Source organism: Aspergillus japonicus, assembly GCF_003184785.1.
Source record: "Aspergillus japonicus CBS 114.51 unplaced genomic scaffold BO86scaffold_33, whole genome shotgun sequence".
Taxonomy (NCBI): domain Eukaryota; kingdom Fungi; phylum Ascomycota; class Eurotiomycetes; order Eurotiales; family Aspergillaceae; genus Aspergillus; species Aspergillus japonicus.
The window spans coordinates 1-130479 of NW_020291670.1; the positions used below are offsets into that span (position 1 = coordinate 1).

The 130479-nt window shown below is 53.2% G+C and overlaps 39 protein-coding genes and 1 non-coding gene across 40 annotated transcripts; 19 read left to right on the forward strand and 21 right to left on the reverse strand.

Annotated features, from left to right (window-relative positions):
- Positions 1-554: 554 nt before the first annotated feature.
- Positions 555-1691, reverse strand: BO86DRAFT_410708 (signal peptidase complex subunit SPC3). Its single transcript, XM_025674523.1, has 3 exons — positions 1389-1691; positions 1224-1297; positions 555-1124 (listed from the first exon to the last, which is right to left on the reverse strand). Exons 1-3 carry the CDS (start codon positions 1532-1534, stop codon positions 562-564), a joined length of 783 nt encoding a protein of 260 aa, XP_025526458.1. The 5' UTR covers positions 1535-1691; the 3' UTR covers positions 555-561.
- Positions 1692-1941: 250 nt separating this feature from the next.
- BO86DRAFT_457030 (gamma-glutamylcyclotransferase family protein) lies at positions 1942-2881 on the forward strand (the record flags this gene model as incomplete). The annotated part of the gene is made up of 2 exons (XM_025677200.1): positions 1942-2181; positions 2247-2881. Exons 1-2 carry the CDS (start codon positions 2154-2156, stop codon positions 2879-2881), a joined length of 663 nt encoding a protein of 220 aa, XP_025526459.1. The 5' UTR covers positions 1942-2153.
- Positions 2882-2937: 56 nt separating this feature from the next.
- On the reverse strand, positions 2938-7553 carry BO86DRAFT_410710 (cysteine proteinase). The gene is made up of 7 exons (XM_025674524.1): positions 7202-7553; positions 7037-7120; positions 6906-6972; positions 5633-6825; positions 5195-5575; positions 5070-5138; positions 2938-5020 (listed from the first exon to the last, which is right to left on the reverse strand). Exons 1-7 carry the CDS (start codon positions 7210-7212, stop codon positions 3247-3249), a joined length of 3579 nt encoding a protein of 1192 aa, XP_025526460.1. The 5' UTR covers positions 7213-7553; the 3' UTR covers positions 2938-3246.
- Positions 7554-8908: 1355 nt separating this feature from the next.
- Positions 8909-10130, reverse strand: BO86DRAFT_380265 (eukaryotic translation initiation factor 4E; the record flags this gene model as incomplete). The annotated part of the gene is made up of 3 exons (XM_025670713.1): positions 8909-9200; positions 9254-10003; positions 10096-10130. The coding sequence occupies 3 exons, from the start codon at positions 10128-10130 to the stop codon at positions 8909-8911; spliced, it is 1077 nt and encodes a 358-aa protein (XP_025526461.1).
- A 1544-nt stretch (positions 10131-11674) lies between these two features.
- Positions 11675-15859, reverse strand: BO86DRAFT_123730 (putative protein kinase). Its single transcript, XM_025666039.1, has 4 exons — positions 15844-15859; positions 14182-15720; positions 12217-14121; positions 11675-12160 (listed from the first exon to the last, which is right to left on the reverse strand). The coding sequence occupies exons 2-4, from the start codon at positions 15375-15377 to the stop codon at positions 11956-11958; spliced, it is 3306 nt and encodes a 1101-aa protein (XP_025526462.1). The 5' UTR covers positions 15378-15720; positions 15844-15859; the 3' UTR covers positions 11675-11955.
- Positions 15860-18556: 2697 nt separating this feature from the next.
- On the forward strand, positions 18557-20565 carry BO86DRAFT_364496 (tannase and feruloyl esterase; the record flags this gene model as incomplete). Its single annotated transcript, XM_025670010.1, has 1 exon — positions 18557-20565. Exon 1 carries the CDS (start codon positions 18952-18954, stop codon positions 20563-20565), a length of 1614 nt encoding a protein of 537 aa, XP_025526463.1. The 5' UTR covers positions 18557-18951.
- A 402-nt stretch (positions 20566-20967) lies between these two features.
- On the reverse strand, positions 20968-23603 carry BO86DRAFT_432889 (uncharacterized protein; the record flags this gene model as incomplete). The annotated part of the gene is made up of 1 exon (XM_025675815.1): positions 20968-23603. Exon 1 carries the CDS (start codon positions 23569-23571, stop codon positions 20968-20970), a length of 2604 nt encoding a protein of 867 aa, XP_025526464.1. The 5' UTR covers positions 23572-23603.
- Positions 23604-25041: 1438 nt separating this feature from the next.
- BO86DRAFT_400651 (GTP cyclohydrolase I) lies at positions 25042-26210 on the reverse strand (the record flags this gene model as incomplete). The annotated part of the gene is made up of 4 exons (XM_025673718.1): positions 25042-25344; positions 25405-25709; positions 25765-25898; positions 25951-26210. The coding sequence occupies 4 exons, from the start codon at positions 26208-26210 to the stop codon at positions 25042-25044; spliced, it is 1002 nt and encodes a 333-aa protein (XP_025526465.1).
- A 436-nt stretch (positions 26211-26646) lies between these two features.
- On the forward strand, positions 26647-27110 carry BO86DRAFT_123781 (uncharacterized protein). Its single transcript, XM_025666040.1, has one exon. The coding sequence runs from the start codon at positions 26727-26729 to the stop codon at positions 26976-26978; it is 252 nt and encodes an 83-aa protein (XP_025526466.1). The 5' UTR covers positions 26647-26726; the 3' UTR covers positions 26979-27110.
- BO86DRAFT_448948 (WD repeat RBAP46/RBAP48/MSI1 family protein) lies at positions 27097-29090 on the reverse strand. Its single transcript, XM_025676674.1, has 6 exons — positions 28905-29090; positions 28781-28843; positions 28612-28717; positions 28100-28561; positions 27559-28044; positions 27097-27498 (listed from the first exon to the last, which is right to left on the reverse strand). Exons 1-6 carry the CDS (start codon positions 28921-28923, stop codon positions 27324-27326), a joined length of 1311 nt encoding a protein of 436 aa, XP_025526467.1. The 5' UTR covers positions 28924-29090; the 3' UTR covers positions 27097-27323.
- Positions 29091-31971: 2881 nt separating this feature from the next.
- On the forward strand, positions 31972-34713 carry BO86DRAFT_419886 (chromatin-binding exonuclease XRN1; the record flags this gene model as incomplete). The annotated part of the gene is made up of 2 exons (XM_025675161.1): positions 31972-33426; positions 34528-34713. The coding sequence occupies 2 exons, from the start codon at positions 31972-31974 to the stop codon at positions 34711-34713; spliced, it is 1641 nt and encodes a 546-aa protein (XP_025526468.1).
- A 1984-nt stretch (positions 34714-36697) lies between these two features.
- Positions 36698-39885, reverse strand: BO86DRAFT_364507 (snoRNA-binding rRNA-processing protein PWP2). The gene is made up of 5 exons (XM_025670011.1): positions 39823-39885; positions 39621-39733; positions 39063-39558; positions 38766-39013; positions 36698-38716 (listed from the first exon to the last, which is right to left on the reverse strand). The coding sequence occupies exons 1-5, from the start codon at positions 39838-39840 to the stop codon at positions 36883-36885; spliced, it is 2709 nt and encodes a 902-aa protein (XP_025526469.1). The 5' UTR covers positions 39841-39885; the 3' UTR covers positions 36698-36882.
- A 448-nt stretch (positions 39886-40333) lies between these two features.
- Positions 40334-42229, forward strand: aspC (septin CDC12). The gene is made up of 7 exons (XM_025666041.1): positions 40334-40477; positions 40551-40564; positions 40618-40660; positions 40720-40882; positions 40944-41254; positions 41313-41821; positions 41874-42229. Exons 1-7 carry the CDS (start codon positions 40436-40438, stop codon positions 41941-41943), a joined length of 1152 nt encoding a protein of 383 aa, XP_025526470.1. The 5' UTR covers positions 40334-40435; the 3' UTR covers positions 41944-42229.
- A 234-nt stretch (positions 42230-42463) lies between these two features.
- On the forward strand, positions 42464-43768 carry BO86DRAFT_419889 (WD40 repeat domain-containing protein; the record flags this gene model as incomplete). Its single annotated transcript, XM_025675162.1, has 4 exons — positions 42464-42518; positions 42571-42909; positions 42967-43608; positions 43746-43768. The coding sequence occupies 4 exons, from the start codon at positions 42464-42466 to the stop codon at positions 43766-43768; spliced, it is 1059 nt and encodes a 352-aa protein (XP_025526471.1).
- Positions 43769-45801: 2033 nt separating this feature from the next.
- On the forward strand, positions 45802-46346 carry BO86DRAFT_123912 (uncharacterized protein). The gene has a single exon (XM_025666042.1). It carries the CDS (start codon positions 45892-45894, stop codon positions 46240-46242), a length of 351 nt encoding a protein of 116 aa, XP_025526472.1. The 5' UTR covers positions 45802-45891; the 3' UTR covers positions 46243-46346.
- On the reverse strand, positions 46347-48159 carry BO86DRAFT_123985 (ACT domain-containing protein). The gene is made up of 3 exons (XM_025666043.1): positions 48004-48159; positions 47484-47875; positions 46347-47429 (listed from the first exon to the last, which is right to left on the reverse strand). Exons 1-3 carry the CDS (start codon positions 48046-48048, stop codon positions 46451-46453), a joined length of 1416 nt encoding a protein of 471 aa, XP_025526473.1. The 5' UTR covers positions 48049-48159; the 3' UTR covers positions 46347-46450.
- A 610-nt stretch (positions 48160-48769) lies between these two features.
- BO86DRAFT_124245 (uncharacterized protein) lies at positions 48770-49880 on the forward strand. Its single transcript, XM_025666046.1, has 3 exons — positions 48770-49139; positions 49283-49710; positions 49760-49880. The coding sequence occupies exons 1-2, from the start codon at positions 49029-49031 to the stop codon at positions 49691-49693; spliced, it is 522 nt and encodes a 173-aa protein (XP_025526474.1). The 5' UTR covers positions 48770-49028; the 3' UTR covers positions 49694-49710; positions 49760-49880.
- A 3508-nt stretch (positions 49881-53388) lies between these two features.
- BO86DRAFT_315836 (SKIP/SNW domain-containing protein) lies at positions 53389-55316 on the reverse strand (the record flags this gene model as incomplete). The annotated part of the gene is made up of 3 exons (XM_025668107.1): positions 53389-53562; positions 53619-55076; positions 55170-55316. The coding sequence occupies 3 exons, from the start codon at positions 55314-55316 to the stop codon at positions 53389-53391; spliced, it is 1779 nt and encodes a 592-aa protein (XP_025526475.1).
- Positions 55317-55897: 581 nt separating this feature from the next.
- BO86DRAFT_315672 (J domain-containing protein) lies at positions 55898-58418 on the reverse strand (the record flags this gene model as incomplete). The annotated part of the gene is made up of 3 exons (XM_025668102.1): positions 55898-57370; positions 57446-57787; positions 57885-58418. The coding sequence occupies 3 exons, from the start codon at positions 58416-58418 to the stop codon at positions 55898-55900; spliced, it is 2349 nt and encodes a 782-aa protein (XP_025526476.1).
- A 1015-nt stretch (positions 58419-59433) lies between these two features.
- Positions 59434-62917, reverse strand: BO86DRAFT_124192 (Zn(II)2Cys6 transcription factor). Its single transcript, XM_025666045.1, has 5 exons — positions 62854-62917; positions 62554-62790; positions 61653-62505; positions 60665-61583; positions 59434-60600 (listed from the first exon to the last, which is right to left on the reverse strand). Exons 2-5 carry the CDS (start codon positions 62582-62584, stop codon positions 59563-59565), a joined length of 2841 nt encoding a protein of 946 aa, XP_025526477.1. The 5' UTR covers positions 62585-62790; positions 62854-62917; the 3' UTR covers positions 59434-59562.
- An 11064-nt stretch (positions 62918-73981) lies between these two features.
- On the reverse strand, positions 73982-75444 carry BO86DRAFT_390180 (60S ribosomal protein uL4). The gene is made up of 4 exons (XM_025672324.1): positions 75314-75444; positions 75135-75229; positions 74916-75066; positions 73982-74850 (listed from the first exon to the last, which is right to left on the reverse strand). Exons 1-4 carry the CDS (start codon positions 75421-75423, stop codon positions 74088-74090), a joined length of 1119 nt encoding a protein of 372 aa, XP_025526478.1. The 5' UTR covers positions 75424-75444; the 3' UTR covers positions 73982-74087.
- Positions 75445-76121: 677 nt separating this feature from the next.
- BO86DRAFT_298109 (lytic polysaccharide monooxygenase AA11 family protein) lies at positions 76122-77429 on the reverse strand (the record flags this gene model as incomplete). Its single annotated transcript, XM_025667426.1, has 2 exons — positions 76122-76511; positions 76578-77429. Coding segments are annotated over 2 exons (1242 nt in total), but the record flags the coding sequence as incomplete, so codon positions are not given.
- A 3271-nt stretch (positions 77430-80700) lies between these two features.
- BO86DRAFT_315650 (aromatic amino acid aminotransferase) lies at positions 80701-84149 on the reverse strand (the record flags this gene model as incomplete). Its single annotated transcript, XM_025668099.1, has 4 exons — positions 80701-81815; positions 82220-83265; positions 83360-83930; positions 84008-84149. 4 exons carry the CDS (start codon positions 84147-84149, stop codon positions 80701-80703), a joined length of 2874 nt encoding a protein of 957 aa, XP_025526480.1.
- BO86DRAFT_t174 lies at positions 81957-82028 on the forward strand. The gene has a single exon. It is a non-coding gene; the product is annotated as a tRNA-Arg (tRNA).
- Positions 84150-85900: 1751 nt separating the features above from the next.
- Positions 85901-86445, forward strand: BO86DRAFT_410728 (uncharacterized protein; the record flags this gene model as incomplete). The annotated part of the gene is made up of 3 exons (XM_025674525.1): positions 85901-86014; positions 86199-86264; positions 86375-86445. The coding sequence occupies 3 exons, from the start codon at positions 85901-85903 to the stop codon at positions 86408-86410; spliced, it is 216 nt and encodes a 71-aa protein (XP_025526481.1). The 3' UTR covers positions 86411-86445.
- A 366-nt stretch (positions 86446-86811) lies between these two features.
- On the forward strand, positions 86812-87823 carry BO86DRAFT_296017 (uncharacterized protein; the record flags this gene model as incomplete). Its single annotated transcript, XM_025667412.1, has 2 exons — positions 86812-86901; positions 86972-87823. Coding segments are annotated over 2 exons (942 nt in total), but the record flags the coding sequence as incomplete, so codon positions are not given.
- A 736-nt stretch (positions 87824-88559) lies between these two features.
- On the reverse strand, positions 88560-91423 carry BO86DRAFT_364540 (DUF1996 domain-containing protein; the record flags this gene model as incomplete). The annotated part of the gene is made up of 4 exons (XM_025670012.1): positions 88560-88873; positions 90218-90987; positions 91043-91199; positions 91258-91423. The coding sequence occupies 4 exons, from the start codon at positions 91421-91423 to the stop codon at positions 88560-88562; spliced, it is 1407 nt and encodes a 468-aa protein (XP_025526483.1).
- A 6184-nt stretch (positions 91424-97607) lies between these two features.
- On the forward strand, positions 97608-99513 carry BO86DRAFT_124452 (putative choline transport protein Ctr). The gene is made up of 3 exons (XM_025666047.1): positions 97608-98275; positions 98333-99270; positions 99337-99513. The coding sequence occupies exons 1-3, from the start codon at positions 97779-97781 to the stop codon at positions 99477-99479; spliced, it is 1578 nt and encodes a 525-aa protein (XP_025526484.1). The 5' UTR covers positions 97608-97778; the 3' UTR covers positions 99480-99513.
- A 2038-nt stretch (positions 99514-101551) lies between these two features.
- Positions 101552-102531, reverse strand: BO86DRAFT_390185 (BTB/POZ domain-containing protein; the record flags this gene model as incomplete). The annotated part of the gene is made up of 1 exon (XM_025672325.1): positions 101552-102531. A coding segment is annotated over exon 1 (619 nt), but the record flags the coding sequence as incomplete, so codon positions are not given.
- Positions 102532-103792: 1261 nt separating this feature from the next.
- Positions 103793-104974, forward strand: BO86DRAFT_341123 (pirin family protein). Its single transcript, XM_025669067.1, has 2 exons — positions 103793-104245; positions 104310-104974. The coding sequence occupies exons 1-2, from the start codon at positions 103897-103899 to the stop codon at positions 104822-104824; spliced, it is 864 nt and encodes a 287-aa protein (XP_025526486.1). The 5' UTR covers positions 103793-103896; the 3' UTR covers positions 104825-104974.
- A 2619-nt stretch (positions 104975-107593) lies between these two features.
- Positions 107594-107903, reverse strand: BO86DRAFT_390186 (uncharacterized protein). The gene is made up of 2 exons (XM_025672326.1): positions 107778-107903; positions 107594-107727 (listed from the first exon to the last, which is right to left on the reverse strand). Exons 1-2 carry the CDS (start codon positions 107866-107868, stop codon positions 107657-107659), a joined length of 162 nt encoding a protein of 53 aa, XP_025526487.1. The 5' UTR covers positions 107869-107903; the 3' UTR covers positions 107594-107656.
- Positions 107904-110011: 2108 nt separating this feature from the next.
- Positions 110012-111125, forward strand: BO86DRAFT_315899 (NmrA family NAD(P)-binding protein; the record flags this gene model as incomplete). Its single annotated transcript, XM_025668109.1, has 2 exons — positions 110012-110655; positions 110711-111125. 2 exons carry the CDS (start codon positions 110012-110014, stop codon positions 111123-111125), a joined length of 1059 nt encoding a protein of 352 aa, XP_025526488.1.
- A 2319-nt stretch (positions 111126-113444) lies between these two features.
- On the forward strand, positions 113445-115076 carry BO86DRAFT_390190 (histone chaperone napB). The gene is made up of 3 exons (XM_025672327.1): positions 113445-113741; positions 113906-114745; positions 114803-115076. Exons 1-3 carry the CDS (start codon positions 113618-113620, stop codon positions 114907-114909), a joined length of 1071 nt encoding a protein of 356 aa, XP_025526489.1. The 5' UTR covers positions 113445-113617; the 3' UTR covers positions 114910-115076.
- On the reverse strand, positions 114643-115938 carry BO86DRAFT_390191 (SNARE domain protein). Its single transcript, XM_025672328.1, has 3 exons — positions 115819-115938; positions 115080-115735; positions 114643-115016 (listed from the first exon to the last, which is right to left on the reverse strand). Exons 1-3 carry the CDS (start codon positions 115851-115853, stop codon positions 114940-114942), a joined length of 768 nt encoding a protein of 255 aa, XP_025526490.1. The 5' UTR covers positions 115854-115938; the 3' UTR covers positions 114643-114939.
- Positions 115939-116722: 784 nt separating this feature from the next.
- BO86DRAFT_410736 (uncharacterized protein) lies at positions 116723-117997 on the forward strand (the record flags this gene model as incomplete). The annotated part of the gene is made up of 1 exon (XM_025674527.1): positions 116723-117997. The coding sequence occupies one exon, from the start codon at positions 116723-116725 to the stop codon at positions 117995-117997; it is 1275 nt and encodes a 424-aa protein (XP_025526491.1).
- Positions 117998-118791: 794 nt separating this feature from the next.
- On the forward strand, positions 118792-120214 carry BO86DRAFT_124576 (uncharacterized protein). Its single transcript, XM_025666048.1, has 3 exons — positions 118792-119019; positions 119121-120027; positions 120169-120214. Exons 1-2 carry the CDS (start codon positions 118976-118978, stop codon positions 119962-119964), a joined length of 888 nt encoding a protein of 295 aa, XP_025526492.1. The 5' UTR covers positions 118792-118975; the 3' UTR covers positions 119965-120027; positions 120169-120214.
- A 250-nt stretch (positions 120215-120464) lies between these two features.
- Positions 120465-122884, forward strand: BO86DRAFT_410738 (potassium channel family protein). The gene is made up of 2 exons (XM_025674528.1): positions 120465-120961; positions 121018-122884. The coding sequence occupies exons 1-2, from the start codon at positions 120690-120692 to the stop codon at positions 122786-122788; spliced, it is 2043 nt and encodes a 680-aa protein (XP_025526493.1). The 5' UTR covers positions 120465-120689; the 3' UTR covers positions 122789-122884.
- A 448-nt stretch (positions 122885-123332) lies between these two features.
- BO86DRAFT_448969 (3-ketoacyl-reductase-like protein) lies at positions 123333-124692 on the forward strand (the record flags this gene model as incomplete). The annotated part of the gene is made up of 4 exons (XM_025676675.1): positions 123333-123706; positions 123803-124050; positions 124124-124327; positions 124426-124692. Exons 1-4 carry the CDS (start codon positions 123670-123672, stop codon positions 124690-124692), a joined length of 756 nt encoding a protein of 251 aa, XP_025526494.1. The 5' UTR covers positions 123333-123669.
- A 161-nt stretch (positions 124693-124853) lies between these two features.
- BO86DRAFT_315667 (putative C6 transcription factor) lies at positions 124854-127483 on the reverse strand (the record flags this gene model as incomplete). Its single annotated transcript, XM_025668100.1, has 8 exons — positions 124854-125361; positions 125417-125655; positions 125709-126134; positions 126202-126497; positions 126556-127034; positions 127099-127220; positions 127327-127350; positions 127421-127483. 8 exons carry the CDS (start codon positions 127481-127483, stop codon positions 124854-124856), a joined length of 2157 nt encoding a protein of 718 aa, XP_025526495.1.
- Positions 127484-127960: 477 nt separating this feature from the next.
- Positions 127961-130472, reverse strand: BO86DRAFT_390196 (uncharacterized protein). Its single transcript, XM_025672329.1, has one exon. It carries the CDS (start codon positions 130274-130276, stop codon positions 128309-128311), a length of 1968 nt encoding a protein of 655 aa, XP_025526496.1. The 5' UTR covers positions 130277-130472; the 3' UTR covers positions 127961-128308.
- Between the last annotated feature and the right edge of the window lie 7 nt (positions 130473-130479).

The following is a 130479-nucleotide window of genomic DNA, read 5'->3' on the forward strand; positions in this document are numbered from 1 at the left end:
CCCCCCCCCCATCTGGACAAGAGCGATAAGACCCACCTGGACAAGATCAACAAGAACGGAAGCTAAGACCCCAAACAGCTACCTCCCCGGCCACATCCACGCCTTCTACCTGGAGTACGTCTACTACCGGAACTCCGATGCGGTGGCGCCCCGCCGCGCGCCGGGGGTGTATTCGGAGCGGATTCAGCGGGGGGCGGCGCATCATCATCATCACTCCCAGCAGCAGCAGCAGCAGCAGGCAGGGTATGGGACTATTTAGTTTGCTTGGATTGCGGGGAGGGTAGTGTAGCCTGGTCTGGTCTGGTCTGCTGGTTGTGGATGTAGATGGGGAGTATGAATCATGCATGATGTTTTTTGTTTTTATTCTTTGGGTGAATCACCCTCACGACCGATTGAGCCTAAGGAATGGACTGAGATTGATTAGCGCTTGTCCTTATACTTACTTATTATCACCCGTTGCGTTGATCCATGATTCAAAGTTCAGGGTTAATATGATTAATGAATCCTTTATATTGAACTGAATTACCGTAAACCCACAACCCCACCCCAAACACCCCACCCCTAAACAACCTTCTTCCCCTGCTGCTGCTGCTGCGCAGCAGCAGCAGCACCCACCTTCCTCAACGCCGGCAAATCAAACGCAGGACTAGCCCCAACACCCCCCATCGTCCGGGGCACACTGCCCGACCCGGGACTCCACCACAGCGCGCCGACCCACGGCTGCACATTCCATCCGACGGCCAGCGTGACGTTCTCGCGCTCGGCCATTCTGCCCGAAACATCCCCGATCTGGTACTTGGCCTTCTGGTCGCGCAGCCGCAGGATGCCCGGCGCCGCCGCTGTGCCCTTCGCTGCTTTTCCGGCCGTCTTCTTGCTGCTCGCCGGCGCCTTGCGGCCGGCCGTGCTTTTACCGCCACTTTTGCGCTTGGCGGCCGACGCAGGAGGGAAGAAGCGCTCCTTCAGCGCGGCAAACGAGTACGCCGACTCCGGGGCGGAGAGGATGGTGTCCCAGACGACGGCGTGGGAGACGGCGGACGAGGAGGCGTTGGTCGGGTCGGACGGGTAGGCGGCGTAGACGTAGACGAAGAGTTGTTTGGTGTTCCAGTTGAAGAGGGGGGTGAGATCTGCCGGGGCGTCGTCAAAATTAGTTCGTTACCCACCGCTAGCCACGACTGGCAGACTGAAGTAGAAAGAAAGGGGGGGGGGGGGGGGGGAACACGCACCAGCATCCAGATCAAAGCGCAGCTGCGCGTACTCTTCCTTCCGCGTCGAGTAGTAATGCGGGCGCCCTTTTATTCTGCGAGACAGAAGTTAGCTTCGCTGTCCGCGGATGTAGAAGGCGTAAGAGCTGGCTAGCTCTAGCCTCGGGTTTGGGCTGGGCGACATACACCTTGACATCCCGCAGCTGGACCTGCGACGTGACCCCGTCCGTCGGATACAGCAGCACAGACAGCGCGGCCAGCCCGGCGACGACGAGCGCGACGGTGGTGAAGAAGCCGAAGACGGCTTGGGCGCGGTTGAGGGTGGAGTGCATTATCTCAGGGCGAGCATGTGAGATAGGAAGATGGAGGAACAGGTCCCTAGAAGGGAGAGGAAAACAATCCGAATGGGATTGCAGTGGGCGTGGCAGAGTAGATCACAAATGTTGTTGACAGTACTCCGAAATGATGATGATGATGATGATGAAGCCACCTGGGCCTTTTCTCCACGGGAGAGTGTGGCTGGTGAGCACTGAGCAGGGACCGGATCTGAATGGGGTTTAGTGCGGAGATTAGACTCGTGGCTGATCCTTATCGTATCGATAAGCCTGTTCCAGTTGAGCCTAGGTTAACTAGTTATCTGTATAGTTAGAGCCCTACGGAGTAGCTACCAGTAGTCAATCAACCCCTCCTTCCGTTCCATCTTCCCCCCATTTCACCTCTCGCTCAACGTCTCACCACCCTCAATCCTAAGAACTAGATATCCCGTCCCCGGGGAGAACCCCCGGACCCCCCTTCTTTTCAACTTCCTGGTAACACCCGATCCTAAACAGTACACCATACCTATCAGCTACACTACCACCACCACCTCTACCACCAATAACTACCAATACAACACAACATAAAGTACCACCAATACAATACTACAACCACCACCACCACACCAACCCAAAAATGGGCGACAACACCCTCTTCTTCTACGGTCCGTCCCCCCCTCACAACCCAAGACCCCCCAACTGAGAGCTAAGCAAAGGAAAAAAAAAAAAGGAACCCTAATGTCCCCCCAAATCCTGCACCGCGTCATCCACGGCCGCCCCGACCCCGAACCCTGGCAAAAAGCATACCTGACCATCCAGCCCGCCGTCCTCCACCACTACCGGCGGCACCGGGTGCGGCACGCCGATTATCCCGGGATCGTGGCGGTGTCTGTCCCTACCACTACCCCTCGGGTTTCTTCGGGGACTGACCCAGAGGAAGGTGGGGAGGGAGCTGGCAGCAAGGAAGATTTGGCAGAGTCACTCCCCAGGACCGGGGCTAAAGCAGCAGCAGCAGCAGAAGCAAACTCAGCCGCCGTGCGGGGGACGTTGGTGACCGGGTTGACCGAGGGGGATGTGTATCGATTGGATTTGTTTGAGGGGGAGGAGTATACGAAAGTCAAGGTTAGGGTTCAAGTTATGGGGGAGGGGGAGGTAAAGGGAGGGGAGGAGGAGGAGGGCGTGCGGGGGGGACTGGAGACGGCTGCCTCGGGCCCTGACGGGGCAGAGACCCAAAAAGAGGTCGAGACGCTGACGTACGTTTGGACGGCCGGGAGGGAGCGGTTGGAGGAGGCCGAGTGGGATTTCGAGGCCTTCAAGCGGGATAAGATGGCTTGGTGGGTCGAGGCCGATGAGCGCGATTGGTGACTACCTTGCATCAGACTAGACTTTAGACAAGATAGAGAAGTCGATCTAGGTCGGCGTCTTCATGTTCGAACCATAATCATCATAAGTCATATACACTCCAAACACGCAAACAAAGCCTCTACCCCCCAAACCCCCACCCCACATCGCACACAAATGCAAGCAAGCTTGGTATCTGGTATCTATGCTACTGCTAAATGTATCCCCACAATGTCCCGAAACGCCAGTGAGATCGAAATGCAAGATCAAAACAACAAAAGGAAATTCCAGATATATGCTAATCGGCAACATGCAGTCCTCAAAGATCCGATGCTATCAGCAACCGCACTCTTCATCGTTTGTTGGATGGACTGTCTTTGACATGCAGTTCATCGTTTCTTAGACGGACTGTCTTTGACAAGCAACGACTTCGAAGGTGTCCCGGGCACCTGGGTCTCAACAACCGTGTCTGGCACGCCCCCGCCGTCCTTGTTAGACTTCCTGCTATCAGACTCCGTGGCCGCGGCAGACAGATGGAGCGGTGTATAGGTCTTGCTGACCGGCGACCTAACCTTGGCCGGCGACGGAACCGGGGTCAACGGCCTCGCGGTCTCCGACTTGGCCTTCAAGGATGCGGCCGGCTCTTGACTGTCCGGCACCTCGATGACCTCTTGATGAGCCGGGTGCGGGTCAGACGGCCCCGCCTCGTCCTTCGTAGATGTCACCAGACGAACTTCGTCGACCGCCTCCTGCTCTTCGTGACCCTTCACTCCAGCCGCCTCATCCTTATGTTCGCTACCCTGAGCATTCTCCTTTGAGGAGGCCGGAGCCACACGAGCTTTCGTCGGTGACTCTGGATCTGGCTGTTGCTCAGGCGCTCGGGACGGTGACTTCATAGGCTGTTTTCCAGTTTCTTTCACAGGCGACTCCGTCTTCATATCACGCTGCGCTTCCGGCGATGCCCAAGGCGACCCCAACAGATAACAGATCGGCGTGCGATCCGCCATGGTCTCCTTGGCACTACTTTCCTGTTTGCTCATCTGCTCCTGTTCATCATACAACGCATCAAGAAACTTGCGCAGTCGTTTGCGGAGATGTCCCGACTTGAGCGGTGGCCACTCGCCGTCCTCCTTCTGGAGTATCTTCCGGATGAACGTGTCCGGGTCCTGCACGAATTTCTCCAAGTACGCCATGAGATACAACCCACAGTCGGAATAGTTGGGCTGCAGCGGAATCTTCTGAGCCGTGATACCTCGAATGGACTTCGCGTTGATCTCGACGCCTTTCTTGGACTTCGCCTCCTCGTACAGGTACTCGCGCAGGATCCGGGAGGTAGGACTGCGGGTAATGCCTAGCGAGTCGAAGGTGATGATGGTAGGCTGGGTGACGTCGAATTTGCTCGTCCGCTTCGTCGCCTGTTTTCGCGGTGCCTTGGCAGAATCCGAGGTCTTAACGGCGTCCTGTGAACAAGCTGTCTGCGACGATGGCTGCTCCGTCTGCGCTTGGGGGAAGGCTGGCATAGGAATAGACGAAACCTCCTCGCGGTCGGGCCACTCCTCCGCCGGCGTCTCCTCCTTGGAAGCATCCTTGGAAGGCTCATCGGCTAAGCTCATCGATGCCAACGAATGGCGAGTCTGTTCTTCCTTCGCAGGCTCTGCATCGGGAGCTGTCGATGTCCCTCCTTCAGCGTGAGGAACCTCAGGCGGAGGGGTTTCCGGTATCTCCTGAACCTGACTGTCTAGCCGAGCTGACGACGGCACCTGGCTGGACAATGGCTCATCGAAAACCTGCGGCTCGGCAAGGTCCTGCAGTTTCGGTAAATTGCATATGATGGCAACATACCAATGTGCATGTTCGTTGATGGGCACGACGACGAAATCGTGGTTGAAGATGTCGACATTCCTGGTCCATTTCTGCACGCCGTCGTAGTTGATGCCTTTCTTCCCCCGGGGCACATTCATGAGAGTGTCGTAGAAAAACGAATTGAAGAAATATACTCTCTTGGCCACCTCTTCGTTCGTTCGACTGAGGTGTTCCTGCAGAAAGCGGATGTAGAACTCGATGAGATTGTCGTTCAGGAACTCATCATTTTTGCGGAGGCGGTCACGGTCTTGCATGTTGACCTCGGCCTTTTTCTTCCCGAATCGTGGGTAAACAAGGGGTCTAATGAGGAGTCAGAATCACCTCGTGGCGACAGCAGAAGATCACATACTTATGCCACTTTTTCACAGGCCCATCAGACTGCGACTGGGTTGACTGGTCCGCTTCGTCCTCGTCATCACTACAGCTAGTCAGTGGACCGCGTGCCTGAAAAAACAGGGACGAAGTAAGGCTCACCTCAGGATAGTGGTCGATGGAAGGTGACGTAACATGGCTCTAGTCTGGCGATTTGACGTTGAAAGTGTAGGGGAAGTATGGGTCGTTACGGGGATCTGCACACTCAAGGCGGAGGATAGCTTGGATGCACGAGGACTGACGTCCGGTGAAGACGGGGAGGACTTGGCTGCAGAATTGGAGGGGCCGGGAAGTTCCCGCGGGGCGGTGACTGTGGGGTTTCCTCTTTCGTCTTGCAGGGAGTCTGAGAGTCGCATTCTTTTGACCGGCGACGCGGGCTTCTCAGTACTTTTCGGCGGACCTGCAGGCAGCGGTCTTTTGAGTCCATTAGGGTGTTGTTTTAGTTCTTTGTCGTGAGTGCGAAAAAGCTTCTCCATCCACTCCCTTAATGCAGTTAGTATTGTGCGTGAAACCCAACCGGGGGGATGACAATATACATACTCTTTCTGCAGCAACGGCTCGATGTTCCAACCCCTTAGGCCGTCAGAGAATCGTTCTTTCTCTTCGGCTGAAGATAGCTCTAGGTCTAGCTTCTGATCGAGCCCTTCCATCTTAGACAATGAGAGCCTGATCTTGCCACTCGGAGGAAGCCCCCCTGTAGCCTTGGTGACTTTACTCAAAGGTAGCTCAAAGCATTCTGCCGGGTCATTGTGGTTATGCAACAAGATGGCCCCTCGCTCCAGGTCTAAGAGAAGCTCAACACCCTTTGTTTGATCAGCATGCTGCTCAATAGGCCCAAAGCGGGCATAGACAACCCCAAAGGACTTTGAGTTGGAGGCTGTTTTATTAGTAGTGCGTTTCTGCTTCTTCCCCTTCAATCCGCGCTTAGTTTTGGAAGGAGTAAAGACGGTGTGTTGGATATCGGCCGGTGACGATTGTCGGTGCTCTTTCCCCAGGGCTACCTGTACTTCATTCTCGCCCTTTCCCGTAACTTTCTTACTCCGGCGCACCTCGACCGTGACTTGCAACTCGTCGTCACTGCCCTGTGACTCATATTGGCCTCTTGACCTCGTAGGCGAAGCCAGGCCGTTTCGACTGGGTGAACGAGCCAGTGCACCTTTACCAGGATTGCGATTCTGCGATGATGAAACCTCCACACCCCGGAACACCTCATGCTTGGGCGCACGCTTCGAGCCGTGAATGGAGACGCCGCCATCATCCGAGGAAGCTCGACGACGCCTCTCTGCCGCGGCATCCTCCGTAAAGCGTTCCTCGCGTGCATCGTCGGGCCGAGTCGGGGCGGGATGTTTCTTGCCGTGCTTAGCATTCCCCTTTCTGTGCTGCTGCGGGGGTTTGACGCTCTTCTCGACGCCGCGAAATTCTTCCAGGGTAAATAAGTTATTCCGCGTCTTCCTCAACTTGGCTGATCGTTGGCTCGAGGTGGGAGACATACGTGACGGGTGTGTGGTAGTGGGAGATGTGTCCAGCGCGGGGTGGGCATCGGTCTCCTTGTCGACGAGGCTGAGAATGCTTCCAGACCGTGACGGCTCCGGACCGGCGCGATGACGGGGTCGTTTGGTCGGCCTTTCATATGGATGAGCATCGTGGGGACGGGCTTCCTTCTTGCTGGCACGGACTGGTCCACTTTGTCGGGCATTCCCTGATATCCGATCCACGATCTTGAAAGGGGAACCCTTCACGTCCGAGGGAACACCAAAATCAGCAGGGTGAAATCAACGATGCGACCCATACCGTCAAGGAGGAAAGAACTCACCCCTATCTTTTTTCTCTTCGTCATAGTTTGTCCGGGGATTATGGGGACTCCATTGGGATCATCTGATCTAGATCGCAAGCATGTATAAGCCCTATACCAATCCACACATTGACCATCAAGCCTGCGCGTACCGTGAGTTGCCGGGGAAGAGTCTTATTTCGTCTGGTAAGGTTGCTTGATTGTTGTGTTGGGGACGAATGGGCTTGTCATCGGGTCTGGATGTATCTTGCGGCATTAGCCAGTTGTTCCGCATGTGCGGATATACCGAGAATATGTGGGCTGCTGCTTGTACTTACGAACGAACCATCCTCCGCGGAGAAGAGAAAAAAAAACGGGTCTTTGGTTGCTATAAATTCAAAACGCACGGCCGAGGCCTTCTCAATACTCAAACCCCGCAGAAAAAAATCACAATGATGCAACGGACGTCTGAGTCCGTCAATTGGAGCGGAAAGTCGCATCGGATAGCGGAAGGCAGATTGGAGGCAGATCGAAAAGAACAGCACCGGATATGAGGTTCGGCTGTCAGTGGGCCAGGCGGCGGGGGATTAATTTAAAAAGAGATCTCAAGTAGCAGGACACCTTCCCAGCGATGGTCATTGCGCGACCGAGCGGTTACAAAGAGCTTTCATAACTCTGTCTTAAACTGCTGCTGCAGCAGGACGAAGAGGGGAGTTTGAATTGACTGACAAGAAGCGCATCATAATGGGGGAAGGAAAGGCGGTGGGGGGGGAGAGTTTCTGCCCACCGACCGCTTTGTGGAACTGCGAAACTGGGGCACCTTTTCTTTTCTTTTCTTTTTTTTCTTTTTTTCTTTTGTCTTTTTTTCCGTTTTCCTTTCTTTTGTTCCTTAATTAACCAGCTTTCTCTCGCTTTATCTGCCCTACTATCAACTCCCGCCGGAAGGATGCAGCACTGCATTACTGCACCACGGGGCACGGAGCCACTGGCAATCTGGCACTATTAACACCAACCCGGTCATCCTGTCGTGCACTAATAACTTAGTTGAATGCATCTTCACTGCGCTAACCTGAGCTCCAAATGACTTTCTATCTATCTATACAAAGAATGCATCAGCCCTGAGTTTCATGGTCTGACCTTTAAGGCTATAATAATAATTCAGTCATTCAAAATTCCCCAAGAATAGTATGAGAACTAACAACCCCACCATTTCTTCGATCTGACAGCTCACATCCACGTACTTAGTACTTACTCGGTCTCCCTTCCCCCTCTGCCACTAACCCTAAACCGCTCGGATGCATGCATCCATAGTTTTTTTTTTTAACAGGGAGATCTATCTTATCGCAGATCTTGACCGGAATTACTGGACTGTGATCCGCTCCGTGAACTGAGCCAGTAGCGAGAAGTAGTTAAGGCGTAGGATATATGATAAATTGGGGTTTCAATAGACCGGTCTGTATCTTCTTAATTCGTTATGGCTCTGGCTCGAGAGGAGCGCCGAGGAAATTCTCCGCGATGAGGAGTTGGCCGACGCTGCAGAGGAGCAAGCAGGGTGTAGTGCAGGGATTCCCCAAAATGTTGATCTCACAGCGTCATAGCCTGCAGGGCCTAAGTCTGGTATGAATACTTCAATCTATTCGTGCGGGAGACTCAAATCATCAGTAATACCAGTAGTTACTAACGCATATCTTCATCCCATCACATTTGAATAACCATATACCACAGCCCACAGCCCACAAACCCCAATCCCAGATCATAACATCAGATGGCATAGCATAGCGTAGCATCTCGCATGACATTCGAAACTAGTGAGAATAGAAGAGAAACAATGCGACACGAACACCCTCCGGACAGTAAAAAGGTAAGATAGAAAATCAGATCAGACGCAATGTTCGCCCCAAATGCCCCCGATCCCAATTCGTCCCAATGAGTTTTGCGTGGAAAGAAAAAAAAGGTTTCCTTTTTTTACTATACAGGACCCATATGACCCAGGCTGGCTGAAAAGAGAGAAAAGAGAAAAGAGAGAGAAGAATAAAGCATGGCGATCAAGACAAAGCCGCCTTGCCCTTGTAGTCAGACTCCTCGCTAGCCGTCGTCGGGGCTCGTCGTCGATCTCCCCCCAGCTGCTGGTGCTGCTGGTGCTGCTGCTGATGGTGGTGTTGTTGTTGGGTGTTGTTGTGGTTATTGTGGTGGTGGTGATGGTGGTGCCCGGTGCTACCAGCGGCCTTATCCTGGCGAGCCTGATCGATCGCCGAGCGTTGAGCGATGCTGTCGTCGTGACTCTTCCAGACGATGTTGGTGTCGGTGGGGAAGTTGAGTAGACGCTTAATGGTTTCGCTGCAGTCGATCGCGTTAGTCAAAGAATCTTGGGGATTGCGAAATGAACATACCGAATCTTGATGTTCCGTCCCCCATCGATCCGAGTCCACACATTCAGTACATCCTCCCCACTGCGCACGCTCAAGACAGCTCCGCAAACCTCGTCGCCCGCTTCCGCAAACTGATCTCCAACCATAGCCAGAAGCAGATCCTCCCAATACCGGTCCGCCACGCCTTTCTTCAACCGGACCACCCACTTGCCACCCTTCTTGTTAGCATCGTCCTCCCAGACAGGACGGATGCCCTTCTTAAAGATGTGGTAATCGGAGACAGTAGGAAGGAGCGACGGTCTCTTGAGGTGCGAGTAGACCGACCAGAAGCTCTCCACCGAGGATATCGCTGCGAGGGGGACGGTGGACTTTTCGTAATCGGAATACTTAGGTGTCGGCGGGCGGTACCAAATGACCCATGTGGACTTGAGCGGATGTTCTTTAATCGCGAATGCGGCCTTGGCTTTGGCGCTTTCCGCCGCCAGTTCCTGGTCGACAGGGTTTTCCCGTTTCTCGAACCCAGGAGTCTTGACGTCGGAAGCTCCGGGAGTCTTGGGGGCTCCGAATGACGCGAAGGCACCAGAGCCCAGGCCGAATGCGGAGGATGCGTTTGTCGAAGGGGAAGAGACGCCGCCAGATAGAGGCGACAGGGCGTTGAAAGGGTTGGATCGACCACCGTGGGAGCTATCTGGGCCAAACCGTTTCGAGGCGCGGGGAAGTTCAACTCTAGCGCCGTCCGACCCTGTCATCGACAGAGACAACTTGGAAGCGCTGCATGAGAACATTGAGTTAGTTCCGATCCAATTTCTCTCGACCTCGCCAAGCGGCCGAGGTATATCACCAAGCGCGAAGTCGGGACATACTTAGATCTGCGGGTCCAGAGGTTTGCGTTATCCATGGATGTACTAGCTACTGAGACAGCTCAGAAAAAAAACGAGCGGTCACCGGCGGAGGCAGACAGGATCGGGCGGGAGTGACGAAATAGTACAGAAGAATAGAAACCCGAGAACACGAAGAGGAGGATCGGTCAATGAGGCCAATATCGACGGAGAAGGGTGTAGGCAGGGTTTAGAAATTAGGTTCAATTAGGTTCAAACTGGGGCGAACGGAGCGGCAAGAGGGGAAGAACTTCGGTCCAAAAGAGAGAAGAGGAAGAGAAGTCAAGGAAGAATAATCGTGATCGTGATCGTGAACGTGACGAATGGGAGAATGCGGGGGGGTTAGGGATGTGATCTGTAGGATTTAGTCTGTTGTATGGGGGAGAAGGAAGATCGGAGGCGAGGGGTGGGAGGAATAGTGTGGGAAGATCGGAGAAGTGGAAGTGGAAGGGGAAGTGGAAGTGGAAGTGGAAGTGGTGGTGGTGGTGGTAGTGGTGGAAGTTGGAAGTGGAAGTGGAGTGGAAGAAATGCGGAATTGGGAATTAAACCTGCTGGAGAGGAAGAGAGAAAAGAGAGAGCGAGAGCGAGCAAAGGCAGAAAGAGAGTGAACCAAACCTGTGAAGAACCAGAACGGAAGAGAACAACGACTGCCAGTGGAACCCAAGTCAGTTTTCTGCCGTCAAGCTTCTCCCTCTCCCTCCTAACCAATCAACTCTCTGCCCCGCCGCTTTTCCGCCTCCGTGGTTTTTCCAGCTCCGTCCCTACTCTCCGTCCATATAAAATCCTCGACTTCTTCCCGTTCTCTTCACTTTCTTTTTTCTTTTCCATAACAAACCCAAGACCACCAACTCAAATCATCGCTGGTTGCACAATTGTTTGATTCTGTCGAATTCATCTACTGCACTGGCGACTCCGATGAGTGTGTCGAGAACGAGCATCAAGACCCCGCATCTAAAACCATCATCACGAGGGCTCTTCTCAGAGCTCCATGATGCGGTGATGACCTGATTGACGGGACATTCTCTTTATTTTCTTCACGTCCAAGACTGGGATTGTGGTGGATTCGGTAGTACTCGTAGTCCACTCCGCTCTATAATGCAAGAGCATCGTAGTTTTTCGAGGATCCGGTGCGTCAGTCACTTTCCTTCTGCTCAGACCTTAGGGGTGCTCTACCATGATGAAGCTCTTATATCACATACTCTGGTAATCCGAGGTGCTCAACCGCGCGAAATGGCCTCGCATGGCTATGCGCTGGTAGAGTGTGAGGTGAAAAGGCATTTCTGATTGTCGTAATTATACGTCCTGGGCGATGGTTGATGCTTGCAACGTCATGCGGTCGCTTGGTTACTGACAAGCCCCGATCATAGTGACCCTTTAAAACATAGGAGCCGACTGTTTGATGCTTGGCACTCTACAACAGTCAATCTACGAACGTTTTGATCTATAAATCAATATGAGCAGGACTCTGCCATCGGATTTGAGATACTTGTTTGAATATTCTCTATAAATGAAACAATGCAATTCGCAGGGGGAATCGAGCAGCAACCGGAGATGACTGAACAGACACAAAACTAGAACCTCTCCCCCTACTCCCCTGGAAAAATCGATAACAAATGCATGCACGCAGTGTGTTCCAATCGTGTCGCACAAGGATGATAAGAAAAATTATAATGCTACCTTGTGATTACTGGACGAGTCAACTGGCCCAACCTCTGAATCGTGAGTAGGCCTGGAAGTTTGAAGGACATTCATAAGTACAAGAATATCGAAATCATGTCATCAGCAAAGGGTCAAAGTACTTCGTAGCTACCCGAACCCAACAAATCGTTAACTAGATGCAGCAACCTAGTACTCGGCAGGCTGTGCGGAGTCTGACTGACGTTCGGAGCCAGCCTTGATGCGCTTGGCGTCCCTGTCACTTTGAGGTGCCAGAGGAGCCACCTTGCGCTTCTCTTTATCCCTCTGGTACTCTGCACGGCGTTCTTTGTCCTTCTCTCTGCGGAGGGCCTTAGACTCAAACTCGTGCCAATCACCCTCAATGTTCTCGAGCCTAGAGACTATCAGTTAGGTTTCAATATTCAATGAAGCCAAGGCACGAAGACTTACTCGATAGCTTGCTGAGGCAGTGGCTCCTCCGAGGTGAAGTATGGGTGCGCCAATATCTGACCAGTGGTTGGTCGTTTTGCAGGATCATATTGGAAGACCTGAGATATAAGATCGAGAGCTGCTGGCGAGAGGACTTCACCGTAGACCTCCTCGAAAATCCTCTTCTTCCGCTCCGTGGGGCGCATTAGCTCGAACCAAGGCATCTCAATCAAATCGGGCCATTCGGCGCGGTTCGGGGTGCCAAGGCAGTTGTATAGCTTGTCGAGTTGACTTATCTCTCCTCCTTCACCCGGGAAAACAGCCTTCTTCGTGAACATTTCAACATATACGCAAGCCGCACTCCAGACATCAACAGCTGGACCGTACCGAGTCTCGCCAAGTAGAAGCTCCGGTGGTCGGTACCAAATGGTGATGACACGGTTTGTATAATCTAGCTGGCGACTTTTGGAGAAGAACCGTGCTAGACCGAAATCGGCATACTTCAGCTGCCCTCTGTTGCTGATCAAAATGTTGGCAGCCTTGATATCACGATGCATGACGCCTCGGTGGTGGAGATAATCTAAGCCTTCAAACATCTGCTTTGCCAGGTCTTTCTTGTGGGCTTCAGTTAGAGTGAAGGTCGGGTGGTTGATTAAACCAGTCAAGTCGTGCGAGAGGTACTCAAACACCATGAAACACTCATTTCTCTCCACCATGACTTCTAATAAGCTGACGACGTTGTGGTTGCGAAGATGTTGAAGCAGCTTGATTTCCCGCACGGCAGTCACAGGGAAGCCATCCTTCTCACCCTCCATTCTGATCTTTTTGAGCGCAACTTTACGCTGGGTATAGACATGAATCGCCTTGAAAACCTTGCCGTAAGTGCCTGCACCAATGACCGATTCATTGCCGGGTTTTCGGTAGTATACAGAATCCGAGTTTGCGAATTCCTCAGAAAGAACGGGGCGTGGTTTTATGCGGGTCATAATCTTGATTTGCTTTCTCGGCTCCGGAGAGCGCTCGGGACGACGATCAGGACGGAAATCCTGTCTCCGATCTCCTCGGGGTCTTTCCGTGCGAGGAGAGTCGAATCGGCGGTCGTCCCGTCTACCCTCACGCATACTTCGGGGCTCTCGGGGCCCACGAGGTTCTCGCGTGTCGCGGTAACTGCGGGAATCCCGGAAGTCCCTTCTGTCATTTCGTGCACGGTCACGCTCTCGCTCACGCCGGTCACGTTCGCGCTCGCGGTCGCGGTCGCGGTCGCGGCGATCAAAGCGAGGTTCGGATTTGAACTTCGGCGGTGGGCCAACCGGCATCCTATTGCGTGAAGGTGGCTCGGCGGCACGCTGAGGTGGCTCTCGAGCTAGCATTCTCTGAGCTAGGTCGGGAACCGGCTTGGGGGCTGGGGCAGGAGCAGTTTTGGCCTTGAAGGCGAAACTTATTTTGCCTCCCTTATTTGGAGTAGCAAAAGCAGCAGATGGTTGCATACCAGGGGGCGGATCTCTTTGAGAATCACCATCACCATGGTCAGGATCTGCTCTGAACCTCTCGATATCTGCTCGTGATTCCTGTCGTGAACGTCCATATTGATCACCATCGTCGTTGGCACCTGACCTTGCCCGATCACCTGCTGGTGGGGGTGAGGGACTATGCGACGGCCCATACGGTTCGTTAGGGTTTGACGGGGCCCCTTGACCCCGCGAACTCGGTGTATTCCAGTGGGACTTGTTGAAATTACCTCTTTCCCGAGGAGAAGACCCACTCATGTTGGTTTGATGATTACCCCGATATATCAAGTTCTCATCGCGAAAAGTTGGGCCTGAGGATGGTGATAGACCACGACTGTGTGAAGAATGGTGGGGTTGCTGGTACTGATTCTGCGAATCTGCCGTGGAGTGATTATCTTGTCGTTGCGGTGGAGAGCGGCTGGGTAGATACCGGGGTTAGATTTGCATTGTAGAGGATACGATTCAAAGATCGACTTACCCATGTGGATTCTGGTATGATGACTGTTGTCCGGTCCACTCGCTCCGGTCCTTCGAGTAAGGAGATATGGACTCGGCATGGGGTTTGGGAGACGCCGCATGATATGATGATCTTGAACCATGGGAATCACCTGCTGATGGCCGGATATTTCTCGAATGCTGGCCATTAGAAGCATCAGACACACGTCTTCCCCGAGTTGAATTGTGCGTGGCATCTCCCTTAGACGACCCCCCGGCGGTATGAACATCAAAAATTGACGGCTCTCGGCGAGGAGAGGAAGATTTGTGCGAATCGCCTCCCGAAGGTCGAGTCGGTCTCGTCGAAGCCATCATGGGCTCACCTATTGAGTTCCGACGTGAGTCTCCGGAGTATCTCGAAGCCACAGATTGAGCAGATTGGCGGGATGCTGAGCGGTAGCGGCGTCCGTCCTGGTGCTCGTCTTCGAAGGACGGGCTATGTGGGCGTCGAGGAGGATGTGAGTATGGCTTTCCTCCGCGGACTGGCGACCTCGAGCGCCTCGAGTGTGGGGACACAGGGCGGCCTCCCCCGGCTTTACGGCGTTCCCTTCCTCGTCGTGACCCGGGAGAAGGCCTCCGGCCACCTCTACTGCGTCCTGAAAAACGGCCTCGCCTGTTCGGTAGATATCCCCGGTCCGGCTCGTCGTTGGGGTTGAAGGAAGGTCGACGATGTCCTGGCCGGTTGGAGTGTGAATGAAACCCACCGGGAGACGGGCTCCGTGTTCTCTTACGTTTCGAGGGTGGTGGTGCAGATGGAGAGTCGTTTCGTCGAAGGTCTTTGCCGACAGGTCTATCCGTATCTACCGACCGGTGCGCCTGCGAGTCAGGACGATTCGCAGGGTTGGGTGAGCGATGACGATCTGACTTTTGGCTAGGGTAAGCGTCAGGGGGCGGAAGACCGGATGAGCCACGGCGAGAGATAGGAGGTGAAAACTCGCGGTGCGGACGTGAATCGTGGTCGTAAGGAAGATGGGAACGCGGAGGCGGCGACCGTAGCGAATAATCAGGTCTGCCCTCCTTAGGGCGGCGGCGAGGCTCCCGATCGCGAAATTTATCCCTACCCCGATCACGATAGGAACCTCGAGGACGGTGATTCCGTTCCCGATCTCTCTGATCTCCAGTATCGTTGGAGGCTTTCCACTCGTCTCTCAACACCGGACTCCTGCGGGACCCAGCCATGTAAGCTGCTTCAGCTGCATCTAGTTCCAAGCAGAGGAGAAGGGAAAGAGGCGGCAGGGATCAAGACGACCGACCCGCTAGAGAAAGAGACGGTTCGCATGTAGATGTCAGCGCGAGAGAAAGTCCGGTGGAGCCTAGTTAGTGTACTGTATCTTGTCTAGGCGATTCAGGTTTGGGTTGGGTTTGGGGGGGTGTGGGTGGGCGTGCGTGCCGGCCGCGGTTCTCAGAAAGGATTCCTTCAGTGTCGGGGATTGGGTGGTGCGGAAGACTGGTTTTTCCGGGGGGAGATCGATAGACTCGATGGCGGTGGTTGTTGGGGATCAGATGAAAAGCAAAAAGCGAACTGTCAAGGAAAAGAGAAGAAAAGTTAATAGCCGAGGAAACAATACTTTCAATAGTGAAGAAAGCAATAGAGAGGGTTTCATCAAGGCAGAAAAAGGGAAGGGAAGGGAAGGGATAGACGTACCTTTCCGTTCCTGTTTTGTATGCTATCCGCTTGAATAGAGTGAATTCACAGCGAAAGAATAAGAAGAGGGGGGTGGTGTGTGGAATTCCTCTCTAAGGCGGGCTACCAATACGAAGAACACCACCCGTTGATGGAGTGTGGTGTTGGATGGATGGAGTTCTACTTATCGGCGGGAAGTTGACTGGCAAATGACTTGCAAACGACTGGCTAATAACTGGACTTCTCTTCTTTAATAGTGAAGAGTCAGTCAGTCAGTCGACCGAGTCAAAGCGGGTGACTTTCTTGGGCGAGCCAGAATCCCATGTTCCGCCAGTCCCAGCATTGCTGCGTGGCTCTTACTACGATAGTGAGTCGCTCTCACGAGAAGAAGGGCACTTCACCCACCACATGATGAGCGGGCAAGCAGAGAATTGCTCCCGGAGCAGTCAAAACTTGATCTCCAGTACCTCGCACCGGGACTGGAACCGACTTGCGATGTCGAATAGCCCCTAAGTCGGATTGCCGCCGAATGGGAAGCGCTCCAAGGCAGCCTGGCAGAGCCCCCGACTTCTTCCATGGCGATCTTGCCTGGGTGCTGTGCTTGATGCGATTATGCAATCAAGACTTGTTTTTTCTTTTGCACTTGTCGTGATGCATATAGAGCTGGCCTTGGGTCGCTGATTCGATCCTTCTCCTGTGACTTCAGTTTGAGCTGCGGCTCATTGTCGGTCGTTCTGCTGCCAATCCCTTATGTCTTTCCCCGCCTCTTCACCCGAGCTCGTCGCTTCTTTCTAGCTTTTCCACGCGTCACCTGTTGTGCGAAGCACATTCTCTCGGTGTCAGAAAAAAGAGAACCTATCTACAAGAACCGTATATACCCAAACGCAAATGATGTGGAGCAATAGAGTAAGCAATCCGACCGAGATGAGCCATTGCAGCACTGCACAGGGTCGAGTTCCTGCAACACTCAGTCGCTAGATCAACCAGTTCGACTTAGCAAGGCAGCAATTGGTGAACGTGAGGGGAGCAGTCCGGTATCACCACCACGGTTTGAGTTAACGAAGATTTTTGGCCGTCTCAATCATCCGCTGTTATACTTGGTCGGTTGATTGTCCCGGGGGCGTATACAACCGTTCAGCGGCGAATAGACATAGCGCGATCCCAGCTTGGAAGAGTCCGAGCCATCTTCGAGCAAAAGGGCACGGCTATGATAGATCAAAGGACAAGCTCCCCGATAATTACTCGAAGATTCACCAATGTGCCATATGTGAGACTGAGCTTCGCATGAAGCGAGCATCAGCTCAGGGCGGGAAACAAATGACTGAAATCTACCGAAATCACACGTAGAATCCAGGAATCGGACGGTAGGCAGATATTCGTCCAGCCTTGGGATGGCTGGGCCTATCTGAAATCCAAGGCAATACGTACCTAGACACCCATGCTAGGATGGGGTGACATCGGAACAACCCAGTCCCTCAACTTAAGGGATCGACACTTTCCAGTCTTTCACACCGTTGGTTGGCAACGCGCAGGAAGTCTATAGCGCACACAAGTTTAGAGTGAATGTTTGCTATACTAAGCTGGTCGTAGAGATCACAAAGAATCTTGAATCGGCAGAGGGTCGAGATGTGGTCGGCCATGACAGTGGGCAAGTGGGCGGTCGGGATGCGGAAGAACATTGGGTTCCAGCTCAGGCAGGTTGACTGTCAAGGAGCGGATGAACATGGCGGAGATCGACTCCAGAGATCCCATAGAGCACTTGGGGAATTGCAAAAGACAGAATCAACATCTAAATACCCCGTCTCGACTCCTCCGTAGCTGAATCGTTGACGAGAGGCTGGTCTGTGGGAGGACAGACTGTTGTGCCTTGTTGACTTGATAACAGGTCAAGGGTTGTCGTAAGCCGGAAACAACGGGGGGGTCTTTAGAAGTTCAACCCGCTCGACAGTCACGTGTACGGGGCTCGGTAGCCGGATTTAGTGAGGTCCGTGTTTGACAGGTTTGTCTGGATGCCCACCAAGTTCACTAGTAGTTAGACTAGTGTCTCTTTCCCTGCAGTGCTTCTTCAAGATATCTACTTCGCTACAACTCTATGCGGATGTTGAAAGTGTAGACCTTATAGTGTGTTTCTATTCAAATACAAGGTCTCTTGATCAACAATGATACAGCATGATCGATTACGGCAAGATGCTTCCACTAATTTATCAATGATCTGGTTCGCCGTCGCTAAACCCACACTTTGATACTAAAACCTCCTGCAACAAATATAGATTGGCGAGTGCCAGCCATCAATATTCTCGCAAGACAATTCCCCTGTATCATGCCAACCCCGTTTCTTGCCTGCCTTCCTGTGCTGGTTACGCGGCTTTTTCATTCAAGGATATGACGGCACACTACTATACAGAAGACAATTCCGGCCATAAACAAACAAACGGAGATAAGTCCGTTTCTGTGAGTATGATTTAGAACTCGGAGAGATATACACATACATAACACCTATCGGACATCGGAGCAGACTTAAGCTATTCTTTAGCACTACTCGGTGACTAACAAAACTAAAAGATGCTTGATAAGGCCACCCGTGTTTCATGTTGAAGAAACAGCAGTGCCCTACGATGGAAAGTCGTCGTCATCTTACCCACTCCCTGTTTCCAGTCGCGCAGAAGCGGAGGTGGGGCATCCAAACCAAGCAGAATGGTAATTAAGCTTACCTCCAGCTCCAATGATGTCCCTTGGCGAACCAGATAAGATGGAACGGTTCCTGGCTCCCGTTTTGCTGCTGCGGAGACTTTCCTCTTCCCAGCGACTTTTTGCAGATCAGCTTCGAGAAGCCCGGCCCGGCCGTCAGACAATGTGGTGGATAAAGCACTAACATAAGGTTGTTGAATGTTGATACACCATGATGGGTCCTCTTCGAGTGTGTGCAACATTGACATGGACTAATGCGTCGTCGTGATGTGGATCTATTCCAGAAGCACACTTTATTTGGTTTATCCTTCCTTAGGGAGCCATGCGGCTTCATCTCAGGTATAAAGTGTGCCATCTTCCTGGTCCTACCAGCATGAACACTCACATTCCATTCTAATTATCCATACATTCCTTCGTTCTTCACTCGGATTCATTGCAGCAATGAAGTCGGCTGCTCCTCTCCTTACCGTGGCCACGCTGGCAGCGGCCAAAAGGAACTGCAGTGTCGAGAGCATTGCCCCGTTCTTGCCCAAAAACTCTACTGTTTATTATGCGGATCATTACGCCAAAGGAGCAAACTTCACTCCTCCCATCGAGCTCAACTATGGGTTGACTTCTCTTCCCACGGGAAACAACCCCTACGAGGTCTCTGTCGATAGCTGTGTTGCCCAGGCCAACATCACCTTGCCCAACAACACTCAGCACAGCGTCGGTATCGTGCTCCCTGATGACTGGAACGGTCGGTTCATGGCCGTTGGTAATGGTGAATTCTCGGGATCGGTTGGTTGGTCTTCCATTATGAACACCGCCTGGTATGGCTTCGCCAGTATCTCCACCGATACCGGCCACGAAGGCAACAACGGCAGCTTCGGGTACCACAATGAAGCTGCTCTTACCAACTGGGGCTACCGTGCCCTTCACGACGCGGTTGTCAACGGAAAGAAAGTGACGGAGGGATACTACGGTCACAACATCTCCTACAGCTACTACCGCGGATGCTCCGCCGGTGGCAAGCAGGGTATGAAGGAGGTCCAGATGTTCCCCGATGACTTCGATGGTGTCATTGCAGGAGCGCCAGCCTGGTGGACCAACCACCAACAGCTGTGGAACGTGCTCACTGCCATCTGGAATCTTCCCGAGACGGCCGACTACCACGTCACCGATGCACAGATGGAGGCGGTGCAGGCTGAGATGCTGAAGCAGTGTGACCCTCAGGACGGGCTGAAGGACAGCATCCTCCAGAACCCCTTCGGCTGTGTCTTCGATCCTGTCCCGGTGATGTGCAATGCCACCTCCTCCAATGACACCTGTGTGACGCCCGCCCAGCTCACCACCGTCAACAAGCTGTTCAACCCCTGGGTCGAAGCCAACGACACCTTCATCTTCCCTGGATACACGCTGGGTACCGAGGTTGGCGCCCCTACTCTGGACGACGACTTCGTTACCTACATCCAGTACATGCTCCAGATCGGCGGCGACTGGACCTGGGAAGACTGGAACCCCGACCTCATCGCCCTCTCCGAAAAGCTGAACCCGGGTAATGCCACCGCCGACGACTTCGACATTTCTCCTTTCTACAAGAAGGGTGGCAAGCTCCTTCAATACCACGGCTACTCCGACCCGTCGATCGCTTCCAAGTCCTCCCTGTACCTCTACAACCATTACCAGGAGGCCCTCCGGCCCCAGGGCATTCCCATTGATGACTTCTACCGTCTCTTCTTCGTGCCCGGCATGGAGCACTGCACCGGCACCCCCACTGACCAAGACGCCCCCTACTACATGAACGGAGACAGCCAGGCTGGCTCCCTGTCTGGCACCATCTTCGGTGTGCCCGGCTTCAACGACAGCAAGCATGACCTTATCCTCGCCATGGTGGACTGGGTGGAGAACGACAACGCCCCCGAATACTTGATCCCCACCAAGTACAAGAACGATGTGGTTGCCGACGGCGTCGACAAGCAGCGCCCCATCTGCCCGTGGCCCAGCCTGGCCAAGTACAAGGGCCAGGGCGATGTCGACAAGGCCGAGAACTGGGAGTGCGGTACTCTGTACTAAGCTTCGGTGTCTGCCTCGTCATGTACAGTACTCTTCAGTCCATGTATACTAGTGTTTAGAACTTGTGTTGTAATGTATCAATAGCATTACCTGCAGGCCTACTTTACAGGAAGGTCCTCAGTGAGCGAAAGATATCAAAGAGATTTAGTTTTTTTTCATTTCAGATTCTGTAGAAATCTCCTATGAGCAGACGTATTTTACAGTTCCAGTTTCTTCGAGTATCACCGCATCAGTAAATGTCCCATGCATTCCCTCATCCAACATACCATTCCATAAATCAATTCCACCACCCATCATACACCCCACGACCCATCCACACCAGAACCTTTTATCGAAAAAGAAAACCCCCATAATCGAAAAAAAAAAGAAAAAAAACATCCCATCATCGAAAATTCCAGGATTTCACCGATCCAACCGCACAACCTCCATCCAATCCACCTGGCTCCTCAGCGTCGCCGTCCGCATCTGCTCGTCCCAGGTGACCCTCTGGCCCGCGATGCCGGGGGTCTCGAACTGCTCGCGCCCGCCGCCCCCGAACACCAGCTTGTACATCTTCTGCAGATCCAGGCCGCGGTGCAGGAGCTCGCGCATGATCCACTGGTCGGGGCGCAGCAGTTTGATTTCGTGGGGGGTGTTCTTCCTTCCGTAGTATTCGTATTGCAGGGGTCCGAGGTCTTCTTCGGTGGGTGGGGATGAGGATGGGGCGGTTGGAGTGGGTGCTGCTGTTGGGGTGGTGGGTTCAGTGGGTTCAGGATCTTCAGGGACGGCAGGTCCAGCATGCCCTTCATTTGCGTCCTTCACCCCGAGCATATCTTCATCCTTACCGTCATCCCCATCCGCTCCCTTCTTCTCACCATCTTTCTCTTCTTGACCGGCAGCAGTAGAAGCACCACCAGATCCCAAGGTTCCCCCCCTCTTGCACCTCCCCTCTTCCAGATACTCCGCCAACACAACCAACGACGGCTGCGCAAGACACAGCTGCCGCATGACCGTGAACTGCGTCACGCCCTTCACCTCCTCCAGAAATGCGTCGACCTGGACCAGGAAAAACACCCCCAGGAACAGATCCAGATCCGACCACAGATTGCGGTTGCGCACCGTCCACTCGCGGCGGTGGTTGTCGGGGACGTCCATCAGGAACCAGAGCTTGCGGAGGATGAGGGCCGTGCCGGCGGGGAGGAAGATGTTGGCTGCGAGCAGCGTGGTGAGGATGCGGTTGATGGTGGTGGTGCGGGTGGTGAGCATTAGGAGGTAGCTTAGTTTTGGGTGGGGGTGGGGGTTGGGGTTTGAGGGGTTAGTGGTGTAGAGGGCTGGGTAGCAGATCAGGGGGAAGGTGTCGGATATGTTGGCGGGGTGGTTGGTGTTGAGGTCTTGGAGGTGGTGGGTTGTGATTGTGGGGAGGTTGTGGTGCAGGGTTCGGTGGAGGGGGCGCGAGAGGGAGAGTAGGGTTAGGATGTCCTCGGGGTGGAGGAGGTCGGTGACCATCACGGTCAGTTCGGGGTGGGCGGAGAGGGCGGAGAGGAGGTCGAAGTTGTTGTGGGGGATTGTGATGGCGATGGTGGAAGGTTGGCGGGGCTCTTTCTCTGGGAACTGTTCTTGGGCCCAGAGTATGTTGATGTTGGTGTTGTTGTCTGGGGCTGGTATGTTGGGCAAGAGACGGGGTGGATGAGCGGCTGGGTTGGTGTCGCCTTCGGATTTGACCACCGCTGATGCTTGTGCTTGAGAGTCAGGCGTAGAGGTGAGCAGGCTGTTCTGGTCCCGAGTGCGCCGTGTGACAGAGCGTGTGAGATAGCGAGAACTTGCTGGACGCTGCGGGGTCTGAGGTTGAGGTTTGTCGTCGGTGGCCGCTGGCTTGTCGTCTTCAGACTTAGGCTCAGGGGTTTGATTCACAGGATGACTGTGTAGTGCAGTGTTCCTGGTGACTGGCCCGTTGATGAGCCCAGGAGCTCCGCGTGGCACGATCCGAAGAGGCTGAAGTGGTCCGCTGAACTGCGCAGGTGGGATTCTAGGCACGGCAACAGCGTCGGCTCTGATCTGCAATACAACCGGAGCCGAAGGCCTGTTCACCATCCCCTGAGGACGGATGGGTGCGATCTCCTCTGGCTGTACGCCGGCGATCATCTGCTGCCGGATTAGATACTTCTGCAGCGACATACCAGGCTGAGAGTCTGCGGTGCTTTGCTCCTGATGAGAAGGGGATGCAGCTGAGCCGTTGACACCGGTGGCTGGATTGGCGGTTCTACCCGAGGCATCGTGAGCGGCGGTGTTGGTCTGCAGGTTATGTTGAGTTGATCCATTGTGTCCCAAGTCTCGGCTGCCCGACGACACATGGCGCGACTCAGCGGGCCTGGAGTTTCTCGCAGGCAAGAAGCGTGGAGGCAAGCGACTCGCGCGGTCTCGAGCAGCACCTGGGATTCTACCGAGCCGGGAGTTCTGCTCGCGATCCAGGCGGCTGCCACGCGGTGGGAAGCGCTGCATAATGTTCTGCCGCGCAGCTTCAGCTCTTCCGGGGGGTCGATTATTCATAACATGGCGCAGAATCATCAAGCGTGTGATCTGACGCTGCTCCTGGTCTTGAGCATACTGCGGAGAGCCCTCTTCGTGGAACGGGGGGATGTTTGCTCGCAACCCAGGGAAGCTGTTCTGCGTGGCAGTACGAGCTGTGATGGGATGAGGGTGTTGCGGAAGTAGGGCCACAGGAACAGGAGGCTGGATCACTCGACTATGAGAGGTACTGCTTGGCTCACGTCTATAAGGAGCGCTCAAATGAGGATGAGGCCGACTCTGAAGGGGGGAAGGTGGCAGCATATCCACATCGTGGACGCGGGAAGTCTGCATATCGTCATGCTGCTGACTGTGCTCGGTATCCCCATGGCGATTTATCTCGTGATTATTGCTCGCAGCTCCCTGGACGTCGCGTAGGGTGGCTGTGACGCTTCGACTCGCCCACAGAAGAAGCAAGCCTTCGGCGGCTGCCAGCTCGTCGGGGGTATACGACCTTGCCATGATGACAGCGGGGTTCTTTACCTGGTGCTGTCAGCAGGAAGGCCGTAGAACACCTTATGTCTACTTGTAAACAAACTCAGTGTTGTGCCAACGGTTTTTGGAGGAAGGATAAAGTTCTCACTCAACGAGACACTTACCTTGCTTCAAATCGAGTCAGGACAAATGGAGGACGATTATCAAGCAGGTGGCGAATAGAGGCAGATTGCGTTGAGGCTTTTCACACTTGCTTGGATAATAATCGTGGAAAGTATGGATAAAGAGTGGAAAGAGGAAGATAAGTTGTTCATGGATGGTGAGAGATGGAGGAGCAACACCATAGCAACTGATATACCCCCACCCTGGCCAGGCGGTTGACGCAAAATTCACTACAGTCAGTCATTCACTGCGAGACCTGGAATAAGACCAGGATGTAGGCAAAGGCACACCAATCCGGCACGTCCATTCACTAATAAAGATGCTCCACAACACGGAGCATTCATGATAGCTTCCTTGCATTTCAATTTTCTCAGTTGTTTAGTATCTACATAGTTCGGATCTCAGATCTTGATAAGATGTAGAAATTTTGTTACTTCTGCAGGTTGTCCTGAATAAGGATAAACTGATACTGCAGAGGCATTTGTTGTATTTGCCGAAATGTATAGTATATTTACTTGTGCCGATTCCCGAGCACTCAAGAACGGGCTAGTCAGGGAACTTGACCATGAGATATTCTCACAGAATCGTACAGCATGCGGTTTTCACAAGGAGAAAAACGATAAAAGGCAACTAGCTAGCCAGCAAAGGTTATGTCTACAGGACCCGGGCATCTTCATAGAGAAAACAATCACCCTTGAAGTCAAGCCAAGGGTGCTTGAGGCCAACAAGAGGTCACCAGAAGCCTGTGAAAAGTTCAATAAGATGTCCGTTTCATGAAGTAACCAGAAGGCACTATCCAAATCGACCATTTCAAGATAAATACATTTGATCAGATGCGTTCGACTTCCAATGTACATGAAGATTTTCGATCGATCGTTCGCCGTTCTCCGAATTTGACCACCCCAGCCGTACCGTAATGTCCTGATATCAGGTTGAGAAGATATTAGTAAAATATGTTGAATCATCCAAATTACACCCCAACGATGTCCTCCGCGCTGCAGAATGTTGAGGGAGCAGCGCGTAATCTTGTTGTTTGTTTATCAAATGTTTTGCACAAATCCCCAGAAGCGATGACGAGAGCGATGGGGGAAATGTGGCTTCTTCCTGGTCAGTCTTCGTGACGATGCCAAGAATCTATGCAAAAGTGAAGGGCAACATGGCCGACTCTTCCGTGCCACAATTACCAAAAGAAAGAATGCCAACATGGAAACCCAATGAATGACCTGTTGAAAGGTATAAACCGCCGTAACTCCTTAAATCATGAAACCATCCAGTGTTAAAACGAGAGGGGTAACAAGTGCGTCGTAAAGGAAAGCTGAGTGGGCATAAGAGACATTATCTGCGGTTCAAGAGGTTGAGGAACTCCTCGCGAGTCTTGGCGCTGGAACGCATGCAGCCTAACATGCAGCTAGTGGTCGTAGTGCTGCTAGTCTTCTGCACGCCACGCATGACCATGCAAAGATGGGCGGATTCCATGACGACACCAACACCGCGGGGCTTCAGAACCTCGGAAATCGCGAGGGCAACCTGTTTCGTCAGACGTTCTTGCACTTGTAGACGACGGGAGAACATCTCTGCCAGGCGAGCCAGCTTGGAGAGACCAAGCACGCGGCGGTCAGGGATGTAGCCAATGTGCATCTGTTCGGAATCCTAGTCAGCAATTCAACCCTTCTACACTGTTGTAGTCGGTCATCTTACCTTGCCCATGAAGGGAACCATGTGGTGCTCGCACAGCGAGAACACCTCGATATCCTTGACGATAACCAGCTCATCGTGATCTTCATGGAAAACAGCACCGTTGACGAGGTCCCGAACGTTCTCCTCGTATCCCTTTGTGAAGTAAAGCATAGCCTTGGCGTATCTCTCGGGCGTCTCTCGCAGTCCTTCTCTTTCCGGATCTTCTCCGACGCATTCCAGAATAGTTCTCACGGCACCGGCCAACTTCTTGATGCGCTCTTCGTTCTCCTCGGGAGTTGACTCCAGGCGCGCCCGGGTACCAGGGCCTGCAGGACAAGTGGATTAGAAAGACTCCTCTCCGATAGATACATCAATACTCACAAGGCCAGCTCAATCCGTCAAAGTCAATGGGAGGGAAAAGGGTGTAAGGGCTGGCTGGTCGGCTTTCGTTGGCAGGCGGGGTCAAGGCACCGGCTTCATCTCTGGCATCACGAGCAGGGTCCCTCAGGGTAGGTCTGCGGCTTATCAGTATGAGAATAGTTGCAAGCGAGAAAATTGATGACCTACCTGGCGATGAGAGAACCGGAAGGAGTATCGTCCTGGTACTGATTGGAATCTCCGGCAGGACGGATGTTTTCAGGCAGGTCGGCGAATTCAACAGGAACGCGGGGAGTGAAGGACGAACGAATAGAGGAGTTGAGACTTTCGCGCTCACGAGCATCGCGGGTGCCCAGAGACAGATGAAGGGGAGAACCGCCGTTCAGCATGTGGGAGGGGATGGCAGACTTGGGCTTGGGGCCGTGGGGAGGGGAGGTTCCGGAGGCCATGACTCAAACCAGAGGGAGGGGATGTATGTATGAGGGGGTAATGGAGGTATGCGTGTGGAGGAGCTTAGCTGTGGGCAACACGTCCCTGGTCGATGGTGATGAGGATCGCAAGCGAAGTTCACCAGTTCCAATACACAGCAAGACAAACCGACAATTAATGAGCTTCTTGTATTTTTTTTCCTCCGATGAAGGATGAGAAAAGGAAAAAATTAAGGCTCGCCGCGCTGAACGGCGTTACCTTTTCGGAGCGAAATGGCCCCTCTCCGATCGCAGGTGTCCGCTCTCACCGCCTGCACTACTGACCAATCACTTAGCTCAATGTACGGGCTGACACGAGGAGGACTCGCCGCTAGTGTTGATTAGCTCATTCCAGACTGATTTCACCATTCACCGTTCTCCGATGCCCCGAACTCCGGACTGCGACAGGACTACTGCCTCCCAACTTCCTGATATAAAACAGGTGATATCCGCAGTCAAGACGACTTCCTACCGACAAGACAAGAAAAATCAGTAGTGATGATTCTTGAAGCATATCCCCTCATCAAAAGTGCCTGGATCTCAAGAGGGTGGCCCGCTGGCAAATGCTTGGCAGCTGCACGCCCCCTACCCCGCATGATCTGCACCAGCATCTTCGGCGCATTATTAGCACTCGTAAGTTGTAACGCTGCTGCGCACGACCTGCCCTGCCTTATCGGTGCTAACGGTCGGAATGCCGTCGGCGTGCTTATTATGCGGACAACACGGCGAGATTATATGAATTGCCATTAATGACATAAGTTCAATAGCTTGTTTATAGAAGCCAGCACTGTGTCCCCTAGCAGACTATAAATGCAAAGAAGGATGCTTCCCTCTACACTCTGGTAATCGAGATCGATTATGGACGGGCCCAAGATGTCCCTTTTCATACAATGGTTTGTCATTTTTACATAAGGCATCAGAATGAAATGTTTAGGCACACCAGCGACAGGGCCATCTACTACAAGGGCGTTCCCTGGTTTGAAACTCCGCTTGACTGTATCCGTGAGACGCGTGTAGCAATACAAGAAGCAAGACAACCGCTCAAGGTAGGTATCAATAATGTAGACGTCCGGTTTTTGTTTTAACGAAGCCGACTCATGGCTCCAGTTCTTCAGTCGGTACGTCCTCCAGGTCCTTGCCCACAATCGCATCGGCCACCTTCCACACCTGCAGAAGATTGTCCTCCGCAGCAGAGCAGAGCACCCAAGGGTCGTTGAGGTTCCAGCTGAAATCGGAAATGCGGTTGGTGTGGCCACCGTGCATAAAGAGACTAAAGTGTATCCGGTTAGCAGGCGTATTTCAACCCATAATTGGGCCATGTTAAACTTACAGCTCTGGCGGTCCATCCTGTGCATCCTCAGGGGTCTGCTCCTCTCCAGCCCGGCTAAGATCCCAGAACATGATCTTACGGTCATAGCTTGCACTGGCCAGGACGGATTCTTCGAAGGGGTGCCAAGAGAGGGAGGTCACAGAGTCATTGTGGCATTCCAGGGCGTGCAACTTGGTTTTCAAGTTACGCAGATCCCACAGTCCGATGGACTTATCAGCCGATCCAGTCGCCAGGACGGTCTCGGCAGCAGGGTTGAATGCAATAGCGTTGATGGCATCGCGGTGCTGACCCTCGGCGGAAGCGGCCGCGCGGTGCGTCTCGGCTTCACGAATATCGATGATTTGGAGGGTAATATCGTCGGATACCGTTCCGATCAGGGAAGAGTGCAGAGGGTGATATTGCACGTCATTGACGATAGAAGAGTGGTGCGTGTAGGTCCGCACCGGCTTCAGAGCCTTATTGCCCTTTTGGTATGTCGTCAGATCCCTGACACGGTGATTAGTGGCCGAGCACTGATAGGGAGTTAGTGTGTTGATCTTACCAAAGACGAACAGTCTTGTCCTCACTACCCGTGACAAGGTGACCGGCAGTGTGAGGGCTCCAGCTAAGTCCGAAACCTTCTCGCGTATGGCCTAGTAGCTCCATCTGAGGGTTAACCGTTCCGGTGGGTAGACTAGGGTGCTTCGAGCGATCCCAGATCATCACCCGTCCGTCCGTACACATTGTTGCAATGATGTTCGGATTCTGCGGTTGGTAGCGAGCTTTGTTGACTTCACCCTTGTGGTCAATCTTTTGCACGATATTGAATTTGATCTCCATGGGCGCTTTCTTGGAGCTGCCGCCGTACCCGCCGATCTCGCCCCGATCCTCATCGTAGTCATCTGGGTTGGGTGCAGTAGGATTAGGGAGTTGTACATGGGCAATTTGCAAGTAGTTTTGCGCATCGCTCGACGTGTGAGTGCCGATGAGTAAACGGTGAGTAGAATATGGCTTATCAGGAACCCTAACTTGTGTTAGAATTGGTTGAAACTCAACACAGGCGTATGCGCATACTCTTGCTTATCAGGTAGCCATTGCGTTGTGAGTGTCGGCCATTCCAGTGCCGTGCTGAGGATCATGTCGTAGAGAAATGGGGCGTTCTTCTTCCATGTCTTGTACTCTGATGTAACACTTAGTCTTCCGATTGCCTGCCGTCCCAGTCAAAGCTAGATGTGCTTCATACCTTCATTAATTATCTTCTCCTCAGTGCGCTCCTCCTCTTGTTCCTCCTGCTCCTCAACGAAAGCTATTGTGGGTGAAAGTCAGAAAAGGTGCTCGCGCAACACATCTCGCAGAGAGTTTCCTACTTTCGTCGTAAGGTTCCATGGCTTCTGTCCACCGGAGATTATATGAATGTATAGATGCGAATTGCAGGAGCTATATTGCGAGTAGTGTAAGACAAATGCAAGATGGATGCCCGGTTGGAGGGTTGGGACTCGGAGAGGGTGAAGTGTTAAGCAGCAGGGCGGAGCAGAGTAGAGCAAAGAGCGAGCTTCCTGTTCGCACTGGACGAAACGCGACTTTGCCGTTGACGGCGCGTTAATGACCGCCCGAGGGAGCTAACCCTGATTGGGACAAGAAGGGGCTTGGCAGGCTCACATGATGCCAAGGATGGCTGCCTGAGGCGAAACCCATCCGAGCTGTAGTTCGAGTCATTCATCATCGGCCTTGCCCACCTTGTCTCTTCTCTTCATTCACTACACATCATTCTTCCCCTCTTGCCAATTAGGCGCCTTCGCCGCCCCTCCGTCTCGTTACTTCACCTCTTCTCCATTTTCTCCTCCTTTCTGTATCGAAATTCTTCTGTCAATATAGTTCTTTGAGGATACCCAGTCGTTTCCGTTTCTCTGCGACCGCCCATCACGCTGTGCGCTGGATGATTCGCCTCCGAGCTTGGAGCTTCATTGATTATTGACGACCACCGCCACTTCCACCACTCCCTGCGACGATCTACGACTCAACGGCAGTCTTTGTCTTCTTGATAATTCTCGTCTCTAGAACCTACACCTCCTTCACGCTAGATTCTATTTACATAATTCACCATGGGTGTTCCCAAGTTCTTCCGTTGGCTGAGCGAGCGGTATCCCGCTATTTCACTGCTGATTGCAGAGAACCGGATTCCCGAGTTCGACAATCTGTACCTGGACATGAACGGTATCATCCACAACTGTACCCACAAGGACAGCGACTCGCCTACATTCCGCATGACCGAAGATAAGATGTTCATCGCTATTTTCAACTACATCGAGCATTTGTACGGCAAAATCAAGCCGAAGAAGCTTTTTTTTATGGCCGTCGATGGCGTGGCTCCCCGCGCCAAGATGAACCAACAGCGTGCGCGACGTTTCCGCACAGCCCTGGACGCTGAGGTAGCCAAGGACAAGGCGATTGCTCAGGGCATCGAGATGCCCAAGGAAGATCCTTTTGACAGCAATTGCATTACTCCAGGAACCGAGTTCATGGCGAAACTGACTGAACAATTGAAATACTTTATCAGCAAGAAGATTTCGGAGGACAAGGATTGGCAGGGAGTTGACATTGTGCTTTCCGGCCACGAGACTCCTGGTGAGGGTGAGCACAAGATCATGGAATACATCCGGCATGCGAAAGCACAGCCTGATTACAACCCCAATGTTCGCCACTGTCTCTACGGTCTTGATGCCGATCTGATCATGTTGGGTCTGCTGAGTCACGACCCTCATTTCTGCCTTCTCCGTGAGGAGGTCACTTTTGGCCGCCAGGTCTCGAAGAAGCCTAAGGAACTTGAGCATCAAAACTTCTATCTTTTGCATCTGTCTATGGTCAGAGAATATTTGGAACTGGAGTTCCAGGAGTTAGAGCAGGAGGGCATTCTGGACTTTCCTTTCGATATGGAGAGGGTCATTGACGACTTCATCTTGATGGCATTTTTCGTTGGAAACGATTTCTTGCCCAATTTACCCAATCTGCATATCAACGAGGGCGCTTTAGCGTTGATGTTCAAGACCTACAAGGAGATTTTACCTAAAATGGGTGGCTACATCAATGAACAAGGCGTCATCCACATGGAGCGGCTAGGCATGCTCTTGGACGCTTTGAGCAGCGTTGAGTATCGCTTCTTTGAAGCCGAGTTCTCCGATGCACGCTGGCTTCAAGCGAAGAAGACTGGCGCCACCGAGGCACATGAGAAGCCGAAGGGACTCACGATAACTCCTGCTCAGAAGGAGCTCCTCAAAGAAGTGAAGAAATACGTGTTGAACCGACCTGGGAAGGCGTCGGATACGAAGCCTCTTGACTTCAATTCTACGCTGCCCGCTCGCGATCGCAAGTTTGTGGAGCAGCTGGCGAGCGATCTACGCCTGCCTTGGACCACCGTCGCTGATGAGCAGGGCGACCGCTTCATTCGTGTTCAGCTACCTGCTAATGAGAATGACGATAGTGAAGCGGAGGATGATGAAGAGGCCACTTTGGCTGTACAAAGGATTATTCGGAAGTACGAGAACGCGAAGGTCCAGGAGCTGTCGGCTGAAGAAGCTCAAGAAGCAGCCGAGAAGAAGTACGAAGAGAAGTTCCAAGAATGGAAGAACCAGTACTACGTTGGCAAATTTGGTTGGGGGCTGGATAGTCACGAGGAGATGAAGGAGTTGACTGAGAACTACGTCCAAGGTCTCCAATGGGTTCTGTACTACTATTACAGAGGCATTGCGTCTTGGCCTTGGTTCTTCAAATATCACTATGCCCCGATGATTTCTGGTAAGTATGACATGTGCCTACTTGATTATTTACCGCTAACTTGGTGCAGATGTGAAGAAGGGTTTGAAGGCCGACACGAACTTCCGACTTGGCAAGCCATTCAGGCCTTATGAGCAGCTGATGGGAGTCTTGCCTGATCGAAGCAAGAAGACCGTTCCTACTGCGTATCATGAGTTGATGACTTCACCTGACTCGCCGATTATTGATTTTTATCCCCGCGACTTTGAATTGGACATGAATGGAAAGAAGATGGAGTGGGAGGCAGTTGTGAAGATCCCATTCATCGACGAAAAGCGCCTGTTGGCTGCTTTGGCCACGAAGGAACACCTACTGACCCCAGAAGAAAAAGCAAGAAACGGCTTTGGTGCCAGTTTGAAGTTCACCTACTCGCCGGACGTGCAGTTCACTTACCCCTCGTCTCTTCCTGGCATTTTCCCTGACATCCCTAACTGTCACTGTATCGAAAACGTTTTTGACTTGCCTACCATGGACGGACTTGAGCCGTACATCGGCCTGATGGAGGGAGCACACCTTGGAGCGTCAGCTTTGGCTGGTTTCCCTAGTCTAAAGACCCTGCCCCATGTGGGTCAGCTGGGATTCCATGGAGTCTGTGTGTTCCAGCAGGAAAGCCGCAATGAGAGCATGGTTATCACTGTGCTTGATCCTGGAAGCAGGTCGAGCGCGGAGCTAGCCAAACAGAAGCTCGGAAAGCGGGTTCATGTTGGTTATCCGTTCCTGCAAGAAGCGCTTGTCATTCGTGTGTCGGATGAGCTTTTTGATTATCTTCTCCCAGATGGGGAGCAGCACGTGGTCGCTATTCCTCACACCCCGGCTCAGATCGAGCAATGGAAGAAGAAGGCCGACAAAATTGAAGGAACGTATAGCAAGAGACTTGGTACTATCATTGGCCCGGTTGAGTCCATGGTACACGTGCAGCTACTGAAGGGCCTGATCAAGACCGATCAAGGTGCTACGGTTAAAGAGTTCGGCGAGATCAGTGGACAGGAAACCGACTACGCCTTGCAGTTAATTGTGGACGATGTGATCAACCCCGACGAACGGTTCATCGAGAGAGACGCTCTGCCCATTGAGAAGGAATTTCCTGAGGGTTCTCGGGCATTCTTCCTAGGAGAATTCAACTACGGACGTCCGGTGCATGTCACTGGACACGAAGACGGCAAAGTCAGCGGCATGATCGCCGCGGTCAAAGGTCGGGAGCCCGAGTTCGGACGCGATCGTGCCAAGAATGCCGAGCGACTCTGCCCTTACATGCCTTCTTATGCCATCGCTCGCAGCCTGCGCTTGAACCCCCTCGTTTTGGCTAAGATCACATCTTCGTTCTCCGTCGATATTGAGGGCCAGCGAGTCAACCTGGGTCTGAACCTCAAATTTGAGGCGCGCAAGCAGAAGGTACTTGGTTATTCGCGCCGTGGCGATTCGGGATGGGAGTTCAGCCAGAAAACTGTCGACTTGCTGGTACAGTATATGACCAAATTTCCCGAGTTCATCGCAGGGATCCAAAGGAATCCTCAAAATGATCGGTACACGCCCACCGATTTCTATCCCGAAGAGGTCGCTTTGCTCAAGATGCAAGAGATCCGGGACTGGCTCAAATCGATCGAAGCCAAAAATTTCGAGCGCGTTCCCCTGGAGGCTGAACAGCTGGATTCCGATGTTGTCAAGTTGATCGAGCAGGATGCTGATCAGCTTGTCCGGAGCCAACCGCAGATGCAGCCCAAGAAGATCCGCGGCGTCCCTCGAAGCGCCCTTCTGCGGCCATCCGACGTCGAGCAGCGACTCCAAAATCAAACATTCAAGCTTGGCGATCGGGTAGTCTATGCACAGGATTCGGGCAAGGTGCCTATCGCTACTCGAGGAACTGTTGTGGGCCTCACCCGGACCTCCCGGGCCGTCTTGCTGGATGTTGTCTTCGACGTCTCGTTCATGAGCGGCACGACGCTGGGTGACCGCTGCTCCCCTTTCCGCGGCCAGACCGTGCTCGCATCATCCGTCCTTAATGTCTCCTACCGACAGCTCCTCGCCACGACTCGTGCAGGCGACGCACAACAACAACAGACCCAATCGACTCCGTTGACTGTTGGTGCCTACGGTGCCCCTACTGGTCCCGCCGGACAGGGCCAGCTGAGAGAAGCTGCCGCCCCCGCGCCGCTGGGCAACTCGTACCGTGGCGCACTGACGGGATTGGCTGGTCGTGGCCGAGGCGGCCGGGGCGCATCTAACGGCGTGGGCGCTCAGACGACCCTGCCTTTCCGCCCTCAGTCCAACGGCAACCAGACCGCCGATGGCGCAATTCGCGGTGGTCGGGGCCGAGGGGGAGGCCGTGGCGGTGCCGGTCGCGGAGGAGCGGGCCGCACCCGTGGCGGATATCATACGGTCGACAACAGTGACCCCGAAGCCGGAGTCATGAAGATCAACCCGAACTTCCGGCCCAAGAACTACTCCCAGGTTCCGCCGCCGCAAACACTGAATCAGCGTGGCCGTGGCCGTGGAGGTGGCCGTGGTGGTAGTGGTGGAGATCGAGGTGGTAATGGATTCCGGGGTCGTGGTCGTGGGCGAGGAGCCGCGACTGTTGTTGAGGGGAATTAGAGCCGGTGGGTGGCTTGTAAATTTTTGTGGGGAAGGCAAAGGAGTCTTGTAAGCGATAGGGATATCCCACTTGTATATCTGGGACATGTATTCTTGGTACAGATACTATGTTTTGCGGCCAGAAGTTGGATCTCCCAATGATACATAGCTTCGCATTCCCCGAATGTGGTGTGTTTGAATACGTAGTCCTATCTGTCAGGTGTAAATCTTGCTGAAATAGTAAAATGCGTTGTTGTGGCGCCTTCTTGCAAATATTCTCGAGTAGAGTACAACATGCTTCCAAGCATGAACAACGTAGACATCGACTTGCCCATGCCCAGCCGAACGTCAGCCCTGACCACATCCCACCCACCCCTCTTAATTCGATGATACAATCTCCCTTCACCTCAACACACCCACTCCACCACAAATCACTACGATGACAACGTGCATCAAGCCCTCCATATCCCCAACCCCACTCGCCCCCTCCTTCCAACACTCCTCAATAAAACCCACGATTGTCTCTAGCACCCCCCAAACACCGCCTCACAACACAACCCCCTCAATTTCCCCTCCCCCTCTCCCTAACCAACACCCTCACCCCGGGATTAGGAAACACCAACTCCCCCGCCCCCAAATTCCCAAGCCTACGTCTCTTCTCCCCCGGAAACAGCCGCAGATCGTACTGCACCAGCAGCCGGCCCAGTGCCACGGCCGCCAGGCGCGCCGCGAGGTGTCGACCGGGACACACCGCTCCGCGACCTCCCTCTCCTCCTCCCCAGCCGAAGTGCAAATTGACCGGGCTGGTGTCCGCCAAGCCGGTGTCGAAGGCGACGGCCTTGCGGAGGCGCGGGTCGATCGTGTCGGGCCGTAAGAGCGGGAGGACCTCTAACGGGTCCCGGGTCCACCGGAAGGCGTCGAAGCGCTCCGCGTGCGGGATTATGGTGGCGTCTCGGGAGAGCGGGCCCGCTGGGAAGGTTATTTGGGTGGTGGCGGGGAGGGTTAAGGGGAGGGGGTGTCGGGTTTTGGTGGTCGTGGTGGTGAAGGTGTGGGGTTTTAGAAGGGTGTAGCGGGGGTTTACTGTTTCCAAGAGGGGTAGGGGGGGGTTAGTTAGTTGGGTGGTTTGGGGGGTATGGGGGTGAGGTGTGGGTTTAGGTCAGGGAGTTTGTAGGGGTGCGGACTTACGTTCGCTCAGCGGATTCCATCGCAGGACCTCGCGCAGGAAACTGTCCATGAGGCTCTGGTAGGGACGGGTGATCAGGCCGAATTCGTCGTCGTGCTCGATGAGCGATAGGATTTCTTCGGTCTCTGTGCGCAGTGGACCGATTGTCTGGCTCTGGCCCTGGGTGAGAGCGTCGTAGACGGCGTGCGTGACCAGGTTGGTGATCGGGTGGACGATCGAGAGTGTGATGGTCGACATCAGCGCTTTGGCGATGTTGGCGGGCTCCCGGTCGAAGTTGGTCGTCGCTGTGTCCAGCATCCTCTGCATGAGGTCCTGGGGCTTTCGGTATGCGCCGTCGTGGACTTCCTTGTGTTGGCGCGACTGGATTGTGGGCATGAGCAGCTCGGTCTGGGCCCAGCGGGCTCTTGCGCGGGCCCGGCGTAGGCTGGGGAGAAGGCGTGCGACGAGGGGTCGTAGGACCTGGGGCACGGAACGCAGGAGGATGATGGTTGTCAGGATGTCGCTGGTGTAGCTGGGGACTATTTCGAGCCAGAGCTCGTTCAGGTAGAGCTCTTCGCCGACGGTGAAGCGGGCGGTGGCGCGGCTGATGAGCTTGAGGACTAGTTTGTAGAGGTTGATGGGCGTCCATTTGTCTGGGCTGGTGTGTTAGGTTAAGGCTGTGATGGAGGTGAGTGAGGTAGAGGTGTTTGTGATGGAGGTGAGTAAGGTGAAGTTGGATGGGAGGCTCGGGCATACGTACGCCGACATCTTGGGACTTCGACGTAGAGCGCCTTGTGAAATTCATCGTTGAATTGCATAGTAATGTGCTCTGTTATGCAAGTAAGATTGCCGGTCAACCTCCGGTGTCGATATAGAAAATCGAGTAGACGTACGAAGATTCTGCTGGCTCATCTCGGCGACTGCACGAGATACATTTGTACTCCCTCTGACTACGTCAGTGTACTCGCTGAGGAGATTCTGAAGACAGAGGGATATGATCAGCAGTCAAACCATCACAATCTCTCGTATGGTTCAGCTCACCTTATGCCGTGCTCTGGCAGCGCTCAGCGTGGTTATGGGCAACTGTTCGATCTCCCATAGATACTCGAGCGGCAAAACAACCAAGTCACCGTCCGTGGTAAGGAGCCGGAATGCACGATCCTTGTACTGGAAAAAATCCAAAATATGTCAGTGTGGATTGTTGAGTATATGATGACGGCAACATGGAGTACCTTTCTGTAACCTTGAGCGATTTGATCGCGTCCGTAAAAGTAGAACACGATTCGGTTGATAGTGTCGGGGAGAAACCATCTGTATCGGACTGTGGGCAGTCTTGCGAGTTCATCATACAAAGGAGCGATGGCAAAGCGATGGAAGAAGAAGCAGACAATGAGCGTGGTTGGTAAGACAGGGAAGGTCTTCAACGCAGCCAGGTAGAGATAGACGTAAAGGTCACGCAGAAAAGACATGGTGGATGATGTACGGCCTGTGGTGGATGGAAGAGTACCAGGAAGTGAAATGGTGGAGGAAGAAAGAAATGCAAAGAGCAACTAAATGCTCATCTGAAGCACACCGGATACATTCACTGCAAACGTCCCAAAATAATTCTGAAAGTTTATTATTCGGTGTATATGTACTACATATCCTATAAACACAGCATCAAGACTCCTGAACTTTTTGCTGTCCTCTTTCTCTTTCCAAATATACCACAGATTCAACGCCAGGAGCACATGCGAAGCCAAACAGATGACCGGAGGGGAACAAGAACGACAGGAGTATCAAGGTACAAAAACAGTGACATGCAATCATTCAAGGCCCATCCATTCCCCATCAGCCTCCTCCGCTGCTTCTTCCATGGCCTCGTCCTCGCCATTGGTAGCCTCAGCATCACCATTAAGGGCAGCGAGAACAAGACTGGGTTGCTTCTTGCCTGCAAGCACCGGTTTCGCCAGGAGGAAGTTGAGATCATAGATGTTCTTGTCGGTGAGTCTCTTCAGGCTGTTATGAATCTCATCGATGACACGTTGCACGGCACGAAGCTCTGGGGCGAATGTGCCCGCATTCTCCTTGAAATAGCGGCCATGGGCACTGAAAAGAGACTCAATCCACAGCAAGTTGAACTCTAAATGCGGAGTTTCTTCGGCAGCATGGGCGACAAAGCGAAGGAGGCGAGGGAGATAGACTGTTGGCACAGCACGCACAACATGGGGAATATCGCCTGGAGGGATGGCTTCATGAACTGCCCGAATGAGCTTCTTCTCATTTAGACGGAATGCCATGATGAACGCCTTGAGGAATGTGTTGTCATCATCCGTTTGGCCGGTTGTTGCGGCCTGCTTGGCGGCCTGAAGGGTCTCCAAAATGCTAGACGGGGTGATCGAGATATCAAGATCATAAGGATCGAACACCACATCGCTATCCAAACTATAGATAAGGAGACCTTCCGTGGAGGCTGCACAGAACGAACGGCCAGCCGGTGAAAAGTCGACTCCTGTGACTCGGACCTCCGGTCTGACTTTCCGAGATCCGGGGTCACCACGCTTCGCACCAGGGAGGCTGCGATCGATGCGGTCCTCAACATCTGAAGCCTCACCTGCCTCATCGATAAGTTCGCGAGGGCCAGCCTCCGTCATATTGCGGCTATTGAGGATTTCCTGAGTGCCCTCGAGCGAGGTGTTGACCGACACAGTATATTTCTTCACCATCGAGCCTGTTGCGACATCATACAGACAGATGTACTTGCTGCTTCCGGCGGCCAGAATACAACTACCGTCCGCGCTGTACTTGATGCAGCGGAAGGACTTAGTTCCTGCAGCGTTTGCGGCAGTCTGTCGGTCACTGGTCTTCCGTCCTCCTGAGACATCACGACGGCCATCAACACCGCCAATCTGTACAGCATCATTGACAGACCAGAATGTCAACTGGCCATCCAAACTCGACGCAGCAACCTGCTTGCCATCGGGTCTGAAAGCGACATCCAACACATCAGCCTGTAGTTGCAAGGGCTCACTCGTCTGCGTCCGGCCGAAAATGCTCCAGATGCGGACAGTGTGATCCCAACTACCACTCACCAAGTGGTTACCGTCAGCTGCAAATGAGAGGGCCGAAACAGGACCCTCGTGGCCGGCAAGTTGGTCGAGCAGTTGTCCCGTTTGCACGGACCAGACATGAATGTCGAATGAGTCCGGAGAGCCAGCGCAAACAACCTCACCACTTGGGTCAACTGCGAGTGAGGAGAAAGACAACCGAGTCGGAGCAGTGAATGTCCGGAAGTTTCGGTAGCGGATAAGATCCCAGGCTCTGACAGAGCCGTCCAATGACGCTGTAAAAAGAACATTTCCCTTCTTGGAGAACTCGCATGCCGTGACTCCGCTTGTGTGTTCCGTGAAGGTCACAATGCAGAAACCAGATTTGACATCCCAGACCTTGATCTTTCCGTCATCTGCTGCAGTCACAACTCTTTGGCCGTCGGGAGAATATGTCAGAGTGTTCATAGAGTCGAGGTGGCCTTGTTGCTTCAAGATGTACGATTCGGATTGCCATTCCCACACCAATAGTTGTCCATGCTTGGAGGAGCCAAATGCCAACCACTCGCCCGATTTGTTGATTGTCACGCAGTCGATGTTGCTTTGAGAAACACTGCACTGACGTTAGTCTTGTCCGATAGAGTCTAGGCGCATATGCATACCTCAATTGGTGAATTTGATTGAACTCCGGCATGTCATAAAGCCCGAACAACCCGTTAGAGAACCCAACAACCAGAAGATTCGTGGGCGCATGGAAAGCAGCGCAGTTGACTTTAGCGTCATTCTGCATGAAGAAATCCTTCTTGACGATCCTCCATCGGGCATCCGCAATATCTTCCATAGTCTCCGGATCCTTCTTTGTAACATATTCCCATCGGAAGACGGCACCGTCGGAACTGATGGTGTAAATCTACCCATGCTTAGCGCACATTCAAGAGCGAGATAATTTCCAAACTTACAGATTCTTGGTCGGCGGAGAAATAAGCGGCTTTCACTCCCTGACGATGGCCAGCCAGCGTTGTGGGCTCAAAGCCCTCTTCCGGATCCAAGCTCCATATCCGCGCGGTCAAATCCTTGGAGGCTGTGATCAGGAAGCGGGAGTCGCTCGACCACTCGAGATGTTGGACCACATCAAAATGCCCGGCGAGATCGCGGTGTAGGACAAAAGGTGCAAACTCAATCTCTCCATTGTTGTCGGTACCAGGCGTAGTCGGGGTGTTCCAGAACTGCAGCCGTCTTCCTACACCCACAGCGAAAAAGCGACCGGATGGGGCGAACTTAAGGGCGGAGACACGGCCTTTGAAAGAGAAGTGGTGGATGACAATTCGGCGCAAGAAGTTGGTCAGGATGGCGCGGCCATTCTCGTCAATAGTCAAGAGAAGTTTTCCATTCGGGGAGAGCGCCAGATGATCGATGTTGGTGCGATGCGCGAAGGGAAGTGTATAAGAAGTGTTGCTTCACAAGGAAGATAGTATTAGTATTAAATGCCGACGTTCTCAAAGCGCGGAAGCACATACTGTACTAAGTCGAAGACCGAGACCTGGTTTCCCACCGGAGAGAGCAGAGAGTTGCCATCGGGTGTGAAGAGCAGATTACCTTTGCGATAAACCGTCCCCAGTAGGTTGGAAAACTAGATATAGCTGTCAGTTCCAATGCTCCACCTATCTTTGCTGCTTTTTGTCTTCGCAGAAATAGCAATCGCAAGAGCAATAAACCGACCTTAAAATCCGTCTTCATTGTCGCCGACCGGATCCGTTCGCACCGCAGCAAGCCTTCCTCTAGTCTTCAATTCATCGGTCGATCTTCAAAAAAATCGGCCTGCCCAAAACGGACGATAAGGAACGGATCGACGGTTCCTCCGACCCCGAGCGCATTAGTCTTCAATAGTGCTAGCGCCATCCGGGGCCTTAGTCTGACTGGCTAGACCCAATAAGGTATTTAACAGCCTGAGGCGTTTACCGTTCCCCTTCTTCCCCCTCAATTACTGCAGTCACGCTCGCTTGTTTGCATTCTGTTTGCTCGGGGGGCGGATTCAGGGGCAGCAACCAGTCGAAGAAGGCACGACTTCCCGATCTATCATCCCATTCCATCCCCAAAGACTCCCTCGCTCTCTCTTTCTTCCTCTAACTCTTCTCCCCCCCGACGGTCGTTGTCTCATCCTATTTCTACTCCGCGTCTCGTCGTCTGTCCTCTCGTTTAATTCTTCTCTCTCTTCTACCCCGTTGGCCCCATCGCCCCATTCGTCCTAGGCCAGCGCTGTCCTTCTCCCGCCATCCTCTATTTACTTCGTCTGGTACCGCTTCAATAAGTTCCAGCTCAACCCCTTACCATCATGTCTTCTACCGAAACCGCCTCCCCCATTGGCATTGCCAACGTATGTATTACGATAAGCAAACATTGTCTCTTGATCTGAAAATAACATGAAACTGACAATACGATATGAATAGCTTCCCAACCAGCGGTATGCCATGCGAAACAATGCCAGCCACGACCGGTACTAACGAAGATGTCCAGACACAAGATCGTTGCTAAGCGTGGTGCTGCTTTCACGATTATGGTTGGTTAACCATGAACCCGGAATCCCATAGCAGGACCAAGCTCATTAGATGAATATAGGTTGCTGGAGAATCTGGCTTGGGAAAGACCACCTTCATCAACACTTTGTTCTCCACAACTATCAAGAACTACGCCGATCACAAGCGCCGTCATCAGAAGCAGGTCGACCGAACTGTTGAGATTGAGATCACCAAGGCGGAGCTTGAGGAGAAGTTCTTCAAAGGTTGATAGCGGATATTCCTGGCACTCCCAGACAATGGCTAATGCTCCGGTGCTCGCTGTAGTTCGCCTGACTGTTATTGATACCCCCGGCTTCGGAGACTATGTCAACAACCGCGACTCCTGGCAACCAATCATTGAATTCCTCGACGACCAGCATGAATCCTACATGCTGCAAGAGCAGCAGCCCCGCCGCTCCGATAAGATTGATATGCGTGTGCACGCTTGCTTGTACTTCATCCGCCCTACTGGACACACCCTGAAGCCTTTGGACATTGAGGTCATGAAGCGCCTCAGCTCCCGTGTCAACCTCATCCCCGTCATCGCCAAGGCCGATACCCTGAGCCCTACCGACTTGGCCCGTTACAAGCAGAGAGTGAGCAACCCGCATGGAGTCTACTAAGGACAAGCATTGACGTTTGTGACTTTTATAGATCCGTGCCGTCATCGAGGCCCAAGGTATCAAGATCTACACTCCCCCGATCGAGGAAGACGACGAGCACGCCGCTACCCATGCGCGCAGCCTCATGGCCGCCATGCCCTTCGCAGTTATCGGATCGGAGAAGGACGTCAAGACCAGCGACAACCGCGTTGTCAAGGGTCGCCAATACGCTTGGGGTGTTGCCGAAGTTGAGAACGAGGATCACTGCGACTTCAAGAAGCTGCGCTCGATCCTAATCCGCACTCACATGCTGGACCTTATTCACACTACCGAAGAACAACACTACGAAGCGTACCGTGCGCAACAGATGGAAACTCGCAAGTTCGGCGAGGCTCGCCCCAGAAAGCTCGACAACCCCAAGTTCAAGGAAGAGGAAGAGAATCTGCGCAAGCGTTTCACCGAGCAGGTCAAGGTTGAGGAACAGCGATTCCGCCAGTGGGAGCAGAAGCTTATTTCGGAGAGAGACCGTCTCAACAAGGACTTGGAGGCTACACACGCTGCGTATGTCTTGCACACCTCACATTCGGAGTCTCGTTATGCTGACCGATCGCAGTATCAAATCTCTCGAGCAGGAGATCGAGTCACTGCAGGGCTCTTCCACTCGGAGCCACGGACGTCGTTGAGATACTTCAGGACTGGCTTCGACTGTGAATCGGGCGGAAGGAAAAGCAGACGAACTGTGACCTCTACGCGACTAATATCTTTACATCTGACTACCCCTTCAACTCTCTTCTTTTCATGTTGATTTTCGGATTTTTTTGTGCTCAGGGGGACTACACGTCTCGAGCCGTGACGCCCAACACGGACCGGTTTGTTCGTTCTTCTGATTTTCCTTCTGGTAACTAGCGATGGTTTGACTACATCTTCGATAATAACCCACTTGTACTTCGTAGCATGTCAATACAGATTTAATTAGTGCGTGGGAGTTTTTGGTGGACTGAATGGTGGACCCAAATAGAATGTTGCAGCGGCCGGAAATGCGGAGTAAGGCCGTCGTCCGCCGGCGGTGAGCCGCAGCTCCATCTTTCCCCAATCTTTATGCCGCCCGGTTTCTTTTCCCTGCATCCCCGCACATAGCGCGATCTCTTGAGCAGTTAGACTAGGTTGAAAGTCGTCTGGTAATTCTTCAATCTCGTTTCTCCAATGTCGAGCAAACGGTTTCCTACGCAGTTAGTCCACACACTCAAGACGCACAATGGTGAGGCTTGTCCTGCATCGCGACAGCTTCGAACCGCCTCTGACGTATACAGGACCCGTCAACGCGGTGACATTTTCTAGTTATCCCGGAACCTACGTGCTCACCGGCTCGAGCGATCGTGCTGTGCACCTCTCGCGGGCCATCCCTACTAGCAGCAATGGCACCGTGATCGAAACGACCTCTCCAATCCAGCGATACGAAGCGCACGGTTACTCGGTGCTCGACGTTGCCGTCGCCGCCGATAATGCGCGGTTCGCAAGCGTTGGCGGAGACAGACAAGTGTTCTTGTGGGATGTCGAGCAAGGAGGGACCATCCGACGCTGGAGTGGACACAATGCGCGAGTGGAAGCGGTTCAGTTCGCTGGCGACGGCGATTCGGTCGTGGTGTCTGGTATGTTTTTTATTTTATCTTTTAGGAGTCGCGATCAACTAAGACAGCCCACCATAGGTAGCGCGGACACGACGATCAACCTGTGGGATTGCAAGTCCAACTCGCACAAGCCGATCCAGACGCTGCCGGAAGCGCGGGATACCGTGTCCTCGCTGCACGTGCACATGTCCACGTACTCCATCGCCAGCGGCAGCTACGACGGCCGGCTGCGCGTCTACGATATCCGCATGGGCCGGACCACGGTCGATGTCCTGGCGCATCCGGTCACGAGCGTGCGCTGCTCGGCGGACGGGCACGCCGTGCTGGCGTCGACGCTGGACGGGCGGATCCGCATGCTCGATCGCAGTGACGGGAAACTCCTGCAGGCGTTCGGTGGCGGGGGCGAGAAGGAGAATGCTAGAAGAGAAGGAGAGGAGAGGAGCAGTTTCATGCTGGGGCAGCCGGGGTCCCTTGTTTACCGGAATCGCGAGCTGCGGATTCGATCCGTCTTCGCCAGGGCGGATGCGGTTGTTCTGAGCGGTGGGGAAGCGGAGACGGTGAGCGGTAATAGCGCTGCGGGGGGTCAGGCAGCCGTGTTCGCTTGGGATGTGCTCAGCGGAGAGGTTCTTGCGGCTGTTCCTGCTGGTCAGGGGGTGAAGGCTGTTAGTGCCGTGGCGTGGAACGAGAAGGGGGGTTGTTGGGCCGGGGGGTGCTCGGATGGTATGTTGCCTTTCCCTCTCTATCTTCTCTTTTGTCCAAGAAACTTTTCTGTCGGCTATTCTATGCCCTCTATCTCGTGCTTTTCGAGAAACACCCCCGAATTCTGTGGGATTCTTCCTCACTAATCGTTATCACAGGCACCGTCAAAGTCTATCGCTAGCCCCGGGAAAATCAAAACGGCGGTGGGTGAGATTTGAGCTGAGCTGAGGAGGTCATGGCATGAAACCCAGCCATCGGGACCAATCAATCTTTCCAGTCCATCTCCAACTGCTTCTGCGCTTTGACAGCTTGGCTGCTTACCCTTGCTCGTATTTCACTCTAACCACGAGAACCGACTGGCTACCGTGCCTTGGGATTTGGCTCAACGCCATCAGACGCCCACGTGTGCGTTGTTTTTTTTTTTTTTTTTCTTCGAGGGTCTTATCGAGATTGAGAACGACACTAAGGTGTCAGCCTCATATACCCTTGCCTAGCCTGATTCAATGCCGCGGACAGCCGACAGTGACGTGACGTGACGAGAGGACAAAATCACACAGCCACCTGCTGCTTCGGCTGAAAGCTCTGGGACCATACTCGAAAAGAATCACACCTCAATCACGCAACATACTTGTTTACCTACTATATCACCTTCTCGAATCACAGCAACCCGCAGCTCGCCGCCGGGTGGCCTTACTTATCCGCTCGAGGCCGAGGGGGGAGGGGGAGGGAGGAGGGCTGTTGCCCAGTTGGGTACTTGGTCACAGTCACTGCACCTCACCACCTAGTACCCTAGGTACAACTTACCACAATTCTAGAACCAAGAAACCCCAACATCCAGCAGCACAAACTTCACCGAAGATATCCGATTTAAACCACCATCACCTCTACATTTCGCCCCTCCAACCGCCGTCCAATCGGCCACCCCCTGGAGGCCATTCTCCGCCGTCCCACGCCTCTGCCGATCGACCTGCTGGAAAGGAAAACGGCCCTTAATCGTTGCTCTTATATAGAAAGCATTAGAAGCGACGCCGCATCATCCAGTGGATGGAACCGTGAACCTACCGATCCCGCGGGCTCAGACCCAGCAGACCTAGGCTTCCGGTGATTAGGGCCGGGTTGGCACGGACTGAGCATATTTCCTCCTATAACTTACACTACACTACTATAGCTCACACTACACTAGTCACTATAGCTTACTCTACACTACGGAGATTACCACAGCACAGCACCGTCCTGTACAGTAGAGTTTATATTAGATTAGGTATCTTATAATCCACTACACTACACTACACTACCTATCTACAGAGTCTAGAAATTATGGTCCTCAATAATCGTAATCGCCCCCACCCACCATTGATCCCGAATCTAGAATCAATATCTAATTCAGTGCACGGGAGTGCACGGGAGTGTACAGTACAGTATACCGCACCATAAGTTATCCACTGTGTAATAACGACTGTACATACAGTATGAGGGTATTGTGATATCACATCTCGACTTACCCTACTTACTTACTCACCCTTTAGCTTAACCCAGTTCCCTGGCCCGGGTCCGGGTCCGGGTCCGGGCCCAGTCCTGCCAGGCGGTTGGATATCATATCCTATATGATCGGTCCAATACCTCCATGATCCATCTGGGGAAGGAATAGGGGGCGCCGGATTCGGAGGAAGAAAGTGGGACAGCCTCGCGAGAGGAGTATGCAGGGGCGGTGCGTTTGCATTTTGACTTATCGGTGTGGGATGAAGTTACGGAGGACCAGTGGGCCAGGCAACTGAGCTGGCGAAAACCTACTGCACTGTACTTTCTGTCTGGGTAAACCATCAAGGGTTCGGAGCCTACAGGAAAGGATGGAGTAGCTTACGGTCGAGGATGGAGTACAGTACGGGATGTTATACTTTACTGTGAACACTTCGGAAATGGAACGGACATAGAATGGTGAAGCAGGTTTGCTCCGTAGTTACGATGGAGGGAGGGAGGGAGGGAGGGAGGGAGGGAGGTGACGAGGGGGCAGACAGGCAAGAAGGCAAGGTCTCCGGAGGCGAGCGGGCTTCTTGCGTTGCCTCTTCTTGCCCCTGAGACTTGATTGTACAGTACACTTGGGATATACAATACACTGGTAGTGGCAACGGACATTGTCCCGCGGGCATGGCAGTGTGTTTGTTGCCTAGATACCAGTCACCTATTGAGTACACCCCGGCAAGAGAAGGAAAGGTTCCGGACCGATATTCAGTTCAATATGAAACAAATGGTATTCCACCACAGTTATCGGCTACTCCGTGATCTAACGGCCAGTCAATCCTTCCTATGCATGCACGGATCGCGGTATCAACATGGATCGAATCACCTCAGCGATGCCACCGACTAGCCACATGCTTGCTTAGTCTGCTATATCACCGTCAAGTACTGTCACAACAAAAAAAAAAAAAAAAGCTTATGGACAATCCGAATCCACTACCAGCCCAACAAGATCCCACGAAAATGTCCCACAATGATAGTAAACTAAATTCAGATGGCCGATGTAAATGCAATAATCCTGGAAGATTTGTTTTCAAGCACAAGAAACAATCAAACAACTTTTCTGGAGAGGTCATGCAGTGTAAACAACGTTTCCCAAACACCCAATTTCGCTTTGCCTGGCGTGGAGTAATTTTGTGAAAGAAGAAGAAAGGGGAGAAAAAAAAATGATATGGGAGTATGCAAATAGCGCCAGGAACACACAATGCAAGAAACGGCGAGGTCAATGCAACAATTTGGTATCTGGTCGCAAAGCAAAAAAAAACTTTGTAGTAAAAACACAGCAACAGAATTTTAGGGGGTGGAGGGATGTGTGAGCCCTTTCGTGTAAGGCAGCGAACGGCAAAAGCTAAATCTCGAGAGCCTCAATGGCGGCTTCGGGCTCGTGACTTTCCGCTTCCAAGGCATCCACGGCACGGTGCAACTCATGCTCACCAACCAGAATGGTGCCCGCGCGGGCGGTGCTGAGGAAGCTAATCTCCACGGCATCCATCGACAGGTCCATGTCGGGTTGCAAGCGATGGGTTGCAACGCTGGCGTCGACGCCAAGAGGTCGCACTGGTCCACCGGATCCCCAGCTGGAGGAGAGGAAAGGTTTGAAGGCGCTGTCCAGAGAGGTGCCCGAACCATTGTAGGAACGAGACAAGAAGGTGGATACATCGGTGTCCTCATCGTCGCGGGCATGAGTAGCATCGGCCAGTCGACTGGCAACGCCACAAACGATACCTGTCGCCTCAAGGGGCAGTTTGCGCAGATCCAGCATGATGGGAACTAATATCTCCTCCTTCGACCCGAGTAGAAGACTAGACTCGTCATCTTCGTCCGCAGTTGTGGAGTTTCCATGGGAGAACCGCGGAAGAAGCCGTTTCTCTAGAAGAAGAGATGCCGCGGGATCAGCAGCGGTCAAGGTAAGTGACAGAAACCGTGGTTTATCGACAATCAATGTAGTGGTGAGTGCCTCCCGGAGAATCTCAATGGAGCTGGTGTTGCTGCTGAATTGATGGTGGGCCGCGCAATGCACTAGACGGAGCGAGCGATCGACGGATGGAATAATGTGGTTCTTGCGTAGTGACGAGAAGGTGCGCACTTGTAGCTCGTCCAAAGATGAAGGAGGAGGCGTAGCCGGAGGGGAACTCAGACTACTTGCCGAACGAGAGGAAACAGGACTGAAGCAGCTACCGTACTGGGCCTGATTGTTGTTGATGAACGCCTCCGTTGATAGTTCAAACTGGAAGCCACGCTTCTCCAGCGTTTCGATCACTTGAGTCTTGCTGCGCAGAGGGACAATGATGTAATCCGAGAAGTAGGTCGAGATGAAGAAGATGGAGCTACATCATTCCAGTCAGTGGGCTGCCCAAAATCTCGAACCGATTGGTACGTACATTCCAGCCATAGCCAGTGGCCGGGTGAGTTCCAGGACCCGCTGGCCAGCTTCCAGACCCTCGCCGTACACCTGCATGGCAATGAAATCATCGTGGCTGATCGATAGGCGACTCTGGCTGGACGAATTGCTGCGAAGGAACTTATCGACCAACGGCGCGAAGTACTGATTGGCAAGCTGTCTTGGACACATGATTGAGCATTCCACCGGGGTGATAGAGAGGTTCAAGAATGCGGGCTGCGTATGTTTGAGCATGTCGGCACGGCCGAAATCCTGACCTTCCGTTCGAGCCTCAGCGATCGGAGACACCTCATGAAAGAGCACCTGCAGGATCGGGTTGAGGAAGAACGGGTAGAGATCCAGTGGAATATGCACCAGGGCCAGTCGATCTTCCTGTATTTCCACGATGGTGGTTAGTGAGACGAGCTTGAGCGGAGTAGATGCCATGATGTGTTGTCTGGATGGAAAGGGACATGGCAAGCAGGGTGTTCAGTTGGTGTAGAGGATAAGTCAAGGCTCACCATGAACTGGACCTGGGCAGAGATTAGAGACAGTGATTGCTCCATCTTGCTAGAATCTGTGGGCAGAGAAGGGCCGCAAAAGGCGTTAATTCACTGTAGTGACAGCCGATGACCCGGCAAAGTAGACAGTTAATTCAGGTCAAGGTAGTGTCGGCACGATCTAATACCAGTTAGAGGTAAGAAGCGCAAACAGGTAGTGTGGAAACTCACAGTATAGATCAATATTGATCAGTAGTGGATAGGAAAGTGATAGGAGGAGTGAAAGGATCGATGAGATTTCAGTAATAAAAAGGTAGACAGCCCAGTAATAAAGTATGTATGGAGCCACCAGGCTGCGGCTGTACAGTGCAGTGCAGTGTAGTGCAGTGTAGTGTAGTGCAGGCAAGGCAGATCAATCGCCCGGGCGATCACTTTAATCTGGGGGATTATGACGCCAGACGGAAGGTTGAGTCAGGATCCTTTGTTCGCTTTTTCTTTCTGTGCTTGAAAGACCTGAATAGTTCGTAGCCTCGATTGCTCATTGTTCTCCCACCCCTGGTTACGCCATTGTTTGAGCAGATGATATCAATTCAGGTGTAGCACGGAAGACGGGATTTAGTAGATCATCGATGCAGAAGGCAATTGAGGAGATTACGGCATGTAGGAGGAATTTGCGTCACCGTCGATTGGGTGGAGGGGAGGGGGGGGTGATTGTGGTCTTGTGAGAGGATCGAGGAGATTGAAGGTTAATTGAGGGTGAAGAAAAGAGGCAGAAGTCGAAGAAGAGGCAGATGAGGGGAAGCACCAAAAGAGGATTTGAGTTAATAGTTCAGTTCAGTTCAGTTGTTGCAGGAGGCAGAAGAGGAGAAGAGCTTAGTTGAGAAGTGGAAAGCAGGTGACTCGACCACCACCACCACCACCACCTCGTGGCTGGTGATGCGATGCAATTCGTCTGTTCCCTCCAACCACACTCACTTACTCACTCACTCACTTTTCTCTCTTCTCTCTTCTACTACGACACTGACTCAACTGACTCAATGTAATGGATGGATGGGTGGAGTCTGGACCAGTTCCTGTCCGGCTTTGAAAATGTGACACTGCGACCTGACCGTTTCAGCGACAGTTCCACAGCGGATATTCGGCTGGTTGTGACCAGAGTATGAAGTAGTAATCCAGATTCTTGCCCACAATATTTGAGTGTCCGTCAGTGACTGGTTGAGACAACAAGAAAGAAAAAGAAAAAGAGAAAAAAAGAAAAGGAAGAAAAATTAAGTTCACTGCTGATGATGACTGGCTGCAGAACAAGACAGAAAACCGACAAGAGACACACAGACACACACTCGCGTTTCTTCTACCAGTCCTGTACTGTATCAGGGTACTGTACCTCGTGCGATTCCTTCCCAAGCCAAGAACGAATCGAAAAAGAGATCTGAGAACGAGTGCAGACGAACTCTGGTTCTCTTATCCTTCTTCTTTTTTTTTTCTTGCGCTCACACAACCTCGACAACCACAAACCTTTTTACCTAATACTTCGAATCGAGTCATTCCAACGCCCTTTTCCGGCCTTTATCTCTGGTCTCCAGCTGCCAGGCTCCACCGGGACCCAGACTGCTTATCAGTAGAACCAGCAAATCCCTTTGGATGGCGCCCCCGCGCTAGGCGCTGGTCCCGACCGAAGTGTTGCCCCGTGCTCAACTGCTTGGGTGGATGATCGCTGGTTCTTAGCGGGTTAAGTTTGCTGCTCTCTTTTTGCTCTGGTTTGATGCTCATCAATCAGCGCGCGCGCGCACGGATCGATAAGCGGACGCCTCTGGTTTGGCCGCCAACGCCAACCCGCTTCTCACGGCGCAATCACCCTCTCTCCCTCCCATCCTGCGCAAACCTTAGACAGCACCACCTTCTTACCTTCTCGGCTCCCCCGCACTTTCCAGGGGCAAGGATGTTCTTGTGTGATGAACGTGTGGGAGGGAAAAAAGAAAGAAGCTGCTGGCTTACTAGTCAGGCACCACAGTCGCGCAAATCAGCCATCGATCCAGTCACACAGGGCCATCCTGCAGTGGAAATGTGGAGGAGTGGCGATTGCCAGGACAGTAGATTAGGGCGCTGAGATTTTTTTTTTCATCGTCGCCTTCAAGCCTCAGGTAATTTGTCGGCTTGTGGATTGCAGCTAGAAGTGAGGGGGTGGCACTGTAGGGATTACAGAAAGGACCGCTGAGGGAGCAAATTGAAGGAATTGTGGCACACACTGGCGTGTTAGTCTCGAGAAACGAGGAGCCAAGCGGGCAATTAGTATCTGGACTGTTGAGCGGATTGTGGAGCAGTAGCGTAGCTGTTGGACTTTTGACATTGACTTGCCTCTGAGCGATATACGCCAGCCAGTCGGAGATCCAATCAGAGAGCATTCAATTGTGAAATGCTTGACCCGACCACTGCATCGCATCGCAAGTTGAACGCAGTCCCAAACATCATCGCGTTTGCCTTCCGCTCCCGCTTACAACACTTGCACATGCCATGCAAGAAACTACAGTACATACATCCTCAAACTCAGTAGTTTTTACAATTCCGGACCCGAGCGACAGGCCATCTGTTCTATGTATACACAGTGCAAGTTATATCCAGATAGCCGTCATCGTTTCATCTCCATGCAAGTGTCAGTACAGAGTACAGTCGAGCGGACCAACCTTGATTCAATTTACCCGACAATTTTCCTCAAACCCAACTGACTTCCACTCCACGCCCTTAATAGTCTGGTCCCGGTATGCCTCCGCTTTCCGCTTTCCGATATCCATCCTTAACCCTGCGCTTGAAGCGCAGAGTCTAAATACTCTACCTTTCGCAAACCCCGGATAGAAATCAAGGCAAATAACCAAACTCCCCCCCCAATGACCAGAGCAGGAGACAACGACCACGATCTCCGCCGGCACAGCAGGATCTGCCTCCGGATGTGGTTGGTCGTCTGAAACTTCCATCACCCACCCACCAGCACCAGTCATTTCCTCCTCGACTAGGTACGGAGATGGAATAGTACTAGCCTGAGGGAGATAAGTAGCGAACCCTAGACTATCTTTCCCCCCCCTCCCTTCTCTAGGTAAGATATACCGGCCCATCCGGTAAGTTGTACTGTACTATGTAAGTGATAGTGATACCCAATGACCCAATGATCACCAAGTGATCGACCCGAGCAGAACACCGAACAATGGCCTGATATCTATCGGCCCCTCGTGCGCATGGATGCATGCAGATTTTGTGTACAGTACTGCAGTAGCTGGACGGACTTTGGTTACTAGGTTAGAGATACAGTACCGTAGTTATTTACTAAACTACAGTACAGTAGTTACTAATGCATCACCTTACTGACTAGCTCAGCTAGGCAGGAAGTAAATAACCCGGCCACAAGCCACACTCCCACTTCCTTCAGCTCAGCTAGTTACCCCGTATCCTCACATCACATCGCATCGCACCGCATCACATCCACCGCCCAGCCGAATACGAGACCAAAATAAGGAAGTAAGCCAAAGCTGGGGAGACCGGAACAAAAAGGCAACCTGCCCGCAGCACAGCAGTTCATGCGATCCTTCCACGCCACGCCTTTGTTCCCACCAACCAGAGCAACCAGATCTCAAGCCACGATGATAGACGAGGGGGGGTGGTAAGGGTGGTAAGGGTGGTAAGGGTGGTGTGGTGGTGTGGTGGTGTGGTGTGTGTGTGGCTTAGCTCTAGCTGGAGCTGTAGCGTAGCGTAGCTGTAGCACAGTCTGTAGCTTACAAGTTCCAGTTCGCAGAGCACACATCCCAAGTCGGCAGTTAGTATAAAATCCCGGGGGATAATGGTACAGTACTTTGCGACGGACGTCCTGTCTGTCTGTTTCCGTCTACCCCTCTACAAGGGAGGGGAAGGTAAGAAGTACCGTGCAGTTAGCCTCCGCACTAGGCATCGACATACATCCACCTACCTACCTACATACGGCATGATTGCGGGATTCTCGCCACGGACTACCTCTGAGTACTGAGTACTGAGTATCGTACCTAGACACCGGCGTGTGTCCCTTGTAACTGACAGATAAGAATAGCAAGATCATCACCGCCACCGCCACCACCACCACCACCACCACACAAAACCAGTAAATAGCCTCCAGCAAGCATCATACCGCTGAACCATTCAAAGCACAAGAGTATCCCATGATACCTTCCTCGAGATCGTGTGCACCACAAACCCAGTCCCTAGTACCCCAACCCACAGTACACCACATAGCTAGCTAGCTCCCTCCAAACAAGTCACAAGTACAAGTACAACCCCCTCCCTCCCCACACACACACTCACACTCACCCTACGATATCAACATGGACAGGGTAACCCACCAAAGAACCCAACCAAATGACAAGACACAAAAAACCACTTGACCACGACCCACACGCAACCAACCACACCCACCCTTCCTTATACAAAGCCATACAAAGCTTTAAAATCACGAATAATCACGCAAGTATAAAGAAAACGAACCCACCAGTACAGCTACCAGCTAGTAGTCCCTGGCAGTATCCCCACAACCCCAACCCACTGCACCCTCATAACCTCTCCCGAATCGGAAACACATCGAACTATAGCAATACGCAAACCCAAGAATCCAAGAATCCTGTTTCTCGCCATGATCGAGATCGGGTGACTTTTTTCTGGCTTCTGGCGGTCTGCTACAGCAGAATTGGGCATTGCGTTTACGCCAGACCATATCATACCAAGGCAGAAAGAAAAGAAAAGTATCGATGAGGTGGGTGGGCTTGAGGCCTGTCGACTGGATCGACGGATGGGATAGTAGGCGGATGCCTGTCTAGATTCAAGGTGTTGAGGGAAGGAACCTGAATGAATGAGGAAGGCCCATGTCAACTCGGGCTCGGTTGAAACAAGCTATTGCAGCAGTACAATCAATGGATAAGCGGAGTCGGGAGGGCATGGATATGGGTGTATCAGGGATACTCTCGATGCTATCTATGATATGCAATACCCTGGTCCGTGACTGCAGCACGGATCCTAGGGTGAAGAGTGAAGAGGGGAAAGGGAAGGGGGGAGGGGCAGGTTTCCGATTGAATGAATGCATGCATGGCGTAGCCTACTTCCAGTGTCCAGTCCACCCATACATGGGATAACCAACCACGAGAAAAGTCAGACAGAGTACGTTAGGCAGAGAGGAATCACCAGGGTGGTGCAGTGTACAGTAATGTATGTATTCTTTTGGTCTCAATCTTTAAAAAATAGCCCCCGCAGAACTGGCATACCTACCTAGCACGCAAATCCTTCCTACCTGGAACAAAAACAGCTCAACGCCCGCAATGCATAGCACAAATTCCGAAAGCCACAAGGTACGGTACAGTCACCACCAAATAAACAAGGTATCTTATTCCCACGGCACCATTAATCGTCATCCACCCGGGCACGTTTCGAGCCACGCTCGGAACGATCGACTTCCTCGAGTCCGTAGCGCTTCTGGCCCGATGATCCCGCGCCTCCCGTGACGTCGGCGATCATGCTGTCGATACCGAAGGGGTCCGTCGTGTCCTTTTCGAACTGCACGGGACCATCGCGAGCCTAGTCGAGACAATTAGCACTTTGAGCTTGGTTACGACCAACGGGGGCAAACTCACCTCCGCCAATTCAGCACCCTTGAAACCCTCCTTAGCGCGGCCCAGAACCTCGAACCGGCTCGACTTCTGGATCTTGCTCATCTCCTCGCCCGCGCCCTCCCCCTCCTCGTCGTCATCCAGCTGCGCACGGGGCCGGTAGATGCTGTTGATGGCGTCCTGCGCGGCGAACAGCGGCTTGTCGTAGGGGTTGTCCTCGTTGAACCCGGAGCTCATGCCACTCGTCTGGTTGAACAGCCGCGAGTCGTACATGGCCTCGGACGACTGCGTCGGCTTGGCCAGGCCCAGCGCCACCTTCTCCGAAATGTCCCGGTTCTGCTCGCGCGCCATCATCTGGATGCGCCGCTCCGTGCCCATGCGCGACTGCCGCAGCTGCCGCTCCGCCTCCTGCCGCCGCTCGCGCCGCATCTGCTCCCGCTGCCGGGCCGCCCGCTCGTCCTCGTCCTCCCCGCCACTCGGCGTGCCGGACCGATCCGAATACCGCGACGGGCTGCGGCTGACACTGCGGGCGGACGGCGACCGCGAGTAGTCCCGCGGACGACGACTGCCGCCGCCCGCTCTCTCGTCGCGGGCCTTCTGCGCCAACGCGCGCAGATGCTCCTCCTTCTGGGCCTTCTCCTTCTCCGCCAACTTCTGCTGCATCTGGGCGCGCAGCCGCACCTCCTCCCGCGCGTGCCGGTCGGCCGTGAACAGCGCCTCGGCGAACTGGGCGAACTTATCGTTGATCGTGACATCCTGCAACCCGCGACCATCGGCGGCCAAGCGCTTATCCAACGGCACGGTATAACCCTTGGGATTCTTCCAATTCGACACGGGCGGGGGAATCTTCCAGGCCTCCTGATCCTCGGCGGTCAACTTGCGGGGCGGGGAGTGCATGATCGGCGGCGGGGGCGAGGGCGGGCCCCGGGGAATCTTCTTGTGCTTGAACTTGGGCGGCTCCATGGGATCCTGCTGGCGCTCGACGATCTTCATGATGCGGTCGTTCTTGCGCGAGGTATCGCCCATTTGGTTGTTGGCGGGCGTGTAGCGCACGAAGGTGGGCTCGGCGCGGCGGCCCCCGCGCACGTTCTTGGGCTTCTGCGCCGACACTGCCCCTTCCACCAGACTGGCCAGCGCGGTCTTGGTCTTCTCCATCTGCGCCGCCACCTCCTCCTCCGACGGCCGGTCCAGCGACACCTCGCCCATGTCGACCCGCTGCCGCAGCGGGATCAGGTCCTTGAACGAGGCGTGCACGATCCGCTGGTCGCCGTGGCCCCGCCGCGCGATCGCGTCGTACTTCACCTTCCCCTCCGCGTCCACCTGCACCGCCAGCGCGTTCGACGTCGACGCCGTCCCCTTGCGGCCCATGTCCAGCGGGTACTGCGCCACCAGGATCTCCGGGAACGCGCCGCCGTCGCCGAAGTCCTCGGGGGCCCGCGGCCGCCATCCGGCGCGGTTCTGATAGGGGGGAGGTCCGGTTCTCTAGACAACCAATAGAGCAATTAGTATTATATCCGCGGAGTAAAGTGTAGGTAGGCAGGGCGGGTCGAGCAGAAGGGTGTGGTGGAAACTCACCCGGAGCACAATCTGGGATTCATCGAGTTGGCCGGGGCCGACGACCCGGGGGCCACGGGGCTGCGCGTGTTGTGGGAGCTCCTCCTCCTCGCCGGTGTATTTCGGCTTCGGAAGAGCCTTGAAAAGCCCCTCCGCTATGGACGCCATCGTGGTAGGGGGTTCGAGATGATGATGACTGAGGGGATGGATGGGGGGAAACGGGGTTCAGAGGTTGACTGCGTTTCGAGCTCGTCGGGATGGGAAGTTTGGCGGGCGGCGGAATTGCGTCGACGGTCACGTGGTCGCAGGGCGGTGGCCACCTTGGATTTTACTCGATACAGTATTACTTTAACTACTTACTTCACTCTCCCCTTGACACCTGAAGTTGCGGGCTGAGTACGTCATCTGTTATCTTCAACTACATCTTTGCGGCCAGTAGCTCAGTGTCAAGATTATCTATGTCTCTAATTGAGTAGGGATTAATAGTTAAAATGCCCAAGACAGAGCATTATCCGGATCTCCACTTATACGCTCTATAGTACAGTACATCAAAATCTTAGATCATCGCCAGGAAAAAAGTTATCGATGAGAGGGGAATCACTTCGCAGATCTATCATACACAGACAGCCATCATGGAACATACCCATACGCATCATGGATGACCTGATGTCGGTGGGTCACGTTTCCATTACAGAGTTAGAAAGTATGAAATGAACACAACAAACAACAAAAAGGCCTAATGGCCTCGCTTACAGCATATGCGATCGCATGGGGCAGGCAACGCCTTCCTTATCACCCGCTTCCACATAATGTTCCTTGCCGTGGTACGTGTACCAGATCTTCAAGGTCTTGGGCTGGAGAGGTGCAGGGTCGTAGAACCCGAGGATGTGGAACTTGGCCGTGTTCTTGGGGATCACCAACTGACCGTTGTCGACCAGCGCCATGACCGGAACAGTGACATCGGCCACGTCAGGTTCCCTCTCGCTGCCATCGCTCCGCTTCTTCTTGGGGTAGTGGCCGTATTCGGCCCGGGTGATCACCAAGCCATCGTGCGCGGCCTCCCGGTCACGACGCCGCTGCACCTGGTCCATCATCAGCTGGATCGCCTGCTGGCTCTCTTCCCTCTTCGTGGGGACCAGCTTCTTGAGCTGCTTCTGTCGTCGGGCGATCACCCGACGGTGCTTCCTCCGCTCCCTCGGACGGATAAACCCGAATTCCAGCGCGCAGTATGCGACCCAGGGAAGCAGGACCGCCACAGCAGCGGCATCAGCGTTGGCCGCTTCGAAGGAGCACACCGTAATGGGCAGTCTGATTTTCTGCCCCAGTCTGCTCCAGGAAATGGTCATAACCAGGCCATTCGACGATTGGACACCAACGCCCAGCCCCATGCGGGCCAGGTCACCAACCCGACGGGTTCCCTCGATATGCCACTCAAGCGACAGGTCGAAACCGACCATGCTCTCGATGCCGACCCTCACGGACCGTGGTTCATTCTCTTGAGGTAGGCGATAATGTCCCTCCGAGCTCCATTGGGAAAGTGATGCATCGGTGGACGGCTTGCCAGAGAAGATGTTGCGGGAGTAGTTGAAGGACAGACCACCCATCTGCGGGCTGACTGCGACTCCTGCCTGCCACGCTTCGGCAGCACGGTGGTTTTTGCGGTGTTGAGAGCGGACATCCTCAAACTCGACGTCCTCGTCCAACTCGCCGTCATCCTCATCATCGTCAATACTAGCCATGTACTTGGTCGTCGGCTGAGACAAGAGACATAATTGGAATTGGCTCAGTTGTCCTGGGATAGAGAGGAGGTGCTTGAAGTCATCTTGAATCTCGTAACTTGGACTGAGGAGCTGGCGGAACCAAACGGGCCAGACGAGCGTTCCACTGTTCAAGCTGGCAAACACATGTTTCTGCTCGCCAATCTGCTTCGACAGCCGAACGCCCATTATCGGCGGAGCAGCCCAAACCGGCCGTTGAAACACCGTGTTCAGCACCAGCCGGAAAGGCCTCGTCCCGCGGACGAGGGTGAAAGGTTTCGCCCAGTTGACATCGAGCTCTGGGATTGGGAGCACCGAAGCATTCACCGACAGGCCCGAGTACTGAAGGAACGACAGGGCAGGCTTGCCCAGGATGCCCTTGGAGCCGGACAGGTCTCCGAAGGCGCGAAATACGCCCACACCCAGTTGCAATTCTTTGGTCGAGATGACCAAGGGGACAGGAACCTAAACCATCAATCAGTGAGTACTTCTCGTCACCCCTCTCGTCTTGAACGCTCGAACAGAAACAGGAGAGATTACCTCCACAGCCTCCGGCTCCTGATCTTCGATCTGAACCTGCAACTTCTGCGTCAAATGACGAATCTTGCCCGAGATCCCGGCATTGATAACCATCTCCGGTCCATCCTCCAGCGAGCCCAGGTCATTCCGCGGGGCCGCACCGTCCTCTTTCTCGTTGTCATCATAATCATCCTCCGTCTCATCCTCACCCGCAACATTCCTCCATGTCGGCAACGGCGCCTTAAAGGCAAACGCCACGCCAAACTTGGACAATTTCGGATCCGGGACATTAAGATAGACCTCCCCGGCATCCCTGTCAATGGTGATGGTATTCGAAGCGTCCACGCCGAGTGTAAACGTCCCCTAGCCACAGTCACAACACACGTCAGTGAAACCAGTCAACCCAGTCCCCCTCCCCCAAAATGTCCATAATAAAAAGAAAGGAAAAGAAGAACCATACCTTCCCCTCCACCAAGGAATTCACCGCCCTCCGCTCCCTCGCCTTCATCCTCTCCAAAAACCACCGCCGAAACTCCTCGGGACTCTTCGCCTTCAACCCCACCCGCCACTCCGCCGCCCTCCCCCCACTTCCAGGGGTAGCAGCAGCAGCAGCAACGCGCTCCGCCTCGCCAAACTCCTCCCGCACCGCCTCCGCCCCCAGCAGATCGTACACCACGCGCTTCCGCGCGTCGATCAGCGTCTCGTAGGCCTCGCGGATCCGCTCGAAGTGCCGCTTGGCCGCCTCGGCCAGTTGCGCCGGCTGCTTGTCCGGGTGGAACGAGAGGGTGAGCGTGCGGTAGGCGGAGCGGATCTGGGCGTCGGTCGGGGGCGGCTGCCGGCGCAGGTTGAGGAGGGTGTAGTAGTCGGGTTCGTGGGCGTTATCGTCGTCGTCGACGTCCCAAGCGCTGAGGAGGGTGGTGGAGGATGAGGGGTCGAGGAGGTCGTAGTCTTCTTCATCGTCGTCGTCGTCGTCGCCATCGTTGCGGTTGTTCATAGCCGGTCGTGGGCGGGATTCTTGGTGGTGCGGTAAGAAGGCGTCACTGGAGTCCTCCGGGTCGATGGCCCTGGTTGTGGACATCTTTTTTTTTTTCTTTTTCTTTTCTTTTCCTTTTCCTTTTCCTTTCCCTCTCCCGTTGCTGCCGTATGAGACGGTAGGTAGGTAGATATGCAGGCAGGCAGGCAGGTAGGCAGGTAGACAGTTGTCGTGTTTCGGGAATTCGCTGTGGTCAGGCTACCAGGATTCACTCGTGAGTGTCCTTGCTGGGGAGTTTTCTCTTCCGCGCGCTTCTTTTCTATTCCCTCTGAAGCTACCCTTAGGGAGATTCCGTCCCAATCCCTTGCGTAGGGGGATTCAAAATATGTCAGATAAGAAGGCCCAAGTACTGCAGTGGTCAAGGGTTTGATTTGAGGTATGGGGTATGAAGTGTGGCCGTTGACGATTCTGCGCAAAGGGCGACTGGGTCGAACGGCAAAGACGCGCGCCGGAATGGGCAAGAAGCTGGCTGGCTGGCTGGACCGGACCGACCGAACGGAGGGGCGGAAAGAGCGGGGAAACCAATCTAAGGGTAAAGAAAGTCCGTCGGCGGAACTGGAGGACAGGCTTGCTTAATTACATCCCTCCTCTTTGGAAAGACAGTCTCATTCTATCACTTCGCTGAGCAGCAAGTGGATTGACTATGACGCTGGTTTGTCTGTGGAAATTGACCACTGACTGCATTTACAACGGATGTGCTGGCTTGCTGCAGGGCACAGGTGGTCGTCAGTCAACCGTTTCAATGACGTTGGAAGAAACAGCCTCGGCGGTGAGGACATGCAACTACAACTACAACTACAACTACAACTACAATAAAGATGATTGCTCACAATTTAAATTGATTTGACTCCAGGAATCCAGAGGCCAATTACTCATATGTATATCCATTGACTCACCCAATTCTGTCATATGCTTCATGAAGACTCAAATGTATATCTGTACAGTACAATCATCCACTGGCGGGTCGAGAAAAACCACCCCAGAACAAAAGTCAAAACAAGCCTCCCGGGTATATGATGTGTCAAAATCAAGAACAACAAAATGGCCGTGCTTTTGTTATTACATGCCTTAAAATGCAATGTCAAACAACCTTCCGAAAACAGTATCAGCTTTTGGTGTCTCCAACCCAGAGAATGGTTTCGGCCGCAAAAGGGCCATTGCCAGCACCGAGAGCACTGAGCAATCCCTCATATGGCAATGCTCCATACATAAGATCCTCGTCCGTCGATGGCTCTGCATGCTTTTGCAGCACATTGCGAGCCTTGCTATCCAGAGACGCGCTCCTGCTCAGGAAGGCCACTTTACCCTCGGTGTGCGTCGGGTTCTCTAGGCATGCGCTCAAGGTGTCAAGCCGCTCTTGGATCAAGGTAGCTAGCGCCAGGGTACTGCCCCAGAACCGTGCCAGCTCTTTGACTGCCTCAAGACCACCGTGGATGAGAGCAATACATTCGCGCAGCTCGACCAACCGGCCTGCTGCACTGATAACATCAATCGCAGACAAAATCACATAGCCCAGAAACGGATTCAAGATTGCCCCCTTCGCCGAAGTTGGTTCCATGAGAATCCGGGTCGGTTCGTACTCGGTTGCGGATTGAACCAGTGCTTTGGCCATGCGAAGAATATCAGCCGCATGGGTTCTGGCGGCGTGGATATGCTGGCTCACCACCTCCGCGCGAATGCTCTGGTGACGGGCATGTCGGTTCAGCTTCATCAATGTAGCATGATAGACCATATGGATTGACATAAACGCGTCTGCTTTCTTGGTACGGATGCTCCGTTCCAGATTCACGGCCGTGAATGTAAGATGGTCCGGAAGCCTTGCAATCCATTCCTTAGCGCGCCGGGCCACTGTCGAGTAGAATTGCTCGAAGTGTTCGCCATATACTTCCGTCGGAATCAACGACAACCGGAAGACATGGTCCGATACTTCTCCCCACAGCGACATGATCTCGATCAGGAGTGCCATGGCGCTCATCCCGGAAATGTCGTTGTTTGAAGAAGGATTCTGGTTCAAGAAACTTTGAAAGTAAGGTACGGTGGTATATTCTTGTGCTTCGAAAATCTCTTCGCGGCAAGGAAGTCGAAGGTAGGCGGACTGGGGGGAGATGGTGACGGGTGACGGGGCATAAACGCAGGTGGTACGCTGAATCACACCAACACAATTAGCCGCGAAATAGACAGATGCAAGGGCTGGCTTGGATACTCACGTCCTTGATGAATGCAACCCAGAACGTCCGTCTGCGACACTCAATCAAAGCCTGTGGATGCAGTCCATACTCACAGGCCTGGTTTTGATCCACAATGACTCCCCCTGCTTCGACATTATAACGAAGCCCACATACTGTGCGGACGGCCGCCCCAGCAGCGTCCCACGATTTCACCAGGGCTCCGATGGCGTAGTACCACATGCTCAAAATGAGATGGCTCTGGGCAAGCTGCAAAGACAGACTGTGTCTGCCATGCTCCACAGCGTATCGAGCTGTGCTTGCGTACTTCCTCATCGCCATCATCCTATCAGGACGATCAGAGAAGACCGATCCTAATGCCATCATCGCGTAGAGAAGCATGTTGTCTTCCAACGATTTGGTATGGCTCGCCCTTAGCCACAGCAGAAATCGGTTTCGTGGAAAGATGTAGTACAGTCGGTCGTTCACGTAGGTGAAATAGCTTTCGATGTAATGCACCGTAAGTTCCGGATCGGCCTCGTAAGGATCTGTATTCCAGTCGCTCACAAGTGGATCTTGAGAGTTCATATCCTTCATCTCTCTCAACACATCCGCATAGTCCGGAGACACAAACGAAGACACGCTGACTGTGTTTCTGGGTGTATCTTCCGCCCCCGAGGATGCTCGGCCGAAGCTGTACGCTTTCGGTCGAAACTGTGGCTCGTAGTCCATCACGTCTTGGGTTGTGTCAACGGCCGAGGGGGTGATTATGGATGCTTCGGACTTGGGAGATAGCGAATTCGTGCCTGGGAGGGATACGGAGCTCTCGGATGCCCGCATCGTCGAGTATGAGGGCTGAGGTGAGGCACCATAGGTGTAACTACCCCCAGAGTAGCCCTCTTGTGAATCGTATTTGCCCATGAGGTGCGCCGTTTTGAGTGCCGCTCGATGGCCACGAGGTCTAGCAAGATGTCCGGTCAGCAGCTGCAGGTTTGGGCGGTTCTCAGAAGCGATGTCAACACCGACTTACGCGCTCTCGAATCTGCAGACTCTCCCAGACTTCTGGCATTGGTCGCATTTTGGGAGATTTGGCTGGCATTTGATCTTCTTCTCCCTGCAAGTCAGACAAGCCTGTGCCAGTCTCTTCCTCGGTTTGCCGGCTTTTGTGATTCCCCAGTTTGCATTCACTGGAACACCATCAATAAGCTTTGGGCAGTGCGACCCATCCGCATAGATATAACACAATCCTTCTCCGTCGATGTATTTCTCGTCCACCACGTGTGGCCGTACATTGCTCCCTGAGGATCGATTAGCCGAGGCCATGTCGGATGCGGTTTCTGATGGGGAATAATCCCCGCCATATTCCTTATCCTGGGGTTTGAAGCCAGAATATGAGAAAGGAGTTGCGTGAATGGGTTGTCCGGACGAACTAGTAGACGCTGTGTGTATAGACCCTTCACGTCCGAATCCAGTGTTAGTCGAGATGTGAGACAACGGCGGCAGGCTTCGACTCTGCGATGCGACCGCCTCAGGAAAAGCCCGAGGGCTCTCGTGAATGCTAGGTCGCGGTAGATGTTCATTATGATGGCGAGGGATTGGTGAGCCTGTACTACCAGTGGGAGGGGTATAAACCCCAAATCTGTGGGCGTGATACGGAGACGATGGCCGGCTCGAATGAGCACTGGGCGTCAGTAACTGACTCACAGGCGGCAGTTGCTCCTTCGGCCCCAGCTGTGGCCCCGAAAGACTTGGCCGCCCCGAGGCTATCTCGCCAGGTTCGCGGTTCTCTGTTTGATTGCGCTGGCGCAGGAAGGGGTCCGTCCCGATCTGTAAGGGTGCGGACGTACGTGGAGGCGGGAGCTGGTATGGATGGGCTCCAGAGCCTGGCACATTAGCTGAATGCACGAATTCAATATTCATCGGTGACCTACTCCCAAAAGGACCAGTCGAGTGATCCGACATGATGTTGGCTCTCTGGTTCTGGACGCAGAGAGACTTGGCTATGGAGAGAACCAATGCCACGAGACAGAAGAACTCTCCGATGCGATGGCTCTCAGAGCTTATAGATACTAATTGCTAGACAGGATTTGATCTGTCCAGCAAGGGAAAACTGTTGATCGGTGTGGTCGAAATTGCCCAGAAGTGCGATCAAGGCAATTTGCCAAGCACTGGAGACCATTTAGCCATCTCCATCTTCAAGATTGCTGAAGCGGGCGGGTTCATCGACTCACACTGGTACCGTGACTGTTGACGTCCCCAACTGACAGAACAAGTGGGGTAACCGAACAGTAGTCGGATGCTTCTGGGGCGTAGGTTGGAAACTGCGAGCACGTTGAATGCGACTCAGGTATGGAACATTGGCAGTGAGATTGTAAGGAGCTCGTTCGTTTGTCCGGTAGGAGGATGCCACGCTATCGGATGGAACAGCAGGAGTTTCGCAACAAGAGAGCCAAGTCCGCACCACGTGCGCTCACTTGGATACTTCCATTCACTGCGTGATGATGGAATCGGGGAAATTTGCAGCTAAAGACCAACAGTCATGTTGTAGATGACCATGAAGCACTGTCAGTTTGTGAGAACTCTCCATACCAAGAACGCAGCGGGGAGATCTAGATTGTTGTCGTTGAGAAATTGATGATGGTAAAAGTACCACTTGTTATGGCAGATCTTATGCGTCGGATTATAGGTGAAAGTGAGCAGGGGACCGAGATGGAGCTTTTTTTTTTGAGTGAGGTTGTTTTTCAGCCCAAGAATAGCCAAGTCAAGTAGATCGTTGGGAGATGATGACAGAGGAAGAAAGAGGTTGGGGGCGAAACAGTGTTGTGCGGTTGCAGATGGACGGCGAAACACACCCAGACACACACACACACACATCAACTCAACTCCCACGGCGGACCGAAGAAGGAAGGCAGGGCCGTCTGCTGGCAGTCAAAGACCAGTTGGTCTCCGTGCCTCAGTGGGACAATCCTTCCAAGTTCTTATTGATTAACAACCACCTACTAGGTAAGTAGTAGGCAGGGCAGGGCAGGCAGGGCACCACTCCACAAGATCCAGCAATCGTGAGAGGGAAAAAGAAGGCTTAGTTGTGCTCTTCTCGAATTACCAGGCTGCTCCAACGCGGACCGTCGACCCGTGCAAGACGTCAAAAGGCAGGCAAGTGTCAACTTGGCTCCAAGTTGGCCGGGAGGTTACTGCCACTAACGAATCAGATCGGGCCCGAAGTAGAGGGGCTGAGGTGCTGCTACTCTATATTGCGGCAGTGCCTCTTGAAATAGACCCAGTGATGAAACAAGATCCCCTTTGTTAGATCGGTCCTCAAAAAAAAAAATCAAAAACGAGCAGAGATCGTGGGGAGGTAGTGATGCACAATTATGCACTGTGAGCAATGATGCAATGGAAGGGAGAAGGAAAGGAAATAAGAGGAAATGAACTAGCACCAGCAGCAGCAGTGACAGCAGTGACAGCAGCCTTCAAGTTTGATTCACAAGGCATATGATAATGAAGATGCCATGCACACACACAAACCACCCCCAGGGAACCCAGATGAGGTGTGAGCAGAGGGAAAAGGGAGAGAGGAAAAAGAAGAGGGTACGGTAAGACTAATAACAGTTATGACCGAAGCTCCTTCTTCCTGGTAGTCAATAGTATTGGAAGTCTTGGATCCTCGTCTCCTCACCTTCCTAAACCCATCTGGCAATTGCACTGAGAAAAGCTACCATAGCACATACATACAGTAAGTACTGTACTCTGTACACTGGAGGCAATTTGTGACTGATCCAGATTGAATTTCACACCGGCAATTACGGCTTCAACAGGGGAGGAGGGGGGAAAGTAGGGCATATGCTATTATTATGACAGTGAGTACCGAAAGGCACGGGGTAACCCGTACCGGTCAACTCAGTTTGGTATCCATCCATGCTTCGGATTTCTTCCTACATACACCACACACTGTCTCTCGCTCTCTCTGGCTATTTAGAACTGTCTCACCTCAATGGTATTTTGTTTGACTTTTCGGCACTTAGTGAATCTCCGTCTTCGGGTGAACTTCGCTCCCGCTCCACCATGACGCCTAAATCATTGGCGTTCCGCGGATACACGGACGCTGATGGGACAATCGATATAGCCAACGGGGAGAGGGGAGGGGGGCAAAGGGGAAAGCCTGGACCGAAGATGGAGGAGATACAGAGTCAGACAGAGAGCAGAGCCTGAGAGGGACCAGGAGAACAGGCACGAGCATCGACCCTTCATCATCGCCCCTCCCCCCCCCCCTCCCTCCGATCGAATCATGCCACGGAAACCATCATGGATGGGGAGAATTAGGATTTAGACTTTTATCCAACTGGGTATCAGATATCGTCAGCGCGCCCCTCTTAGGCTCTTACAGAGTTACTACTTACTACGGTCCCTCTCTCCCCGGGATCCCTTCTTGTTCTGTGCATTGGCTTAGGGCTTGTTGCCAGCGCGCTCTCTTGTTTTTACCCTGTCGGGCTGGCTCTGGTGATAATTAGGTTTCCCTACCGGCGCCCCGCAAGAGGATCCTCTCGGAAGAGATCCAGCTCTCTGCAACCTTTCGATTCCCGTTAGTCATGATTGCGGCGCTCGAGACTCCGAGACCCAAGCAAGAAATAATCTTTCCTTTTTTGCTTCTTGTTCTTCTCTTATTCATTTATTTTTTTTTTCGGGACGGCAGTTGGCGATAACCTTAGTTTGGCTTGGTCTGGACAATGCGTCCCTATTCATGACCTACCGTAGTACGTAGTAGTTTAGTGGTAGGATTCTGCAAAATGACTTGACTACTGGGAGATCTGCCGGTGGATGCCGTCCAAGCGATGACCATGTTTTGTCTTGTTATTAGTTCAATGTTGTGAGCCGCCTCTCGAAAAGCACACTGGCTCAAACCGAGGTATACTCTCAGTGGCTGTCGCCTCATGAATAAGGAACTGATTTCCTCCGGGCCTGCGATCTTCCTCTCGCGACAAATTAACTCAAAAGAGAATAAATTGCGAACCGGAGCAACACGGAGCCAACACGAGGGGGAATCCTCGCGAGCGGCTAATCAAAGTAGCATTGATTTGCATGGAGTATCACTCGTTGTCTTGACCTTTGGTAAGGACACAGCAGAAGACGGAGATGAGCAGCGAAAATAGAGTAATCGGGGGTAAAAAAGGAAAGCAAACTCACTGAGCCAACCAGTGATCCAGCCAGCCAGCCAGCCAGCCAGCCAGCAAGGATCAAAATGGGCAAATCCCCGGACGAAAAGACCGTTTTCCCATTCTTACCATGCCGACACAGTTTCGGCCGGGCTGTTCAAACTCGGACGAAGTCTCCAAGGGCTAACTAACAACTACCGTTTAGGGGAGGGAACCACCGCGGTTCCACCAGCTTATCGTCTGTTTAGCAGCAGGGCCGGGATGCGGTCGGATTTTCCGTAAAGTGGAGCAGGGCCAGTCTCCCAGCACTGAGCGGACCCATGCAGATGGCATGGCCCTTGTCCGTTATGGCCGGTTAAAACGGAGACCAAGAGCCCAGAAGCAACAAGGGTTGGCATCAAGTCCCCTTGCCCCAAATGATAATCTAGAAGACGACGAGAAGGAATCCGACGAAATAGAGCCAAGAATTCCCCAGGCAGAGGCACAGAGCATTTGTCTCTGATCCTTCCTTGTAGCTATCGAGGATCGTTAAGCTGTTATTCGTGGGGGTCTCGACACTAAGTGGACTCTGGCGCGCACCCGGAAAACCGTCGCAAAAAAGAGGGTCTCCCAGAAGACTGCCCGGGCGGTTGGTGGAATTGTGGCGGCTCTAATTGATTTTAATTTCGGTTTTCCTTTTAGTTTTGATTTATTGTCATTCATACGAGAAACGAAAAGGACTCAGTTCAGTTGTGCAGTGATTTGTTCGTACCTAGAATTGCAAGTGGTCGGAGTGACTAACGATTCTCAGCATAGGGGCGATTCAAGCTTGCGGTTAAGAATACGCCTCAACTCACGATGGGCAGCTCCTTTAACGGTTTGGGGGAGGGGAGGAGCCCCCCTCTCCGGAGGCGGGTTTCTCTCAAGTTTGGCGATCACATAGATCTGCACCGTCACTTCGGCGTTAGAACAATAATGACGGAGGGAAAGGAGAGGAAAGGTGGGAGGCAGAATTGATAGTAACGGAGATGTTGCCGGATTGAACCTTGTGCCAAAAAAGAAGTCAGACCAGGCACCGTGGACAAAGTTTGGTCAGAGAAAACTTGGAAGATCGGGAATGATTCCCAGTGGAAGAGTTTTCCCCTGGAGAAAACACTTCGATTTCATGGTAAAACCTGTCGAATGCCTGAGAACCCAGGCGGAAATGTTCAATGGAGAGTCGACTTACCCTCTAGAGAAAACCATGAATCATCGTAACTACCGCCGGAGAGACTATCTGGCAACTACAATCGACTGTTGAAACATTGAAACTGTTGTCCGAGCCTCCGAGGTCCGATTGTCCCTTTCTTCTCTCACCCCCACCTTTCTATAGCTACTCCAATTGTCCAGCACAAGCTCGGAAATGACACATTGAAAGGCTTCCTTTCTAGATGAACTTAATCGAGTGCTCGTGTCTCAGCAATGGAATCATCACATCAATGTTAACAACTTCTCCAATTTCTTCACAAGTAAAATTCCTGCACGGGAGTAGGACGAGGACGAGGACGAGGTAAACACTGATCAGCAATTATGGTCGACGTGACCTGTCCGACTCCAAGCGACAGGGAACTAACTGCCTCTCGGGAACTTAACAAACGGTTAACTTCCCGGTTCGATCCCTCGGGATTTGGGCGAGCACAAACCCACTTTCTGGAGTTGTCTCTGCCCTGATGGTGGATTTGGACGGGGGGAGAAGTGGCCCCTAGGTTTCTGCACTCACTCCTGACTCGTGCGGGTAAAGGTCGGGGGAACTGCCGCTACGACGACTTTGTACAGTCTGGTTGACCAGACCATGTCAAGCTTCATGCACATGCATAACTCTCTCTCCGTCCTGGTGATGCAAAACTTAAACTGCTTTTTCTCGACTGTTGGCCATCGCGACGTAACCCAGGCACACTAGAAAGGATCATTACTTCCAGTTCACATATGCAAGACTCGCCGTCAATCAGGCTCGTCGGTCACGTGAGGATAGGATGCTTGGCTTGACGGTACTTCTACTCCGTACTGCGTACATCATGGGCAGTACAAGAAACGCGGAATTGCATCTCAGGATTACTACCTTTTGGGGTAGTTATGATCGAGTTGAGGAGTTTTGTGTGAGGAAACCAGCTGATTTGCTTCGGTTCTCCTTACCAACGGGGCTGTAGCAATTCTGGTCGAATTGATATTCAACCCAGTAGGTATTTTCTCCGGGCACCCCAAACCGGTAATTGGGGTTATTGTCCCGTGCTCAAGATTTCGTAAGTGGTCAATGGCTGGTTGGCTAAGGGGATAGTGGAAAAAAGGGAAGGTTTGAGGACCGGCCCGGTTCGAGGCGAAGTACACACACACACACTCGCAGTAGTTCATAAGTTGTGCAGGTTGGGGTCATAGAACCCATACTAAGTAGTTATGAGGGAGACTTATGATTCAACAAAGCTTCTGGCCAAGTCTTCTCCCTTCGCTATGAAGACTTGCACTGCACTGATTTGCTTTCATCCCTCAGCCCTTTTCTCATCCAATCCGGCGCTAGGAAGATCCTATCGGAGGCGCACCAGTCTCGGAGATGGACTCCGTTAACCGTAGTAACCGTTCGGGTTACTCTCCCGGGAGGTTCAAACTAGTCGGCCAAGATGTTCCTGATCCCCTCCATACTCATCTCCCTATATTGGATCATCAACTGGTGGTAGTGCGCGCACCATGTCCCTGTTCCCTATAGTACGACCCCAACAGCCGCAGCGGGCAACAGCAACAGGGATGATCTAGTTTTAGCAAATAAGACGGAGGGTGGCGAAGGCCACTGGCGTCTGTGACTAGATCGACGTCCGGTCGACTCGGTCGGAGCATACCGGTGCGGTGCTAGGCTGTTCTGAGTGTAGGGCTTTGTGGCGCCTATACCAAGCGGTCCAAGATAGATTTGGTGCGCAGCCGCGGAGATGAGGTTGAATTCTCGAGCTCTCTCAAGGCCAGTATCATATATTGCTCACTTAATCAATCTCCCTCCCCCCTCCATCCCTGTCATTCCCAATCCTATCTTAGAACGATACCGTGGTATCGGCGTTTAATATCCCTCCCGTTTGTCGCGTTGGGCTGGGCTGGGCTGGGGAAGCGCGGATACTGCCTCCCGCGCCTAGGCCAGGGCGGGATCGCACGGCAAACGCGAACAGAATCAGGGAGTGAACTCCGAAGTGTACACGCGTTCGAGATGATTTGTGTGTGAGTTCAAAAAATTAACAAGCGACGGCCAGGCCAATTTTTTTTTTTTTTTTTTTTTTTTTTTTTTTTTTTTTTTTTTTTACTTTTGCACAGCGAAGCGAGATCCCAGGGATGATCTATCAATTCTCATAGTTCAAGTGACGTCCCGAGAGCCTCGCGAATCTCACTAGGGAAGGTTGACGCGTAGACTAGACTATTATCCGAGCACCTGGGCCTTTGCTTGCTCCTCGCTTTCCATCCAACGGTCCAATCTCTCCAACCCATCTCGACCAAAGAAAAGTTAAAAACAATTTCGGTATATGCTCGGGAAAATTCGAGATCCGATCGATAATCGCGCCAATAAACAGGGTTGGCTGCGGCATTTTTTCCAATTTTGGAGTTCGGCATATGAAAGGAAATTGGATGGCACCAACTTTACTCTTAAGTCTATATGCCAGCCAATATGGAGGTGCAGACAGACTAGTCTAGCGGACGCCCTAGGTTGTACGGTATGTCTGTTCGTTCCTGCGGCTTGAAGAAGAGAAACTAGCTTGTGCAATCTCTTTACCGGGCGAGATCGTATGATGGTTCATGGATGTATAGTTACAGCACACGATAACTCAGATTCCATCCTTCTTGCTCGCTGGAATGGCAGGACCGCTCAACCGGTTGGGGGAGATATTGTGGGCTATTCCAATTCCCTTCGTTGTCTCGGGATGCGATTTCCGTTAGGTTTATTAAGCGGGAGGCGGCGAACCGCGGACTCCGTGGAGTTTTGGTTCTCCAACTTCATGTCCGTGTAGAATGTAGATTGTATAATTGTCACAGTTGTCATAAAATCATATCTTCTAACCAAATATTCACAGGTTTATGCTCGCATGTTATATTATCGCCCTCGTTGACAATTCAATGGCGAATCCACAGACATAAACTTTTTGGGCATGATTTGTATATTCTACAACAAGAGCCCCCGTTGCAGCCACGGGATATGCTTCATCGACCAAAGGTAAAATGATAGCACGTCAAAGCCTCTACACAGGTGTTAGCATTACCTTAACCCGGCATCAAATTGCATGCAACCAAAGTAATTCCCTATCCTGACACCCGAAGCAGAAGACAACAAACCCAACATCGGCCCTAAACCCCGAACCATTCACACCAAGCCAACACCCGTACTACACATAATACTTCACAGAGCATGGATCAAGATTCTTCGGATTGACACCCCGCCTCCAGACTCCAAGACGATTGGAGGCCCAATTTGCCGAAGCAAAATTAGCCAGGGGAAAAACAAAACCCATCCACCGAGTATGTAGTTTTGGAAACATGCATGAAACTTGATGGCCCTCGGAACCGCGGCTGATATTTCCTTTCCCTTCTGCCTCAAATGCTTTACACTTACAATCAATCCCTCGAACACCGTGTCCCTTCTACGTACATTGAATGCGTCGCGAGCCGGACATACCCGACCCAGCGGCAGATACTTACATGTACGGAGTAATACGAACACCTTCCTATTCCTACACCCGTGCTGTAAGCCAAAGCCAACCCGGAAGAATCCTACGGAGAGGACAAGGGGAGTCCGGAAAAAGTTAATCGCGGCACCCTGCACCTCACCTGGTTTGTACGAACGCCGTTGGAGTTTAGTGGGCTTTTTGTTTCTGACTGTCTTTGCGCACGGTTGGATTTGGCTTGGCGGGTGGATTTGGGGACGGACCGGGTCGGGGTGGAACGGGATATCTATCTACTTCGTGTTCCCTTGCCCTTACCTTTACCCGTGGGCCGTGGGCTTTTGTCGAGGAGATACTACTATTATACAAGTGTTCTAGTTGTGGATGGGAGATATTGATGAGGTTGAAGTATAATGACCGTGCATTGTGTAGTTGTTGTAGCGCTGGGGAATCAAGGGCTGAGGGTTATATGTAGCCGAGTTTTTTGCTCGGATATATATCGACGTAATGGAAAACTCGAGCCGAGGATCAATATACTACATCTTGTCTACACAAGCGAGAAGTGAGAGAACTTTAAGCAAGCCGAAATATCCATCATCGATGATTCGAGCTTTGTAGCATCATACCTAATCCGAAGTCCGCGGGATCGTCAGATATACTTCCAGAGAGCCGACGCAGCAGTCCTCAGGCACACCCAATGCCATGGACAAGAGATCGTACCTTGATCCGAGATGTGAAGCTTCCTTGATCTTCCTACACTCATACCTGAGTACAGTACAACGGAACGTTCGTGCTCTGAGTAGTTAACGCATGGTCCAGCCAAGTATAACTCGTCATACCTACCCTCCCCGAACCGACCTCCACCAAACCCATCGCCACCATTCCAACTGTCATCTCTCCCAGAGAGTGACTTGTAATGGAGTTAACTTACTGTGTACTCCACACACAAATAACCCGGACCCCGACCCCCCTCTGAAACCAAATCAGAATTGCCACTACCCGCACTAGATCGACACTATGTCTCCGTAAGCCCGTCGCCCCTCCGCCGTCCACCCCAGAACCACCACCAGGAAGCTGCATGGTACTTTTGACACATGCAGCAGCAGCAGCAGCAGCAGCAGCAACAACAAACAGGGCACCTCACACAGTTCGGTCTCCGTTTATTCTCTCTTATATACGAAGTACAATACATACGATTAGTACTAACCAGTGGAGCACCAGCAACGACGGCGGTGGCAAAAGCAGAGAGAGGGGAGGCGGGGGGGGGAGGCAATCGGAATGGAATTGATACGTCTGAATGGTCGTGGCCAGCCAACGGAGCAATCAGGCTTGTTATGTCTCTCAGGGTTTCAACCTCGGACCGAACGTGTCCCATGCTTGGAGGAGCATGAGGAAGAGTCGAATCAATAGCAATAGCCTAATTGACTATGCCCGTCTGGCAGTCTCTTCGCCAAGGGATCAACATAAAGAAGTTGCTTGATTGAAAGATTGATAGTGTCCTCTTCTTGAATTAAGCAATTAGAGCTCAAGAAAGAAGGATACTTGTCCTCATGCTCAGCTCTCTCTCGCACTCACTGAGTACGTAGAGACGGCGGTTGCTTAATCCCACCAATGATGGTCTAGGTATAAGAGGTTGATCATGGATTAGCTGAATGGTTACTGGGAGTACTGTACATATTACCTTCCTCGCTACTGGTAGGTACCTGTAATCACTCATATGAGTACCTAGTACCTAGTAATATACACATGCGGTACTCTAACCTCCACTATCCCAGACATCAATTCCCTCACCCCACAAACGATCCACCTATTCATCAATAACAGAATAGATCAGACCATCACCTACACCCTCATCACCACAGGACCCAAAAAGACCAGCCCAGCCCGGTAGTAGTGCTCTTACAAGTCGTTAGTGATTAATTCCATAAGCAACCATACAGCATCCAGCCTAAGAAACAGGGATCATCTCTGACAGCCGGATAGCGGAACCCCCATCCATCCCGTAACGGCGCAAACAAAGGCCTCGGTAGGATCCGGTGAATCACCGTGGTTTAGTCTCAGACGCTGTACTATATGTACATCGGTGGGGACTTTTCAGGTGTGTCCAAGACATGTTCATTTAAACAACTCATTAGTTGCATATACTGGCAGCCTAGCAAGAGGACAGCAAACCACTCGAGCAAGCAACCCTATCCTATGCCATTGCCCCCCTGAGGGAACACCAACCAACCTACGGGAGCCTAGGTACTGACCATAGAAGACGCAGCAAAGACTGCCTATACTCGTAGTAAGGTAGGTAATCACGAACCCCCGCAACCCACCCAGAGAGAGCCAGGCCCCAAACATGATTCATGCTACCTAGGCTTCCCTATTAACCCGGATACGATCCCGACCGGAGTTTAGTTGATTATAGGGGGGATCCCAATCTATATTGGCCTGAGCTTTTTTTTTTTTTTGGCTACTCATATGAGTATTCCAATTCTCCTAGGTAGACACAAAGATAAACTCCCAATCAAGCCCGGACTACGGAGAGGAGCACCTTTAGCCACCACTGCATACACACACCTACCTGCCCATACCCTACCTTACCGCTAACAAACACCTAACCTCACACTCAACCAGAATAAGCAAGGTAAACCACGCTCGAATACGGTACCGGAGAACTCGGGATCTCAGTGCGGGAGCAAACAGCCACAAACCACAAACTCCCAAAGTATAACTTAGATCTATATTAATCCCGGTTCCCTTAGATTTAGAAAAAGACCTCGGACACGGAAACCACAGCGTCAGATTTAGGCTCAGCTGTCGACAAATTAAACTGGATCAGTTGGGTGTTGGTGTTTGGTGTTGGTCGGAAGGTAGGGAGTAGTTCGTGCCGTTGTGGCATCACATGAAACCGTCGGCGAACATTCACTTAGTCTAATCTATTCTCCCGGGTAGATTGATTGTGTCAGGGGTGTGTGTGCCACGGTGCCAGGTGGTGGCTTGCTGGCTCCCCTTTCGGTCGAGGGAATCGTGTTGGTTGGGTGGGTGGGTGGGTGGTTTTGGGAAGTTGAATGTTTTATTTTATTTTATTTTACTTTTATTTTTTTTGAGCATGGGTGGTAGGTAAATCAATGGAAGAGGCTGGCTGGCTGGGCTGAGGTTGAGGTTGAGGTTGAGCTGGACGTTCGGGATGTCGGGCCGAGATAAGTTTCATGATGAGGTGATGTAACATCATGCAGCTTCGGGGTATATGGGTTATGGGTTGATGGTTGAGGAACGAACGGGATGAGGGATTATTGGGATGTAGGACGGGACCATGAGCAAAACCAAAGGATGCAGGATTCGTGATTGGGATCCTTACGGGTTGAGGTGTTCGGTTTGATTAGGTTGAGTGCTATTTTGAGGCGGAGACTTGGTGAGTAGTTGCCGGGTGGTGGTGGTGGTGGTGGTGGTGGTCACACTAGGGTCGACAGAAATCTCTGTCCATCCGCGATAATGCATACATATACTCTACAACGCCAAGATTACTTTCAACTACGAATGAAACCCGCAAGTAACTACAAATCCATCTCATTAAAAACGTCATGGGGTATTGCAAATCCTGTTCATTTGCTCTGGCTACCAATTTTAGAAAAAAGACCACATTAGAAAACGCAAACACTCATCGGACCGTCAGCCAAGAACCATCTAAGCCTCGTAGAGGGTGTTGAGGAACTGCTTGGAGACACGCTCGGGCTTGCCGCTCTCAAGGGGCTTCTGGCCGAGCTTCTCCTTGGAGAAGGCAGCGGCGTAGGGGTTGAGGCGGAGCATGACCTGCTTGTTGCGGAGAGGGTTCTTCTTCTGGACAGCAGCGCGCTTGGTGCGGGCCTCACCCTTGGGAGCACGGAGCACGGACTGGATCTCAGAGGAGTTGATGAGACGGGCCAGGTCGGCGTTGGCGACAAGGTTGGAGGGAAGGAGGTAGTCCTTCTTGAGGGCGGCGGGGGTGGTGGTGCTGCCGTAGACCTGGTCAAGGGCCTCGAAGGCGGCGGAGGACCAGACGACGAAGCGACCGAGGTGGCCACCGGGGGCGAGCTGGAGGAGGTTGAGGGAGAAGACGGAGGAGGTCTCGACACCGGGGATGTTGCGGAAGGCACGGACGAGCTCCTTGCCATCAACCTCGGGGTTGTAGACAACGAGGGGACCGCGGCGCTGGCGGAAGCGGCGGTTCCTCAGCTTACCCTTACCAGCACGGAGCTTGCGGGACTTCTGGACCTTGACGAGGTCGGAGCCAGCACCGATGGCCTGGAGAAGGGCAACGGCGGCCTTGGTCTTGCTGATGGCAGCGTTCTCGAAGGTCTTGGACTCAACGACGAGGGGAACCTCGGGGACGTTGGCGACACGGTGACCGCGGGCGAAGAGGAGGGAGGGAACGGAGGAGGCAGCGAGGGCAGAGGCGGTAGCGAAACGTCTGCAGTCAATCTTGGTCAATCTTGCCCTTGCCCCCAACTGCGCGAAGAACGGTGTATCTCATACCTCTGGCCAACGTTGACCTTCTGGTGCCACTTACGCCAGACCTTGGTAGGGGCGAACATGCGACCGGAACGGCACTGGTTACCGAAAGCAGCCTGACCAGCACGGTGAGTACCACCACCGGAGACACGGGGGATACGAGCGACAGCGCGACCTGCAAGTCCGATCCCAATCAGTCCCTGAAAATTCTGCCTCCCTTCTTCAATCGATGATCCAACGTACCGGTACCCCAGGACTCAGCGGAAGTCTGTTCACCAGCCTTCTCGCTCACGGCATAGGGCTGTCTCTTGTTCTTGGCAATGCCGGTGTGCACCTGCCTATAATTCGCAATCCGTCAGCCTTTTCCATCCCGGTCGTGAATTTCCTGGTGTCTCGGATTCCCTCAAGATCGAAGAACATACTGAACAATGTCAGGACGGATGGGCGCAGAGAAAACGGCGGGAAGGGGAGCAGTGGCCCCGCTGGGCTTGCCCTCGGCCGTGGCGATGGTGACGGTAGGACGAGACGCCATTGTTGTCGACGGGGTGTGGTGGTCGTTATCGTCGTTCGAGGTTGAAGATCGAGTATCTCCAAGATGAGCCTGCGCAAATTTTCGCTTAGTTCGAACCGCCCGTCGTGGGTGCGGCAATGCCCTAGCCCTGATTTCTGTTTTGGGAGCCCGCCAGCTGGCCGCCAGTGCGGGCGGATGCCTGAGGCGGGAACAAGTGTGGAGTATTTGAGGTTCCGGCTCCACCAACGAGACATTAGACAGAGCATATCGATACTATGTACACCTACCCTGAGCAGGGTAAGGATACAGACACAATGGGGCAGCCGGTTGAGTAGTCCCGACAGTTGGTCAATGCAGACCGGCCTAGATATTGTCTATGCCAACACTGCTCGCCCGACAATGGCCAACTTCTCATGGAGGACATAAGCATGATCTAGGATGTTTGCAGTCCTACGAAGTTGCGTGCTCACTCGAAGAGGATTTATCTATCACAACAATTACAAACAATATAAAGTCACTGAAATAAAGTCACTGATACCGACCAGCAGTATATTCTCCTATCTCGATATGCTGTATCTTTTCTGGTCTTGAATGTACAAAAAGAGCGAAACCCCGAAGAGCCTTTCACATGCGCATGCATAGTGAGCGAAAATGAATGTTTAAATAAAATCATGAAATTCGTTAAGAAATGGTTGTGGCTGGAGCGTTCAAACGTGCTGGTGACCTCCGTGGGCACGGCGTCTGGCGCGCATCTCAGTCACATCGCGCTTGGAACTGGCACTAGCGATGGAGAGGTCGGCGCTCTGGCCCGGCGTGCACTGGGTGCCGCTCGCCATAGCCTGGGAAGAGGTCCACTTGCCGTTGGCGCAACGCTGGAAGGAAGAGCCGCCGATGCAGTTCCATTCGCCCTCCTGGCTACAAGAGCCGGACAGGGCACCAGAGGTCGATGTGCTAGTGCTGCCGGATGCAGAAGAAGACGATCCAGAGGACGTGCCGGAGGACGTTCCAGAAGAAGCTCCGGAGGAAGCTCCGGAGGAAGTTCCAGACGAAGATTCAGACAAAGACCCAGACGAAGCAGAGCTTGCTGCTGGAGGCGCTGCGTAAGCCGTCTTTGCAGCCGCCGCGGTAGTTGAGGTACTATAAGATCCAGTGTTCGCATTGGCGTTGGCAACGACAGAGACGGCAGCAGCTGCGCTCGATGCTGCACTTGAGCCGGAACCAGAGCCGGAGCTCGTGCCAGAGCTGGTACCAGAGCCGGAGCTCGTGCCAGAGCTGGTACCAGAGCTCGTGTCACCGGCACCACCAAAGGTAGCGGTACCAGTACAGGCAGCGCTGCCTTCGGGTGCCAAGTTGCTGGCCACACCAAGATACTGCACATCGGCACCAGGCTGAGGGAAGCGAATATCGACACCCTCCTTGGTAGTGCAGCCGTTGACGTTGGCGACGAACATGGGAGGGAAGCTGGAAGAGCGCTCCTCCAATTTCGGCATCACGCGGGAACGCTTGGAACCGGAGCCGCCAGTGACCTCAAGAGGGGCGCAGTTCATGTACATCTCGCGGTTGCCGATGCGGTTGAACCAGGTCCAGGCCAGAGTGTATTTGCCAGGAGTAATACCCTCAGGAATGGTGTAGTTGAAGGAATACGGATCCACCCCGTTGGGGTTTGCGGGGAGATTTCCATCAACATTAGCAGGACAGCCACCCTCGAAGGACTTGATGACCATCCACGATGAGTCTTTGGTAGGCTCTAGATCCGTGGTCAGACTAATCTGACAGGATCCTCCACCGTGGACGGCACTGCCCTGGAAGGTCAGGGGCATGCTCTCGCCAATAGCTGCCTTGTTCCACTCAGTGACTTCATAGGTGTTGGAACGGAGTTTGCAGGGGAAGTCACTGCCGTCAGCCGCCAGAGGCGAGTTGTTGAGAGTATCCTTGCCATAGGGAACAGGCTTGGACATGATCATGTGTCCTTCAACGGCGGACAGGCCGAACAGGGCAACTGCCACGAAAGTCGACTTGGAGAACATGGTGGTTGGTTCGTAAAGCGTTAGACTGTTCGACAGTTGAGAAAGTGGTGGAAAATATGTTGTTCAAATCGTGCCAGACGAATGGGAACAGGTGTTTGAAGGTTCGAAGGTTTGAAGGATGGAAGAACTGATGTAGCTGGGTTAGCAAGGTGCATTTTATATCTCGTACATGGGAGTGTTGAAGGCCAATGACTGCTGCAATCAACAGTAGATCTCCGTATAGAAGATCGTGCATAACACATGAGCATAACACATCGATGTGCATAGACAAAAATTACCTTTATGCAGACCGTCAACAAAGAAGCCACAGGTCAAAGAATGGTTTTGTGGCGGAAGATGTCACCAAACAATGATTGTTCTTTGTTAAGTCGAAGGAAGGACTGTTGGAGACTGCCACAGGCAAGTTCAACCGCAAAGATGCAAGTAAAAGAAGGAGGGAAGGAAAAGAAAGACAGGACTAGCCCGCGAAACTGTCGAACAGGTGTAAAGGATGAAAGGACTGAACGCTCCAGCGCGGGATGAGAGAAGGAAAGGAAGAGAAGATGCCCAGCCCTGGTGTTACAGGGGGGATTATATAGCATTGTCATGGTTCACAATTGCAAGCGCCATGATTCAGGCGACAGGTAACAATCAGGGATCGGATTCAGAGACATGCATTGATGTGCAGTGAAGGTGCAGTTGAATGAATGGATACAGTTCAATGTACAGTACGCAGTAGAGCAGAGCAGAAAGTGTGGAGAGTGGAGAAGAGGAGAATAGAGAAGTATACTCCAGATGAAACGGTGACTGCTCAGGGCGGATCTTGTCGCACCATCAGCCCGGCGCTTCGGATCATTGGCCGTGGAAGGATCGATTGGCGCCGGCCCACTGCCAATCATCGCCTGCAGTCTGGAAGTCTTGTCGCTCTCGAATTCAGGTACGAGTAAGTCACCAGTGGAAATTGAATGCTCATTTGACTGCCCATGAACCCTGACGAACCCTGATGAACCCTCCTCAATCTTGAATGGATACAGAACTACCCGAATCTGTCTTGAACTGTCGCAAAGTCCCCTCTGTCCGCCCAATCATCACCATGGATTGACATTTCCTCCTCATCCCAACTCCTCATCGCCTCGCGACTTACAAGTCACATCTTTCCCCGACCGGGTCAACTGAACACAAACCCTGCATCACGGACCCTTACTTCCACCTCGAAATCTCCGCTCGACGTGGGTCATGTAGCCACTGATGGTCAACTATCCGGTTCTGAGTTGCAACGATGTGTGTGCATTTGTGTGTGCGTGTATGTGTATGCGCGCGCACAGTTCGGACTTCGCCCTGTTCGGGATCAGATCTGCAAATGCATTTCCGTCCGATACCACATCGCATGTGAATCCATAAACTGGGATAACACATTTGCCTCTCACAAGTGTGTTCACCCCTTCTCTCTCCATCATTCCCCAACTTGGATCGCTAATCATAAGATTCATTACCAGCAGGTTGCCAACAATATTGCAGTATTGCTTTAGTCTAAGTGTATCAGTCACAGAATCAGGACAAAACGACCGACTCAACCAACCAATTCACGCAAGCCCAAAAACAGACATCTAAGCCGATACAATCAGGAGAAAGAGAGTCTACCTTCCTCCAGTCAGGTCTTGGGAACTCATTTGCAGACTGCAGCCGAGTTTGGAGAATACTGCCTATCAATACCCCGACTGGTCCGACTTGGCGCTTGGTGGCGAACAACGTCAAACCAAATGTCTTACTGGTAAAGTATATGGATCGCTTGGACGATGCCCAAAGTACCGTACCTGCGCCGTCCCTCACTGTTACCTTGAGGGTGTGTATAAAAATAATTCTGTGGTTGGGAATCAAGGGGACCGACCGAGGTACGAACCGAACAATACCATGAAGTACTGTACAGGTGCAGTCCGTACCTAGGCAACCTTTCCCAACCACCGCCGCTCCATGGTTCCAAGCCGATCCCCGCGGACCCTTTCGGCGCAAAACTCTGGCTGTGGGATTTGCGGAGTCTGCCTTCCTAGTTCTTTGCTGCCTGTCGGAGACCTCCGCTTAAAGATCGGTTGAAGTCTCCGCATTGGAACTTGGGTGCCTGTGTCGACGTTATTTGCAGAGAACCGATATCTATAGTTCACAGTGTACTGCGCCTCCTACACAACATGCATTGTGCATTACATACGCCCAGTTGCTTTACTTGGTTGAGGTGAACTACACATGGGTGCACATCCACCTGAACACCAGTCAATGGCGCAGACCCCGATCGCCCGACTGGATTGAGCAAGACCTACAATCACTGAGCCAAGCATCGTAATCTCGCTACCCAGCTCCAAGGGCCCATCTCCCTGGCCATAGCCATAGCCAACCCCATCCCCAATGCAACCTCATTAGCTGAGCCAGATCTCTACGCCATGCCAAGAAACCACAGATCACGGCTACCTTCGGCTGTCAGGTAGCCTGAAACTGTCTTCGTGGGGAACAGGATCAAAATCTATCTGAAACGGGCCACAGCGGGAGATTCGCAGCCGTCACTTAAGCGAAGGGAGTCGGTCACCCTCATCTCCTGACCTGCCCTATGATATAGACATTCTACGCCTGTCTGCGGGGACGTTGAATTCCAAAGTGAGTTTGTGGCTGTTTTCGTTCGGTGGAGGGAAATTGGCTGTACCTGGATTGGAGTCGGAGACCGAACGCAGAATGTGCTGCATGTGACAGGTGCCAGCCACTATGGGTGATTGTCTCGGGTCACATCACGGAAATGGATGTTCTCGGAGGTGTATGACAGCCTATCTACCTGTAATTACTGTACATGTCAAGAGTCATTTTAAACATGTAGCTCATCGCTTTCGCCATGAGGTACCAGCCGCACCAGCAGCCACAGCCGCTGGGGTGCATTGACGACCATCTCTTAAGGAGTTGCATGCTCCCCCACCAGAACATCCGTATATGGTATGATCCAGGACGTGTCGTCATGATAGTGTTTCAGCGACCGGAGTGCCTGGATCAGAAGAGTCACCCCAATAGCCTGGGGAAGATAGTGGTTTTATGTGCGAATGTCGCGAACCCACCAGCCGAGATGCATGGATGCCATCACGTCCATGTCAAGCAGCAGCCCGCCAGCAGCAGCAGCAGCAGCAGCAGATAACGCTGCATCCTTTTCAAGCCTCCCCGGGGAGCAGACTGGATTACGCATCAAACCGCAAGACCGATGCGTTGCGCAGCATAACCGTTCCCCACGATCCAACATCAGCCCACAGCTCAGATCATCAAATCATTTCTTCCCCTTCTTCTTCTTGCCACCTCCCTCCCCACTCCCGCCAGACGACGACGAGGAGGAGGACTCCCTCGCGAACCCCCCTTTAACGAGTGCATCCCTCCCCGCCGCATTGATGATTCGAAATCGATCCGGCCCCAACAGCACCCCACCATACCACCGCGTCACGACGACCACCACATCCCAGACATCCATCAACTGCATCAGATGCAGCAGCCGGCCCCCGGCCGCCGTCTCCCCATCATCGTCACAGTCCTGCACGACGGACACCTCCCCGCCCGCAGAAGCCCCGCCGGGAATCTTCCTCCTCTCCCGAATCCTCCACGCACTGATGTTATGCGTCGCGGCCGCGACCCTCTTCTCGCTCGCCAGTAAATAATCCAGACTCGCCTTCGCCTGGCCCAGACTCGTCACGCGGGCCGCCCGCCCCACGAACACGGATTTCTTTTCCGTGATCACCTCCGAGACGATCCATTCCGGCGGCGCGGGGAGACCGAACGTCTCGTGCAGCTGCTTCGCGGGCTGGGTGAGTTCCGCAGGGGAATCTTGCGCTGCGCTTGGGCTGGTGTCATTGCCGTTGCTGGCGTCGTTGTTATTGGCAGTGGTGGCGGCGGCGGCGGCGGTGGTGGTGGTGGTACTCTCCCCGCCCACGCCAATCTCCGTGAACGCCGTCTCCGCTTCGGAGATCAGATCGAAGAGGCAGACCGCGCCGGCGGTGTAGACTCGGGACAGGATGGCGGCGAGGATGTCGACGGCGAGTTTGCCTTCGCCGCGGGCGGCGGTCGAGGCGGTGCCCTGGATGAGCGGGGGCGTGTCCGGGTAGGTTGCGGGGAAGCCGAGGAGGAAGGAGAGGTGCGGGTGGTTCGGGATTTGGAGTTTGAGGGTTGTTGGAGCGGGTTCGCTGCTGCTGCTGCTGCTGCTGCTGCCCAGGTCGAGGGTGGAGGGTGCGGCGGCTGCGCTTGCGGTGCTGGTCCCCGTGCTGGAGATTGTGATGGTGTCTGGGTCGTAGATCGCGTTGATGGCTTCGATTTCTTCGGCGAGGTCGGCGTTTGAGAGGGACATCTTCGGGGATGTGGGAGGGGAGGAACGGAGAGGCGTAAGGTGGATGTGGTCTGTCTTGCGACGGGACTGCGGATTGGATTTCGGAGGTGGTGAGGGGGAGAGAGATTTGATGAGGGGAAATATTCAAGGTTTCTGTTGAGCTTTGCTTGGTGTAGGCTATAGAGCGTGAATTAGACCCTCTTTCCCAATCAGGCCTTATAGCTCAATGGTAGGGCGTCAGTTTTCGGTACTGAAGGTTCTGGGTTCGAGTCCCAGTGGGGTCGCTTTCTTTTTGTCTGTTGTCTAGTTTCTTTTTGCTAGTCGTCAATTTTCCCAAGTCTAAGCGTGTTTCAGGTGTGTGGTGTTTGAAGGGAATGTCTTTGACGGGGTACCGTCTCTATGAACCATAGTTACTTTGTCTCGTCATCATGGGTAACTACCGTACGTAGTATCAACACAAACCAGACAACTCAACACCCCAACCCCATCATATTCGCCGGTCCCTCCAACTGCAACCGCTGCAGCATCATCTCCTCGTCCTCCAAACCATCCAGGTCCTTCCTCCTCCAGAACGCCCGGAACCCGTCCACCAACCGCCGAGTGATGCCGGCGACCTCCTCCGCGGGCATCGCCGCAAAGCACAGCCGGAAGTACTGCTGCGAGCGGATGAGCGCCGCAGGGGTGGGCGCGAACAACGACCCGGGACTCATCAGACACAGATACGGTTTCTCCATGAGCTGCAGCCAGAGCGCCTTGCTCAGGCGCTCGGCCCCGTACCTCTGCAGCAAGGGATGCGTCTCGACGCTGACCTTCAGCCACACGAACATGCCGCCGGTGGGCCACGTAAAGTCATACATCTGCACCTTGTCCAGCACCTCCCAGGTCCCTGCATTTGGGTCTGCCTCGTCCGTGTCGACCAGGTACTTCCCCTCCTCCAGGACCGTGCACATGTCGCGCATGCGCTGCTCGTAGCTCGCGCGCAGCCCCTCCAGCCACCGCACCCAGCCATCCATCTGCCAGGCGCGCGGCTTGCCCTTGCCCTTGCTCTTGCCGTTGGAACTGGTATCCGAGTCCACCTGCTGGCCTACGATCAACTCCGCCACCATGGCCTGCACGAACCCGGACGGCTGCTGGGTGCTCGTCTCGGTGATGCGGGTCAGCCGCTCGATGAAGGCCGGCTGGGCGGTGATCCAGCCCAGCCGACACCCGGGGGCAATCGTCTTGGAGAACGTGTCCAGGCGCACAACGCGGCCATCCGTGTCCACCGACAGATACGAGGGGACCAGCGAGTCCAGGAACGCGTACCCGGAGGACCGGCCGTGGGCGTTGTAGTTGCGCGGGGCCGGGTGGACCGCGGCGGGCGAGCCGCGGTACTGGGCCTCCGTGGCCGCCGCGGACGGGTACTGGAGGTTCCAGTACGGGTCGTCTTCGATGATCAGGATGTCGTACCGCTGACACAGCGCATAGATCTCCTTCCGGCGTTCCACGGACAGAGTCCCGCCCGTGGGATTTTGGCCGATTCTGCAGGCAGAACCAGCGGGTTAACTGGTGGTTGCTTGATGAGAGAGAGAGAGAGAGAGAGAGAGAGAGAGAGAGGACGGGTCGAGGAACTTACGTGATGGTGTACATCAGATGCGGGCGACGACCTTTCTTGAAATCCCAGTTCTCCAGCACATCCGCCAACCCGCCCGGGCCGTGCGCGACCATCCCCTCCGCGTCGACGGCGACGGTGGCGACGTTGACGCCCCGGGGCTGGAAGGTCTGGATGGCGTTCATGAAGACAAACTCCTCGCAGAGCACGCCCTCCCGCTGGTTGATCCAGTCGCGCCGCGGATCCCACGCGGTGGTGAACGCCTCCACGGCCTTGGACAGGCCGTCGGTCGCCCCCGTCGTGAGCAGGGTCGCCGGCCCGCCCGCATAGGGGACGTTGGGGTGGAGATGCTCGCGGGCGAACTCGCGCACAAACGTGGCCAGGGCCGGCAGCCCCTCGGCGGTGCCATACTGCAGGGCCGTGGCGACATCGATCTTGTGGAGCGTGTTGGCATGGGGGGTTTCTTTGGGAACGACCATGCGGTCCGTGGTCCGCGCGTCTCCTTTCTCTGTGGTTGCCGTCTCCGCGAATCGCTGGGGGTGGGCGACCGTGGCCTCGAGGGTCTCGTAGGGGAAGTATGACGCATTTGGCAAGCCTGATGTCGTGCGCGGTAAGTGAGGGGAAGCCTTGGTGATGCTGGCATCACGCCAGAGGATTGAGAACAATGCTCACCACCCGCCATGTTATCGACATTGGGTCGGATCATGTACTTGTACAGGCTCTTCACCAGACTGTTCTCGCGTCTCTTGGTCACCGCCGAGAGATGATGCGACAAGTCGAGCGGAGGCGACTTTTGGAGGCTGGAGTAAACCATGATGGATCCCGACCGAGTTCTCGCTATCAATCGCCAATGTTTTGAAATCTCTGTATCAAGAATGGATACTGAACCACAAGGGATATTGATTCAGCTGCTCAGACCCCAAAGCACGGGCGCGAGGACGAAAGACCGTTGGGTCTATATAAACCGGGCGTTATCGCCTTGTGCTTGATAAGCAGGCCCCGATAACCTAGACCTTGGTTCGCGGACCCACTTGGAGGGATCCCGACAGCACCTCTTTATGACGGCCGTTGAATGGACCCGATAAGTCATGTCCGTGCAGTGCTTGCTGCCGGTAGGATTGCAGGATGTGACTCGTGGGGAGAGTGTAGATAGGGTTGGGATAGCAATCCTGTTTCCTGCTGGTCTTATCCGACGAATCCGGGGGCAGAATCGGCTTGGCGTGCTACACGTCAAGCGCAGTGCTTGTTCCTCCTCTGCTTTTGTTTGTGTATACGGTGGTGCTATTCCCCAGGTTGTTGCCCCGTGGGTCAGCATGTTGTCATGTTACTTTCATGCAACCATGTGGGAACGAAGCCTGGTGGTTGGTTAGGGAGGGTTGACAATCGAGGCCGGGTTGTTTCTGGCTTGCCGGGCGTTCCGGGGTGTGGGGGATTTGGGGAAGTCTGGATTGCTCGAACTGTTACTTATGCTTGCTCAATAGGCCGTTCTAGGGCGAGATAAGCTAGCCTGGCAGTAGTACTGTAGATAGTCTGTGCTCATTTTAACTCCTCTGCTACATATCAATCCCTCGGTGGACTGAAGAAATATCGAATACTCTCCGTGTATTCTATGCTTATCTTGGGTCTGTCGCCTGGCCTATAGTGACAGTTGCCGTTGTCTCGATCTCAGTAGCCTTCCAGGCCGTGGATATAAGTTGATATCGAAAGACAAGACAATCGTGACAATGCACAGCAAAGCATATAACGACTGGGAGTCAAGGATGATTGTACAGAGAGTACAGGTCTTGTGCTCAATGCATAGACCAGTTAAAACCACCTGCGATAAGCCACCAAGCCATACAACGCATACAAACAATCACGATGTCTTATCTGGACCTCATCCCAACACTTCTAACTCAACGAAGAAAGTGCCTTGAGAGAACCCTTATCCATTATGAAAATTGGTTTCTGATGGCGCCGAGCTGAGGCCTAAGGGTCTGTTCGTCGTACATTGTCTAATAGTACGACGATCCCTCAACCAACCAGTCTCAATCAAGATTACCACAGATCGTGGACTGTACAGTACCTATCACGATCCAAGCTCAATTTCAAGGGTTCTGATCCCACCTTACTCCTACCAGTCCCATCCCCTCATCATCCATCGATTCTCCCCTTAATCTCAGCCAGTTCAAAACCCGCCCGCCCAGCCTGTCCTATCCAGCAGGTACCCGTCCTCCCTCCAGTCTAGAATCGAATAGTTCGTGACTCGGAAAAAGCAACCCTAGGTCTAGCGCCTGTACATCACGCAGTAACCAGGGATCAGCAACCCCAGACCGACTGTCGATCATCTCATCAGAAACCGCCCCATGTCCATGTCCATGTCCATGTCCAGAAGAACTACACAAGAAAAAGCAACCCGATCCCAGTGCCAACCCCCCAGCCATCGTCCAGTGGTATCCAAAGCAGCAGCAGCTATAAATCCCCTCTTCCCTCCGCTCCCCTCCTCGCCCTAACCATCACCCAATCCCATCAGTTCATCAGTCTGATCCCCCAGACCAGACCAAACCACCAAAACCAAACAACAAAATGCACATCCCAACCTTCGTCACTCTCTCCCTCCTCGCCCTCCTCGGAACAGCAGCAGCATCCCCCACCACGGCAGGGGCGAAGGAGAAGCCGCTGGCCGCGCGGGTGAACATCGTACGTATCTCCCCAGTCCCCCAGTCCCCCCACCCCAGCCCTATCCTCTCCTTCTGAGTCTCAAAAAACCAACCCTTCTCCCCCCTTCCCCTTTGACTCTCTATCCATCCCAATACCCAGGATACGATGCACCCCTTAAATCATCCCATGAACCCGGGGAAAGCTAATCTCCACCCCCATGCAGCTACCCAACGGCGCGACCTGCAACAAGGACGGGAGTTTGGGGGTGTGCCAGAGTAATTTCTGCATGGTGAGTTTTGCATCCAGCCTACCAATCTCTGAGGGAGGATCAGGGTGTAGGGGAGAGAGCGTGTGTGGTAGTGATTGACTGGCTAACTCTACCATGTCCTGTTTTTCTAGCAAAACGAGGGAGCTGCGACTGGAGTTTGTCGGTAAATAAATGGTCGGACTGCCGAAGAAAGGGAAGGAAGGGGAGCTGCTGCTTGCTGGTGGATACCTATAGAGGATACCCTCATATTCGGATGCAACTTCCTGTCCTGGATAGAATTGGTACAGTTTGGGTCGTCAAGTGCGTCTGGACGCGGTTTCCTGATCTAATATCGAGAACTACTAGCTAGCCTTTTCTCGCTTCTAACTAGGCTTCCGGAGGAATTCTGTATCTCCTCTCTTCTATCTTCTACTTCCCCATGTTTCTCCGTCTTGACAGCCTTCCGTATTATTATCTTCTCCGTGCATCTCTCTCTCTCTCTTTTTCACTTTCGAACTTCTTTCGATCTAATCAGTAGTGGCTCTTTTCATTATCCATGGACACCACGTCCGCGAGGGCTAGGAACCAGATCTCAACCATGCACTTGATTCTTGATGAGCGCGAGATCCGAGGGTGGGCCGACGACGATGCATTTCGTGAGCTTTACATATTCTGGTTTGTTTCCTCACGATGCTCGGCAACCACAGCAATGTATTCTGACGAGAGTGCTGACTTTCTTCTTCAGGAAGGATGCGATCGCCGAGTCGTTCTGCCTGGATGGTGGATTCACTCAAACCTACCAGGAAACAGATGACTCGATCTTCGTGACAGCGACTGTTCGAGAGGTGTCCGGGTATCTGGGCTTCATCGAGTTTTCCAAGAAGAACGGGCGCGTCTCGTTGGTGGCCGCGGACGCTCATTTGCTTGCGACGAAAGGCGCCGAAGCCAGAGCCAAAGCCAAAGCCCGGGCCACCAATTTGACGAACGAGGATCTCTTTATCTTCCGGAACGAACGGCTGAAGCTGGCCGCGATGTCCCTGAGCCGAGGCGGGTACCAAATGTCGATGAATGCGTTGGGTCGGTTTTGGCTGTTCCGGTCGCCGCAGGCGGATTCGTCGCTCCTCTGTGATACCGGATACCTGGATCGGACCACCGTTGCTGCTCGCGGGAAACAGGAGCAAGACCCCAAGCCCCTTCTCGTGATGAAAGCGCGAGAGTCGAGGGATGTTGCCATTTTTCTGGATTCGGACTCCACCCATATTACCAGGGTCACTTTCGGACTCTGGATGGGCAACATGGCCCTGGAGATCGGCGGCGTGAGAACTTCGTGGAACACCATCACCACTGACTATGGAGACATCCTGTTCTACCCGAGGTGCGCGAACCGATTGTTCCTCGAGGGAGTACATTTGCCCGAGACAACGCTGGGGAAAGGAAGATTCAAATATGGCTACAATTTTCGCCGTGCTGCGGTCTCAGAGAGCAGAAGAAGCCTCGCCGACGCGAATGCAGAGGCTCAACGGATCTGTAATATCTGGAATGTTGCCATCGAGCAGCAGCACGACGACGCGTTGCCCACGTACGCGCACTTGCATCTCGACGATCCCCAAGCGCTTGAACTGAGGGGGGCCAACGACCACCTGACTGAGGCCACTGTCAAGGCGGTTTGGACATATTTGCGGCGCATGGATGGTGGTGACAGGTTCTATGGCAACAACTTTTATTATGCCGGTCTCAAACCCAACGTAAGCCAGTCTCCCAACGCATCTGGCTGGCCTGTTAGGACTAATAGCTCTAGCCTGCACTGGGCAAATCACTAGGAAAGGATCTCGTCAGGATCCCTGCCTCTCTCTGGGGTTTGCTTCGAAGGCATAACCTTATACTTACCGTTGAAGAAGAACTCGAACGACAGGGGGCTGCTAAGGAGGGCGCATAGGCGGCGCAGGTTCGAGTGGTTAGATGAGTCTGTAGTTTCTATGTTGTTTGAGATAGTATCTCAACTTGAGGCTTATCCTGTAGGTTGAGATTTGGCTGTTACAGTGCGAGGCAAAGAGTACCCGGGCAGAAGCAGAAAACATTACACTGCAACTGGAATATCCTCCAGTAAGCTTTCATTCATTCAATATATTCCACTGAATTCATCTTCGCATTTCTTCCAGAGACCGCGACAGTGATGGTGGAGCCGATCCTTCGAGGATGGGAAGCTGAGGTATTTAACATATACATCGTAAATCCGACGGTGCCTGGACCATCGCAGGGACATTTGAAGAAAGGGCAAATAAGTATATCCGAAAGAAAACAAAGTCACAAGAGCCCCTGCATGGCGGACCACTCCAATCAATGGGAGTGTCCGTGGCGGTAATGCTTGTGGGCGGCATGGTGGAGATACCAACCGCGCTTCGAAGGGGGTCGGCTGGACGTCGCGCCGCCACTGGACGTGGTCTGCGAGGCGGTTTCTAGCGAGCCAGTCTGCGTCTCGATAGGGACACCGTGATCGTCCACGAGCACGATGATCTCCTGTTCCACGTAGACGATGGTTGTGGACGAGGGCGGGTCGGCCGATACGGTGCTCGAGGGCGGCGACCACGTCGTGATCACTTCCCAGTCCGCGCTGGCAAACGAATACTCCAATGAGTCGGAAGATTCGGTGTCTGGGGATCCCGCAGGTCTGGGGATCATCGCCAGCGTGCTCGATGCTGCTATGGGAGTCTTGATCAACGCGGTACTGGTGGTGTGGGTGGTCACGGTCGGCTGGGCCAGTGGCGTTGCGCTTGTGTGGGTGGACTTGATGAGTGGAACGCTGGTCGCTGGCGAGGGCGTCACCGCGGGCTTGGCGACCACCGCGAAGGTGCTCGATGCTGTTGGGGGAGCCTTGGTGGGTGGACGGCTGGGAGACGCCATCACGCTTGGCTTCGGGGCTGTTCCAGAGGCGCTCGAGATTTGAGTCGTCGTCTTGATGAGTGGGGCGCTCGTGGACGAAGGAGTGGTCAACACCGGAGGTTTGGCTGCGACGGCGAAGGTGCTGGCCACCGGCGAGACCGTCTTGATCAGTGGGGTGCTCGTGGCGGAAGATTTGGCCGATGTCGACGGTGTTACCATGCTGTCTGTGGACGGAGATGTCGGAGAAGCGATAAGTGCTGCAGACATGATGGTCTGCGTGATTGGCACGGTTGTGTTCGGTGTGTGGAAGAGAGGTGCCGATGACGAGGCTCCACCAGAGGCAGCGGATGAGAAAGGCACGCCCATTACTGAAGATCTCGGAGTAGCACTGAAAGACGCCGGCGTGGGAGAAACGAAAGACGTCGAAGAGACGGTGACCACAATTGGGGTTTGATTAGATGCCGGAGGAATCAAGACCGAAGACTGCACGGCGGCAGATGAAGATTCCGGAGCTGGAGATGACACCGCAAACAGATTTGCAGATGTCACTGGAGCCGAGGGAATCAAGGAGGATGTTGCATCGATAGATGACGAGGTCAGATTTGAAGACATATCGAGTGAAGGTTGAGAAATGGCTGGCGTTACGCCGGTCGAGACTGCGAGAGGCGCAACTACCGGCTTGGCCAACACCGCCGATGAAGAAGCTGGAACTGATGCAAGCAAGACCGAAGACTTCGTAGCCATAGTCGAGAGCACAGTCAATGCCGACGAGGAAGCCGAGAGTGACGGCTTGACAGTTAGACTGGAAAATCCCGATACGACCGACGCACTCGGGATTGGAAGTTGCGCGACAGAAGTCACTGAAGTAGCTGCGGTGAAAGGTGCAGCAATGGTCGTGTGTGTGCCGGTGATTGAGGAAGTGATCGGACGGGCAGGAGGGCCCTCTGCAACCGGGGGAGCAGTCGGCTCCCTTGCCTTCGCCGTCGTAGTGATGGACGAAGTAGTTAGTTCAGGCAGGGCCACATGCAGACCGGCCGACAAGAACCCAAGATCAATACCAACTCCCACAGTGGGCAGATCATCCAAGTAGACGGGCGTTGGTCTCCCGTGGCCACCGGCGGCGGCGGCGGTGGTAGTGGTGATGTATCTGACTGGGCTAGCATATGCAGGTCCGCTTTGTATAGCGACATTGTTCGGGAGACCACCCTTGTGGTAGTTCACGTCTTCATTCTTCAGAGCATCCGGGACGGAGAAACGGCACTCATCCTGTTTCTCATCACTTTGAAGCTTAAAAATGGGGCAGTCCGCCACTTCTCCAGACATGTTTGTGCATGTATCCACCGCCTGCTGGAGCACTTGCGAATCCCAGCCGTACATGAAATCACCGTGATAGCCGTAACCCGTGGGGTCTCCATTGGCGAGCACAAAATTGCCTTTGTTGCTTTTGAACGCGTATGTATCCCAGATGCTTTCATAGAATAGTGAAACCAGACGATGCTCGAAGCCTTTTGGGCATTCCCCGTCCATCACCAGAGACGGATAGGCCAAGTGAGACTTGTGGTCCGGTGTGTCGACATCCTTCCCATTCCAGCAGGATGGAAACATCAATTCAAACCGAACGCCTTCCGTGCAGTGCTCATCCAAATATGTCTTGTTTGGCAAGAAATGGCGACCCAGAGAGGGTTCGGGATCCTTTTGGTAATTGAGACAGTTGAATCCGACAGCTTTCTGGCGAAGAGCCTCCTGTTTTAGATCATTTCCAGACCACTCCGACTGCGGGGGATCCGGTATCGGCCAGGGGAAGTCGCGCAGGTATGTATCTCCTGCCATCATGCGGAAGTTTTCAGGGAACGCCGTCACATTTTCGCCATTGAGAAGGTAATAGCTGTCTTCGTCAGCACCAACACAAATCAACAATAATCGCAACCTAGGCAACTAACGCAAGCATTCCGCCTACTTCGTTGACAAGCTCAGCATCGCCGTTTTGATGCACGAAGTACAACGCGGGCGCCCAGTATGCTGACTTGTCCTGGGTCACTGCGCACGAAGTACAGCTCGATTGCTTCAGACTCGCCTCGTTGGCGGACATCGAGAATCCTATCGGGAAAACTCAGCGACCATGCTGATGAGCTACAGATGATGCAAGAGAACTGACCGCCCGATCCATGAACCGCGTGTACATGATCCGATGGTATCCCTGGTGCCATTATGGGATCAATCCGAGCCACACCACTTCGTCCGCGACAAGGCAGACGCCAGAAAGCGTTCGCAACATCGGTGAATATTGCCAAACAAGTCACTATAGCAACATCGAATTTCATATTTTGGTGCATCATCCGCTGGTTATTCAGTGTAAGTGGTGGGTCGAAAGCGCGAAGGCGTGGGTTGAGGTAAGAGGAGAGTGGTATCGACTGAGTGCGTCACCGGGAGCTAAGGATCGGACGTCGCGCCCATCAATGGCAGAAGCTGATTGATCGTGGTTAGTATGGGTGTCGTTGAGGTTGTTCCGTGGTCGTGCAGTCGGTGATTCCGACGGTGGACAGCCAAATCTTAGTATAAAAAAAGGCAGCGACAACAACAAAACAATGACAAAGCACGTCGCCGCCACACCACAAGCAGATCCAGAGGGACCAAAGGCCTGGAAAGTCATTGACATCATGTTTCACTTCAGAGGGTCTGTCCTGAGGAGAGGAAATATCCCTTGCATACCGTTACAGTGGGTGGCTTCGAGCCTTCTCGCGCCACCCAGGTGCCTACAGGATGTGACTTGATACGACCCGGTATCGAGGACAACAGTGAAGAGAGACTCAGCCTGGGTATAGCATTCCGTTTCCCGAGCAGTAACGTGTTGTGGCCCCTGTCGATCGATCCCTATGCGGTTGGGTGGTTGGAATGTTGGGATACCACGCCAATCGGTTGCTAGGAATCCAGGACCTCTCTCATCCTGGCTAAATAGTGATCTCTTGCCCGTCTGTCTGCCTGGGGGGCAAATTAGACGGACAAAAGAACGGTGAAAATCCCGATCTTGTACGGATGGCGGAGATGAAGATCGGGCCATGAACTGCCAACCAGGATCAGAAGTGACCGACTTGAAAGGACCAGGAACTGCCAAGGTGTTTCCATCATGGACAGCTGAGATTCGCCCCCCATAGACGTTAGTTACAAGTTGCAACTCAATGTAGTAGAGCAAAGCCAGCCAGATCTTGCCATTGGCGAGTTCGACACACATCACGATTCGAAGCCAAGATGTAAGACAGGATCTGGAGCACGGAGTACTCCACAGAAAACAGACAAACGGCAATGCTCGGTCGGCATCGAGGAAGAGTTTACGCTTTCTCAGATTCCCCGACCCTTGTTGCAGCTGAAGGATCGGTTTCCCGGGCACTCGACAGTCGCAAGTCCTTTCCTTTTGTCGCGGTGGCAAGAAGACACATCATCTGCACGGTCGGAGATATTCGACGTTTCAGAGGCTACTAATTCCCCAGTCATCAGGCATCATGATGCCGATGAGCATTGTCAGCTGCACACTTTGCAGGTTGCATTGTAACAAGAAACCGGCTATGTGCATGGATGTGTGTGCCCAAGCTTAATTCCAGCCAAGGGAGAACAGAACGTCTATCCCACTCAAGGGCGGTCCACGATCGCGGCGAGACCTGTCCGGGGCATTCTACATGTGGGATGCACAGTCAAGCCACAATGTATTTGAGCATGCGACCCTATGGTTGCTGGAGCAGTCAACAAAGAAGTGGCGTTGCTGTACCGAGCTGATCGCGTTCGGTGTCATTCTAGAAGCCGATGAGGCTGGCGTCAGGATCATCAGGGATGTTTGGCACCTCTAATGTGTGTGTCGGGCATCAGATGCAAATGCAGGACTGCTACAGGGATAGATTCATGTTGACCGTGAGACCGAGCATGAAACAGGTGCTGGACAAATGAGCGAGGGGATTTCGCTTCGCGTCGCGTCGCACCGCGTTAGAAACATGGAACAATGGAGGATGGGAAGATCGGACCGCGTCGGGAGTGCCTGACTAGTTAAGTTACCGGCTACCCGCGCTTGGGGACCCCTGCCATTGTGATGCAGAGTGTCGATCAAGGTACACGATGACCTCAGAGTCAGAGGCAGCAGAGAGACCCTGTGTATTTTGTAGTTGATGGCTGTGCTGCCTCGATATGATTCACAACTGCTTGATTAATCCAGCCATTGTGTTTCAAGATATAAATAATGTTGTTCGCAAGTAAACTGTCGCGTAGGACAATCCACGAACCACCCGCCGTCTGCTTATCTCTCGGTGTAGCCCATCTTCCTGTGCTGACTGAATCATGCTATCGTTCTCATGATAATAAAGATAACTTAAACCATTGAGTGTAGCAGCTGCTCGGCCATTGCATTGTTAGAGAGTATGTTCAACAACGACGGGAGTGGTAGAGAGGAGGTGTCTGCGTCGAGGCGTTATATATTTCTGCCGAAAGCGGACAACACAGCATCGCAACTTACACTTATACTCTCTGCTCCTAAGAATAAACCTGAAGAAAGCACCACAAAACATTGAACCAGCCAAGCTTGAAAGAACATCGATACTGCGATTCGGTACTCCGTACATCTACTCCTGAAGCCTACCCAATGCTCGACAGAAGACTGCAACACGGCCACCATCCTGATTGTAGAGTGACAGGCATGTGCAACATATCCACCAATTATTCACTACCTAAATTTCCCCAACTCAATGACTATACTGAAGTATAACCTGCTCCATCATACAGGCATCATACCTTATCTCAGAGAAAGTAGCAAGCCCACAAGATCCGAAACAGAATGTGTAATCTGCTAACGGAACAAGCACTACACCAGCAGCAAGTCACCAAGCCACCACCCGCCCACCAGGACAACCCATCCATATCCAGTCACAAAACCCAGCCTCTGCAACCCAAAGAAGGCAAAAAGATGCCACCGGCCTGTCAAACTCACAATGCATGTCCAGGAACAATCGTATCACTCGCAGCTTGCTCCCCCTCTCGCAAAAGATAACATTCTACTCCACACGCGGTTCCCCTCCCCCTCCCCTGTCAATGTCGCCATCGCCAGATAAGCTTCGTCGATAAGCACCATCACGCAACCAATAACCCACCAGAATCTTACGATCCAAAGGAGACAAAGCATCCTGGTCGAACCCCGACAACGAATGAGGAGTGCTTGATCGCCCGTTTGTGATCCCCCGCGCGGACGAGCGATCAGGGATCTAGCCAACCCCGTTTCGACTGTTAATCAGATTGATAGATAGTTAGACTATCGGATGTCAATGTCAATGTCATACTATAGATGCCGGCTCCGCAAGGACCTTTCACGGCCACAAGTGCCACTGCTGGCTGGAGTTGACAGACCCCAGACCTTGGCTCAATCGGACGTTATCATTAGCCCCGGAGACTACAGCAATGCTAGCACACGATTACCGTTCGATCTTCTTGCAAAAGAAAGCCTACACAAGCCGATTCGTTTCGAATACCCCCTAAGCTCCGACGTTCCGTATAGCGGATCCCCCGATCCTCTCTGCAAGCGACGTACGTACGTACGTACGTACGAGTGTATGAGTTTTGCCGGAAAGGGCTGTCATACACCGCACAGTCTACTACGAATCTCTTCCATGGTAGCTGTGGATGCCTTCAAATAGACCGACCGGGAAAAGACGGTGACTTCCGAAAGGCCTCCCGAAGCGAAGCCACGAATACTCGCGCCCCTACTAAACCGGCAAACCTTCCCCCAAACGAGTAAAAATCTCCCCTCCATCTGCTAGACGAAGGACTAAGAAGATAACTTACGGAGTGCCCTCACAGACAGCCTAAGGCTCCATTCATAATAACGCCCATTAATCCAAACTACTAGCCAGTACGGATTCGTCCTTACCCCATCCGGCAGAAGACGACAAGCCTTCGAGCCTAATTGGTTTATCTCGGCGCCATACCCCAGGAGGGGGAATGGATATCCTACGGCCCCGGCTTTTTGTCTTCTTTGTGGCGGGATGCTAAAACGCGCCAGGGTGATGCTAGGTCAAGCCATGGGTTTCGTTTGTCGTTTGGGGGCGCGGGCGGGGAGATGTTATCGAGATTCTTTCCCGTCCACGACGCGGCAAGGGAGCAGATTGAGTTTTCTTTACTCCTTTGGTTTTGTGGCAAAAAGTGAGTGCTCGTAGAACGTCTTCGGATGTAAGTCAAGGACGTACGTCAGTTGCAACTGCGGTGAGAAAAAGTTGAAACAGCACTAAATGGCGCCTGGATGTGCACCGATGCTTCGAACAACCATGATCGGCTAGCGATTTTCCACGCAGGGACAGCGGAACCCCCGAGAGAACTAGTCGATTTTACTGTTTTGGGAGAGAGACGGGCAAAGATGATTGCTGCCTCAAGCAGGTTAGAGACGGGTCTAAGGAACGACGACACGGGACTAGGGTTGCCCTTGGGGCGCGCGGGGAGGTTCCGGATGTTGATATCGATTCGCAAGTTCGAGGGCAGTGCCTTCTGTTGTCCATAACCATACATGGCAAAGAAGTCCTCGTGCAGGGAGTGAGCATCTCTTTTGGAGGACACTCTGAATGAGCTGCCCTGACTGAGAAGGGCAATCAATATTGTAGGCAGAACCAAACCAGACAGACAAGATAACAATGCCTCGATTCCGAAAGGCGGACCGGTGAAAAAGCGTTAGTCAAGTGTTCCTTAGCATCTCTCCCTTTCCGAGTTTCGTGTGCGAATGAAAAGCGGATGTTGAAATGAGATCCACCGTTGCGGGTTTCCAACTAGGCTAAGGTCCATCGGGCTGACCAACGAGGATCACTGAAGCAGAAAAAAAAGCTGGAGATGCTTCGGATCAGAAAGACCGGTACATTCCTGTCTCAGTCGCTCTAAACGGCGTAGTGCGGCTGCCCTGCCTCTTCTGAGTCTGAGGTCTGCCTATTCCCGCTGGCAGATGCGGAGGATGACGTTGTTGGTAGAAAGGGTAACTTAACCTGTAGCATGAGTATGTTCATAATGGAGGTCATGTGATACGGTAGATGGCCCAAGGTAAGAACATCTGTTATCAGCAATCGGCATATCTGCTGGAGGTTAAGAGGGTTTTTTCCCTCTCACTCGGGCCAGTTTTTGGCACCAATGCACCAACAGGATTAGGCAGTGATAGTGCGATAATCAGCATCTGATATTGTTGGGGCCGAACGGGCAATGGCATCCTGACTGCATCTGCGGTATGACGACAGACCAGGAAGCATAAGAAAATAGGGCAAAGCGGAGACTTCACACGCACCTGCACCTGCACCTGCACTTGCACTGCACGGTAGAAGCGGGCTAAACCCGGTGTGGGCAAGTTAAAATTCTGTCGTCGGCACCAAAACTGACCAAGTGGGGAAGACCGCCACTCTTTGTATCTGCACGCGGCCAACGACATCGCTCAGCCATCCCTGGGGACTTCCCAGGCAATCAAGCCCTTGTCCACCGGAATCGAAAGAATCACCGCCACAGAAGTTCTTCCGAGCACCCTACGTAGTGGGCTGTACCTTTCAGACCTTTCAGACCTGGTGTGGTTACTTGAGGGAACTTTTCTATGGTCGACCAAACCTACGTGTAACCCATCCAGACCCTCACCTATGACGAAAGGGGAGGGAAAACAGAACGTCCAGAAGCGAAATAAAGTGGATAGAGTCGAGATGAACCCGCAGAATCCCAACCGGATTAATTGAGTCCATGATAGGTCTCTCCCCCGTAGAAATTGGCAGACAAGCAGACAAGGAGGGAGGGCACGAGAGCATGGGGTACCTTCTTTCGCCCATCCCATCCCATCGATTGAGACTGGTGGAGCCTCCGTCAGACTCGCAACAACCATGCAAATTGAAAGAGCCAACCTAAGATGGGGTCGTAGAAAGGGAAAAATAGAGTAAAAAAACAGGGAAAAAAAATAAACTCGCCCAAAGATCTTAAATACTCAACTGTATCCCATTATCCTGACGGCTTTCGTCGGCCTTCATACCTTGACCCTTCTTTTTACTTACTTGTACCCCTCCTCTTATCCTTATCCTTTTCTCCCTTTGATCCCGTTCTCCGTTATCCCTACTTTTAAACCTCGTCTGGATCCCTCTTCCTACAACTACCCTTTCCTATGCAGCAACGGTCTGGGCATTGATACTCCACGCTGGCTTGGCTCTCTGCTTCTCCTCCACCACTACTACTACCACCACCACCATCCCGCTTTTGTTGTTGATAGCTTGAGAGAACCACGCAACCCAAAACGCAGATTGAGTTCTGTAAAAACTTCCCTTGTTGTATCGCCGTATCGTCAGCCAGAGTCCCTTCATCAAGCAATCAATCCGTCTGCGACAGATTCAATTTCAGCCCTTGCCACGGTCTCGCCCCTCCGGTTTCGACACCCCATTTGCGACTGTTTTGAATGAACGGAATCTTTGCCACCCGCAGCAATTTCCTCGGCCGAGTTCTTATCGGAAATTCACAAGCCCCATGCAACAGTGGTTCTGAAGAAGTGAATCTTCATCAAAGCCTCCTTTTAGGACCTTTATTCCCACGCGATCATCTTGCGGCTACGGCAACCATTGACCGGCCCCTCGAGCGATTGCCCTTTGCGACAACACCACGTGCCTGATATTCTACGCTGACTCCAAACTGCTTCAAGTGTCTGGTACAATGAGCAACCTCGATTTAGAGAAGAAGCCCAGCACCGGGCAGGTGATGCCTAGCAGCGAGTCTGCGTCCGGGTCCGAAGATGCGGACGCTCTCAAGCTGGCCGAGATGGGCTACACCCAGGACTTGCAGCGTAATTTCTCGGTGCTCTCTCTGGTTGGAATCGCATTCTGCATGTCCAACTCGTGGTTCGGTATATCTGCGTCTTTGATTACGGGTATCAGTTCCGGAGGCACGGTCATCATCATCTACGGCCTGTTGTGGATCACCTTCATCTCGTGCTGTGTGGGATCTTCCCTTTCGGAATTGGCCAGTGCTATGCCCAACGCGGGTGGGCAGTACTTCTGGGCCGATCAACTGGCCCCTAAGAAGTACGCTCGTTTCGCATCCTACGTGACCGGCTGGTTCGGCTATGCGGGTGCCATCTTCGCGAGTGCCAGTGTGGCCCTCAGTCTGGGATCGGGTGTGGTGGGCATGTGGGAGCTGGGCCATCCCTCATTGTATGCTTGTCTCTCTCCCAACCGGTTGCCTCTTTGTAGTGCTGACTTCGATCATAGTGTTCCCAAACCTTGGCACACCGTTGTAGCGTATGAGCTCATCAACCTCTTCTGTTACCTGTTCAACTGCTGGGGTAAATTCCTGCCTGCGGTCGCCAAGGCCACGTTGTACATCTCGCTGCTCTCGTTCTTCGTGATTTTGGTGACCGTACCCGCGTGCGCCAAACCCCACGCCAGCGCCTCGTTCGTCTTTGGCCACTTCGTCAACTCGACCGGGTGGAAGTCGGACGGGATCGCGTTCATTGTCGGCTTGATCAACCCGAACTGGATCTTCGCGTGTCTGGACTCGGCGACGCACCTGGCGGAGGAAGTGCCGCAGCCGGAACGCAACATCCCGATCGCCATCATGGCCACGGTGGGCATCGGTTTCGTGACCTCGTGGTTCTACTGCGTGGCCATGTTCTTCAGCATCCAGGACCTGGACGCGCTGCTCAACTCGTCCACGGGTGTCCCCATTTTGGAGTTGTACTACCAGGCGTTGAGCAACAAGGCGGGCGCCATTGTGCTGGAGACGCTGCTGATCGTCACGGGTATGGGGTGCCTCATTGCCTGCCACACCTGGCAGTCGCGGCTGGCATGGGCGTTCGCGCGCGATCGCGGTGTGCCCTGCCACCAGTGGCTGTCGACCGTCAACATGAAGCTGGACGTGCCCATGTGGTCGCACTTTGCGAGCTCGCTGATTGTCGCGCTGTTGGGTCTGCTCTACCTCGGATCCTCCACTGCGTTCAACAGCATGGTCACTGCCTGTATCGCGCTGCTGTACATCTCGTACTCGGTGCCTGTGATCTGCATGCTGTACCGCGGTCGCGACAACATCAAGCACGGCCCCTTCTGGTTGGGCAAGTGGGGGTTGGCCGCCAACTACATCACCTTGGCCTGGACCCTGTTCTGTCTGATCATGTATTCCTTCCCTGCCACCATGCCGGTGAACACTGGAAGTAAGTTACCACTGCACCACCCACCAACCAACCGATCAACCCACTAACCAACTCCTCACCACACAGACATGAACTATGTGTCCGCCGTCTACGGCGTCATCATCTTCATCATCCTCGTCGACTGGTTCGCCCGTGGTCGCAAATCCTTCCGTGGTAGCCAAAGTTGTGTGGAGGACGCCACCACCACCACCACCGGCCACGCACACTAAGCATGAACTGTCATCACCCTTACCTTACCTTACCTTTTGCTTCCTGCTTCCGAGTTTACATCACCCATCATCCATGATGCCAGCATCCATTTCCCGATTCATGATTAGCGTTGATCCGAGCGTTTTCCCGCTGGCCCCATCCCGCCATTTGGTTATTCAGCCATTTTGCATATGACCTGGACCCGTCTGGAGGTAGTCTCAAAAAGACTAGAATCCAGTTGGACTGACCACCCCAACATCCCCCCCTCCTCAAGCAAAGGGGAAGGGATATCCACCTCAAACGACGAACCAAAAGAAACCAAAGAGAAAAAAAAAAAGCTGTACATAGACGATACCGATCGATACCCATGGTGATGATAGTCGATTTATAGACCACCTTTCCTGTTTAAAAAAAAATCAAAAAAAATTTTCTCAGAAAAGTCTGTTCCGCTTGCTGTTCGTAGTTAACAACTAGAACTGTTGTTAGTGAGATCATAGTCCTGTATATAGCTTATTTGGTAGGTCGGAGACCCCAAGGAAAGGACCGGACCGGAACCCCGGCCGGGAAGAAAATCAATGTGAATTCGAACCTGTTTGGAAACCCCACAGACTCACGGTGGCAGACCCCTCGGCTTTTATAACGACTACCGTACAGTACAATCAACAGTGGCCCACCAACTACTAGTACTGCATAACAATAACAACCACCCAGCCACCAGGAAAAAAGGTTTCTTACTGACTAGTAGACCTGTCAGCAAGCTAAAGCCAAAGCTAGTTTTTTTTTTTTTCTGCTGTACATGTGACCCGTTCCGCACGGTAGTTGGGTGGGTTCGTGGGACCAGCTCCCAGGCGCGCCGAAGGCTCCGGACCCTTCTAGCCCTTACGCCACAAAAGTCTGGATGACTCGGGAGTCGGCTTGCACCTATCGGGTATGTCTTGATGGGATGAGGAGGGGGATAGGGGCTTCACCGTCTCTTGAGAGGGGGTGGGGGTTGTGGTCATGCTGTTGTTGTTTGGGAGGGAGGTACGTGGTGTTGGAGGGGCGTGGCGTTCTTAGTATGCTAGTTGGTTGTCGGTGAGGATAAAAAGGATTGGAGAGTTTGGGCGTGGTCAGTGAGAGAGGATTCGGGAGGGTGTTTGTGGTGGGCTTTTGCGCGGGACCTTACCTTGGCGAGATGGGATTGCGTTGTGGTTCTGTGTCTTTTGCTTATAGCTGGTTTTGGGGGGTTGTGGTGGCGTAGTGGCGAGATGGGACTTTGTTGATGGTTTGGTGCTTTGGGTTGAGGAGTGACAGATGTCGATGGTTGGAGTTGCGGATGCATAGACTATTGGATGTCATTTCGATGGGTCATCATGGGATTGTGCTGTGGATTGTGGGTTGGGAAGATGCTGTGGACGGCTGTGGGCTTCTTGGGGACTGGCATTGGGTGTGGAAGTTGGAGTTGGAGCTTTGTGGATTGATTGCTTCGTACGTACTTGACGCTGCGCGTGGAGGATCGTAGTCCTAAGATATCTTTTGCAGATGCTTTTGTAGCGTGTCCCGTCAGATGGCGTGTAAACTACGTCTAGGGGAGCCATGCGTTCCGAATTGACTATGATGGATGCATTCGTCCGCCTGCTCTGATAAGGACCAATATAGACAAGGTCAGGTGGCGGTAAACAAAGTTGGATTCGAAGTTCATAGACATGAGTGAATTACAGGGGAGCAGCAGCAGTGAGAAAGATAGGCAAAAGTTGACACCACCATGTTATTTGAATGAGCTATGGGTACTATAGTAACGCGCAGCGTACTATCTCCCAATAATATTCAAAAACCCAATGAAATAACTTCAGTATTTGGAAGCATACATCGAACAAAAAAAGGCACTGCGAACATCGAAGGCTGTCGGGAAAACTTGCGCGAATGCATTGACTTCAGATCGAGTACCACGGCACATGCCCGATGCATTTTGCCAGGATCCAGCGCGCCTTGGTCGAGTTAGGCTTTCATAGCGTTGTAGGTCATGCCTGAAGGCGTGCTGGACGTGATTGACCTCAGGTGATCCACTCCACCCTTTCATCGCACTCCCCGACCTCCTGAAAGTGTTCGCATATACATCTTGCGATCTGCTATACTATGCGGCCACAGCCACTTATGCTTTTTCAATAGAGGACCCTTGCTTTTTCATCTTTCCATGCCAACATACAACCGGGTTCTGCCGCCGGCACTCCTGCTTGTAGAGGCAGAACCCATCTCTTTTGTCACAACTGGCACATCTGTGCCATCACCATGTCGGGTTATTTCAAAGAGACCTCTATCTGCGTAAGGGGGTCCTTGATCCAGATCTTTCCGGCACGCGGCACAGCCGCAAGCATAGTTTGTCTGACTTCAGTAAGGAGATCGAATGCGAGATTCGGGTACTGCACAATCCTGTCCGCGAACGTAGGTATAAAGCATTCGGCTCTCAGATACGGTTCCACCAGTGCGATAATCAAGACTCGACGTACGGCGTTCCCCGTCGGCAATCCTCCTACCATTTTAACATGCCTGGTAGTAAGATGCCTGACGTTGGAAGTGCCGTATTTCGAGACGGTTGGAGCCTCGCGCTTCTTCTTGACATCCGGGTCCTCCGTGATAATCTGCTCGATGCTCCTAGCCACGAGGTCGGTCAACTCATCGATAACACTCATGTCGGCGAACCGGGCCAGATTCAAAAGGCAGGAGATATGGCTGGCGCGGTCCTCCTCCGGCAGAGTGAACTTGCCAAGGTACAGCCATTCGATGAAGAGCTCAAAGCTTGGCTTAAAGGTGGTGGCATCTTCTTGGAGGGTGACGTAGGAGGTGCTCGCTTCGGCGTAATTGCCCTCGAACATCTTCAAGAAATAGGTAGACTTCTTGCACAGAAGAGCTTTGGACAACATGTAGGTCGGACCAGTAGGCCCGAGCCGGACAGTGACCTGAGGCCCGTGGTAAAGTGGGAGCAACCTCGGAGGCTAGGTCAGTAAGTGTCAGAGTGAAGGATGGGCTCACTAACATCTCCGCAAAGGTGTCCTTCTTTGCAGTCTGCGGTTCTGGTTGATCTTTTGAGGTCGACATTTGTACTTTATAGCCAGTTGACTGAATCACTCTGTCTCCTGCCATGAGAACATACCATACATACGTTGAAAATTGAAGCAGTTGGTCGATTGCGAACAAGGAGACTAGAAAGTAGAGAGCTGGTGCAAGAAGGTAAGATATAAGACAAGAGAGGTATTGAAAGAAGTGTGGTATGTAGTGACACATTTCCAGAGTCAAACCCAGTCCTTGTGATTGACGCGGGTAAGCAGCTGTCTTAACCCGGGTATGTATTCACAGATAAACTGTAATTAGTTTCATCGCAAAAAAGCTGAACGTGAGCATTTAATCAGTTATGCATGTAAGGCCTCTATGAGCCCGTCTCATTGTGAACTACCCTCGAATATTAATCTCCGACACCTTAGTGCATTTTATTTCTGACTTCTTTATCAAGTATTCATCGCTGGGTGGAAAAAAGCAGTGAGCATCTTTATAGTGTAATAATGCAGCCTGCTGTAAAGCTGAGATCTCCTAGCTGGAAGCAAAGAACTAGGTATTACATGAACCATTCAAGATAGAAGGAGCGATGCAGACTCTCGGCGAGCCTTTACTTCGAAGTGTAATTTGAGAACAACATTTGCCAGGTAATAACCACTCAAGGTTAGATGCGACCTCATGTCTTTAAGCAGAGCTTCAATGAAGTCGATAGGGTCATGGTACATAGGTTCGTTGGCTAAGCGGCAACTTAAACAGGCCCAGGTACATATTATCACCCAACCAAAAACCTCTTCAGCAAGACACCAGGTATCAAATTAAGGGACAAGATTCTGAAGTTATAGCTAAGTTGTCAACGATTGGGATGGTTGAAAACGGTTGCTGATTATGTCATCCATGATGACAGTGGCTAAATTTGTCCAACCAATCATACAGCTTACCGTTCCATCAAAGATCTTACGGATGATTGACAAATCGTGGATCAGAGAAGATGTCCGTCAGCATTCTCCGTTATTACCCAGAACTTATCAACCACTCTATAATACGAGGAAGGATTTGACACCTCAGAGGCTAGAATCTTCTTACTCAGTGAAATCAAATCCATCCAGCCATTCACAGTGCGCAAATGGCCGTGATTCTTCCATCAGCATTGCTGTGGGAAGGAGAAAGATTGCCAGGGGCCCTTAGTCAGTCTTACCCCATGCTTACTGACGGATCTCCGCCCCGCTTGGACCTGCAGGCCACTAAAACTATAAAGCCGATCATCGATCGCAGCGACAGAGGGAATAGTTTCTGAAAATGCATATCGCACTCAATCCCTTCTCAACATCTCTCTACTCACTGTTCTTCCTCACTCCTCTCATCTTCTTCATCACCAAAGCTATAATCTCGAACAACACTTCCATCGAAATGTCCAAGCCTCTCGCTCACGCCTCCATCGTGGCCCGCCGCTCCAGCGAGCGCGGCTACGCCGAACACGGCGGCTGGCTGAAGACCTTCCACACCTTCAGCTTCGCCAACTACTACGACCACAAGTTCAACCAATTCGGCAGTTTGCGCGTGCTCAATGAGGACCGCGTCGCGGCCCGCAATGGATTCCCGACCCACCCTCACCGCGACGCCGAGATCTTCAGCTACATCCTCAGCGGCGAGCTGACCCACCGCGACAGCATGATCAAGAAGGGCGCCGAAGGTGCGCAGGGCAAGCAATTCTACCGGATGAAGCGGGGTGATGTACAGTTCACCACCGGTGGTACAGGTACGTAATTGGTCTCCTTCACACAGATTATCCTGTGACAAGCTAAACCAGAACGACAAAACAGGCATCGCGCATTCCGAACAGAACGAGTCCAACAAGCCAGTCCACTTCCTTCAAATCTGGGCTCTCCCATGGAAGTATGGACTCAAGCCAAACTACCACACGAGAACGTTCGATGAGGCGGCCAAGCGTCAGGGGTTCGTGCATATCCTGTCGCCGCTTGCGGCGGGTCCCGATGCTACCGCTGCAGAAGAGGAGGCGGCCGTCCCGAAGATCCCCGAGACGATCCCCATCCATGCGGACTTCGTGATGGGGGCCGGCATCATCGAGCCCGAGAAGACATTCCAGTGGACGGTTGGCGCTGGCGATGCGGTCACCCAGAAGAGGAAGCGCAATGTCTACATCCACCTCCCCATGACCAAGGGCGGCAAGGCGAAGATCAGACTTGACTTCCGCGACAATGCGGTTTTGGAAGAGGGCGATGGCGCTTTCATCACAGGAGTGAATGCCGGAGATGTGCTCAGCGTGGAGAGCGTCGGAGAGGCGGAAGCTGAGGTCGTTGTCTTGGACAGCAATTAGACGTGCTTTGGGGGCTGGCGTTTCTAGATGGCGTTTCTAGATGGCGTTTGTTAAACTGGGCTTGAACCAGCACGGTTGTTTTCACTTTCTAGGGCTTGATGTGCTTTTGTGAGGATAGATTATGGCATATGTACGAGCGCTGTATTTGTGATTGACTTTTAATGAATCTTTTGGTTTACGACAAGTATTCAAGTCTCCATTGAAGCCTTTGTGACCACTAGCGCGGCGGGGTGTTTAGTAGTCGGTGTGGTATTGATCCATGATTGTTCTCAAATGACCCATTTATGGAAGTGGCTAGTCCAGCAATCTATCCTTCATACCCGAGGTGTACCTACCTGTCTTGCTCGGAAGACAATTTCTTCTTGATCATCCTCGATGAATCCTCTGGGTTTCTCAGCGATCACTCGCATCTTTCGAGTTGCTACTTCCACCGAATCATCTTCTGAATGCCTCTGGGCCCTTTCATTGCTACCAGGTCGTCATAGTCCACACGAATTAAGTCCGTAATCCTTGTCCACTCATCCACCAGTTTCGAGCGTCGCGTCCATCGCAGCATGGTTCTTCTCTTCAATCCCAGTTATCCTGACCCATACGCATCTCATATACCTGACTTGCGACGGCCCCCACGGAAATAGAGACCCACGGACTAACCAAAAACACATCTGCCAACAGCCAGGCCCTCCAGTTGAACACATGGCGGCAGCGACAGCAATCAACCGAGACTCAAAGCTATAAAAAGAAGGAAGAGAGTAAGGAGAAAGGAGAGAGGAGAAAGCTTATTCACATCTGCAGCCCCTGCATCTATCGCAAGAAAGCAGCAGAACGGGATGCAAGATCTCGAGTGACCAGGACACCAAGCAATTAACAACGGCTGGACCTAACCGAGCCCCGCAAAAAAATCACCTCATTCTCAGCGCATCTGATAACTAACATATCGATTAGATCTCAAAATGTGTCACGACCGGTGGCGAGATCCTGACCCAACTCGCAACGGGCTGGACCGACCGCCCGTACACTCACAAGACAACCAGACGGTCAGTCGGACAGTCAGTCAACGAACACAAAACGTACTATCCTCGGAGCGGTCCGCGGTTCCGAGCGGACAGTCCGACATTAAGGTAGACCGATTAGGCAGGTCACGGGCGTGATAATACCTCAAGAGTCAAGACTCAAGAAAAGCCACCTCAAGATTGCCCGCGGAGACCTCAACCAAAAAAAAATTAGCACGGGCTTTGAAAGAACCGGGGTCATGCACGCACCCTCTCACCGGAGAATGGGACTGGATGGAGCAAATGCACCATGACAGCATTTAGTCTCCCAGTCCAGCCCCAGCCCAGCCCTGTATTTACTACACTAGAACATCGCAAAGTTGCCCTTGCCCGGTAGGCCAGCGGCCAGTCCACGATACCCCGCTTCCTATTGCGCGATTATGCCACTTACGGGGTAAGTCTAACTACACTTGCAGTGCGCGATGGCTTTTTTTCGCTGTTTTAGCTTCATTGGGGTTCAACGGATTGTGCAAGAGACTCTCCATTGGTATGAGTCATCAGATAAGCAATCGTGGTCTCTTTCTCTTCCTCCCCCAGAAAAGGTGAAAAAACCGCTACAGCTGACCCCGCCACCTCGGTCTAACGGGGCGGATTGTCCGGAGGGTTTGATTCTGGGGAATCCCCCGCGGTTTTCAGATCGTGGAATCATGGGTACACGTAGGGATGATGATACGGAGGACACCGACACTGACACCGACAGCCGGCGCCTTTGTTCACTTCTCCCCAACGGAGTCCGCTAGCTCTGAAAACTCCGACTATAGTACCCATCCATTTAGCAGCTAGAAAAAATCTTCAACTCCTGGTGATCGTGATCAAGGATAAGTGACGATCCGCTTCATCCGAGCACCGTACCCAGTCTTGGCAAGTTGGCAGGGACGCGTGAGAATGTGCGGCGCACGGATTGGCCGGCGTGAGGGGGAATCCATCGGCGATGGATATGGGCCCGGGTCTGGAGACTGGAGCAGAACGTGGGCAGGTTGATGGCCGACGGGGCAGTCGCTATGTCTCTCAGCTTCTCGGCTGCGACTCGGTTTTGGCAAACATGCGCCGTAGATACAGTACCTAGTGCTCTGATTATCGACGGCCCTGTCTAAGTTTCTTCAGAGTCCTCCCACAGTCTCTGGACGTGATAGGGATGAACGGCTACTGTCTGCCTGACAGTTTCGATATAGTTCTCAGGCTAATCGCCAGTTAGCGTAGGCGGTGATGGAATTGGGATTGGTTTGGTGGTGCTGGTGGCCCAAGGGCGATCCGCGTGGTTAGAAGTTGTGCTGCTTTTCTTCCCCGCTCTGCCCAAGGCTCGCTCCCTCATTGGCCTGCCACTGCCGGGATCGGATCGCCTTTGGGAGGGACATTATAATTGTTCTTACTTTTTTGTCAATTCAATGCATTTTATTCTGGATTTTTGATTCTTCCCCCTCATGGCTTTCCAATCAGCCTTGATCGTCGCATTGATACCTTTGTTGGATTAACTCCTCTTCATGCTCGACAGGTACACCTCCTGGCCCTTATGTCATACGCGACAGGGGGTAATCCACCTGATCTCTAGAATCGAGTTCGGAAATGCTTGCCTCTTCAGCGTACAGTCCGGGAGGAGGGGGGGAAACAACAACAACAACATCAACCATAACATCACCTCTCCAGAGAATGCCGTAATCCCTGGCTTCTTCCCTCCACTGCTCTCATGATGCCATCATTCGGCCATCATGGGGGACGAATCTCTCGAAGTTCGCCTTCCGACTACGCTTCAACTGCATCCCGAGTTACGTAAAAGTAAACCCAGTCAATGGCCACGCCAGAGCGAGCTGGTGGATGGATGTTTCTGGCGAATTCGCCCTTCCAGGCCCTGAACTACTACGACTACTGTCAGGGCTAAGTTGATAATGGCGATCTCGTAGACTTGCCTGATCTGCCGACGGTGACGGCCATCCCCGGGAATTCAAAAAGGGCGTAGACACTAGAACGAGGCCGGCCAGGGAAGGTGTGATATACCATAGATGGAGATGGCCGACAGACAGAAAGCCTCGAAGAAACTAGAATCATCAATCACAGATCTTATTTACTGACCAGCCATACAGAAAAGCAGAGAGCACGAATGACTAAATCTCCTCTACCCTGGAAAAGGATATTTCATCCAGAGTTTTCAAGCCGCCTGACATGGCGCATTTTATGACTGATTGTCATTACTCGATATAAACCACCTCGGAAACCACATCGGATCAGACTCCCATCACGGGACGAGGCGTAGAAGCTCTGCCTCCGTCATTTCTGCAACAGTCCTTTTTTTTTTTTTTCTTTTTAGAGCTCGAATTGAGGCATTTGAAGAGCCGTGTACTAGTCAAGTCTGCGACTCCATTCTTGTGTGTAGTGCGCGGTAAACCCCAGACGATCCCAATCCAGACCAGTCGGCTGTGTCTCCTAGGGTACATGGTGGATGCTGCAATTCTTGCTTGTTGGCTCCTCAGGTCCCCATCGTGTCGCAAAGACACACAGACCGCAGTTACTTATACAGCCGACAGCGCGTGCCTTCCCACCACCTCTTTGCTCTTGGTGAACTGTAGTACACCGCGTCACCAACTTACCTGGGAAGCTTCCCAAGCATACATAAAGTATCGTTCCGCATCAAACCTTCATACCTACTGCCTACTACCTGCTCCCTATTCTCCGCCCTTGCCTGCGGTGCGGTACCCGGAAATAACATCCTTTCTTGTTCCTGGATTTAGCAAGATCCTGCTGCGTCTCTCGAGGCGTTCCTCGTGCATATATCGACTGTTTCTGGCCAGCAGGGCTGATTAGGGTCTCCTCTTGGTTGTGGGTGCGAATCTCGGAACCAAGCACTGGGCCTGATCCACGGGCTACACTGGATTTTTTTTTTCTTTGCGGTGCGGTGCTATTGTGGATATCAGTTTCGGCTTCAATCCTTTGGTAGCACGGGAAATTCTTGTAAGTCTGGTGTTCATTTTTTTTCCTTGCCGGCCGTTGTTATCATTATTATTTTTTTGGCCTAGTATTATTCTCTCTCTCCCCCTTATTTTTCACCTGGTTATTATTACTTGACTTTTTTGAGGGGAGGGGAGGCTTTGCGTTATCGGTGCCCACTGCCCACTGCCCACTGCCCACTGCCCACCAACGTGAGATCAATTCCCTCACCTGGCGTCAGACCAGGCTCCCGGGGGTGGTCCACAATCCACATTGCTGGCCCTTCTTGGAGTACCCGGTGATTCTTATTATTCACATTTCCTTGCCCCGGTCAAGGGGCATTCGTATTGTGTGCATTGAACGGCCCAGAAAACAGCGCATTTTTGTTACCCATTAACTAACCAAAACTCCCTGCTCTGGGCGAGTAGTGTGTGGTGTATAGTAACTTTTAGTCTCAGCTGCGCCGATTTGGAGGGTCTGAGGAGTTGGAGCATTATCGATTATCGACAATCCCGCCGCGCCATCTCCAACACTTTATTTTTCTATATTTTTTTTTATTTTCCCATACTTTTTTTTACTTTACTTCTCTGGCAGCGGAGTCTTTTTAGTACGCGGCGATTTCCTCATATTCTGCCCGACGGATATCATCCCAGGAAAGCAACTTCCTTTCATCAGCAGCAGCAACAACAGCAGCTATCTTCAAGGAAGCTTGCATCATCGATTTCTTCAATTGCGGCATTACTGGACAAATTTGTCGCGACAACAGGGACTCCTAGCCCACTGCGCTATATAACAAATAATTCCCCCTCCTCCTCATCGCCTTGGAGAAGTTGTTCAATAGTGAACCGTGATCTCCACGTACATTTTCTCCTCTACCCCACCGTGCCGCCGTTCGTTTCTCCTGCTTTGAACCACCGCTACTTTGCTGCACTAGTCACAACGTGCGCTGTGTTGGTGGCATACCACCTGACCTTGTCTCGGATCGAAGGGAACTACAATTTACTTAACTTGCATTGGCCTGCTCACCGATCAAGTACTGTTAGTACTTCACTTACCTTTGAGCTTCTACTTCTACCATTGATTTCCTCCCTCGTGTTCCTCTTTACCCCGCATCCTCTTCTTTCCTCCCGCAGCCTGTCGGAGGCTTTTTTATTCTTTCCGCCGCCCTCCACATTTTCCTCTTCCCCTCCTCCTCTTCCTCCCCCTCCCCCTCTTCCCCATGACACAACAAAAGAAGACCATCGCTGTGGTAAATGCGACGGGTCGCCAGGCTGCGTCTTTAATACGCGTTGCCTCGGCCGTCGGACACCATGTGCGCGCTCAGATCCATTCTCTCAAGGGCTTCGTCGCAGAGGAGCTGCAGGAGCTTCCGAATGTCACTCTTTTCCAAGGCCCGCTGCTGGGCAACACTCCCCTGATGGACGCCCTATTCGAGGGCGCCAACATTGCATTTATCAACACTACCTCACAATCAGGCGATGAAGTCGCAATCGGCCGCGACCTCGCCGACGCCGCCAAACGAGCCGGAACCATCCAACACTACGTCTACAGCAGTATGCCCGATCACTCGGTACATGGGCCCTGGCCTCCGGTACCGCTCTGGGCCCCCAAATTCACCGTCGAGAACTACATCCGTCAATTGGGCCTCCCTTCGACCTTTGTCTACGCCGGTATCTACAATAACAATTTCACGAGTCTACCCTATCCCCTCTTCCAGATGGAGCTCATGCCGGATGGAAGTTTCGAGTGGCATGCGCCCTTCGACCCAGACATTCCGCTGCCCTGGCTGGACTCGGAACATGATGTGGGACCCGCGTTGCTGCAGATTTTCAAGGATGGGCCGAAGAAGTGGAACGGACATCGGTAGGTTTGACTTGCTGTTTGTTTGTGATGGGGAGACGGTACTAACGACCCACAGTATCGCGCTCACATTCGAGACTCTTTCTCCTAATCAAGTTTGCGCTGCCTTCGAGCGCGCGCTCGGCCGCCCCTGTCGCTACTTGCGCGTCCCCAAGGTCGAAGTGAAAGTCAACATTCCGCCGGGTTATCGAGAACAGCTGGAGGCGATTGAGGTGGTGTTCGGACAGTGCGACGCGCCTTACTTCCCACAGCCCGAGTTCTCCCGTCCGGCCGCCGGATCCCCCAAGGGACTGGGGCCCGCCAATGGCAAAGGCGCAGGCGCGGGAATGATGCAGGGTCCCGGAGGGGTGATTTCGCTTCGTGTGACCGACGAGGCCCGGCATTTATGGCAGGGGTGGCGCGATATGGAGGAATATGCGCGCGAGGTCTTTCCGGTGGAGGAAGAGGCCAACGGATTGGACTGGATGCTGTAGTGGTGGGAAGATCATGCCTAGTCCCGTCCAGTTTGAGCCGACGGGCACGTGCGCCGGTGTCGGTGAGTCTGGCTTGGCCCGTCACCTGACCGATGGCGCGATTGGTTTGCGATAAGGGGAGGTTACATTACATCCATCCCATCGGTTGATGGGTGGCCTGCCTGAACCCAACCTCCGGGGCTTTGACCGGTCGGACTTTCTTTCGAAATCCTAAATCCCTCGCTCACGACAGACACTTACAACACTCTACTCACCGCATTGCAATCCTGCCTGTTGGCGTGCATTTTCTTGTTGTCTTATCTACTTACCGATTTTTTCCCTGCATGCATGCATCACCGGCGAACTGGCCTGGGGTTTTCCTTATCAATGTCTCTTGGGGAAAGAGACATTCAAAAAAGAGAGAAAGACAGAAGATCTATACCTTAATGGGAAAGCCACAAACAAGAGGAATGAAGATTTGAGGGCGTCGCCGCTTTAAACTCACCTCGGGAAAAAGTTTTTTTTTTTGGTTTTGTTTTTTTTTTATCATAATATTCTGGCTGAAACGCACGTCACGACTATGCAGGCATGATACTGGCCATGTCGGATTGATTTTGAGGGTCATGGTCAATCCGCGCGTGCCAAAAGTTTTTCTTTCTTGTTCTCTTCTGCTTTCGCACCTTCATATCATCTGTGTTTTTGATATGGGATTGGTGTTGCTGTTTTGTGGGGGGGGGGTGTGCTTTTAGTTATTTTATTCCCCTCGGATGCTGCGAGCATCGGCGGCTACTGATTTATGAATTTGATATTCTCAGATTTGATCTGGTTTGAGGTCTGGAGAGTTTTGTATGAGATGTTTACGCGTCTGGATATCATCATCTATGCTTCTGTTGGTAGTAGAACTATTTGAAGGGATGGCCTTGCAAGACACACAATAACAGCCAGTCCCTGCTGTCCACAGAGTATAGCTTCAGATGTTATTCTTCGGCTACTCGAGTACTTATGTCGACAGGACTTGGTCTGGTCTTTTCCTATTACCTCGAGAAATGCAACCTCACACTGCGAGTGAATAAGAAAGAGACCACTCTACTGTCACCTCTATAGCACCGTAAGGATAGCTAGTCATGTCTAATCTTTAGCATGAAGATATGCTATGCATGCACAAGAGAGGGACTGTAGTAAATGACGTCACTGCTGTCCAATCTCTCCCAGGATCTAGACAATCGAGTGACCATCTCGAAGTATCTTTTGGATAAATAGGCACCGACTACAAGCATAGCGCAGCGTAGTCCAATCAAGAAGGGAAAACAACCGTACCTCTCCGGAGTCTATGCAAAACACATTTCCGGCGTAGTCATCCATAAGTATCACCGCATAAAAACTTCTATGAGATTACCTTAACCCGCCCAAAAAAATTCCAACGGTCCCCACCCATGAAACTAAGACTCAAAAAAAAAAAAAGATCCAAGCTAGGTAAATTAACCCCCGGGACCCCCCCCCCAAAAAGTACCTGAAACAGCGGGAATGGCGGTTAAGGGTTTCCACTTTCTGCGTATGCTCGCCAATCAGGTGGATGGTAATTAAGGGCCCCGGTTTTTGCTATACTAGGTAAGTATCCGTAGATGGATGGGGGCTATGTACATACGAGTCGAGTAGCTTTACTCATTTCTTCGATGAACATAGTTCTTACACCATTAGTACAAGTGAATCTGATGCTCCAGCGGAAGAATGGCGGATAGGGGGAAGGCGGGTTGTTGGATTGGGAACCTTGCTGGACTTGGATCTGACTGCGGTGCGGTGACCTTTCTTTTGTATTCCGTACTCCGTACATGTAAGTGTAAGTGTAACCCCTTGCCCGTGCCCGTGCCCGTGCCCGTCCCCCGTTTGTTAGGTAGAGTTTTTACTGTGGTTGAAAGGATTGTGATGTTACCCCGGGCCCCCTCGTTAATCCTACTCTTTCGGATTCCTGGAAGTATTGTAGTAGCTCTGACTGAGCGTGGATAGTTATTTCTACTTCTATTGAAAATATTCCTCTGTCCGTCATTTCTTGTTCCGGAAACAGAGAAGCCCGAGAGAAAAGGGCCATGCTGTACAGTACCTACCTACGAGTAAGCACCCTCCCGTGCCAAACTGAGATTTAGTGTAGAAGAAGGGGGGAGAGAGAGAGCGAGCCTGGAGCTGGAGCTGGGGCTCTACACTCCCGGCGTGGTTAGTGGTTACTAAATTAGGTTAAGGTAAGCTTAGTTAGCTAGCTAGCAACCAACCTTAGTCAGGTCAAGTCAAGTCAGCTCTCTTGAAAAACCCGGGGGTGGGATCCAAGTTCTTGCGCCCGTTTCACTTTTTTTTTTTTTCTCTTTCTCTCTCTCTCCTCAAACCCATCTAATTCACTCACCTTGACTCTTTCTCTCTTCGTGAGCATTGGACTTACTGGTTTGAACAGTAATCATCCTAGTGACGAAACACACAAACCCTTACACACATTCAATAATCTCCCCGACACAGCGAAAAGCAAAATGTCCGCCGAAGAGCAGAACCAGTCCTTGCTGGAGCGCATCCAGCGGCCCGAGGTCAGCAAGGAGACGCAGAAGAAGATTGCGCTGGTGGAGCAGGAGTTCATTCAGGCTGAGGTCGAGCAGCGTGAGTTCTTTTACTTTCATTCTTTTTTTTCTCTTGTGCAGAGCGACGGCATTAAAGTAATTCTGGTGCTGCGCGATTGACTATTGGGCTGGCTGCTGCCATTCTTTTGGTTTTATTGGGGGCTGTGATAGACTAATACTAACACTCGATGGCAATTGCTGCAGTCCGCCACTCGACCCTCCTCCTCCGCCCCCTCTTCACCAAGCGCAATGAGGTCATCTCCTCCCCCGACCTGCGCGACACCTTCTGGACGCGCGTGATGCTCAACGCCCCCGCCGAGGTCGAGGAGCACATCACCATGGCCGACGCGACGATTCTGGCCTCCACGCTGAAGAACCTGACCGTCGAGCGCTTCGAGGTCGACGACAAGGGCGCCGGCGAGCCCCGCAGCTTCCGCCTGACCTTCGAGTTCCGCACCGGCGACGAGAACCCCTACTTCACCAACGAGAAGCTGGTCAAGGACTTCTACTGGCGCAAGCAGGTCATCACCACCGCCAACGGCCACAAGCGCCACTGGGACGGGCTCGTCTCGGAGCCCGTCCGCATCAATTGGAAGGAGGGCCAGGACCCCACCAAGGGCCTGCTGGATGCCGCCTGCGACCTCGCCGAGGCGGAGAAGAAGAAGGACGCTGACACGGACCGCAAGGAGCTGCAGGAGTTCGAGGCGCTGATGCGCAAGCGCGACGAGGTCGAGGCCGACGAGGAGCCCCAGGGTGACGATGAGGAGGATGACGTGCCCCCGGATGCCGACCTGAGCTTCTTCGCTTTCTTCGGTTACCGCGGCAGTGATGTCACCGAGGAGCAGTCCAAGGCTGCTACCAAGGAAGAGGAGGAGAAGTTTGAGAAGTTGCGCAAGGGCGAGGAGGTGGAGGAGAACGAGGAGGACGAGGACGAGGATGATGATCTGGAGGACGACTTCGAGTTCATTGAGATCTTCCCCGGTGGCGAGGAGCTGGCCATCGCCGTTGCTGAGGATCTCTGGCCCAATGCGATGAAGTACTATGGTAAGTGTGGTCGCCTCGACTGCAGTTTTCTCATTTACACTGACTGACGGTGTCTAGTCACGGATCAATCCATCGAAGAGGTCGACTATAGCGATATCGACGTGTCCGAGGATGAGGACGACGAGGAAGAACAGACCCGCCCCCGTAAGAAGACCAAGGTCTGAATCCGTGGACCGGACAAACTTCACCCCACTTTAAAGCACAAGGAGCAGGATTAAGAGGAGGATTAGAACGAATATCAAGACCGCGATGGCGAAGGAGGACATTGTATCTAATGGCGACGATTAGTATTCCGATAGGTTGGATAGAACACCCAAAAGTTGAACTTCCTTACCTTCATTCTTCCGAATGATATGTTTCAAGCGCGACATCCCGCTCTGTAGTTTGCCCCCGACCCGATCGGCCAAGGTATCCACCTCGTCAATCATCACCGCTTGCTCCTCCAGCTCCCGGCCCATATCATCCGCCTGCTGCCGGAGATTGCCCACCGTCCGAAACACCCCATCCAGCTGCTCATCCTGCTCATGCATCAGCTCCATCTGCCGCTGCTGCTCCATGGCCGCATAGTAATCATCACCCCGCTCCCCAGACGGCGACAACAGACCCGCGTCATCGTCATCGAAATCCGCCGGATTCGGCAGATGCGAAGACCCAGCACCACCACCCGCACCGCTCGCCGCCGCGTCCGCCGTCGTGACCGCCCGCTGCAACTCCTGGCGCATGTTCTCAATCTCGGCGCCCACCTCGGTGACCAGACTCCGGCGACGCTGGACCTCCTCCAGCTCCAGGCCGAATCGGTACGGGTCTTGCTCGATGGCGCGCACGCTCTCGACGAGATCGTCCAGGTCGGCGGTGAGGTCCGTCAGGGTGGTTTCGAGCTCCGCGCGCGCTTGTTGCAGCTCCGGGTTGCTGGGGGATTTGGCGAGCGAGCGGATGCGCAGGTAGGAGGAGAAGAGGGGTCGCGTGCTCTGCAGGGTGGAGAGGACGTCCCTGATGGGTTTCCAGGATTTGGTTAGCTTGAGGGGGGGGGGATTCACTTATCGGGGTTTAAGGGGATTGGTTGGAATACTTACGCTTGGACTTGGAGGAAGGGGTCTGTGTAATCCATGTTGAGTCAATTTGAATGTTGGGGTATATCTTATAGAAGGGATGAATAGGACGGAGGTGTGAGAGGGGCGTATGGTGTAGGTAGATAGCAGTTAGAGTGGATGGTTGTTGATATGGGCGATGGTGGCAGGATCCCCGGCATGACGCTGGATACGGTCGGGCGGTGGGGAAGGCGGTGGCTACGCCTACCAGTAGTAGTGGGTGCGCTTGGGTATCGGGAGGAGGGTCTGTGCTGCTTCCCGCTTGTCCATTCGCTGTATGCGACTGTATACGCAACAAGCCACCACAGTATGCGTGATTCCAGATAGCCAGAGCACCCGGCTGTTTCATAACTACTTTTCAGGGAGGCACCAAACATCGGAAATATGCTGGTTCAACCCACTGTCGACGAGGAATCTTGATCAGAGCTCACCGGTATCGTCAGACGCTACTCGCAGTCAAACATGTACAAGAACCATTTAGCAGATGGCTCTACGACTCCCAGGCACCCAACCGGAAGCTCGACAGAAACACCAGAAGGCTAGTGAATAACGCAAGATGTGCCCTACTCCACACAACCAAGCGTGGACATGTATCACCTCTGATCCGACCAGAGACACCAGACACAAATTGGTCTTTCAAGTCCACAGTTGTGAAAGCCTAACAAAGAAAATCTTCCTTGCACGGAAGTTATCTCTTAAGTCCTTTACAAATGAGACGTTATGCTCTTTCCGCGAGCATTATCTTTAGTATGAGTTGGTGCTCAGTCAATATAAAAGAACCAACATAATGCCCTGATTCACTTGAGTTTCAACCTCATGACACCACGATAATAATCGTCAAGCCACAACCTCAAACATACAGGGGATCAGCAACTCGAAACCGGGGACCATGTCCAGCAACGACGGTAATACCTTCGGTGATGCTCCGGAACGTGCTAGGGTCTCTAACCTGGAAGACCTCCCCATGGATATCTTGTATGTGATCATTGAGCAGCTGAACTTCTGGGAGCTAATGAATCTCAGGTCATCTGTTCCAGCCCTGAGCGACACTCTGAGAAACCCGCTGAGAAAGCAATGCCTCAAGTGGGCTCTTCCCTCCAAGAAGCATTACGAGCGATTCATTTGGGTTGACAAGAGGGGTTTGCCACATAAAAGCTTCTGGAATTGGTCCATCGATTACAGACCCGAAAATATACCACAGCCCTTTGCACAGGCGATCATCCGCGGCCATTATCGAGTCGTGCAGAATGTGCTGGATGCTGGCGTCCACCCCCACAGAAACTACGATCTCTTTGGGAATTCATTCTGGCATATTGCTGTGAGAGCCCGAAACCTCCAAATGATCCAGATCTTTCTCTCCCACCCGGAGATCGACGTCAATCAGGAAATGTGGACGGGGGACCGGGCATTGGACATGCTGAGCCCCGAACAGAGGCGGTATCTGTCAGACGATTATCCAGCCCTTAGAGGGATCATACATTCACGAGTCACCGACATCGACAATCCCTGGCCGGCCATCGTGGGGGGGAATCAAAGGATCATTGAGCTTCTGCTCGAGAAGGGTGCAGTGTTTTCCTCAGCCGAGTGCTTCATCTATCTGGTCCGGCGCCCGGGCGGGCCGGACCTTCTCAGACTGGCAATCCGAAATGGCCTGTACAAGAGTGGCAGCACTACGAACTGGTACGGTCTGTGCAAACATATCTCACACTGTATCCAGAAGCTCTCGGTGAACATTTTGGATGTCATAGTGCAAGAAATCCCGGAGGTGCTGTCGATGCCCGGGCTCGGACTGATCCTGGATGCACTTGGACAAAACGTGTACTGTAAACGCGCATCCCACAAATTCGCCGCGTACATGATACGAAAGGGGTTCCGCCTCAAGCTCAGTTATTATTTGGACAGAAAATACCCTGAGTTGGCGTTTGTTCTTGGTAAACTGGAACCGAATCCTAGATTCTATGGCTCGGAAGTCTTACCCCGGAACGTCTGGCGGAAGTGGGCTTCGCTTGCTGAGCTGCTGCTAGAGCGGCGTGAGCTGCAGCAAGATGGCTTTGAGGCATGGAGGGATCCGGACTTGATTCTAAGAAGCCCACTCCGGGAGGCTCTGGTAGCCAATAACTGGGTCGCGGCCCGAGCTCTACTTAAGGCAGGCCCTGGTCCTTGAAGCTGCAGGGGTGGTTTTGATGTCTGGCGTTTTCTCCTTGTCACGGCTACAACTGCTGTAGAAAGACAATTTTACTGTATCACTTTATCAGATATCCTGACCTATCACTGTAATATTCTATCTCTGTCTATAAATCTGCATTCCCCGACCATAGCAATGTGAAGTCATTTGCCATGGCGTAGTAAGGTGTGTAGTGCTTCTATGAAATTTCTTCTTGTTCCTAATATGTTGCATAAGACAATCGCTGGAGTTTCAAGGTCACCTGATGACCGCCTGAATCACCCCATAGTGTAATCGATCTTTCCCCTTCCATCTACGCCGTCAGCCCGATGACTTTGAAAGTCTTCAATTCCAGACCTTATACTTTGTTGTTTGCTCTAAGCCTACCTGAGAAAGAAACATGGATCAGCCAATGTCAGGAGCTTCTGCATCAATCTTTTCTGCACCTTGCCTGGCGGAGATATCAAAGACCGGAGACGAACGAAGCAGCAACTTACATGAAGAGATAGCAGTATACTACATCTCTGCCTCTGTTACCGGCAACTTTCTCGAAAAGTACCTCCATGTCGGCTACCCCTTCAAGAAAAGACGGAGACGTGCATCTATATAAAAGACCCCAAGGGTCTACGTCTCGCCGTCATGAAAGCCCAACACCACTCTACCACACCAGCGCTGACCCACAAGCCACGATGGCCGGAAAACGTCAGAAGATCCTCGAGTTTTTCGAACGACACCACGGCCGACGCCTCAGAAATAAGCTGCTGCGGTGGTTCAAGAAGCTCAACACCGGGCTGGCAGCGCTCCCCCCAGAGATCGCCGTGCAGATCATCCTGTACGCAGACACAGACACGCTCCTCACGCTCCGGCGCACCTGCAAAGCATTCCGCGACCTGGTCCAGGAGGAGGTTGTCGCGCGCTGCCGGCAGACGGTCATTCCTCCGCAGGTGACCTACGACGCGATGATCGTCGCCAACCAACATGGAACCCGGCGGAGCAGTCGGTATCTATGGCATGAGAACCCGGTAAGTCAGCCCCTCCCTCGCCTGGTGGCCGAGGGCCGGTACGACGCGGTCCGGTTCTGTCTGGACGACGCAGGGCTTGATGCTAACCTCTACGACCTCAGTGCCCGACCGCTGCTGCACATCGCCGCCTTCTACTCCCAGGTCTCCGTGGCCCGGCTGCTGCTGCAACGCGGGGCCGACATCTTCGCCACTGCGCGGGTCAATCGCAACACGGCGCTGGACTTCGCGGTGTGCCCTGAGCTCAGCCACGAAGAGTTCGGGCAGCCTCTGGGCTATGGGATCCGGGCACCTGCGCGGGATGCGATGGTGAGTCTGCTTCTCTCCGAAGGGGCACGCTACGCCACAAACGCCGGGCCCGGGGCCCTGCCCTACCTGTGTGGGATGCCGAACTACATCCACCTGCTTCGACAAGCGTACCATAATGGCACCTACCCCAGCGATGAGGCCATCGCGCATCAGCTGCTCCAATGTGATCTGATGCCCGGGCTGGTCCCGTCCGTGGTTGCCGCCTTGCCGGAGGTACTGGACCCGGTGATCGTGACAGCATCTGGCAGGTCGGCGATCGAAGTCGCCTTGATGCTTGGGCACATGGAGCTCGCCCTGGCGCTGATCAACTGCGGGTTCCCCTTGAATCTGGGGCTCAACGACGACCAGTACCCAGAGCTCGCGTACCCGTTGGACAACCTTCAACGCAATAACTTCCTCACGTATGCCTGGGACCGACAGATTGCCATGGCGCTGCTGGCGCGGCCACAGCTCCAGGCGGCGGGGTTCGACCCGTGGATCATTCAGACCGGCCGCTTGCAGCGCCTGATCCTGGATGAGCCTCTGAACTACCATATCCGCACGCGCAACTGGCCCATGGTCAACCAGATGCTGCGGATGGGCTGGGGCAATGTCCGTGGCTCTACCGGCTCTGCCGGCTCTGCCGAGGAGCTTCCATGAGTGTGGGACTTTGTCAGACTGCACGAGATTGTGATTACTTGTAGCTCTTGCTTGTGACAGTTGGTTAGTTTTATCTTCATATCTCATTTTGGCTCTTCAAGAATATTACCTGAATCTCTCTCCAGATTTATCTATAGCGATGGAACCTGATCTCGTTTCTCATCATAGTGTCTTCAACGATACTCATCATGTGAAGTTCTATAGTTTCTCAAACCAAACATCTTACCTGACGCAGGACCAGCGCACCAACTATTTTCAGCCTCTTATTTGTGAATAGATACAATATCATGGAAGTTCTTGCTGTATACCACAGCCACCACAAAAGTATACAAACATCAATTCCTGTATGAGTAGAGTACGCTAGGAATGACATCATGTCCCGTCCCAAAAAAGGTGAGCTCTAGGGCAAGCTGTCAGGGTTGGTGGGTCACGGGAGCTCCATCTCAGCGTCATCCCATCCCGCGTTGCCAAGTCAAAACAAGGAATTCACTTCCACTCCTCCACAACCAATGAGATTATAATTGTCTCTGTCCTGACTCCATCCACTGCCTTCGAGATCTGCATCCGTGTATATGACCATGAGAAGGAAGTGCCATTCATTATACCTTGAATTTATCATTGATTGCATCGCCATGAAACCTCTTTTTTGATTCCATAGGACTCTCCTGGAGTCACTCCTAGCCAGAACGCGGCTGTGGCCCGCTTACTCTCAAGACAAAGCAACCATGCCAGATAGCTCGTCAAGCCCGCACACTCCACAGAAGAGGTCACTTGCAGAGAAACTTCGAAGCCCATTCCATCCGAGACCTGCCGACGACGATGAACCACAAAACTGGTGGATAGCATCGACGGCAATCCCGCTCATTGCTGCCACAACCGCTCCCCTGGCAAATGTCATGTCCATTGTGGCGCTAGTTTCATCATGGAAGGTGACGGTTCTGACCCAGACCGATTCGTTCGGGCAACCCATCCAGAAGTCCGTGGGAGACCCCCGATGGTAAGTCACCCGTAGTCTTTGCGTCAAAGCATTGAGTTGAGCCCTAACCTGACCAGGTGCATTGCTCTCAATGCGACATCCCTGGCATGCGGCTTGGTGGGTAACTTGTTCCTACTGTTCAACTTCACCCGGACGGTGCGGTACATCCTTGCGTTGCCCGTATCGATCATCCTCTGGTTCCTTTCAACGTCCATCTTGATCGGTATCACAGCCGCAATGCATGTCTATTCTCCGCCCGTACCTCCCAATGAGACGTACTCGCAGGCATACTGGAGTGCAGTGATTGCCGCAGTGCTCTACTTCATTCTCGGCGTGATACTACTGATTAACATGCTCGGATATGTTCTCGGGCACTATCCGCAGTATTTCGCATTGACCGACGGCCAGCGCACGCTCATTTTGCAGACGACCGCCTTCGTGGTCTGGCTCATCATCGGGGCCGCGATCTTCAGCAATGTGATCGGCATCTCCTTCGCAGATGCGCTCTACTTCTCGGATGTCACCATCCTCACGCTGGGCTATGGCGACATCACGCCCACAACGCCTGTGGCAAGGGGTCTCGTCTTTCCGTACGCGGTCATCGGCATGATCATCCTGGGTCTCGTGGTCAACAGTGTCCTGCAGTTCGCGCACGACATCCAGTACAAACAGGTGATACGCAAGCACGTGGAACGCAAGCGCCGAGCAACCGTCAGCCGCTCCGTGTCCATCGAGCCCGGAGCGACCTCCCAGCTCGAATACAAACCCCGGCACTCCGGCCGACCTGTCCGGAGCACGATCGACGCGTTCGCTCTGATGGGCCGCCCGAAGCAGGTGGTCATGAAGGAGGAGAAAGACCGCTTCGACGCGATGCGGGCCATCCAGCGGGAAACGCTCTTCTTCCGCCGATGGTACAACCTGGTCCTGAGCTTGATCATGTTCGGCATTGTCTGGACGATTGGCGCGGTGGCCTTCTGGCAGATGGAGAACATCACGTACTTCCAAGCGCTCTACTTCGGCTTCTGCTCGCTGCTGACGATCGGGTACGGCGACATCACCCCGTCGACCAACGCCGCCAAGCCCTTCTTCATCGTCTGGTCCCTCGTCGCCGTGCCCACCATGACCACCCTCATCTCCGAGATGAGCGACACCATCGTCGCGGGCTTCAAGCACGCCACCGACGTCGCGGCCGACTGGACTGTGCTCCCCCAATCCGGCCGCTACGCGAAGTTCGTCCGCAAGATCCCGCCGCTATACACGGCGCTCAAGCACCGCGAAGAGCACAAGCGCGTCGCTGAGGGCTTCCCCATCGGGCCCGCCGCCGCCGACGGAGACGGGGACCCGGAAAGCGGCGCCAAGAGGTCCAACCACCTGTCCCCGAGCACCAGCCCTCAGGACGGCGGCGACGGCAGCAAGCCGGAGGCCAAAACCGTCGATCAGCTCGCGAACGAACCGGGCCCTGCCGAAGAAGGCCCAGTCTCCAACATCCAACTAGCGCAAAAACTGGCGCTCGCGATCCAGCGCACGACGCGGGACGCCCTGAACGGGGAGCCGAAGCAGTACACGTACGAGGAATGGGTCGAGTTCACGCGGCTGATCCGGGCGACGGACCCGACGTCGAGCGTCGAGCTGCACGAGGACGAGTACGGCGTGCTGAACTGGGACTGGATCGGCGAGACGAGCCCCATGCTGGCCAACCAGACCGAGCCGGAGTGGGTGCTGCACCGGCTCTGCGAGAGCATGATCCGGTGTCTGGACGCGACGGCGACGACCCGTGGCGCGGGCGCGCGGGAGGACGACGAGCCGACGCTGCGGAAAGAGCGGGCCATCAAGTTCGCTGAGGGTTGATTTTTGGATGTACTGTACTCCCTGATATCCTTCCCTGTATTCATGATTCTCCTGCTTGGATGTTACCCTTGGAACTCTGCATATATTCGATTCTACTGTATTCATATCCTTGGTTAATTCTACCAATTGGACATATTGATCATCGACCGGGTATCGAGCGTCCTCCTTCCATCTCTCCGATAGCATACGAAATCATGTATCGTAAGTATAGTACCTACCTACCTCCTTACTTTCAAACTCCCCCCACCTCTCCCCGCCATCCCATCTCAATCGCGTCTCCACCACATCTTCAAATATCCACAACCAACAACCGAATACCGAGCCCCCGAGCATTCAGGTTCATTCTGCGAGTGCCCCCCAGGAGTCACGTCACCCAAACCAAGGGACCTATCAGCCCCCTCTCTTACCCCACCTCCACCTCCACCTCCCCCTTTCGCCCCTCCCCCCGGGCTGAACCCCGTGTCCACTGTGCTGTCCCACCTGCAAGGCGGGGTAAGTACGGAGTACGTAGCCTATGGCTAGAGCTGACAAGCTGCCGATCATCCATCGTCCATTCTCCGCTCCAGCTACAATTACCCAGCATCTACCCACCGTTTTCGCTCTCCCTCATTCTCCCTCTAAGAAGACACTCGTCGCTTGACTTCGCCCACCACACCCATTTTCACATTCCAAACCAGGAAAACAATACAAAGGATATACGATCAAAACCCCCACACAGTTTCTACAGCCCATAAGGTATCCCATATCTATCAACACCCCCTCCCTCAGACCGGACCGGACCACGACCACGACCAAAAACCAGGACCAGGACCAACAATCCTCCAACTCCGCAATACAACCCCCGCCTCCCTTACCCATTCTTCAACAGACCCAACAAGAAAATGCCCCGCCTATCTGGCAAAGTCGCCATCGTGACCGGTGCGTTTCCCCCTTCCATCTGCACCCCAGCCCCCCGGCCCCCCTCCAACACCCAATCATCAACCCCAACCTCAACCTAACTAACTAAACCCAAAGGAGGAAGCTCTGGCTTCGGCGCCGCCATCGTGCGCCGCTTTCACCAAGAAGGCGCCAAGGTGATCATCGCGGACATCAACGACGCCGCCGGGGCGGCGCTGGCGGCCACGGACGCGGCGGCGCTGCATTTTGAGCGGGTCGACGTCACGGCCGCCGCGGACTGGGCGCGGGTGGTGGCGGTGGCAGTCGAGAAGTTCGGGCGCGTGGATATCTTGGTCAATAATGCGGGGACGACGTATCGGAATAAGGTACTCCCTTCGATGGGTTTGGGGCTAAAATCGAGGGGAGACAGAGTCAGGCTGACTTTGACCGTAAATGCAGCCAACAGTCGAGGTCACGGAGGCGGAGTGGGAGCGGGTGTTCACCGTGAACGTGAAGAGTATCTTTCTCGGGAGTCAGGTGTTTGTGACGCGGCTGCTGGAGCAAGGGGGCGGCGGGTCGATGATCAATATCTCGTCGACGGGGGCGACGAGGCCGCGGCCGGGGTTGGTGTGGTATAATGCGTCGAAGGGGGCGGTTTCCAATGTAAGTGTCACAGGCCCGTTTGTTTGGGTCGGGTGGTGTCGATTGATAGTGGTGTATACTCTGAAGACATGCTGATACTGCTGATGAAACGACGCCAGGCAACCAAAGGTCTCGCGGCCGAGTATGGTCCGCACAATATCCGGGTCAACACCGTCTCGCCGTTGCTGTCCGGAACGGGGTTGTTCTCCTTGTTCACCGGCATGGAGGATACGCCCGAGAACCGGGAGAAGTTCATCGGGAATGTGCCCTTGGGCCGGCTGACGGAGGTGGACGACGTCGCCAATATGTGCTTGTATCTGGCGAGTGACGAGGGGAGCTTTGTCAATGGGGCGGAGATGATCATCGATGGAGGGAAGTGTATTTGAGGTTTGCCGACGACGCGGGAACTGGGCTCTGGGCACCCGGCAGAAGATGGAGTGAGTCGACCGCGCGCTCGAAGTGTTAGCGAGTTTGGTGAAATACCAGTACTCAATACCGAGCCGACCACTACCCAGGCGAACATTGTCATGCAAACCAATAAGATTGTTCATCCTGTCCACGAAGGATCAAAAACAGAGAGATCCTCTTCCAGTAGCCCCATCATATGCTGATTGCCCGAAAACCAATTCCCCAGTTGATCAGTCTGTGGCATAGGAGCTTCAGTGTAGGGACTTTCATTCCCAGACCTCATGACCCCGGATACAGCCCCTGCTCCCGCCGTGGAAGGCGCCGACGTCCACACGGCCCCGCCCTCTTGATTCGATGCAGGTGCAAGACCCAGCGCACTTAGGTAGGTATCGAATTCCTGCCCAACAGACACAAGGTTCTGATCCTCTCGTGCCTGGGCCTGTGCTTTGGCCTCAATGTACAGCCTCGCGACATTACTGAGCACCTGACAGAGGCGGTATAGCTTGGCGATGGCCTCGGAAAGAAAACAGTTCGGCTGCACGCAAAGCACAAACTCCTCCAGGCGGGTCAGATCCTCCCACGAGGATGTCGCTATGGTGTGGCAGAATAACACCACAAAAGGCACGAAGGGGGCGTAGAGAACCGTCCTGCAGGAACTCTATTAGCATGTACACAAAAACACCTTGCTGGAAGCCAACGTACCAGTGGAGATAAGACGCCTTGAAATTCTCCGTCATTCCCTTGACCTCGATCATGGTCTCTTTCAATAGTTCAAGTGCCTCCCGAGCCGTCGTGATGCATTCTTTGACGAAGGTGCTGTGAGAGTCTCGCGACGGGGGGATCGCCCGATATATTAGAGTCATCACCGATTTTCGGGCGATCTTGTCCGACCGCAAGTAGATCTTATCCATGTGGGACATTTTCTGAGTGTTCAGGATGTGCTGGTGAACATTAGCCTTCGGCCTTGGTCCCGCCAAAATGTCTAAACACATACATCGAACGGTACCTCAATAGTCTCCATGACTTGGGCAGCGAGCCGACGGGCATGCTCGGCTCTCTCGTTCTCCGACTGCGACAATGCCGCGGGGCTGTATAATCGCTCGTACACTTGGCCTTGTATGGTGGCGAATCTGATCCATATCTTAAAAATGCTATTCCAGGGCTCTTCTGCTCCAGTGACGTCGTTCGGCCCCGGCATGGTGATATCGTAGTCTTGAATTGTTGACGCCCGACCAAGGCGTAGAGATATTGCTTTGTCGAGGGCATAAACCGTCCAAAATAACTGGCGCCCTATGAATGTGTCACTGCCGGGATTTGTTGATGAAGCTCGATGGTACCCTAAAGTCTGACATAGTCGGGCTGCCGTAGAGGTCAGCGTCAGAGCGAACGACGGCTTCGACATCTCGATCGCATAGAGAGCCTACATAGACAGCCGTTAGTATCCGCAACCGTTTGTCAAAAGAGTCCCCATCTGGAGATTTCCTTACCCCCAACGCAAGAGCTTCGATATATTCCGCTCGGGCCGGCATACAGATACTCAGGTTGGCCAGTGCCGTTTCAATATTGGCTTGGCAGAGCCGGAGATGCCGCTGGTACTCGTCTCGCGTTTTGGGGTCCTCGACGGAGGAGATGCAGTCACTGATCACGTAATAGAGACCTCCGTGGACGATGATGAACGCCGCGTCCGAGAATTCATCGGTGGCGAAATAGACCTCGCGACATTTCTCGATGAGCCGCTCGCACGTGAGGAACGGACAGACCCCCTGCAGACTGCTGGGTTTCTCTAGCGCTGGAGATGAGTGATGAGGGTGTATACTACCGTTGCAGGGATGGACTGGTACCTTTGAACTTCCGGAGAAGCGACAAGACCACCTGCACGGGCGGCATGGCCAGGCCCCGGATCCCGGACCCCAGGATGCTCTTCTGGTTTGGGAAACGGATCTCGCGGGCAGGCGAGTGCGCCTGGTGGTCCTGCATGCTGACCATCTGCTTCAGGGTCGAGAGCGCCGCCTGGATCGTCGGCGACGACACCTGCAGCGCGCTGCGCGAGACGGCCGTCTCCAGGAACTCGCTGGCGTAAGCGGAGTGCGCGGCGAGAGACGAATTGCCCTCGAAGGCGGGAGTCGCCTCGGGGTCCTCCACGGGGGCAGGACCGTTCGACGCATGGCCGGGGACAGAGGGGCTCATTCGGCTGGATATCGGGGTGGAGTGGAAGTAAGGCTCCGGGACACTGCTGGCCGTCGCCGTATTCGACCGAAGTTCGTGGAGCAGGTCCTCAATGCTCCCCAGGCGCTCCTCGATCAGATCGATCTTCCTTTCACTGGATGTGGGGCACAGATGAGATCAGGTTGAAAAGCATAGCCCGGGGATGGTCGCAAACATACTATTGACTGGAGATCAAGACACGCTTCCGCGGCTCTTGAGGCTTCTGGCCTGCCCCGGTCGATCGGCAGATAATCTGTGAACTGCGACAGTTGGAGCACGGGGATCGCTTATCGCAGCGTATCTGATGAGAAGACAGACACAGCCAGACAAGCAAGTCAGTGAATCGATGCAAGGATATCAGGCAAGCACAGCTGCATAGAGTTGTAGCTAGACAGTTGGTCTCGTACCTTGCGCAAACGACATTGGTCACACTGCAGGTAGGCAAGTAAGTAGTAAGCATGTGACCTTGTAGCACGCCGCAGCATCGACGGATTGACTTACTGCACGTCTGCCAAGTGGCTCCTTCCCATCACTTTCGGGGCCCTCGGCCTCCAGATGGTCCATATTCTGGAGAATGAATGGAGGAGGAATGTCGATAGCGTGCCTGATTGGGATGGGGGGCCAGATTGCAGGTTGCTGTAATGGGGGAATTGGCAATGGGAAGGAGATGACATACAACCGTTTCGGAACCCGCGGGTGCCGCCCACTAAAAGATAGTCCCTGAGTAAGTGTGCCTTCAAGCCTTGGGTGCAAAAAAAACTATGGGTCTCGACTTTCTGTCTTGGATTTAAATTCCCTCGCCTTTGCCCTTCCCAAGGCTTCCTTGGACCCTGATCAGTGGATTTACTGGATTGCCTACTGTTTTACCATGAGCCCCACACAATTGTCCCGTGTATGCTCAATAAAAATTGTGACTGCCTAGGAAAGTAGGCATCACCATTAATATCACTCAAGCGAGGAGAAAGCACCATGGGAAGCGGTTAAATTGGCGAAAAATTTAGACCGATCAGCAGCGCTTGCTACACTAGCTGTCGGTGAATAGGTCGCGCTATCTATCTACACATAAAACCTCTATGTTAATCTTTTTCCCTTTTGTCCATCGTCTATCGTCTATTGGTCGTGGTCACATCATATCTACGTGGAGGTACCCCCAGCATGGTCTCACTTCGTAGGAGTCGCGTGTGCACATCGCGGCCTAGATCAGGCCAGTCGCAGGTTGCCAGAACACTGATTCAGGCGGGAAATAAAGCGCCCGATCTGCCGGATGGCGAATGTCTCGGAACCAGAGAGGCTGCTGCTGCCCAATTCCTTGCTTTTTGACACCTGCAGCTCGGTTCGGAGGCCTCAGGCATTCGGTGGAAAGACCTGTCACATGAGGAAAGTCGCCCTTCACTTCTTGATTCCAATGACGGCCAGGTTGCGCGGACTCTCGTGGTAGTCGAAAACAGGTTCAACCCAGCAGTCCTTGACGGAGTCGTGCTCTCGCAGAAACTGCCACCGATCCACCACGATGATGGCCTCGACCAAGGCAGCACTGAAAGCCATCAAGCTCCATACCACGCTGAGATTCTTCTTCGCGTACCAGTAATCTTGCACATAGCGGTTCAAATCCTCTTCAGTGAGGTCACCCATCCCAGCTTTCACCTTTTCCCCAAAGTGTGCATCACGGGAAAGCTTGGCCACTGCAGCGGTAGCATAGGCGGGGAAGGAGACAAAAGCGGACTTGCGCAGGGAGCCCACGATCAAGGGGTTCCCTGCATCCTCGGGTGCATCTGATTCGCTGTAGAGATCGTCAGGGATCTTGGGTTTTGCGACGACTCCGCGATCCACCAGAACACGCTGGAGAAGACTTCGGTAGAAGTGTCTCGTGAAAAAGTCCTCGCTGTCTTTCCGGCCCCAATTGTAAGGAGCCTGCAGGGACATAGACCGTGCTGTAATGTTCAGCTTGACACCTGTTCCGCTCTCATGTTCGTAATCTTCGAAGCGCTTGGACATGGGGAATCCATGGGGATCGTACGCGACGGCGTCCTGGGTCAGGCGGGGATGCATGGACCGGAGGATAGGAAGCTTGTAGGTGGCCGGGCCTAGCCTCTCTGTAACTAGGTTGTAGCAGCAGCCGATCATAGCAATGGCTTTGACCGACGGGTTCAGGGTCAAAGAGCGGACACCGTGGTGCAGTAGGTTGCCACAAGAGTGAAGGGAAATGACCATGACCTTGGCGTCCACCGGCTTCTGGTCCGCCTTGGTGCCATTGGTCGCAACCGCACTATCGTCCGTGGTATTGCCGTTTGTTTTGACAGCAGGCAGAGGAGCCTCGATCACGTCTTTGATGATCGGCTCCAGATAACCGTCCTTGATCTCATGTTCGATATAGTCCATCGTGCCTCTCGGCTTGTTGGGATCATCCTCTTCTTCCACGGCCGCCTTGGGCGCGTTCCGATGAGGCTTGAAGCCGATCTCGCCGGGCGCAAGACTGACGTCACGGAAGACGTTGATCATGGCCAGGTCCTCTTCCTCCCCGTTGGCAGTGGCTGTCGTTGGGTCCTCCTGAGGCCTCTGCTCTGCAATGTTGGACTCCCCTGCATTGAGGCGCGACTCCACCGCTGCAAGCGACTCCGGTTCCTCGCACACCTTGCATTTGGCAGCCTTCTTGTTGTACATGTTGACCTTTTTCTTCTCCTTCAGACGAGCATGCACATCCATGCCCTGCGCACCACTGATGAACTGATGCTTCCGCTCGATGGCTACGATATGCCGGTGGTACGGCGCAGAGGCAAGGGTGCGGCCCAGATAGCTCTGGCCTGACCCAAAGTCCACGATGTGGGTGATCGCGTCGCCCCGCTGTTCGTCGACCGTAGTGCACAGCTTATCCACGTATTTGGAGAAGTGCGCCACCTCGTGGTACTTCTTGACGTTCATCCCTACTGCAATATGCCTCGGGATCACAGGGGTCCCGGGCTGAGACGGAGTAAAGTCCCGTCCCAGACTCAGGCGCCGGATCTGGTGGATGTACTCCAGGAAATCCAGCGGGGGCAGACCACCGCCTCGCCACCCTCTTGCGTCCGCACCCTGTTCGCTGCCCTTTCCGGCATGTTGGTCGAAGAGGGGCTGTAGATCGTCGCGAAGGAGCAAGTCTAGAATGTCCTGGACATCATGCTGATCGAAGAAGGTCCGCCAGTTTTCCGGTAGCAGGGAGGTATAAAGGTCCGGCTCTCGTGTTAGGAAGTCAAGGATATGCACTCCGCCGCAGAGGTGCCTAAAGATGTCAGAGTTGGTAGCGAAGGAAATCAAGGCCTCAACGTAGGCATCCGGATCGGTCCACTCGTCGGCGAGTGGGAGGGGCTTGGAGGAAATCATGCGTTAAGCGCGACTAGGATGGATATGCGGAATGGCATCAGACGGAGGTCGGCAGACCTTGACGAAGTTTGTTGTTTGGAGAAAGTCCAATCGAGTAAGACTGTGACTTGACTTGACTTGACTCGAGAACCAACGTCGGGCGTCGAGGGAGGGAGGGAGGGAGGTGAAGCTGACAATCTGTTATCGTCCCAGAAATTTTTCGT

Coding starts and splice junctions, on each gene's coding strand:
- BO86DRAFT_410708 (XM_025674523.1), bottom strand. CDS start 1,534: ATGCACTCCACCCTCAACCGCGCCCAAGCCGTCTTCGGCTTCTTCACC. Junction 1,298..1,388: donor CAGCTGCGGGATGTCAAGGT/GTATGTCGCCCA, acceptor TCTGTCTCGCAG/AATAAAAGGGCGCCCGCATT. Junction 1,125..1,223: donor GCGCTTTGATCTGGATGCTG/GTGCGTGTTCCC, acceptor ACGCCCCGGCAG/ATCTCACCCCCCTCTTCAAC.
- BO86DRAFT_410710 (XM_025674524.1), bottom strand. Junction 6,826..6,905: donor CGAAGAGAAAAAAGATAGGG/GTGAGTTCTTTC, acceptor TCGGACGTGAAG/GGTTCCCCTTTCAAGATCGT. Junction 5,021..5,069: donor CCTGTGAAAAAGTGGCATAA/GTATGTGATCTT, acceptor ACTCCTCATTAG/ACCCCTTGTTTACCCACGAT.
- BO86DRAFT_123730 (XM_025666039.1), bottom strand. CDS start 15,377: ATGGCTGGGTCCCGCAGGAGTCCGGTGTTGAGAGACGAGTGGAAAGCC. Junction 14,122..14,181: donor TCATACCAGAATCCACATGG/GTAAGTCGATCT, acceptor GTATCTACCCAG/CCGCTCTCCACCGCAACGAC. Junction 12,161..12,216: donor CTGCCTCAGCAAGCTATCGA/GTAAGTCTTCGT, acceptor GATAGTCTCTAG/GCTCGAGAACATTGAGGGTG.
- BO86DRAFT_123781 (XM_025666040.1), top strand. CDS start 26,727: ATGATTCTTGAAGCATATCCCCTCATCAAAAGTGCCTGGATCTCAAGA.
- BO86DRAFT_448948 (XM_025676674.1), bottom strand. Junction 28,562..28,611: donor TGGCTACCTGATAAGCAAGA/GTATGCGCATAC, acceptor AACACAAGTTAG/GGTTCCTGATAAGCCATATT. Junction 28,045..28,099: donor GACAAGACTGTTCGTCTTTG/GTAAGATCAACA, acceptor TCACCGTGTCAG/GGATCTGACGACATACCAAA.
- BO86DRAFT_364507 (XM_025670011.1), bottom strand. Junction 39,014..39,062: donor TCTCCGCCGACCAAGAATCT/GTAAGTTTGGAA, acceptor AAGCATGGGTAG/ATTTACACCATCAGTTCCGA. Junction 38,717..38,765: donor AATCAAATTCACCAATTGAG/GTATGCATATGC, acceptor ACGTCAGTGCAG/TGTTTCTCAAAGCAACATCG.
- aspC (XM_025666041.1), top strand. CDS start 40,436: ATGTCTTCTACCGAAACCGCCTCCCCCATTGGCATTGCCAAC. Junction 40,883..40,943: donor TGAGGAGAAGTTCTTCAAAG/GTTGATAGCGGA, acceptor TGCTCGCTGTAG/TTCGCCTGACTGTTATTGAT. Junction 41,255..41,312: donor TGGCCCGTTACAAGCAGAGA/GTGAGCAACCCG, acceptor TGACTTTTATAG/ATCCGTGCCGTCATCGAGGC.
- BO86DRAFT_123912 (XM_025666042.1), top strand. CDS start 45,892: ATGCATGCACGGATCGCGGTATCAACATGGATCGAATCACCTCAGCGA.
- BO86DRAFT_123985 (XM_025666043.1), bottom strand. CDS start 48,048: ATGGAGCAATCACTGTCTCTAATCTCTGCCCAGGTCCAGTTCATG. Junction 47,876..48,003: donor CTGCCCAGGTCCAGTTCATG/GTGAGCCTTGAC, acceptor GTGGAAATACAG/GAAGATCGACTGGCCCTGGT. Junction 47,430..47,483: donor CCACTGGCTATGGCTGGAAT/GTACGTACCAAT, acceptor GGAATGATGTAG/CTCCATCTTCTTCATCTCGA.
- BO86DRAFT_124245 (XM_025666046.1), top strand. CDS start 49,029: ATGGATGGGTGGAGTCTGGACCAGTTCCTGTCCGGCTTTGAAAATGTG. Junction 49,140..49,282: donor TTCGGCTGGTTGTGACCAGA/GTATGAAGTAGT, acceptor GACTGGCTGCAG/AACAAGACAGAAAACCGACA.
- BO86DRAFT_124192 (XM_025666045.1), bottom strand. CDS start 62,584: ATGTCGGATCACTCGACTGGTCCTTTTGGGA. Junction 61,584..61,652: donor GTCTGCAGATTCGAGAGCGC/GTAAGTCGGTGT, acceptor ACATCTTGCTAG/ACCTCGTGGCCATCGAGCGG. Junction 60,601..60,664: donor GGGTTGCATTCATCAAGGAC/GTGAGTATCCAA, acceptor GGTGTGATTCAG/CGTACCACCTGCGTTTATGC.
- BO86DRAFT_390180 (XM_025672324.1), bottom strand. CDS start 75,423: ATGGCGTCTCGTCCTACCGTCACCATCGCCACGGCCGAGGGCAAGCCC. Junction 75,067..75,134: donor CGCTGAGTCCTGGGGTACCG/GTACGTTGGATC, acceptor TCGGACTTGCAG/GTCGCGCTGTCGCTCGTATC. Junction 74,851..74,915: donor AAGGTCAACGTTGGCCAGAG/GTATGAGATACA, acceptor GATTGACTGCAG/ACGTTTCGCTACCGCCTCTG.
- BO86DRAFT_124452 (XM_025666047.1), top strand. CDS start 97,779: ATGAGCAACCTCGATTTAGAGAAGAAGCCCAGCACCGGGCAGGTGATG. Junction 98,276..98,332: donor GAGCTGGGCCATCCCTCATT/GTATGCTTGTCT, acceptor CTTCGATCATAG/TGTTCCCAAACCTTGGCACA. Junction 99,271..99,336: donor CATGCCGGTGAACACTGGAA/GTAAGTTACCAC, acceptor CTCACCACACAG/ACATGAACTATGTGTCCGCC.
- BO86DRAFT_341123 (XM_025669067.1), top strand. CDS start 103,897: ATGTCCAAGCCTCTCGCTCACGCCTCCATCGTGGCCCGCCGCTCCAGC. Junction 104,246..104,309: donor GTTCACCACCGGTGGTACAG/GTACGTAATTGG, acceptor ACGACAAAACAG/GCATCGCGCATTCCGAACAG.
- BO86DRAFT_390186 (XM_025672326.1), bottom strand. CDS start 107,868: ATGGTATATCACACCTTCCCTGGCCGGCCTCGTTCTAGTGTCTACGCC. Junction 107,728..107,777: donor CGTCACCGTCGGCAGATCAG/GCAAGTCTACGA, acceptor CAGTAGTCGTAG/TAGTTCAGGGCCTGGAAGGG.
- BO86DRAFT_390190 (XM_025672327.1), top strand. CDS start 113,618: ATGTCCGCCGAAGAGCAGAACCAGTCCTTGCTGGAGCGCATCCAGCGG. Junction 113,742..113,905: donor TCAGGCTGAGGTCGAGCAGC/GTGAGTTCTTTT, acceptor CAATTGCTGCAG/TCCGCCACTCGACCCTCCTC. Junction 114,746..114,802: donor CAATGCGATGAAGTACTATG/GTAAGTGTGGTC, acceptor GACGGTGTCTAG/TCACGGATCAATCCATCGAA.
- BO86DRAFT_390191 (XM_025672328.1), bottom strand. CDS start 115,853: ATGGATTACACAGACCCCTTCCTCCAAGTCCAAGC. Junction 115,736..115,818: donor CCCTTCCTCCAAGTCCAAGC/GTAAGTATTCCA, acceptor GAAACCCATCAG/GGACGTCCTCTCCACCCTGC. Junction 115,017..115,079: donor TATCATTCGGAAGAATGAAG/GTAAGGAAGTTC, acceptor CGTCGCCATTAG/ATACAATGTCCTCCTTCGCC.
- BO86DRAFT_124576 (XM_025666048.1), top strand. CDS start 118,976: ATGGAACCCGGCGGAGCAGTCGGTATCTATGGCATGAGAACCCG. Junction 119,020..119,120: donor ATCTATGGCATGAGAACCCG/GTAAGTCAGCCC, acceptor CTACGACCTCAG/TGCCCGACCGCTGCTGCACA.
- BO86DRAFT_410738 (XM_025674528.1), top strand. CDS start 120,690: ATGCCAGATAGCTCGTCAAGCCCGCACACTCCACAGAAGAGGTCACTT. Junction 120,962..121,017: donor TCCGTGGGAGACCCCCGATG/GTAAGTCACCCG, acceptor TAACCTGACCAG/GTGCATTGCTCTCAATGCGA.
- BO86DRAFT_390196 (XM_025672329.1), bottom strand. CDS start 130,276: ATGATTTCCTCCAAGCCCCTCCCACTCGCCGACGAGTGGACCGATCCG.